The sequence below is a fragment of the Nerophis ophidion genome, linkage group LG29, assembly GCF_033978795.1.
Source record: "Nerophis ophidion isolate RoL-2023_Sa linkage group LG29, RoL_Noph_v1.0, whole genome shotgun sequence".
Taxonomy (NCBI): domain Eukaryota; kingdom Metazoa; phylum Chordata; class Actinopteri; order Syngnathiformes; family Syngnathidae; genus Nerophis; species Nerophis ophidion.
This window is the reverse complement of record NC_084639.1, coordinates 20,526,924-20,636,923: the sequence shown is the minus strand read 5'-3', so window position 1 is coordinate 20,636,923 and position 110,000 is coordinate 20,526,924. Positions and strand designations below refer to the sequence as shown.

Sequence of the window (110,000 nt, the reverse complement as noted above, 5' to 3'; positions counted from 1 at the left end):
GCTCCTGCCTACAGCAGCCACTACAGCAGCGCCATCTTGGAAAAAATAAAAATATATATATATATATTAGAGATGCGCGGATAGGCAATTATATCATCCGCATCCGCGTCACCAAAATCGTCATCCACCCGCCGTCCACCTGAACCAACTGGGGTGTATAAAATAGTCAGTGGGTGTCATGAATACAAAGGATTCTGGGTATTTGTTGTGTTGCGTTTATTTTGTGTTACTGTGAGGATGTTCTCCCGAAATGTGTTTGTCGTTCTTAATTGGTGTGGCTTCACAGCGTTGTGCATATTACTAAGAGTGTTAAAATTATTTATATCACAACCATTAGTGTACTCTGTGTCACCCAGTATGCCTTGCAGTCTCTTGTATGTCGCTGCGGAAGTCACAGAAATCATGTTGCTGGACTGACAAGCAGATCGTGTATAATGTAGATGGCGACAAAGCCAATGGCTTCATAGCAAGCACTATTTATTATCTGGGTGACTGCCGGCAGTCATTCAAGAGAATAATAGCGTCTCCTATTGACTTCTTCGCTTTATGACACGGGTCTGGCAAAGGATACCGATCCCAGAACCATGTATATCAAATATTTCCGGATGGTTCAACCGCCACCCGCCCGAATCTAATTAAAATCTACTTTTTCGTCATGTCAACCGCCCGACCCGCGGTTTATCCGTGGACTCCACGGATGAGACCGTAAACCTCGCATCTCTAATATATATATATGTATGTGTGTATGTGTATATATGTTTATATATATATATATATATATATATATATATATATATATATTCATAATATACATACATACGTGTGTATGCGTGCATATATTAGTATTACAATTCTAAAACAGCAGATGGAGGATAACCAATATGAAAGCCAACATAGTATGAGTGCAGTGTAGCTAGTGAGTGTGCCACACACTCTTTCAGGTTTCATTGACTTGTTTTCACCTTTAGGTAACAAAAGCCTCTTTCCAATCAACAACAATATTGCAGAAGTTCTGTTTTTTAATAGCTTTGCTGTTTGTACGCCAACCAAAGCCATGCTTGATGATATCTTTACTCCTCTTCACCGAAAGAAAATCAAGGTTTGCTTGAGTTTTTTAAAGTCGTCCTCGTTAATCTGCGTGTTCGAATAAGGAAACGAGCGCCAAAAGGACGGCCGGAGTTGAAGCTCAAGCTGCTAACGAGGCAGCGTGGTAATGACATCACAATTAAGTCTCCCCAGTCCCGCCGCCAGCTGGCGGCCCTCAGAGGGTCTGAGTGGGAGGAGCTTGGAGGGTCCAGAGGAAGGTTGCCGGGCCTCCTCGCCGCAGCAGATGGCCAATGCGACGCTCGCTGGCAATCAGCACCTTTTTAAGCTAATGACTTCATCAGCTATGCAAATGAGCAGATCAGCCTGGATGTTGTCATCGAGTGGAAATGCTCACCTCCATCAATTACAGACATTAGCACACAGTCGGGTGGAACAACACTCGCTGGGGGGATTGACTTCATTTTGACTTGCCTAAGTACACTGCTTACCCACGCTCCTCATAGGTAACTTGTCTGTCTGTCAGTCTGTCTGTCTCTGTGTGTGTGTGTGTGTGTGTGTGTGTGTGTGTGTGTGTGTGTGTGTGTGTGTGTGTGTGTGTGTGTGTGTGTGTGTGTGTGTGTGTGTGTTGTATGTAAGTGTGTGTGTGTATGCAATATTTGTGTGTGTGTATGTAAGTGTGTGTGTTTGTGTGTCTGTGTAAGTGTGTGTATGTAAGTATGTGTGTGTGTGAGAGAGTGTGAGTGTGTGTATGTATATTTGTGTGTGTGTGTGTTTGTGTGTGTTTGTATGTAAGTGTGTGTGCGTGTGTTTGTGTGTGTGTGTGTGTGTGTGTGTGTGTGTGTGTGTGTGTGTGTGTGTGTGTGTGTGTGTGTGTGTGAGAGAGAGAGTATGAGTGTTTGTATGAATATTTGTGTGTGCGTGTGTTTGTGTGTGTATGTAAGTGCGTGCGTGTGTGTGCGTGTGTATGTATATTTGTGTGTGCGTGTGTTTGTGTGGGCGTGTGTATATGTAAGTGTGTGTTTGTGTGCCTGTGTGTGTGTGTATGTAAGTGTATGTGTGTTTGAGAGTGTGAGTGTGTGTATGTATATTTGTGTGTGTTTGCGTGTGTGTGTGTGTGTGTGTGTGTGTGTGTTTATGTGTGTTTGTGAGAGAGAGAGAGAGTGTGTGTGTGTTTGTATGTAATTGTGTGTGTGTGTGTGCGTGTATGTGTATGTAAGTGTGCGTGCGTGTGTGTGTGTGTGTGTGTGTGTGTGTGTGTGTGTGTGTGTGTGTGTGTGTGTGTGTGTGTGTGTGAGAGAGAGAGAGAGAGAGTATGAGTGTGTGTATGTATATTTGTGTGTGCGTGTGTTTGTGTGTGTATGTAAGTGTGCGTGCGTGCGTGTGTGTGTGTGTATGTATATTTGTGTGTGCGTGTGTTTGTGTGGGTGTGTGTGTATGTAAGCGTGTGTGTGTGTGTTTGTGTGTCTGTGTGTGTGTATGTAAGTGTATGGGTGTTTGAGAGTGTGAGTGTGTGTATGTATATTTGTGTGTGCGTGTGTTTGTGTGTATATGTAAGTGTGCGTGCGTGTGTGTGTTCGTGTGTGTGTGCGTGTGTTTATGTGTGTGTGTGAGAGAGTGTGTGTGTTTGTGTGTGTGTGTGTATGTAATTGTGTGTGTGTGTGTAAGTGTGTGCACACACACACATTTACATACACGCGCACACACAAATATACTATATATTTTGGCTGCGGTGTCGGCAAACAACCACCAGGTAGCATCTGTGAGCAGATAATGTGGTGATGTCCTTTACACGCTGATTGATATCACTTTTAGATGCAATATCGCCTGAGGGATCCAAGGTCACAGGCATTCATTGTTGGGTTTCGGCCGAGCCGCTTACGTGCAGTGTTGTTTTTTTGCTGCAGTTAGCAAAAACAAACACCAGGGAGCATCTGTGAGCAGATGATGTGGTGATATCCTTAACACACCAATGCCGCTTTTTGATGCAGTAATGGCCGAGGGATCCAAGATCACGGGCATTCAATGTTGGTTTTTGGCCTTGCCGCTTACGTGCAGCTTTTTTGGGGTTTTTTTCTGCTGCAGTTTGCAAAAACAAACACCAGGTAGCATCTGTGAGCAGATAATGTGGCGATATCCTTTACACACAGATGTCGCTATTTGATGCAGTAATGTCTGAGGGATCCCAAGATCACAAGCATTCAATGTTAGTTTTCGACCTTGCCACTTACGTGAAGGTTTTTTTTTTGTGCTGCAGTTTGCACAAACGACCACCAAGTAGCATCTGTGAGCAGATAATATGGTGATATCCTTTACACACTGATTGATGTCACTTTTTGATGCAATTTCGCCTGAGGGATCCAAGGTCACAGGCATTCATTGTTGGTTTTCGACCTTGCCGTTTACGTGCAGTGTTTTGTTTTTTTGCTGCAGTTTGCAAAAACAAACACCAGGTAGCATCTGTAAGCAGATAATGTGGTGTTATCCTTTACACACCAATGTCGCTTCTGATGCAGTAATGGCCTAGGGATCCAAGATCACGGGCATCCAATGTTGGTTTTTGGCATTGCCGCTTACGAACAGTGTTATTTTTGCTGCAGTGTCAGCAAACAACCACCAGGCAGCATATGTGAGCAGATTATGTGGTGACATCCTTTACACACTGATGTCGCTTTTGATGCAGTAATGTCAGAGGAATCCAAAGTCACAGGCATTCAATGCTGTTTTTCGACCTTGCCGCTCAGGTGAAGTGTGTGTTTTTTGCTGCAGTGTGCGCAAACAACCAACAGGTAGAAATCTGTGAGGAGATAATGTGGTGATACCCTTTACACATCAATGTTGTTTTTTGATGCAGTAATGTCTGATGGATCGAAGATTATGGGCATTCAATGTTAGTTTTCGGGCTTGCTGCTTACGTGCAGTGTTTTTTTGTTTTGTTTTGTTTTTTTGCTTTAGTGTGCACAAACAACGACCAGGTAGCATCTTTGAGCAGATAATGTGGTGATATCCTTTACACAGCGATGGTTTTTTGATGCAGTAATGTCTGAGGGATCCAAAATCACAGGTATTCAATGTTGGTTTTTCGGCCTTGCCGCTTATGTGCAGTGTTTATTTGCTGCAGTTTGCAAAAACAAACACCAGGTAGCATCTGTGAGCAGATTATGTGGTGATATCTTTTACACACTGATGTCGCTTTTTGATGCAGTAATGTCTGAGGGCTCCAAGACCACGGGCATTCAATGTTGGTTTTTGGCCTTGCCGCTTACGTGCAGTGTTTTTTTGTTTTTTTTTGCTCCAGTTTGCACGAACAACCACCAAGTAGCATCTGTGAGCAGATAATGTGGTGATATCCTTTACACGCTGATTGATGTCGCTTTTTTGATGCAATACCGCCTGAGGGATCCAAGTCACAAGCATTCAATGTTGGTTTTCGGCCTTGCCGCTTACGTGCAGTGTTTTTTGTTGCTGCAGTTTGCACAAATGACCACCAGGTAGCATCTGTGAGCAGATAATGTGGGGATATCCTTAACAGACCAATCTCGTTTTTAATGCAGTAATGTCAGAGGGATCCAAGATCATGGGCATTCAATGTTGGTTTTTGGCCTTGCCACTGATGTGCAGTTTTTTTTTCTTTTTTTTTCTGCTGCAGTTTGCAAAAACAAACAGCAGGTAGCATCTGTGAGCAGATACTGTGGCGATATCCTTTACACACTGATTGATGTCACTTTTTGATGCAATACCGCCTGAGGGATCCAAGGTCGCAAGGCATTCAATGTAGGTTTTTGGCCTTAACGCTTTCGTGCAGCATTTTTTTTTTTGCTGCAGTTTGCCCAAACAACCACCAGGTAGCATTTGTGAGCAGATAATGTGGTGATATCATTTACACACTGATGTTGCTTTTTGATGCAGTGCTGGCTGAGGGATCCAAGGTCACAGGTATTCAATGTTGGTTTTTGGCCTTGCCGCTTACGTGCAGTGTTTTTTGGGGGTTTTTTGCTCCAGTTTGCACAAACGACCACCAAGTAGCATCTGTGAGGAGACAATTTGATGATATCCTTTACACGCTGATTGATGTCATTTCTTGATGCAATACCGCCTGAGGGATCCAAGTCACAAGCATTCAATGTAGGTTTTTGGCCTGGCCGCTTATGTGGAGGGTTTTGTTTTTTTTTGCAGCAGTTTGCACAAACGACCACCAGGTAGCATCTGTGAGCAGATAATGTGGTGATATCCTTTACACGCTGATTGATGACGCTTTTTGATGCAATACCGCCTCTTGGATCAAAGGGCACAGGCATTCAATCTTGTTTTTCAGCCTTGCCGCTAACGTGCAGTATTGTTGTTTTTAGCTGCAGTTTGCACAAACAACCACCAGCTAACAGTCCGTGAGCAGATGTGGTGATATCCTTGACACTCTGATGTCACTTTTGGGTGCAGTAATGTCTGAGGGATCCCAAAATCACGGGCATTTATTGTTAGTTTTCGGCTTTGCCGCTTTACATGCAGTGTTTTGTTTTTGTTTTTTTTGCTGCAGTTTGCACAAATGACCACTAGGTAGCATCTGTGAGAAGATAATGTGGTGATATCCTTGACAAACTGATTGATGTCACTTTTTGATGTAATAACACCTGGGGGATCCAAGGTCACAGGCCTTCAATGTTGGTTTTAGGCGTCTTCGCTTACGTGCAGGTTTTTTTTTTTTTTTTGCTGCAGTTTGCACAAACGACCACCAGGTAGTATCTGTGAGCAGATAATGTGGTGATATCCTTTACACACCGATGTCGCTTTTTGATGCAGTAATGTCTGAGGGATCCAAAATCACAGGTATTCAATGTTGGTTTTCGGCCTTGCCGCTTATATGCAGTGTTTTTTTTTGCTGCAGAGTGCACAAACAACCACCAGGTAGCATCTGTGAACAGATTAATTTGTGATATCCTTTACACACTGATGTTGCTTTTTGATGCAGTAATATCGGAAGGATGCAAAATCACAGGTATTCAACGTTGGTTTTCGGCCTTGCCGCTTACATGCAGTGTTTTTTTTGCTGCAGAGTGCAGAAAAAACCACCAAGTAGCACCTGTGAACAGATAATGTGGTGATATCCTTTACATGCTGATTGATGTCACTTTTTGATGCAATACCGCCTGAGGGATCCAAGGTCACGGGCATTCAATGTTGGTTTTCGGCCTTGCCGCTGACGTGAATTGTGTTTTTTTGCTGCAGTGTGCGCAAACAACCACCAGGTAGCATCTGTGAGCAGATAATGTGGTGATATCTTTTACACACTGATGTTGCTTTTTGATGCAGTGCTGGCTGAGGGATCTAAGGTCACAGGTATTAAATGTTGGTTTTCGGCCTTGCCGCTTACGTAACTTTTTTTTTTTTTTTTGCTGCAGTTTGCAAAAACAAATACCAGGTAGCAGTCTGTGAGCAGATGTGGTGATATCCTCCACACACTGACGTCACTTTTTGGTGCAGTAATGTCCGAGGGATCCCTTGCCGCTTACATGCAGTGTTGTTGTTTTTTTGCTGCAGTTTGCACAAACGACCACCAGGTAGCAATCTCTGAGCAGATACTGTGGTGATATCCTTTACAGACTGATTGATGTCACTTGTTGATTGTGATTGTGGTGTCATTAAGAAGCGCGTTCTCGTGGAAGAAACTCACCCCTTGGTCTCGGTCTGGGTCCCTCCAGGACGTGATGGTGGTGGGCGAGCCGACCCTGATGGGCGGGGAGTTCGGGGACGAGGACGAGCGTCTGATCACCCGCCTGGAGAACACGCAGTACGACGCCACCAACGGCCTGGACGACGAGGACGACTTCACCAGCTCGCCGGCGCTGGGCAACAACGGGCCGTGGAGCGGCAAGGTGGCCAACGCCGGCCAGGACAGCAAAGCCGACAGCGCGCCGCCGCAGGCCTCGCAGTAGAACTCGAACCGTGGATCTTTTCTTCTTCTTCTTCTTCTTCTTCTACTTAATCTTCTTCTTCTGGCGGTGGACAAGACTAACAGCAGCGATAGCCACGCCCCCTGGACTACTCACTTGCTACGCTGTTCAAATGTAACAAAGAAAAAAAAAAACAACAGCAAAATGGACATCTTTTTTGTCCTTGGACTGTGATTGGTGGAGCTGCAGGTCACATGACATCGCCGAAGAAGAAGGGTTTTGTTGCCGTTGTCGTTCCGGGTTCCTTTTGAAAGCACGGCACACTCGCGAAGAAGTTTGTTACTTTGTTAGTTATTCTTCTTTCCTTCCCACACGACACAAACGGCGAGTCCCGCTTTTTGACGTTTTTCCCTAAATGTCGTCTCATGTGTGTGAACTCTGCAGGTACAGCAGGTCTGGGTAGTTTTTTCCCCTCATCCCTCACTTAAAATGTGTAAGTAAAGTAAAGTTGTACAATATAACCACTACTAGTATAGTACCGCAATACTAATGAATCATATTCAGTACTATACCACCTCTAAAAAAGTACCATCCCCTCCTGAACCACCAATCGTCACATTACTGTTTTTTTTTACAAGCAGAGGAGCATGTTCGGCAGTGCACACACACCGAGTACTTACAAGCAGACGCAGTGTGTACACAGAAAAGGAAGAATGGACGCATTTTGGTGTAAAAAGTAAACATAAAGGTGAAGTTAAAACACTGAAACACCCTCAGGAAGAGGTGCTTTAAGACATGGCTCGCTATCTATCGGCTAACGTCCATCCGCAGTGTTTTAGCTACTTCGAAATCACTAATCCTGGCCTCCATAGCGACAAATAAAATACGTTTCTTACATGTAGATTATCACTGGAGGATGGATACAATAGCTCATCGGTCACAATGTAAACAAACGCCATGGGTGGATCCACACCTGGCATCCACTGTAATGATACAGTGGATGCCAGGTGTGTGTGCGTGTGTGTGTGTACGTAAGTGTATGTGTGTGTGGGATTGACTTCATTTTGACTTGCCTAAATACACTGCTTACCCACGCTCCTCATAGGTAACTTGTCTGTCTGTCTGTCTGTCTGTCTGTCTGTCTGTGTGTGTGTGTGTGTGTGTGTGTGTGTGTGTTTGTATGTAAGTGTGTGTGTGTGTGTGTGTGTATGCAAGTATTTGTGTAAGTATGGGTGTGTGTATGTAAGTGTGTGTGTTTGTGTGTCTGTGTAAGTGTGTGTATGTAAGTGTATGTGTGTGTGAGAGAGTGTATGTATATTTGTGTACGCGTGTGTTTGTGTGTGTATGTAAGTGTGCGTGCGTGCATGTGTGTGTGTGTGTGTGAGAGAGAGAGAGAGTATGAGTGTGTGTATGAATATTTGTGTGTGCGTGTGTTTGTGTGTGTATGTAAGTGCGTGCGTGTGTGTGTGTGTGTGTGTGTGTGTGTGTGTGTGAGAGAGAGAGAGTATGAGTGTGTGTATGTATATTTGTGTATGCGTGTGTTTGTGTGTGTATGTAAGTGTGCGTGCGTGAGAGAGAGAGAGAGAGAGTATGAGTGTGTGTATGAATATTTGTGTGTGCGTGTGTTTGTGTGTGTATGTAAGTGCGTGCGTATGCGTGTGTTTGTGTGTGTATGTAACTGCGTGCATGCATGTGTGTGTGTGTGTGTGTGAGAGAGAGAGAGAGAGAGAGAGTATGAGTGTGTGTATGAATATTTGTGTGTGCGTGTGTTTGTGTGTGTATGTAAGTGCGTGCGTGTGTGTGTGTGTGTGTGTGTGTGTGTGTGTGTGTGTGTGTGTGTGTGTGTGTGTGTGAGCGAGAGAGTATGAGTGTGTGTATGTATATTTGTGTGTGCGTGTGTTTGTGTGTGTATGTAAGTGTGCGTGCGTGCATGTGTGTGTGTGTGTGTATGTATATTTTTGTGTGCGTGTGTTTGTGTGGGTGTGTGTGTGTATGTAAGTGTGTGTGTGTGAGAGAGTGTGAGTGTGTGTATGTATCATTGTGTGTGTATGTAAGTGTGTGTGTGTGTGAGAGAGTGTGAGTGTGTGTATGTATGTTTGTGTGTGTATGTAAGTGTGCGTGCGTGTGTGTGTATGTAAGTGTATGTGTTTGTGAGAGAGTGTGAGTGTGTGTATGTATATTTGTGTGTATGTAAGTGTGCGTGTGTGTGTGTGTATGTAAGTGTGTGTGCGTGTGTTTGTGTACGTAAGTGTATGTGTGTGTGAGAGAGTGTGAGTGTGTGTATGTATATTTCTGTGTGTATGTAAGTGTGCGTGCGTGTGTTTGTGTGTGTGTGTGTGTGTGTATGTAAGTGTATGTGTGTGTGTATATATGGCCCGCTATCTATCGGCTAACGTCCATCCGCAGTGTTTTAGCTACTTCTAAATCACTAATCCTGGCCTCCATAGCGACAAATAAAATAAGTTTCTTACATGTAGATTATCACTGGAGGATGGATGCAATAGCTCATCGGTCACAATGTAAACAAACGCCATGGGTGGATCCACACCTGGCATCCACTGTAATGATACCGTGGTGGATAGGCCCGAAGCTTAAACTGCAAACAAAGTGGTTTTAGTACAATTTACCCATACAGTATCCTCGGAAGGATCCAGAATCACACAAAATCATGCAAATCATATCAAAAATTGGTCCTTTTATGCTTCCCTCATGTGTCAAGGCCTTGTTGTTTTGCAACTGCTGGCTCCAAAACAACAGTGGATCCCTTAGTCATAACAAACAGTCATAACATCTTTTTGGACTAAAACAGACACAAAATATGGTATAAAAGGTCAGAAATTCCACTACGATACCAAGTACAGGAGTGTGTCTAGTCGATACTACTATGATTACGTCGACAATTTTTGGCATCACATCTTTCGTTTTTTTTAATTCATACTATGTTTATAAAGTCAGTAAATACGTCCCTGGAATGTATGATCCTGTAACGACTTGATATCGGATCGATACCTAAATGTGTGGTATCATCCAAAACTAATGTAAAGTGTCAAAGAAGAGAAGAATAAGTGATGATTACATTTTTTAACAGAAGTGTAGATAGAACATGTTGAAACAGAAAGTAAGCAGATATTAACAGTAAATGAACAAGTGGATTAATAATCCATTTTTTTACAGTTTGTCCCTCAGAATGTTGACAAAATAGTAGAATGATAAATGACAAAATATGTTACTGCATATGTCAGCAGACTCATTCGGAGTCTTTGTGTCAGGTTCAAACATCGATGACATCTATTAAACAAGACAAGAAGTGAGGAAATAAACAGACAGAATTCAATTTTGCTCAATTTGAGGAAAAACGTGTCAACCTGTAACCTCATACAGTGTCACCCACGCTCTAACCGGAAAAAGGTTCACATCTCCTCTTTTATTTGGATATTCCCTGTTTACATAACGACAGCTGTTTCTAAAGGAATGAGGGGGTATGTAAACAGCCATTGTTTTTTGACTGGTCCTGGATCGAGCTTGGGCAGGTAGATAGAACATTTTGAAACAGAAAGTAAGCAGATATTAACAGTAAATGAAAAAGTGGATTAATAATCAATTTTTTTACAGTTTGTCCCTCATAATGTTGACAAAATAGTAGAATGATAAATGACACTATATGTTACTGCATATGTCCGCAGGTTCAAACATCAATGACATCTATTAAACAAGACATGAAGTGAGGAAATAAACAGAGACATAATTCAATTTTGCTCAATTTGAGGAGAAACGTGTCGACCTGTAACCTCATACAGTGTCACCCACGCTCTAACCGGAAAAAGGTTCACATCTCCTCTTTTATTTGGATATTCCCTGTTTACATAACGACAGCTGTTTCTAAAGGAACGAGGGGGTATGTAAACAGCCATTGTTTTTTGACTGGTCCTGGATCGAGCTTGGGCAGGTAGATAGAACATGTTGAAACAGAAAGTAAGCCGATATTAACAGTAAATGAAAAAGTGGATTAATAATCAATTTTTTTACAGTTTGTCCCTCATAATGTTGACAAAATAGTAGAATGATAAATGACACTATATGTTACTGCATATGTCCGCAGGTTCAAACATCAATGACATCTATTAAACAAGACAAGAAGTGAGGAAATAAACAGAGACATAATTCAATTTTGCTCAATTTGAGGAGAAACGTGTCGACCTGTAACCTCATACAGTGTCACCCACGCTCTAACCGGAAAAAGGTTCACATCTCCTCTTTTATTTGGATATTCCCTGTTTACATAACGACAGCTGTTTCTAAAGGAATGAGGGGGTATGTAAACAGCCATTGTTTTTTGACTGGTCCTGGATCGAGCTTGGGCAGGTAGATAGAACATGTTGAAACAGAAAGTAAGCAGATATTAACAGTAAATGAAAAAGTGGATTAATAATCAATTTTTTTACAGTTTGTCCCTCATAATGTTGACAAAATAGTAGAATGATAAATGACACTATATGTTACTGCATATGTCCGCAGGTTCAAACATCAATGACATCTATTAAACAAGACAAGAAGTGAGGAAATAAACAGAGACAGAATTCAATTTTGCTCAATTTGAGGAGAAACGTGTCGACCTGTAACCTCATACAGTGTCACCCACGCTCTAACCGGAAAAAGGTTCACATCTCCTCTTTTATTTGGATATTCCCTGTTTACATAACGACAGCTGTTTCTAAAGGAATGAGGGGGTATGTAAACAGCCATTGTTTTTTGACTGGTCCTGGATCGAGCTTGGGCAGGTAGATAGAACATGTTGAAACAGAAAGTAAGCAGATATTAACAGTAAATGAAAAAGTTGATTAATAATCCATTTTTTTTACAGTTTGTCCCTCATAATGTTGACAAAATATAATGATAAATGACACAATATGTTACTGCATATGTCAGCAGACTCATTCGGAGTCTTTGTGTCAGGTATAAACATTGATTACATATGTTAAACAAGACAAGAAGCAAGGAAATAAACAGAGACAGAATTCAATTTTGCTCAATTTGAGGAGAAACGTGTCGACCTGTAACCTCATGCAGTGTCACCCACGCTCTAACCGAAAAAAAAGGTTTGCATCTCACTCTTTTATTTGGATATTCCCTGTTTACATAACGACAGCTGTTTCTAAAGGAATGAGGGGTATGTAAACAGCCATTGTTTTTTAACTGGTCCTGGATCGAGCTTGGGCAGGTAGATAGAACATGTTGAAACAAAAAGTAAGCAGATATTAACAGTAAATGAAAAAGTGGATTAATAATCCATTTTTTACAGTTTGTCCCTCATAATGTTGACAAAATAGTAGAATGATAAATGACACAATATGTTTCTGCATATGTCAGCAGACTCGTTAGGAGTCTTTGTGTCAGGTTCAAACATCAATGACATCTATTAAACAAGACAAGAAGGGAGGAAATAAACAGAGACAGAATTCAATTTTGCTCAATTTGAGGAGAAACGTGTCGACCTGTAACCTCATACAGTGTCACCCACGCTCTAACCGAAAAAAAGGTTCACGTCTCCTCTTTTATTTGGATATTCCCTTTTCACATAACGACAGCTGTTTCTAAAGGAATGGGGGGGGTATGTAAACAGCCATTGTTTTTGACTGGTCCTGGATCGAGCTCGGGCAGGTAGATAGAACATGTTGAAACAGAAAGTAAGCAGATATTAACAGTAAATGAACAAGTGGATTAATAATAAAAAATTTTACAGTTTGTCCCTCATAATGTTGACAAAATAGTAGAATGATAAATGACACAATATGTTACTGCATATGTCCGCAGGTTCAAACATCAATGACATCTATTAAACAAGACAAGAAGTGAGGAAATAAACAGAGACAGAATTCAATTTTGCTCAATTTGAGGAGAAACGTGTCGACCTGTAACCTCATACAGTGTCACCCACGCTCTAACCGAAAAAAGGTTTGCGTCTCCTCTTTTATTTGGATATTCCCTGTTTACATAACGACAGCTGTTTTTAAAGGAATGAGGGGTATTAAAACAGCCATTGTTTTTTTGACTGGTCCTGGATCGAGCTTGGGCAGGGTCTTGGCTCGAAATAAATAACCCCTCCCTGTCTCCTCCCATCGTACACAATGGAATTTAGGCTTGTGCAACAAAGACCGCCTCTGTCTGCTCGCCGGAAGTTTCCAAAAACGGAAACTTTTGTGATAACATAATTATTCTCACACTTTGTTTGTTTACTTACTACTAAAAGACAAGTTGTCAAGTTTGTTCACTATTTAATTTAAGGACTAAACTACAGTAATAAACATATGTTTTATGTACCCTAAGATTTTTTGTTACAATAAAATTAAGTTAAGTGAATCATATTTATATTTATATAGCGCTTTTCTCTAGTTACATAGTCGAACCTAATATCGAAGTTACATTTAAACCAGTGTGGGTGGGCACTGGGAGCGGGTGGGTAAAGTGTCGTGCCCAAGGACACAACGGCAGTGACTAGGATGGCGGAAGCGGGGATCGAACCTGGAACCTTCAAGTTGCTAACACGACGCCACTCTACCAACCGAGCTATACCGCCCCGTAACAAAGAAAATAAGGCCATTTTTTTTTGGTGCCCTTTATTTAGAAAAGTATGGGGATATGGTACCAGTACCAAAATATTGGTATGGGGACAACACTAAAGTTAAGAATGCACTTTCCACTCCTTCATGATACCAGCCAAATGCAGGATTCTCACAAGAATGAGGCAAAAAAATACAACCATACCTTCTGTACCTATTTTTGTTTTTTTCCAGCCTTCTGTACTCCCTTTAAAACTCCCAAACTGGTGCCCATTTCCTGCATGATTTGACTTAATTTGAATACGTGTGTGCTTTATAACGGACAAACACTCTTTGGATCGACCAGTTTTTGGGAGGACTAACAAGGTTTGTAGCTCTGTAAATATAGAGTCCATTTTTTCCAACCGCCGAAACCCGCATTGAGAGGTGAGTTGTTGTTTTTTTTCTGCAGGGGGCTTTGGATTTAAAAAGGGGGATTTTTTTCGGGGTAAAATGTTGCCTGTCATTCACAATCCCTATGTCATTTTTTTCTATGCATTCTAAATCGTAAAGTATGGCAAGTCAGAGGTGGCCATCCAAAAAGCGCCAACAATACTGAATACTGACCAAGTATTGGCAATATTGTCGGAGAGCTAAGGTAGCGTGTGCTGCTATGTTGGCATGCCGAGCTGCTGTGTCGCCTCTGAGCTGGTGAAAGTTCGTTCTGGATTATGATTTATGCCTGTCACCTGGATTATAGAAGGATGTGGACGTAATCTGACGAGTTGGTCAACTTTGGCATCTAATTTTTTGTCTAATCACGGAAAAAAAAATGTTTTTGTTTTTTACATCTTGTTCACAGGAAGATATGAACAATCCCATCAGTCGGCACCCCGTTGAGAGCAGACATTGTACAGTAAGTGATTGTTTTATTGTGTTCATAGTTTGTATGATTTCTTTAGCACTTAGCAATACTGCTACATGATGCTTAGTGGTTCACTACATTTGTTTAACACACAGCTGTGGTATCATTTTGATCATATTCAGGATCAGAAATATCAGTTTCTGGATCATCGTTAGTCCCAAAGTCGTCTTTGTTGTCGCTCATGAAGTCTGTCATAGTTAGTAGTGTTGTTGTTGAAGGGATAAGTAAACATTGTGATGCATTTATGAAATTAATATGTATGCTTAAAATGAGCAAAATACATAAAAATTATATGGTATTAATAATGTTACTGCATTACATATATACTTATAGCATGTAAATATTACATGTTAATATGAATGTTACATTAAATATATACTTATAGCATGTAAATATTACACGTTAATATGAATGTTACATTAAATATATACTTATAGCATGTAAATATTACATGTTACTACATTATATATATACTTATAACATGTACATATTACATGTTTTTATAAATATTACTACATTATATATATACTTATAACATGTAAATATTACATGTTATTATACATGTTACATTAAATATATACTTATAGCATGAAAATATTACGTTATTATAAATGTTACTACATTATATATACTTATAACATGTACATAGTACATGTTTTTATAAATATTACTACATTATATATGTACTTATGTAAATATTACATGTTATTATACATGTTACATTAAATATATACTTATAGCATGTAAATATTACATGTTATTATAAATGTTACTACATTATATATATACTTATAACATGTACATATTACATGTTTTTATAAATATTACTACATTATATATACACTTACAACATGTAAATATTACATGTTATTATACATGTTACATTAAACATATACTTATAGCATGTAAATATTACATGTTAATATGAATGTTACATTAAATATATACTTATAGCATGTAAATATTACATGTTATTATAAATGTTACTGCATTATATATATACTTATAGCATGTAAATATTACATGTTATACATGTTACATTAAATATATACTTATAGCATGTAAATATTACATGTTATTATACATGTTACTACATTGTATATATACTTATAGCATGTAAATATTACATGTTATTATGAGTGTTACATTACATGTGTACTTATAGCATGTAAATATTACATGTTATTATGAGTGTTAATACATTACATATACACTGATAGCATGTAAATATTACATTTTATTATAAATATTACTACATTACATAGATATAATTATAGCATGTAAATATGAGATAGGCACCAGCGACCCCAAAAGCGGTAGAAAATGGATGGATGGATGTAAATATGACATGTTACTACATTACATATATACATACGTATAGATGTAACAATCACATGTTATTATAAATGTTACATTGTACAAATATTTATAGCATGTAAATATTACATGTTATTATGAATGTTACTACATTACATTTATACTTATAGCATGTAAATATTACATATTATAAATGTTACTGCTTTACATATATACTTATAGCATGTAAATATTACATGTTATTATGAATGTTACTACATTACATATATACTTATAGCATGTAAATATGACACGTTGCTACATTACATATATACATACGTATAGATGTAACTATCACATGTTATTATAAATGTTACATTACATAAATACTTATAGCATGTAACTATTACATGTTCTTATGAATGTTAGTACAATACATATATACATACGTATAGCATGTAACTACTACATATTATAAATGTTACAATACATAAATACTTATAGCATGTAAATATTACATGTTATTATGAATGTTACTACAATACATATATACTTATAGCATGTATATATTACATGTTATTATACATGTTACATTAAATATATACTTATATGTAAATATTACATGTTATCATAAACATTACCTTACATATATACTTATAGCATGTTAATATTACATGTTATCATAAATGTTAATACACTACATATATACTTATAGCATGTAAATATAACATTATGGATGTTTCTACATTACAAATATAGTATGTATACATTACATGCTATTAAAAATGTTGCTACATTACATATATACTTATACCATCTAAATATGACATGTTATTATAAATGTTACTAGATACTACATATATACTTATAGCATGTAAATATTACATGTTATTATAAATGTTACAAAACCTTTGTAACTTTTTTTTTTACGGGCGAAATAGAGCGACTCTTATTTGCTGCGTCGAGAGCTGACTTTTGCTAGCATTTATTTACGATCTAGAATGCTTAAAAAAAAAAAGGGAAAACATGTTATTGTCTTACAGAAGGATTGTGAATGATATGATAGACAAAATTCCCCGAAAAATGTGAAGTTCCCTTTCTCTTCCCGCCCCCCCGTCGACCTCTTTAGCTAGTGCAGAACCAAAGCCACAGAGTTAACGACATGGTCATTTTTTTCTCTTGTGTTTTTTTTTTTTTTGCGATGGAGTCCAGATCCTCCCTGCAGAAACCTCGCGGCGTCTTTGTGTTTGTGTCTTCTTTTAATTGCCGCCCCGATTGGTTCGTTAGCCAACACGCTCAGAATCGGTTATTTATTTTTGCATTTGTGGGGAAGCCGAGGACGATACTGGGATATGTTGGAGCCTAGTGATATCAGACGCCATTTGTACATGATATATAGCAGAGGTGTCCCGTGTCATATCTGATGTCTGCTATGTATAATTAACTTTTTGTCTGCCAATAAAGCGTGCTTACAACCTTGCTGCTCATCATTACACCCCATAATAATTACCAAAACTTACTAACTAAGAACAGTCATTCTCAAACTGTGGTGCGCCAAAGAAGTACTTTATAAAAGTACAGTGTTTTATTTTCCTGTATTCAAACACAGTGTTACCGTTCAAACTGTGTGTAAAAGCCAGAAGGGACAAAAGTAACAAATGCACTTGTTAAATAAAACCTCTGCCTTATTTTTAATGAATACTTAGGCCTACTACTCTACTGTAATTTAATAATGTCATTATGGTGGTACTTAATGAATACTTAGGTCTATTACACTACTGTATTTTAATGTTGCCATTATGGTGGTACTTAATGAATACTTACCTCTACTATGTTACTGTATTCTAATGTTATTATGGTAGTATTTAATGAATACTTAGGTCTGCATTTAATGTTGTCATTATGGTGGGACTTAATGAATACTTAGGTCTACTACACTACTGTATTTAATGTTGTCATTATCGTGGTAGTTAATGAATACTTAGGTTTACTACACTACTGTATTTAATGTTATTATTATAGTGGTAGTTAATGAATACTTGGGTCTACTATGTTACTGTATTTTAATGTTGTCATTATGGTGGTACTTAATGAATACTTAGTTCTACTACATTACTGTATGTTAATGTTGTCATTATCGTGGTAGTTAATGAATACTTACGTCTACTACACTACTGTATTTTAATGTCATTATAGTGGTACTTAATGAATACTTAGGTCTACTACACTACTGTATTTAATGTTGTCGTTATGGTGGTACTTGATAAATACTTAGGTCTACTACATTGCTGTATTTAATGTTGTCATTATGGTGGTACTTAATGAATACTTAGTTCTACTACATTACTGTATGTTAATGTTGTCATTATCGTGGTAGTTAATGAATACTTACGTCTACTACACCACTTTATTTTACTGTTGTCATTATGGTGGTACTTAATAAATACTTAGGTCTATTATGTTACTGTATTTTAATGTTGTCATTGTGGTGGTACTTAATGAATACTTAGGTCTACTACTCTACTGTATTTTAACATTCTCATTATGGTGGTACTTAATGAATACTTAGGTCTAATATGTTACTGTATTTTAATGTTGTCATTATGCTGGTACTTAATGAATACTTAGGTCTACTACACTACTGTATTTTAATGTTGTCATTATGGTGGTACTTAATGAATACTTAGGTCTACTACACTACTGTATTTTAACTGTGTTAATACGGTAGTATTTAATGAATACTTAGGTGTACAACTCTACTGAACTTAATGTTGTCATTATGGTGGTACTTAATGAATACTTAGGTCTACTACACTACTGTATTTAATGTTTTCATTATGGTGGTAATTAATGAGTACTTAGGTCTACTACACTACTGTTTTTAATGTTGTCATTATGGTGGTACTTAATGAATACTTAGGGCTACTATGTTACTGTATTTTAATGTCATTATGGTGGTACCTAATGAATATTTAGGTCTACTACACTACTGTATTTAATGTTTTCATTATAGTGGTAGTTAATGAATACTTAGGTCTACTATGTTACTGTATTTTAATGTTGTCCTTATAGTGGTACTTAATGAATACTTAGGTCTACTACACTACTGTATGTAATGTCATTATGGTGGTAATTAATGAATACTTAGGTCTACTACACTACTGTATTTAATGTCATTATGGTGGTACTTAATGAATACTTAGGTCTACTACGCTACTTTATTTCAATGTTGTCATTATGGTGGTACTTAATGAATACTTACGGCTACTACACTACTGTATTTTAATGTTGTCATTATGGTGGTACTTAAAGAATACTTAGGTCTACTAAACTACTGTATTTAATGTCATTATGGTGGTAATTCATGAATATTTAGGTCTACTACACTACTGTATTTCAATGTCGTCATTATCGTGGTACTTAATGAATACTTAGGTCTACTATACTACTGTATTTAATGTCATTATGGTGGTAATTAATGAATACTTAGGTCTACTACACTACTGTATTTAATGTTGTCATTATGGTGGTAGTTAATGAATACTTAGGTCTACTATGTTACTGTATTTTAACGGTGTTAATAAGGTAGTTCTTAATGAATACTTAGGTCTACTACACTACTGTGTTTTAATGTTGTCATTATGGTGGTACTTAATAAATACTTAGGTCTACTACACTACTGTATTTAATATTGTCATTATGGTGGTACTTAATGAATACTTAGGTCTACTACACTACTGTATTCAATGTCATTATGGTGGTACTTAATGAATACTTAGGTCTACTACATTACTGTATTTAAATGTTGTCATTATGGTGGTACTTAATGAATACTTAGGTCTACAACACTACTGTATTTCAATTTTGTCATTATGGTGGTACTTAATGAATACTTAGCTCTACTACACTACTGTATCTAATGTCATTGTGGTGGTATTTAATGAATACTTAGGTTTACTACACTACTGTATTTAATGTTGTCATTATGGTGGTACTTAATGAATACTTAGGTCGACTACACTACTGTATTTAATGTCATTATGGTGGTACTTAATGAATACTTAGGTCTACTACACTACTGTATTTAATGTTGTCATTATCGTGGTAGTTAATGAATACTTAGGTGCACTACACCACTTTATTTTACTGTTGTCATTATGGTGGTACTTAATAAATACTTAGGTCTACTGTGTTACTGTATTTTAATGTTGTCATTGTGGTGGTACTTAATGAATACTTAGGTCTACTACTTTACTGTATTTTAACATTGTCATTATGGTGGTACTTAATGAATACTTAAGTCTACTATGTTACTGTATTTTAATGTTGTCATTATGCTGGTACTTAATGAATACTTAGGTCTACTACACTACGGTATGTTAATGTTGTCATTATGGTGGTACTTAATGAATACTTAGGTCTACTACACTACTGTATTTTAACTGTGTTAATACAGTAGTATTTAATGAATACTTAGGTGTACAACTCTACTGTACTTAATGTTGTCATTATGGTGGTACTTAATGAATACTTAGGTCTACTACACTACTGTATTTAATGTTTTCATTATGGTGGTAATTAATGAGTACTTAGGTCTACTACACTACTGTATTTAATGTTGTCATTATGGTGGTACTTAATGAATAATTAGGTCGACTACACTACTGTATTTAATGTCATTATGGTGGTACTTAATGAATACTTAGGTCTACTACACTACTGTATTTAATGTTGTCATTATCGTGGTAGTTAATGAATACTTAGGTGTACTACACCACTTTATTTTACTGTTGTCATTATGGTGGTACTTAATAAATACTTAGGTCTACTGTGTTACTGTATTTTAATGTTGTCATTGTGGTGGTACTTAATGAATACTTAGGTCTACTACTCTACTGTATTTTAACATTGTCATTATGGTGGTACTTAATGAATACTTAAGTCTACTATGTTACTGTATTTTAATGTTGTCATTATGCTGGTACTTAATGAATACTTAGGTCTACTACACTACGGTATGTTAATGTTGTCATTATGGTGGTACTTAATGAATACTTAGGTCTACTACACTACTGTATTTTAACTGTGTTAATACAGTAGTATTTAATGAATACTTAGGTGTACAACTCTATTGTACTTAATGTTGTCATTATGGTGGTACTTAATGAATACTTAGGTCTACTACACTACTGTATTTAATGTTTTCATTATGGTGGTAATTAATGAGTACTTAGGTCTACTACACTACTGTATTTAATGTTGTCATTATGGTGGTACTTAATGAATACTTAGGTCTACCACACTACTGTGTATTAATGCTGCCATTATGGTGATACCTAAAAGTCAACATAAATGAGGATATTTTTAGATGGCAACTGGAATGATGCATGTTTTGGGCAATGAATTGTATTTTCATCAATGGAAATTAAAAAACAAAAAACGAGTAGTTGATTTAAATTACACATTAAAACAAAACGAATTGTTTATTTAAATTTTACATTAAAACCCCACAAAAATATGATTTTACATATAAAAAAATGTGATTTTCATGTTATATTTAATGCAACTAAAAATGTTAATCCCAAGTAAATAGAAACTGAAGAGAGAGACTAAACACATTTAATTTTATTTGCGGATACCGGAAAATGTATTTTCAAATTAAAAGCGGGGATAATTATTACAGTACCCGTTTGCCTGTATACAATATATTTGGAGCATTACACAAAAATACTTTTAAACATGGCACAACGGGAACTGACATTTACAGAAATATCTACGTACATATCAACAGAAACTTGAAAAAAAAATGGAAGTGTTTTCACATTGCGACACGCAGACCGGAAGTAGGGGTTAAAGACAGGACCGCAGACTGACTTGTCAGAACAAAATACTGCCTTATATAATTTAGCGTCCACAATCATGTAATATAAGTGTATGTATTTATGTAGATGTCAATTCTTGTTTTAATGTTTTAATATTATTTATGTGCAGGGTTCCGAACACGTTTTAGCCAAGCACATGAGTACTTTAGTATCCATGCTCTTACTTTGAAAATTAAAACTTCAGTTGTCACAATATGACACAAAAAAAAAAACATCCGTTTTGGTCAGATTTTATGTTTCTGTTTAAATTGTTGTTATATAAAATGAAAATCAATCCTATTATAGAGATGTGTTGCTCTTCAACATTAAAAAAAAGAAATACTTGTTTTACACTTTTTTTTAAATTATATTTTTGAAAAAAATAGCCATTTTTAGTTATTTTCTTAATTTCCTTTTCTGAAAAAAAATTAAATGACCGAAAATAACATAACAGGATTCTAGAATTGGATCTGTTTGTTGTTGGGTAGAATTGACGTGCAGGATGCCGTGTGGTGGATCTTTACCGACACCAAGCGGTTTAAACAGTGTACTGCAATAACAGTATTTCAGCGGCGAAAATAATACTTTTCTATATTTATTAAAAAATAAATAAAACAAGTCAAAAGTTGTATTAAACACATTAAAAAATGGTATTGCAAGGGAAACGTATTTTATAACCTCCCAAGCAATGCAAACCGTTCATTTTATTTTTTTATACATGGAAACAACACGTTTTCTTATAATCAAAACTTTAGCAAATAAAATAAACTATGAAATCAGTAGATATTTTGATATTTTGAGTGATAACTTTTTTGTTGTTGGTTTTGTTTTTTTATTTAACAACAGTCACACATTAATAATTCACACATAAGTCAAGGCACTTTCATCAAGGAAAGAAAACAAAAGCAAATACAGATAGAGTAATAAAACTAAAAAGTATAAGAAAAACAAAAACAAACAAAAAGCGTTACCTAAATAACTTTGAATATTTAAACAAAGACATCAATTTAAAGGCCTACTGAAATGAGATGTTCTTATTTAAACGGGGATAGCAGGTCCATTCTATGAGTCATACTTGATCATTTCGCGATATTGCCATATTTTTGCTGAAAAGATTTAGTAGAGAACATCCACGATAAATTTAGCAACTTTTGGTCGCTGATAAAAAAAGCCTTGCCCGTACCGGAAGTAGCAGACGATGTGCGCGTGACGTCACGGGTTGTGGAGCTCCTCACATCTGAAAATTGTTTACAATCATGGCCACCAGCAGCGAGAGCGATTCGGACCGAGAAAGCGACGATTCCCCCATTAATTTGAGCGAGGATGAAAGATTCGCGGATGAGGAAAGTGAGAGTGAAGGACTAGAAAAAAATTAAAAATTAAAAAAGACGAGGGCAGTGGGAGCGTGTTATTAGACACATTTACTAGGATATTTTGGGAAAATCCCTTATATGCTTATTGTGTTACTAGTGTTTTAGTGAGATTATATGGTCGTACCTGAAAGTCGGAGGGGTGTGGCCACGGGTGTGGTGACCGCCAGTGTCTCCGAGGGCAGCCACGTTTCTCGACAAGGCAAGGCAGCCGGGCTGAGATTTTTTTTTTTTTTTCCATCCACGGAGTAAGCATCCGACGGCCGGTGGGAGAAGGCAAGAGAGTCCACAGCTGCAGGAGGAACATCGCAAACCCTCCGCTCATGTCTAGGGTAAGAGCCGAATGTAAACAAGGAAACACCGGCTGTGTTTGTGTTGCTAAAGGAAGCGGAAACGCACCGCTTCCCACCTACATCTTTCTTCTTTGACGTCTCCATTATTAATTAAACAAATTGCAAAAGATTCAGCAACACAGATGTCCAGAATACTGTGTAATTATGCGATTAAAGCAGACGACTTATAGGTGGGATCGGGCTGGAAAACAATGACCGCTACAATCCGAGACGTCAAACGCACGCGTCATCATAACGCGACGTTTTTCAACAGGACACTTAGCGGGAAATTTAAAATTGCAATTTAGTAAACTAAAAAGGCCGTATTGGCATGTGTTGCAATGTTAATATTTCATCATTGATATATAAACTATCAGACTGCGTGGTCGCTAGTAGTGGCTTTCAGTAGGCCTTTAAGGGCTTGTGTTTTTTTATTGATAATTATAACTCATTAAGCTAATTAGAAAATGTAGGCCATACTTTCCTAAATTGACATTTATGTAGAACATTTTTTGCCTGGAGTATAATGTTGACAAACATTTCTGTTATATTCGTTTATTAAAAAAATAAAAATAAATTTAAAAAAATTGATGTCTTCTATAGTGAATGGGGACACTTTATTGTTGTCGTTCCGTTTTTTTATTTTATTTTTTTTATTTTTGTAGTTGTTGCTCCGTGTTCCTTTTCGTTGAGGGCGTGATGACGTCAGTGGGACGCGACTCGGGACTCGGCGGCGATCTGAAAAGGAATTGAACCTCAATATACAATTGGGTAAGTTTTATATTCATAAATGTAAGTTTCTCAATACCCGACCTGATTTGTGTGCCTTTTTAAAAAAAATAACTAGAACTGTTTTGTACTGTTTTTGTTTTTATTTCGATAATTATTGTTTTTCGATTGTTTGTAAATGTTGCAGTTTCTAAATAAAGGTTGGGGAAATTAAAAAAAACGAAAGAGGAAAGGGCGTGATGACGTCAATATTACGCCACTCGGCGGCTGCATAGATATCTTATAAGCAGACGCAGCATTGGCTGCTGTGACGCGAGAAATTGGGCCGCCATCTTGAAGTGGTGATAGCTGCCGACTAGCAGCCTAAACTGACAGTTGACAAGTAGAAAACAAAGATGGTGTTCAGCATTTTCCTGCTTAAATGAGGTAACTGTTGAAAATAGGATTCGGCAGATTACTTTTCACAAGTAAGATACAAAATTAACGTACTATTGGTTGTATTTTGTAAAAAGATTATTACCACAGAGTTGAGAAGGAGCAAAGATCTTTAGTAGTATTGAAATTGTAGCCGCGAGCAAACAAGAGAATGACCATAATATAATTGCTTGTCAATCAAATAATTAAATTAAAAAATGTCATACTTGAAAAACATAAAGTTGTAATAAACAATATTCAAATGTTGGGTAAGACAGAGTTTGATTTTATACTGAATGCAGTGAAACAGATTGGTGGCTTTAGCTGATATAAAGACTTTCAGGCGTTTATATACGTTTATGTTTTAGTATTTGGCAGACACTTTTATCCAAAGCGACATGCATAAAAAAAACATATAAAACAGGGGTCGCCAACCTTTTTGAAAGCAAGAGCTACTTCTTGGGTACTGATTAATGCGAAGGGCTACCAGTTTGATACACACTTAAATACATTTCCAGAAATAGCCAATTTGCTCAATTGACCTTTAATAAATAAATCTATATATAAAAATTGGTATTACTGTCTGTCATTCCGTCGTACATTTTTTTTTCCTTTTTACGAAAGGTTTTTTGTAGAGAATAAATGATGAAAAAAACACTTAATTGAAATAGGAGAAAACACGAAAAAAATGAAAATTAAATTTTGAAACATAGTTTATCTTCAATTTCGACTCTTTAAAATTCAAAATTCAACCAAAGATAATGAAGAGAAAAACTAGCTAATTCGAATCTTTTTGAAAAAATTTAAAAAATAATTTATGGAACATCATTAGTAATTTTTAAGATTAATTTTAGAATTTTGAAGACATGTTTTAAATAGGTTAAAATCCAATCTGCACTTTGTTATAATATATAACAAATTGGAACACACTATATTTCTAACAAAGACAAATCATTATTTCTGCTAGATTTTCCAGAACAAACATTTTAAAAGAAATTCAAAAGACTTTGAAATATGATTTAAATTTTATTCTATGGATTTTCTAGATTTGGCAGAATATTTTTTTTTAATTTTAATCATAATAACTTTGAAGAAATATTTCACAAATATTCTTCATCAAATAAACAGAAGCTAAAATGAAAAATTGAATTAAAATGTATTTATTATTCTTTACAATAATAAACAAAGATGTACTAAAGGCCTACTGAAATGAGATTTTCTTATTTAAACGGGGATAGCAGGTCCTTTCTATGTCTCATACTTGATCATTTCACATCCTCACATTGTTTACAATCATAGCCAGCAGCAGCTAGAGCTATTCGGACCGAGAAAGCGACAATTTCCCCATTAATTTGAGCGAGGATGAAAGATTTGTGGATGAGGAAATTTAGAGTGAAGGATTAGAAAAAAAGGCGATTGCAGTGGGAGCCATTCAGATGTTATTAGACAAATTTACTAGGATAATTCAGGAAAATCCCTTATCCGCCTATTGTGTTGCTAGTGTTTTGGTGAGATTAGTGTAAATAGTACCTGAAAGTCGGAGGGTTGTGGCCACGGGTGTGTTGACGCCAGAGTCTCTGAAGGAAGTCACGAAGCTGCAGCAGGACGGAAGCTCCGCTGATGTCTCCGGTAAGAGGCGACTTATTACCACAATATTCTCACCGAAAACTGCCGGTTGACATGTATTCGGGATCCATGTTCGCTAGTAAAGCTTCATCTTCAGGAATTTTAAACAGGGAAACACTGTGTTTGTGTAGCGAAAGGCTAAAAGCTTCCCACCTACATCTTTCTTCTTTGACGTCTCCATTATTAATTGAACAAATTGCAAAAGATTCAGCAACACAGATGTCCAGAATACTGTGTAATTATGCGGTTAAAGCAGACTACTTTTAGCTTGGATCGGGCTGGAAAAAAATGTCCGCTACAACCAATGACGTCAAACGCACGCGTCATCATACGTGTCATCAAACCGCGACGTTTTCAACAGGACACTTTGCGGGAAATTTAAAACTGCAATTTATATTTCGCAACTTTTGGTCGCTAATAAAAAAGCTTTGCCTTTACCGGAAGTAGCAGACGATGTGCGCGTGACCTCACGGGTTGTGGAGCTCCTCACATCTGAACATTGTTTACAATCATGGCCACCGGCAGCAGGAGCGATTCGGACCGATAAAGCGACAATTTCCCCATTAATTTGAGCGAGGATGAAAGATTTGTGGATGAGGAAAGTGAGAGTGAAGGACTAGAAAAAAATACATAACTACATAAAAAATAAAAAAAGACGAGGGCAGTGGGAGCGATTCACATGTTATTAGACACATTTACATGGATAATTCTGAAAAATCCCTTATCTGCCTATTGTGTTACTAGTGTTTTAGTGAGATTATATGGTCGTACCTGAACGTCGGAGGGGTGTGGCCATGGGTGTGGTGACCGCCAGTGTCTTCAAGGGAAGCCACCTTTCTCAAAAAGGGCAAGGCGACCGGGACGAGATTTTTTTTTTTTTTTTCCCCCTCCACGGAGTAAGCATCCGACAGCCGGTGGCATCCAGTGGGAGAAGGCAAGAGAGTCCACAGCTGCAGGAGGAAAGACGCAAACTCTCCGCTCATGTCTACGGTAAGAGCCGAATGTAAACAAGGAAACACCGGCTGTGTTTGTGTTGCTGCAAGGCACCGCTTCCCACCTACATCTTTCTTCTTTGACGTCTCCATTATTAATTGAACAAATTGCAAAAGATTCAGCGACACAGATGTCCAGAATACCGTGTAATTATGCGATTAAAGTAGACGACTTATAACTTGGATCAGGCTGGAAAAAAAATGTCCGCTACAATCCGAGAAGTCATCATACCGACGCTTTCAACAGGATACTTTGCGCGAAATTTAAAGTTGCAATTTAGTAAACTAAAAAAGTCCGTATTGGCATGTGTTGCAATGTTAATATTTCATCATTGATATATAAACTATCAGACTGCGTGGTCGCTAGTAGTGGGTTTCAGTAGGCCTTTAAGCAAACTATGAATAATAAAACACGCAAAAAAATGTATCCTTTATCATAGCTACACGCACGACAAAAAAAGCGCGTGTAAATCAGTGGTATTCAGTGAGGTAAGAATAATTAAATGTGCTAACAGTTCATTGCTCCTGCTAAATGAATGACACTGAGTGGAGCGGATCACCACTCCAAGATGGCGGCCCCGCGCCTCGTCACCGCTACCTATAAGACGTCTCTGGTAAAGGGAGTGATGACGTCAGTAGGACGCGACTCGGGACTGACCCACAGTAAAGATGGCGGACACGTCGGGGACCGAGCTGTCAGACGAGAAAGACGCGGACAGTGAGCGCCAAAACAAGCTCGGCTTGCCGTGGGACGGAGCGAACCAGACCGGGAAAGTCGTCATTTCTTCAGCCCTGCCGGAGACTTTGGGCTTTTACGACATTAGCGCCGCCAGACGCGAGAGAAGCGAGCACTCGGCAGGTGAGAGGTCGCCTTGGCTCCGCCCACTTTTTGGCGCGGCTAGCCTGCTTCTTACATTTGCTACTTTTCTGTCCTAAATTAGTCTCTAACGCAGACTATTTGCAAAGACAGACAAATTGAAGAGTGTGGGGACACTTTGATGTCATAATTATGTTGCTTATGCATCCAGTCATGGTCACAAGTTTGCATACACTTGTAAATAACATGACGTCATGGCTAACTTAAGTGTCCAATCATTTCTACAACTCTTATTTTTTTTTAATTGGAAGCACATACTTGTTGGTCACAAAAAAAGATTCATGAAGTTTGGCTTTTTTATGAAATTATTATGGGTCCACTGAAAATGTGACCTGCGATGAGGTGGCGACTTGTCCAGGGTGTACACCACCTTCCGCTCGATTGTAGCTGAGATAGGCACCAGCAACCCCTACTTAAATGAGATGTTCTTATTTAAACGGGGATAGCAGGTCCATTCTATGTGTCATACTTGATCATTTCGCGATATTGCCATTTTTTAGCTGTAATGATTTAGTAGAGAACATCGACGATAAAGTTCGCAACTTTTGGTCGCTAATAAAAAAGCCTTGCCTTTGCCGGAAGTAGCAGGCGATGACATCACTGGTGTGAGAGCTCTTCACATCCTCACATTGTTTATAATGTGAGCCTCCAGCAGCAAGATCTATTCGGACCGAGAAAGCCACAAGTTCCTCATTAATTTGAGCGAGGATGATAGATTTGTGGATGAGGAAATTTAGAGTGAAGGCCTAGAAAAAAAGAAAAAAAAAGGGCGAGGGCAAGTGAGACCGATTCAGATGTTTTTAGACACATTTACAAGGATAATTCTGGGAAATCCCTTATCTGCCTATTGTGTTGCTAGTGTTTTAGTGAGTTAAAGAGCACCTTAAAGTCGAAGGGGTGTGGCCACGGGTGTTTTGACGCCAGAGTCTCTGAGAGAAGTCACGGCAGCAGGACGACGCTGGCTCCGCTGATCTCCGGTAAGAGGCGACTTATTTCCACAATTTTCTCACCGAAAACTGCCGGTTAACATGTTCGCTTGACCGCTCTGATCCAAAGTAAAGCTTCATCTCCGGGAATTTTAAACAAGGAAACACCGTGTGTTTGTGTGGCTAAAGGCTAAACGCTTCCCACCTACATATTTCTTCTTTGACTACTCCATTATCAATTGAACAAATTGCAAAAGATTCAGCAAGGCAGATGTCCAAAATACTGTGTAATTGCGCGACGAAAAGAGACGACTTTTAGCCGTAAGTGGCGCTGAGCTAATATGTCCGCTCTAACCAATGACGTCACAAACACGGGTCAACATAAGCGTCATCGTTCCGCGACGTTTTCAACAGGATACCTCGCGGGAAATTTAAAAGCGCAATTTAGTCAACTAAACCGGCCGTATTGGCATGTTTTGCAATGTTAATATTTCATCATTGATATATAAACTATCAGACTGCGTGGTCGGTAGTAGCGGGTTTCAGTAGGCCTTTAAATAGGGCTCATGTGATGCAGTCAAACGCGACAACGGGAAAGTCAAAGGAACTCGGCACAGATCTGAATAAACGAATCATTGACTTGAACAAGTCCCGAAGAGCCATTTCAAAGCAGCTTAACGTCCCAAGAGCAACTGTACAATAAGTGCAAAGTGCATGGCACAGTTTTGTCACTGCCAGGATCAGGAAGAAAAGGCAAGCTATCCCCCGCTGCTGAGAGAAAATTGGTCCGAATGATTAAGAGTCAACCGAGAAGCACCAAAAAGCAGGTCTTAAATCAATTGGAAGCTGCTGGAACACAGGTGGCAGTGTCCACAGTCAGGTGTGTTTTGCATCGCCATGGCTACCATGCAAGAAACAACACCTTAAGGCTCGTTTAAAGTTTGCTGCTGATCACATGGCCAAAGATAAGTCCTTCTGGAGGAAATTTCTGTGGTCAGATGAAACAAAAATTAAGCTGTTTGGTCGCATTACCCAGCAATATGTTTGGAGGAGAAAATGTGAGGCCTTTAATCCCAGCAACACTATGCCTACTGTCAAGCATGGTGGTGGTAGTATTATGTTCTGCACCTGTTTTGCTGCCAATGGAACTGGTGCTTTACAAAGAGTAAATGAGGCAATGAAAAAGGGGTACCTCCATATGTTGAAAAGCTTCATTTAGCCTACTGGTGTGTATTTATAAACGCTTGATTTATATAGGCTAGTCAGGTAAAGTTTCGGCTACCTTACTTCTGCAGCCTTCATCAGAGGTGTCACGTGATGTTAGCCATAACGTTGTCTGAAGTGGTGGGATGGCGGTGTGCGTAGGGCAGTGTCGTCTGGATGTCTACCAAACGTCCACTACCAAATACCCCACACCTGGGACAAAGTCCTGCAGGGCAGTCCCCGGCCGTTTGGTAGACATCCAGATGACAAGGTGCGCACCGCCCTACCCCCTAACGCACACCAGGGGTCACCGCCATCCCACCACTTCAATGGAACAATCAGAGGTGTGTAGAGTAGCCAGAAATTGTACTCAAGTAAGAGTACTGTTACTTTAGAGATTTATTACTCAAGTCAAAGTAAGGAGTAGTCACCCAAATATTTACTTGAGTAAAAGTAAAAAGTATGTTGTGAAAAACTACTCAAGTACTGAGTAACTGATGAGTAACCTGTTTGTTTGATGATGACGGCAACAAGTAATGCACAAAAACATAAACATAGCAATGAGCAAATTCAGAGCCAGGAATATCTCTTAAGCAACTAAAACAATAATATATATTAAATAATAATACATTAAAATAAAAAAATAAGTCTAATTGAGCCACAATAACTTAACAGCACCATAGGCTCAGTAGGCATTGATTGATTGATTGAATGATTGAAACTTTTATTATTAGATTGCACAGTACAGTACATATTCCGTACAATTGACCACTAAATGGTAACACCCCAATAAGTTTTTCAACGTTAATCAATTACTTATTAAACGACCAAGTCGAGGTGATCTACCTCACATATACATACACACATATCATATATAATAATTTATATTTATTTATTTTGCCATTTTTGTTCACATGTTAAAGGTGTTTTAATGAATATACATGCATGTTTAACATATAGATTCCTATCTTTCATTCTAGACAATAATATAAGTTGGTGTATTACCTGATTCTGATGACTTGCATTGATTGGAATCAGACAGTACAGTGCTGATAACGTCCACGTTTTCAAATGGAGGAGAAAAAAAGTTCCTCCTTCCTGTCACATGAAAGCCGTTGGTTTTTGGCATCTTACTGTATTTGTCCAGCTTCCATATTTGTTTTTACACACTTTACAAGAAATACATTGGCGGCAAACTCCGTTGCTTGCTAGCTTGTTTGCGCTGGCTTTCGGAGACTCTTATTTTGTTAGCGCAGGCGCAATAGAGCGGCACTTTTATTGTGAAGACAGGAACTGTGCGATCAGTCTTTAGGCTTTTGACGGGAAGTACGGTTGAAATAAAAAGTGTCTTTTTTCCTTTACACTTTTGATTGATTGATTGAAACTTGTATTATTAGATTGCACAGTACAGTACATATTCCCTACAATTGACCACTAAATGGTAACACCCCAATAAGTTTTTCAACGTTAATCAATTACTTAATAAACGACCAAGTCGAGGTGATCTACCTCATACATATATATATATATATATATATATATATATATACACATACATTTATTTATACATTATATAATTTATATTTATTTTGCCGTTTTTGTTCACATGTTAAAGGTGTTTTAATGCATATACATGCATGTTTAACATATACATTCATATCTTTCATTCTAGACAATAATATAAGTTGGTGTATTACCTGATTCTGATGACTTGCATTGATTGGAATCAGACAGTATAGTGCTGATAATGTCCACTTTTTCAAATGGAGGACAAAGCTTTAATTTCAAATTGCCTTTCTATTGTTGGTGTTGGGTTTTATCAAATAAATTTCCCCCCAAAAATGCGACTTATGCTCCAGTGCGATTTAAATATGTTTTTTTTTCCTTCTTTATCATGCATTTTCGACAGGTGCGACTTATACTCCGAAAAATACGGTAGCTCATTTTTTGTAATTTATTTGGTTTATACGATCCTGCTCTTTTGTTCCTACCTGTTTTTTCTGTATTCTCCAATAATGAACAGAGGGTGGAAAAAATTCAGAAAAACTGCCATATTGTCCCTCTTTCAGCCACAATTTCTTTGTTTACTTTGTTTACACTCCATGCAAAGAATCAACAGCGAGACAGCCAGTCGGGTCGCAACTCCCAATTTTTTTTCTGACCCAAAAACTATACATACAGAACTATTATCAAATGTATTTTTGATATCCATTACGTGTCTATCACAATATATATCGATCGTTGTATTGGCGCCCCACAATAATAGACTCATTCTTACGCAGTCCATGAATTGTTGTTGCAGATCCGTCATTGACCCGCTTCGTCTGCACAGAGCTGACCAGAGGCTACTTCCTGGAGCACAATGAGGCCAAGTACACCGAGCGCAGGGAGAAGGTGTACACATGCATGCGCATCCCCAAGGAACTAGAGAAGGTACCCCGTCGTCTTACCGACACAAATATTCTACCAAAACCTCTATGCAGATTACAAAACCCAGAACCAGTGACATTGTCACGTTTTGTAAATACCATACCATACCAACTTTATTTATGAAGCCCTTTAAAAACAACCACCGTTGAAGATCAAAGAGCTGTAGACCACAAAGAAACAGAGGCAAAGGACGGACTAAAAAAATAACATTTAAAACAGAAGTAAAATATGCATTGAAAAAGCAAATACAAATTACTCTAAGAACAATTTGTTAGATAAAAAGTAGTTAAGCTTTTCCACTAGACCTGCACGCACTCTTCTTCCCTGGCTCGCCCGCCTGCTCACTCTCTCTCTCTCTCCCTCCCCCCCCGGGCGCCACTGTAAATATTAGACGAGCGCACCGGTAGCTTCCGAAGCACTCCGCCGAAGGACCGAGCGACAATACAAGACTGTGGCGCACCGGACCCCAGATTATGCATTGAAAAAGCAAATACAAATTACTGTAAGAACAATTTGTTAGATAAAAGGTAGTTAAGCTTACAAAAGATTATGCAGATTACAAAACCCAGAACCAGTGACATTGTCACGTTTTGTAAATACCATACCATACCAACTTTATTCATAAAACCCTTTAAAAACAACCACAGTTGACGATCAAAGAGCTGTAGACCACAAAGAAACAGAGGCAAAGGACGGACTAAAAAATAACATTTAAAACAGAAGTAAAATGTGGATTGAAAAAGCAAATACAAATTACTCTTAAAAACAATTTGTTGGATAAAAAGCAGTTAAAAAGGTTAAAAAACGTTTAAAGCAGGGGTCTCAAACACGCGGGCCAATTGCGGCCGGCGAGACGTTATTTTGCGGCCCCCACCTTAATATGAAAGTTAAAAGTGGAACATCATCACCAAACCTATGCAAGCGTCAGTATATACCTTGATGTTGCAGAAAAAAGACCATGTATTTTTTAAACCGATTTCCGAACTCTAAATGGGTGAATTTTGGCAAATTAAACGCCTTTCTGTTTATCGCCCTTTTAGCGATGACGTCAGAACGTGACGTCACCGAGGCAACGCACCCGCCATTTTCATTTTCACATTACAAACACCGGGTCTCAGCTCTGTTATTTTCCGTTTTTTCGACTATTTTTGGGAATCATGCCTCGTCGGTGTGTTGTCGGAGGGTGTAACAACACTAACAGGGAGGGATTCAAGTTGCACCACTGGCAAGAAATCTGCCGCCAGACCCCTATTGAATTTGCCAGTGTCTGCCGGCGATGCTAAGACAGACATGGCACAGAGAAGTATGGATAACCTGCAGATGCATTTGCAACAATTAAGTCAACGAAATCACAAAGGTGAGTTTTGTTGATGTCGTTGACTTATGTGCTAATCAGACATATTTGGTCGCGGCATGACTGCCAGCTAATCGATGCTAACATGCTACGCTAATCGATGCTAACATGCTAATTACGCTAGCTGTATGTACATTTGAAACTAGATACCCACATTTAATGCCAAACAAACACTTACCAATCGACATATTTAAGTTGCTCCAGTGTCACAAGATGCGAAAGTCCTGATCGTTTGGTCCGCACATTTTACCAGCGATGCTAAAAAGGCAGCCATGCTATGGGCCACTTCATTGGGTACACCCACGCTATGGCCGAATAGCGTCAATAGCTATTCGCTCAATTTCTTCTTCAATTTCGTTTTCGCTATCTGCCTCCATACTCTGACCATCTGTTTCAATACATGCGTAATCTGTTGAATCGCTTAAGCCGCTGAAATCCGAGTCTGAATGCGAGCTAATGTCGCTATATCTTGCTGTGGTAACCGCCATGTTGTTTGTATTGGCAGCCCTGTATGACGTCACAGGGAAATGGATAGTGGTTTCGAAGATAGCGAAAATAAGGCACTTTAAAGCTTTATTTAGGGATATTCCGGGACCGGTAACATTTTGAAAAAAACTTTGAAAAATACAGCAAGCCACTGGGAACTGATTTTTATCGTTTTTAACCCTTTTGAAATTGTGATAATGTTCCCCTTTAATGTTAGAGCGGCCCGGAAGTTTTATATGAATGGTGCTTGACAGCGTTGTGTGTGGAGCTGAAGGAATCTACCAATCACGGTGTGGTATATGGCTCACTTGAGTGATGCAAGCAGTGAAACGTTTTGCCGCTTTTCCACTAGACCCGCACACGCTCTTCTTCCCTGGCTCGCCCGCCTGCTCGCTCTCTCTCTCTCTCTCCCTCCCTCCCCCAGCGCCATTGTAAACGGGAGACGAGTAGCCCGGTAGCTTCCGAAGCACTCCGCCAAAGGACCGAGCGCCAATACAAGACTGTGGTGCACCGGACCCCAGCGCTGATACTCCGACAGAGAGTCGCTGGGCTAATCGGACGTGTAACGCGTTAGTCGTGATGTTAGCCCGTTCGGGGCTAATTGTGCTACCGTAACTGTAAACTCCACGGCGAGCAGACAGAGACAATTTTGGTTATTTGGGTCCAAAATGGCTCTTTCAAGGTTCTGGTTTGCCTACCCCTCTGAGCACTCCCCACTGGACTTCCCGAGAGACACTGTCGAATGCCTTCTCCAAGTCCACAAAACACATGTAGACTGGTTGGGCAAACTCCCATGCACCCTCATGGACTCTGCCGAGAGTAAAGAGCTGGTCCACAGTTCCACGACCAGGACGAAAACCACACTGTTCCTCCTGAATCCGAGGTTGGACTATCCGGCATAGCCTCCTCTCCGGTACACCTGAATAAACCTTACCGGGAAGGCTGAGGAGTGTGATCCCACCATAGTTGGAACACACCCTCCGGTCCCCCTTCATTAGTTGTGTTCTATAGAATGTTTTTTTAATTTTTTTGATGTTTTTTTTTTTGCAGTTGATGATCTTTGGCTTCTTTCTGTGCGTGGACGCCTTCCTGTACGTGTTCACGCTGCTGCCCCTCAGGGTGCTGCTGGCCCTGCTGCGCCTCCTCACGCTGCCATGCTGTGGCTTCAGGTCAGAAAGCACAAGTCAAGCCGAATGTCTCTTATGCTCCCTGGACACATTTCTAGAAAGTGTAGTAGTGTTTTCTGTTGGCCGAATGAAGTAGCAGCTGCACTCATCATAATGTCAGCTGTTTTGACCGACTCACACAGCACACCTCTCCCGTCCAAAGGCAAAACCCAGTAACTCCATGTTGGTCCAAACTGAGCTGATAATAATTTTGGAGTTCCTAGGGGATATGCTTTACATTAGTGTATGCGTGTAATTTGTTCCGTAAGTAAGCTGTTACTTACGGATCTACCGCGTAGATCAGGGGTGCCCATTACGTCGATCGCGAGCTACCAGTCAACCGCGGGGGGTGTGTCAGTCGATCTTCAGCCAGGCTTTTAAAAAAAAATAGACCTAAAAATGAGTGATCATCAATCTTCACCAAGACGTCACTTAAATGACATTCACGGTACCGGAGGGTCTTGTGAGATGACACTGGCTGCTGCAAGATCATTATTATGAAAATATGACCGAGAGGAAGGCGAGAAACACTTTTTATTTCAACAGACTCTCGCGCCGTACCTTCCGTCAAAACTCTAAAGGCCGACTGCACATTTCCTATCTTCACAATAAAAGCCCTGCTTCATGCTGCCTGCGCTAACTAAATACAGAGTCTCGGAAAACTGGCGTGCACAAGCGATCCCTCAGAAAGCTGGCATGCGCATCACTTGTGCACGCCAGCTTTCCGAGACTCTTATTTTGTTAGCGCAGGCAGCATGAAGCAGGGCTTTTATTGTGAAGATAGGAAATGTGCAGTCGGCCTTTAGAGTTTTGACGGAAGGGACGGCGCGAAAGTCTGTTGAAATAAAAAGTGTTTCTCGCCTTCCTCGCTGTCATTTTTTCCTAATAATGAACTGGCAGCAGCCAGCGTCATCTCACAAGACCCTCGGGTGCCGTGAATGTCAATCAAGCAAGCTGCGGAATTTGCCGCCAATGTTTTTCTTGTAAAGTGTATGGAAGCTGGATGAATTAGATGCCAAAAACCAACCACTTTCATGTGGTATTGTACAGAAAGGACAACTTTTTTTCTCCTCCATTTGAAAATGTGGGCGTTATCATCATTACTGTCTGATTCCAATCAATGCAAGTCATCAGAGTCAGGTAATACACCAACTTATATTCTTGTCTTTGTGAAAGAAAGACATCTATATGTGTTACACATGCTTGTATTATCATTAAACACATTTAACTTGTTTACAAAAATGTCTCTTTCATAAATAAATAAATATAAATGATATATATAAATGAGGTAGATCCCCTCGAGTTGGTCAATTAAAAAGTAGCTCGCCTGCAGAAAAAGTGTGGGCACCCCTGGCGTAGATCATGGGTGTCAAACTCGCCGTGTAATTTTATTTGGCCCTTGAGGCAATTATTAATTAAAACTAGAGCTGGCCCGCCGGTATTCAACGCTAACTTTCATACTTGCCAACCCTACCCATTTTTCCAGGAGAATCCCGAATTTCAGTGCCCCTCCTCGAAAATCTCGCAGGGCAACCCTTCTCCCGAGTTTCCACCCGGACAACAATATTGGGGGCGTGCCTTAAAGGTACTGCTTTTAGCATCCTCTACAACAGGGGTCGGGAACCTTTTTGGGTGAGAGAGCCATGAAAGCCAAATATTTCAAAATGTATTTGCGTGAGAGCCATATCATATTTTTTAACACGGAATACAACTAAATGTGTGCATTTTTAAGTAAGACCAACATTTTTAGAGTATAATAAGTCTCTTATTCTTTTTAATAATATTGTTATTCTGAAGCTAACCAATAATAAATAAAATGTCATGTCTGTTGATCATGTTTTTGTTTGGCCATGTGCTGTTTGTCCTTTGGACTCTTTAAGTTCCTGTTTTTTTCCACTCCCTTGTCTGGATTCCTTGGTTACTCATTTTGTCCACCTGTCTCTGGTGAACAAAATGCCCGCTCACCTGCTTCCCGAGCACTAATCAGAGGCAGTATTTAAGCTCGTCTTTGCCAGTCAGTCGCCCTGGCGTCAATGTGATCTTTTCTTGCTCTGTGCTGACTTGTTTCATGCCTTGCCATAGTTTCGTAGTTTTGTTTGATTTATGTTCATAGTCTGTTTATGCGTTAGCTTTCTTCCTTAGCCCAAGTTATGCCGCCGCTGTGAGCGATTTTTGTTTGTATCTTTTTTTAGTTTAAATTTAGTCATGTTTTTACCTAAATGCCGTGTCCCGAGTAGTCCGTCTGCCTTCCTGGGAGAATGACCCCGCATCGTGACATAAAATACTTCTTACCATTAATGCGACTTCTTGAACAGGTGCGGTAGGAAACGGATGGATGGATTTAAATGCATGAGAATGTTTTATATTTTCAACGTTATTATTAGCACTGTAAATTCCAGCGGAATTATTCATAATTATCGTGTTAAGCAATGTCAGCTAAGATTTATCTGAGAGCCAGATGCAGTCATCAAAAGAGCCACATCTGGCTCGCGAGCCATAGGTTCCCTACACCTGCTCTACAACCTGTCGTCAGGTCCGCTTTTCCTCCATACAAACAGCGTCACGTAATATATGCGGCTTCCACCCACACACAAGTAAATGCAAGGCATACTTGGTCAAGAGCCATACAGGTCACACTGAGGGTGGCCGTATAAACAACTTTAACACTGTTACACCACACTGTGAACCCACACCAAACAAGAATGACAAACAGATTTCAGGAGAACATCCACACCGTAACACAGGGGTAGGGAACCAATGGTTCGCGAGCCAGATGTGGCTCTTTTGATGACGGCATCTGGCTCTCGGATAAATCTGACCTGACATTGCTTAACATAATAACTAATAAATAATTCCACTTGTAATAAGTGTTAAAAATAATGTTCAAAACATAAAACATTCTCATGCATTTTTAGTCCGTTTACTACCGCACCTATTCAAGAAGTTGCGTTAAGAAGTTATTTATTTATTATTGGTTAGTGTGGGGCTTGTCCTCCTGGGGGTTCTTCAGACCACCAAGCACCGACATGAGAGCCCGTTTCAGGGTTACACTATTGTTTAATTTTTCAATAAGTCTCTCAGTTGCTCGCGCTCTAGCTCCAGCCCCAACCCCGTCTCTCCTCCGTGCTGTTGCTTATAACAGGGCTCAGGTGGGCCATCTACGCAGCTCTCACTGATTTCGAGGCCGATCCTGGCAACACCCCAGTTTGCTGCAGGCCCGCGGGCCACGCCCCCTCCACAGTTAGCTTCAGAATAACAATGCTATTACAAAGAATAAGAGACCTATTATACTCTGGAAATGTTGGTCTTACTTAAAAATGCACGGGTTTAGTTGTGTTCTGTGTTAAAAAAAATATATGGCTCTTACGGAAAGACATAACACAACAGAACGAATACCCAGAACCCCTTGCAGCACAAATTCTTCCGGGACGCTACAATATACACCCCCGCTACCAACAAAACTGGATTTTGCATGTCACCATAAAGTTATATAAGCCCTGCTTGTTCAATATTCAATGCAAAACTTCTTTGGGTCCCTATTAAAATGTTAAGTTGTTCAACTTTGGCCCGCGGCTTTGTTCCGTTTCGAATTTTGGCCCACTCTGTATTTGAGTTTGACACCCCTGGCGTAGATTCAACGGAAAAACCTCGTATCTCAAGGGACCAATCGGAGCTTCTTTGTCAGTCGCCTTATCGTCTTTAACGAGACATTTGCACGAATGGGGGGCCGACGGTCAAGCTGATTATGTGATATTATGGCACGAAGGGGATATTTGGAAGCACCTTCATTAAATGTATTGTTCTTGATTCTTCCCCTCGCATGCTCTTTCGGGCAGATAACTGGGGAGGTCAAAATGAAAACTGGACGCTGTGTGCAAACGCAGAACGGGGCCCACCCGAGATTGTGATAAAATATCTGGAGAAAGGGCACACTTTCATGAGAGCAGAGTCAATCCATGGCTCAATCGGCAGGAAAATGAAAGCTCTAGAAAACGTCAATACCAGGGGTAGGGAACCTATGGCTCTAGAGCCAGATGTGGCTCTTTTGATGACTGCATCTGGCTCTCAAGATAAATCTTAGCTGACATTGCTTAACACGATAAGTAATGAATAATTCATCCAACGCCCTCGACGCGAACCCCTTAGGGGTGATGGACAACTGGGCAGTGCCTGAAGAGCTGCAGCCCGCCACCGTAGCCCCCCCACTCCCTCCCCTCTGTTGCAAGTCTGGAAATGTATGTTGTGATACGTATATATGCTTTTTTTTCCTCCCCATAGCTGTTCTGTGACCCTAAACACTGTTTGGTTGTCTAATCCAATCAATCAGTCAATCAACAAAGTTGTGTTGTACTCGGGCAATAACAATACTTACCTACCTACATAATTATGCTGGTAATCACTGTCAAAATATCCGCTTTCTACTGCACCTGTTCAAGAAGTCGCATTCATGATAAGAAGTATTTGATGTATTATTGGTTAGCTTCAGAATAACAAAATTAATAAAAAGAATAAGAGACCTGCGATACTCTAAAAATGTTGGTCCTACTAAAAGAATGCCTGCATGTAGTTACATTCATTGTTAAAAACTATTATATGGCTGTCACGGAAATAGATTTTAAAATATTTGGCTTTCATGGCTCTCTCAGCCAAAAAGGTTCCCGACCCCTGGTCTATACCCTGGGTGTCAAACTCTGTCCTGAAAATGTGCGTGCGTCCGCCTTTGTAGTCCGTGACAACCCCATAGTCATAAGCTTTTTCTATTTTTCTATCTTCTTGTTATGGGACATTCATCCTCCACTTTTTCCATTTCTAATATAAAGTAGTGTAAAGTTCTTACTTATATCTGTCAGTTGACTCGCCATGAAAGCAATAAAACATACCGGTGTCGTGAGTTTACATTATTCACCCAAGGAACTTTAGTTACTGGAGAATTCCGTTCGGATGTTTTTTCATAGGTCACATTTCGGGCGTTGTTGTTGCACTAGTGATTTAATTTGGCCCTTGAGCTATTCCCGTAATGATATGACAATAATAATAATACATCTTAATCAATTAATATAAAATGTGTGATATAATTTGCGATGCAAGCAGTCCTGCAGCATGTTTACTTGTGTAAAGCTTGACGTCCAGTAAACATCTAAATGTCTTTCAATAAACACACAAGGTTGGTCTTTTCTTCTATTTCAGTCGAGTCATTTACAAAAGGTAAACATGCTCGGTTTAAAGCTACTGTTAGCTAGCAGCTACACGACAGCTAGGCACACAATAGCACACAAGCTCGACATTAGTAACAAGTGTCCGTAATTAAACTATTACAGTGTAAAACCGCACATTTCTCAATATAAACAAATATCACATCATTATAGTTGCATACAAAGTGTATTAAAAAAGGATCCAGTAACAAACGGGTCCGCATCATTTAACTTACTGCCTTATGAACTTCACTTAATGAATTAGCATAAGTCCATTCCGAACAGTTGATAATAAATAGGTTAGTGTTTCTCATACCTACCATTGTTCTCTGTTTAACTGCCGTATTTTTCGGACCATAGGGCGCACCAGATTATAAGGCGCACTGCCGATGAGCGGGTCTATTCAGGTTTTTTTTTAATTCAGCGGATTATAAGGTGCATTATTATTTTTTTCTAAATGTAAAAGACTTCCTTGTGGTCTACATAACATGTAATAGTGGTTCTTTGCTCAAAATGTTGCATAGATGTTTTTTACAGATCAACTCAGTCGCTTTCTGATGCGCCGTTTTGTGTGCGGTCTTATTTACGTGCCTCTACTTCGACAGCGTCTTCTCCCCGTCATTTTTGTTGTAGCCGTGTAGCGTGCAAGGACGGGAGTGGAAGAAATGTCAAAAGATGGAGCTAACTGTTTTGATTACATTCGGACTTTACTTCAATCAATAACGGAGCAGCATCTCCTCATCCGTGGCTCACTAGTGCGACAACAACGCCCGAAATGTGACCTATGAAAAAACATCCGAACGGAATTCTCCAGTAACTAAAGTTCCTTGGGTGAATAATGTAAACTCACGACACCGGTATGTTTTATTGCTTTCATGGCGAGTTAACTGACAGTTATAAGTAAGAACTTTACACTACTTTATATTAGAAATGGGGAAAAAAGTGGAGGATGAATGTCCCATAACAAGAAGATAGAAAAATTGAAAAAGCTTATGAATATGGGGTTGTTACGGACTACAAAGGCGGACGCATGCACATTTTCAGGACTAATGCACATACCAAGTACACATCAGCAGGTATCAGAAGGTAAGAAAAGTTGGTTTTGCATAATATTGCGAAACAAAACACCAGATAATATGTCAGCTAAGAAGTGCTTATACACACACCATAATGATACTCGTATGTTTAATGCTCCGACAATCTATCAGGCGGTGCAGCTTCATAGCTTACCAAAATCCTGCTAAAAACATTTGGACAAATTTTTGAGCGTCGTGTATAATGTTCTCTGATCTCAATAGAACATTTAAAGTGTTTGTGTCTACTGCCATCATATTGCAGTCTACACGTATCTCTTATGTGTGACTGCCATCATATTGCAATCTACATGTATCTCTTATGTGTCACTGCCATAATATTGCAGTCTTCTGTACATGTATCTCTTATGTGTGACTGCCATAATATCGCAGTCTACATGTATCTCTTATGTGTGACTGCCATCATATTGCAGTCTACATGTATCTTTTATGTGTGACTGCCATCATATTGCAGTTACACGTATCTTATGTGTGACTGCCATCATATTGCAGTCTACACGTATCTCTTATGTGTGACTGCCATAATATCGCAGTCTACATGTATCTCTTATGTGTGACTGCCATCATATTGCAGTCTACACATGTCTCTTATATGTGACTGCCATCATATTGCAGTTTACACATGTCTCTTATATGTGACTGCCATCATATTGCAGTCTACATGTATCTCTTATGTGTGACTGCCATAATATTGCATCTCTTATGTGTGACTGCCATCAAATTGCAGTCGACACAACTCTCTTATGTGTGACTGCCATAATATTGTAGTCTACATGTGTCTCTTATGTGTGACTGCCATCATATTGCAGTTGACAAGTGTCTCTAATGTGTGACTGCCATCATATTGCAGTCTACACTTATCTCTTGTGTGACGGCCATAATATCGCAGTCTACATGTATCTTTTATGTGTGACTGCCATCATATTGCAGTCTACACGTATCTCTTATGTGTGACTGCCATCATAGTGCAGTCTACACGTACCTCTTATGTGTGACTGCCATAATATTGCAATCTACATGTATCTCTTATGTGTGACTGCCATAATATCGCAGTCTACATGTATCTTTTATGTGTGACTGCCATCATATTGCAGTCTACACGTATATCTTATGTGTGACTGCATTATATTGCAATCTACATGTATCTCTTATGTGTGACTGCCATAATATCGCAGTCTACATGTATCTCTTATGTCTGACTGCCATCATATTGCAGTCTACATGTATCTTTTATGTGTGACTGCCATCATATTGCAGTCTACTTTTATCTCTTATTTGTGACTGCCATCATATTGCAGTCTACATGTATCTCAATGGTGACTACAATCATATTGCAGTCTACACATATCTCTTTTGTGTGACTGCCATCTACTGGTCACACTTGTCATTACACCATGTACCAAATAAAATTGCTTCTAGGTCGGCAATCACAACCAGAATAATTCCGTCCATTAGTTGCACCGGGTTATAAGGCGCATTGTCGATTTTTGAGAAAATGAAAGGATTTTAAGTGCACCTTATAGTCCGAAAAATACGGCAACTTTACTTGCTCAAACTTTTTTTTAACATTGCACACCACAATGTAATCAAAGTATATATCCGTGTTGATATCGAATCATATCAAAATATCGATAGCAGCCAATACTCAAGGCTCCAATATCGGTGTTGTATCATAAGTTATAAAAAGTTGTATCGAGACACCCCTACAATAAACACACCACTGCGCGCTGTCACATTTCTGATTGTGGCTCCTCCCCCTGCAGGGCACGCACATGCCCCTTCTGCAGAAGAAGCAGGTAATCCTCCCAGTTTTAATATTCCATGCCCATCACCTCCACATCTCCATCATGTCCCTTAGATGTTCAGCTGCCACATCACGGTCCACCTTGTGGGTTAGTCCTCCATCACATGTGGACGTTAAACACGCCGAAGGAAGGTTTGCTGAATGTGCCATCCGTGCATGCTTGTCTTCATTACAATTCCTGAATAACCCAAAAGCCGACAGTTAAAAATGGTGTCTTTTCAAAGTTCACAAGAGTAGCCATGACTGAAAAGGACACACTCTTTAAGATGAAATGAACTTTAATATAAATATATATATATATATATATATATATATATATATATATATATATATATATATATATATATATATATATATATATATATACTGTATGTACTGTAGTAACATTCATAATAACATGTAATATATACATGATGTAAGTGTATATGTAATGGGGTAACATTCATAATAACATATACATGATGTAATTATGTATGTAATGGAATAAAATTCATAACGTGATATGTACATGATGTGAGTATATATGTAGTATCTAGTAGCATTCATAATAACATGTAATATATACATGATGCAAGTATATGTCATAACATTTATAATACCATGTAATGTATACATGATGTAAGTTTATATGTAATGAAGTAACATTCATAACATGTAATATATACATAATGTGAGTATATATGTAGTATCTAGTAACATTCATAATAACATGTAATAGATACATGATGCAAGTATATATGTCATGTTATTACATTTATAATAAATGATAAATGGGTTCTACTTGTATAGCGCTTTTCTACCATGTAATATATACATAATGCAGGTATATATGTAATGGAGTAAAATATATAATAACATGTAATAAATACATGATGTGAGTATATATGTAGTATCTAGTAACATTCATAATAACTTGTAATATGTACATGATGCAAGTATATATGTCATGTTATAACATTTATAATACCATATAATATATACATAATGTAAGTACATATGTAATGTAGTTACATTCATTATAACGTGATACATACATAATGTGAGTATATATGTAGTATCTAGTAACATTCATAATAACTTGTAATATGTACATGATGCAAGTATATATGTCATGTTATAACATTTATAATACCATATAATATATACATAATGTAAGTACATATGTAATGTAGTAACATTCATAATAACGTGATATATACATAATGTGAGTATATATGTAGTATCTAGTAACATTCATAATAACATGTAATATATACATGATGCAAGTATATATGTCATGTTATAAAGTTTATAATACCATGTAATATATACATGATGTAAGTATATATGTAATGGACTAAAATATATAATATGTAATATATACATGATGCGAGTATGTATGTAGTATCTAGTAACATTCATAATAACATGTAATATATACATGATGCAAGTATATAAATGGGTTGCAAGTATATGTCATGTTATAACATTTATAATACCATGTAATGTATACATGATGTAAGTATATATGTAATGTAGTAACATTCATAATAGCATGTAATATATACATGATGCATGTAACGTAGTAACATTTATAATAACATGTAATATATACATGATGTCAATCAATCAATCAATCAATGTTTATTTATATAGCCCCAAATCACAAATGTCTCAAAGGACTGCACAAATCATTACGACTACAACATCCTCGGAAGAACCCACAAAAGGGCAAGGAAAACTCACACCCAGTGGGCAGGGAGAATTCACATTCAGTGGGACGCCAGCGACAATGCTGACTATGAGATGTAAGTATATATGTAATGTAACATTCATAATAACATGTAATATATACATGCTGTAAGTATATATGTAATGGAGTAAAATTCACAACATGTAATATATACATGATGTGAGTATGTATGTAGTATCTAGTAACATTCATAATAACATGTAATATATACATGATGTAAGTATATATGTCATGGAGTAACATTCATAATAACATGTAATATATACATGCTGTAAGTATATATGTAATGGAGTAAAATTCACAACATGTAATATATACATGATGTGAGTATATATGTAGTATCTAGTAACATTCATAATAACATGTAATATATACATGATGTAAGTATATATGCCATGTAGTAACATTCATATTAACATATAACATATACATGATGTAAGTCTGTATGTAATGGAGTAAAATTCATAATAACATGTAATATATACATGATGTGAGTATATATGTAGTATCTAGTAACATTCATAATAACATGTAATATATACATGATGTAAGTATATATGTCATGTTATAACATTTATAATACCATGTAATATATACATGATGTAAGTATATATGTAATTGACTAAAATATATAATAACATGTAATATATACATGATGTAAGTACATATGTAGTATCTAGTAACATTCATAATAACATGTAATACATACATGATGCAAGTATATGTCATGTTATAACATTTATAATACCATGTAATGTATACATGACATAAGTTTATATGTAATATAGTAACATTCATAATATGTAATATATACATGATGTAAGTATATATGTAATGTAGTAACATTCATAATAACATGTAATATATACATGATGTAAGTATATATGCAATGGAGTAAAATGCATAACATGTAATATATGCATGATGTGAATATATGTAGTATCTAATAACATTCATAATAACATGTAATATATACATGATGTGAGTATATATGTAGTATCTAGTAACATTCATAATAACATGTAATATATACATGATGTAAGTATATATGTCATGTAATAACATTCATAATAACATGTGATATATACATGATGTGAGTATATATGTAGTATCTAGTAACATTCATAATAACTTGTAATATATACATGATGCAAGTATATATGTCATTTTGTAACATTTATAATACCATGTAATGCATACATGATGTAAGTGTATATGTAATGTAGTAACATTCATAATAACATGTAATTTATACATGCTGTAAGTATATAAGCAATGGAGTAAAATGCATAATATGTAATGTATGCATGATGTGAATATATATGTAGTATCTAGTAACATTCATAATAACATGTAATATATACATGATGTAAGTATATATGTAATGTAGTACATTCATAATAACATTTAATATATACATGATGCATGTAACATAGTAACATTCATAATACCATGTAATATATACATGATATAACTATATATGTAATGTAGTACATTCATAATAACATGTAATATGTACATAATGATGAAAGTATATGTCATGTAGTAACATTCATAATAACATGTGATACTACTCACATATTTTGCTAATTTTAAGCATATGGCGGCGTATTAATTTCACAGACACATCACAACGTTTGCCATTTCCTTCAATAAAAACAACATAACTAATCACGCCATACTTCATGAGAGACAACACATACTACTTTGGGACAATTGATGATCCAGAAACGTATGTTTTTGATCCTGAATATAAGGAAGTTGATCTACAATTTTGAACACAATAAAACAATCACACACAGTACAATGTCTGCTCTCATCAGAATGTCGGCTTTTGGGATGTTTATATATTTCAGTACCAGACTTCTGTTCTTTGTTTGAATTCATCACAAAAGAAGATGAGCACAAGCAAGTCTTGTCTTCGGGTCCGAATTGAATTTCAAATTGACCAACTTTGCTTTATGACCACAACTTTCTTCTGTGCAAGTGAGGTGCTGATTAAAATCTAGCACACACGCTAACCTACTCAAAGGCAATTCAGCAGCTCAATTTGTCAATAGCTACATAAGCTACATTACCTCTCTGTGATGAAAGCGCCTCTAAAAGTAGTTCCTCTGTGATAGCTCCTTTGATAACAGTTGGTGTTTTTTGGATGTTTTTACTTGGTTTCATGGGAGGGATATTTGACTCCTGTTGGCTACATTGTTAAGTACAAGTTGTATATTTCCAATTAAAATGAGAAAAATGTGTGTTCTTGTCTCACATAGGGATTGTGAATGATAGATAGAATTAAAAAAAAAATGTAGAGTGATTTTTGCTTGATGATTCTGCTCAATTTACTACTCTGATCTCTACCTTTGTCTTCTTCTGGCCTTTTAACCATGAGGTTATTATTCGTATTATTGTCCATGTTTTTGCATCGCCAAATAGTGATCACATCGCCATGTGATGTTTTGTCGTCATATTACGGTTGTGTGATAATCCCTAAAATGGTCAAACGTACAAATGAGTGGTTTTAATGTATAAGGAGTCCAGTGTGTGTGTGTGTTGTTGAAGTCAATTGTTAATATTCTTTACATGATTACTTGATAATATTTGTGTATTAGTGACTGCAATGCTTTAATTTGGAGCTAAAGTTGTTTATATTTATTGTATGCTTTAATCGGTAAACAGCAGTTGACTTCCGGTATTCGTTCGAAAGCAAGTCGTACATGTTGCGTTCTTCTGTAGTAATTTCTGATGCCAATCTACACAAAGCGGCGAAGAAGCAATGCCGTAAGTTGTCTTTAATAAGTTAACATGTCAGACACGTTAAAAAAGAAAGTGTAATAGTGCCGATATGTTGAATATAATTGTCGAATTGGATACAATGTGTTCAAGTCATTCAGGGCAGTCGGGAGTCTCCCTCTGCTGGACATTTTTGGACATTACCGTTACATTTTATATGTGATTATAGACAAATGTGTACAGAGGCAATAAGTGTGTTTTTGTGTCTTTATTTTTACACGTCTTACGAGTGTTTTTTTCATGCGTTGCTGAGGCAGCTGGCATGCAACTTCCTGCACGTCCTGCTTTTCCCTGCCACAGTAAATGTTCACAAAAAGGCAGCCCTACAGATTTGTTCCTTGCTGCAGCCACCTTTCAGTATAAAAAATGTACATGCCCAGAGGAGACGTGTTTTTAAAAAAAAAAATATTATTGTTATTATGCTGCTCCCGCCTGCAAGATACAGCACACTGGCTTGTAAACATTCCTGTCCAAAAAATGCTCCCTTACTGGTGCTAGTGTGGAAATACGGACCTTGTACACCAGATACACCAGCACAATCTAATCCTGCCTTGACAAAGATGTCACTGATAATATTAGTATAGCAATATGTTTATTTATGGAGTAAAATTTAAAGTGGTGTTTTAGAAAGAGCTGTCCGTATGATTCCACCAATGCAAACCTCAATAATACACTTCTGTGTTATTTGTGCATTTTCTGTTTGAGCACATTGTCATGGTTTTGGCATGTGGTTTTACTTTTGCACCACTGCCATTCAGTAGTGGAGTACATCTGATATGCAAACCCCAAAAGCAGTGAAGTTGTGACGTGTAAACGGTTAATAAAAAGAGAATACAATGATTTGCATATTATTTTCAACTTATATTCAATTGAATAGACTGCAAAGACAAGATACTTACTGTTCACTGTGGAGTTTGTCCCCAGACCACCAAGCATCGACACAAGAGGATACAAAATGTTTTTTTTTGCCATCGTTTTGCTTTTCAGCCCAAAGTGTCTCTTTGGCGTTCTCGCCCCAGCTCCAACAATGTCTTTTCTCCCGGCTGCTGCTTAAACAGAGCGGCAGGTGATTAGATAATAAGGCCCACCTGGGCCATCTACGCATCTGTCGCTGACTTCGAGGCCGGTCCTGGCACACACCCGCTTGGCCCCCCTTCTACATTCATGTGTTATTATATTTTCTTGCCTTTTTGGTCCGGGGCCCTTTGGGACTGTGTGACCTCTGTGGTGCTTTTTTTGTGGACTTCTGGATCTTCCTCCCAGGAGCCTTTTGGCCTTGGAGACCAGCTGCTGGGTGTCTGCCACACCGGAGTCGGTTTGGATGGACTGGAGGAGATGCGGATGAGGGGACAGGGCCGCGGAGCTAGCATTTAAGTCTCACCTTAAAACTCATCTGTATACTCTAGCCTTTAAATAGACCTCCTTTTTAGACCAGTTGATCTGCCGCTTCTTTTCTTTCTCCTATGTCCCCCCCTCCCTTGTGGAGGGGGTCCGGTCCGATGACCATGGATGAAGTACTGGCTGTCCAGAGTCGAGACCCAGGATGGACCGCTCGCCTGTATCGGTTGGGGACATCTCTACGCTGCGGATCCGCCTCCGCTTGAGATGGCCTCCTGTGGACGGGACTCTCGCTGCTGTCTTGGATCCACTTGAGCTGAACTCTCGCGGCTGTGTTGGAGCCACTATGGATTGAACTTTCACAGTATCATGTTAGACCCGCTCGACATCCATTGCTTTCGGTCCCCTAGAGGGGGAGGGGTTGCCCACATCTGAGGTCCTCTCCAAGGTTTCTCATAGTCAGCATTGTCACTGGCGTCCCACTGGATGTGAATTCTCCCTGCCCACTGGGTGTGAGTTTTCCTTGCCCTTTTGTGGGTTCTTCCGAGAATGTTGGAGTCGTAATGGTTTGTGCAGTCCTTTGAGACATTTTTGATTTGGGGCTATATAAATAAACTTTGATTGATTGATTGATTGACTGAGCGCTGGGACGGAGAGGCTTCGCGGTGTCTTGGCTGGGTGAGCAGGTGTCGGACACCTCAGTCACCTCGGACTCATCCATGCGGACTGGACACTGGCCAAGAGTGGAGTCGGCTCTCTTGGTTGCTTTGTTGGGTCTGCTCCTGTCTCTGGCCATGCTCCCTCTACCCATCGAACACCGCAGAGGCCACCACAGTGGATATGTTTCTTTTACTTTTTATTCATAGCTGTATGTAGAAGTGTCTGGTTGTATCTGCCGCTTTAATGTCTTTAATGTCCTCTGTGTTCTTTGATGTTTGATGTTTCACTCTTACACACATGTAAGAGGGATGTGTACTATGGCTATGAGTTGTTTTTTTCCCCTTGGCCTCAGTCTGCACCCCCTCTCCAGGGCCCAGGCTAAGACCGATTTTTTAAATTTTATTTTAATCTTCTATTTTTTTCTCCCCCCCCCCCCCCTGTTTACCTTTATCTCATCTTTTTTGTAAGGGGCGCTGAAAGCCGGCAGACCCGTCAGCGATCCTGTTCTGTCTCCTTTTAATGTTTGTCTGATCTTGAATGGGATTGTGCTGAAAATTGTAATTTTCCTGACGGAATAAATAAAGTACTATCTAATCTAATTATTCACACTCAGAAACTGGGCGGCACAGCTCGGTTGGTAGAGCGGCCGTGCCAGCAACTTGAGGGTTGCAGGTTCGATTCCCGCTTCCGCCATCCTAGTCACTGCCGTTGTGTCCCTGGGCAAGACACTTTACCCACCTGCTCCCAGTGCCAACCCACACTGCTTTAAATGTAACTTAGATATTGGGTTTCACTACGTAAAGCGCTATAAAAATATAATTCACTTCACTATTTTTAGCAAATAATCACAAACTTAGAATTTAATGGCAGCAACACATTGCAGAAAAATTGTCACAGGGGCATTTTTTCCACTGTGTTACATGGCGTTTCCTTTTAACAACACTCAGTAAAGGTTTGGGAACTGAGGAGGCACATTTTTGAGGTGGAATTATTTCCCATTCTTGCTAGATGTACAGCTTAAGTTGTTCAACAGTCTCCCTTCTGCTATTTTATGCTTCATATTGCACCACACATTTTCAATGGGAGACAGGTCTGGACTACAGATAGGCCAGTCTAGTACCTGCACTCTTCTACTTTGGTGCCACACTATTGTAACACGTGGCTTGTCATGGTCTTGCTGAAATAAGCAGGGGCGTCCATGATAACGTTGCTTGGATGGCAACATGTGTTGCTCCAAAACCTGTATGTACCACCACAGATGTGTAAGTTACCCATGCCTTGGGCACTAATGCACCCCCATACCATCACAGATGCTGCCTTTTACACTTTGCGCCCGGAACAATCCGGATGGTTCTTTTCCTCTTTGTTCCGGACGACACGACGTCCGAAGTTTCCAAAAATGTAAAATGTGGACTCGTCAGACCACAGAGCACTTTTCCACTTTGCATCGGTCTAGCTTAGATGAGCTTGGGCCCAGCGAAGCCAGAGGCGTTTCTGGGTGTTGTTGATAAAATGGCTTTCTTTTTGCATAGTAGAGTTTTAACTTGCACTTACATATGTAGGGACCAACTATAGCTACTGACAGTGTTTTTCCGAAGTGTTCCCGAGCCCATGTGGTAATATCCTTTACACCTGTTTTTGATGCAGGAGCGAACGTTACGGGCCTTAAATGTTGGTTTTCAGCCTTGCTGCTTACGTGCGGTGTTTTTTTTTCCAAATTCTCTGAATCTTTTGATGATATTACGGAGCGTAGATGGTGAAATCCCTAAATTCCTTGCAATAACTGTTTGAGAAATGTTGTTCTTGAACAATTTGCTCAGACATTTGTTGACAAAGTGGTCACGCTCGCCCCATCTTTGTTTGTGAACGAATGAGCATTTCATGGAAGCTGCTTTCGTACCCAATCATGGCACTTGCCTGTTCCCAATCAGCCTGTTCACCTGCGGGATGTTCCAAATAAGTCTTTGAAGAGCATTCCTCGATTTTCTCAGTCTCTTTTGCCACTTGTGCCAGCTTTTTTGAAACATGTCGCAGGCATCAAACTCCAATTTGCAAAAAATGACAAAGTTTTCCAGGTCCAACGTTAAGTATCTTGTCCTTGCAGTCTATTCAATTGAATATAAGTTGAAAAGGATTTGCAAATCATTGTCTTCTCTTTTTATTTACCTTTTCCACAACTTGACAACTTCACTGGTGGTGTAAGTGGTGGTAACGCAAGTCCTGGTGTTTTGTGTTCAGCGGCTCCAGGCTGCTGCAGCCAGCACAGGTGTGTGACATGCTGAAAGGCCTGATCCTGGTGCTGTGCTTCTCCATGATGCACTACGTGGACTATGCCATGATGTACCACCTGATCCGAGGACAGTCCGTCATCAAGCTCTACCTCATCTACAACATGCTGGAGGTACGCCGTAATCCTTGTTTTCTGTACATGCATTCCTTGTTTTTGCAGCCCGCCACAAATAAATCCAGCACTACCTCCCCACTCACTAATGAACACATTATACTGGGCCTTTAACTTGCAGTGAAAAAGACATAACTAGGCAGGGATGGGTACCGATACCAGTACTTTTTTTGCACCAACCGATTCACGTAAAGTCTAACGGTGCCTTGGGTTGCCAAATCTCTTCGCATTTGGCAATCACTCAAGTAGCATTGCGAGTGGAGATGTCCGATATTCCAATATCGTCCAACTCTTAATTACCGATTCCCATATCAACCGATACCGATATGTACAGTCGTGGAATTAACACATTATTATACCTAATTTTGCCCCGCTGGATGCATAAAACAACGTAACAAGGTTTTCCAAAATAAATCAACTCAAGTTATGGAAAACAAAATGCCATATTTATTATTTAACATGCCTTGAAACAGCAGTTTGGAATGTGGGACATGCTCTCCCTGAGAGAGCATGAGGAGGCTGAGGTGGGCGGGGTTGGGAGGGCATATTGTAGTGTCCCGGAAGAGTTGGTGCTGCAAGGGGTTCTGGGTATTTGTTCTGTCGCGTTCATGTTGTGTTACGGTGCGGATGTCCTCCCGAAATGTGTGTCATTCTTGTTTGGTGTGGGTTCACAGTGTGGCGCATATTTGTAACAGTGTTAAAGTTGTTTATACGGCCACCCTCAGTGTGACCTGCATGGCTGTTGACCAAGTATGGCTTGCATTCACTTGTGTGTGTGTGTGTGTGTGGCCTTCTCTGTGGTCGGCCCTAGTCCCTGGAACACTCTGCCGCTCCATGTTCAAACTGCTTCCATAGTGGAGTGTTTTAAGTCTCGTCTTAAGACCCACTTTTATTCTTTGGCTTTTAACACTACGTGAGTTGTGTGGTCCTCTGTTCTCTGTTGTCCTGTGTGTTTTTTATACACTTTGATTTCTATTTTACTGTTTTAATCGATTTTACCCTTTAAAGTAGTTTTTAATCATATTTGTTTTTTATATTGTTTTTATTGGTTTTATATTTATTTATTTTTTGTTTTTATTCAGTCATTGGTGGAGCATAATATATATATATATATATATATATATATATATATATATATATATATATATATATACTTTTTCTTATTTTATTGTATTTATTTTTTTTTTTAACAATTGTTTTTAACATGGCTGTGCAGCACTTTGGAAACGTTATTGTTGTTTAAATGTGCTATATAAATAAAGTGGATTGGATTGCATTGTGTGCGTGCGTGCGTGCGTGCGTGAAAAACGCCGTCAATATTTGGGTGGAAATCAGGGAGAATGGTAGTCCCGGGAGATTTTCGGGAGGAGCACTGGAATTCGTGAGTCTCCCGGGAAAATCGTGAGGGTCGGCAAGTATGACTGGGAGACGCAACTGCTCTGTACTTCTCCCTACGTCCGTGTACCACTCCGTACAGGGGCGTTTTAAAAAATCATATATTTTACGTTTTTAAAACCGATATTACATTTTAAAGCATTTAGCGGCCGATAATATCGACAGCCTGATATTATCCGACATCTCTAATTGCGAGCGTATCCAGCCAAACTACCGCTAGGAAATGTTGCAATTTTCCATGCCAACACAGAAAACGCTCCAGTGTTAAGTAAAGCAAGGCTCCGCTTTTCCAAAAATCGCACTAGCTTCATATACATTGGCTTTACTATTGACATGCTATACCGATTGTAACATTAGCGATTTTACATGGCGATTTCAACACCTCCAAATGTGTTAAAGGGGAACATTATCACAATTTCAACAGGGTTAAAAACAATAAAAATCAGTTCCCAGTGGCTTGTTGTATTTTTGGAAGTTTTTTTCCAAATTTTACCGGTCCCGGAAGAGCCCTAAAAAAAAGCTTTAAAGTGCTTGATTTTCGCTATTTGCCATGCAACTACCCATTTCCCTGTGACGTCATACAGTGATGCCAATGTAAACAAATAATGGCAGATACCACAGCAAGATATAGTGACATTAGCTCGGATTCAGACTCGGATTTCAGCGACTTAAGCGATTCAACAGATTACGCATGTATTGAAACGGATGGCTGGAGTATGAAAGTATTGAAGAAGAAACTATAGCTATTGACGCTATTCATAGCCATAGCATGGCCGAATAGCTGCGTTAGCATCGCCGGTAAAATGTGCGGACCAAACGATCAGGACTTTCGCATCTCGTGACACTGGAGCAACTTAAATCCGTCGATTGGTAAGTGTTTGTTTCGCATTAAATGTGGGTGGAAGGAAACGTCATATAGTTGCAAATGCATTTGCAGGTTATCCATACATCTCTGTGCCATGTCTGCTTTAGCACCGCCAGTAAATGTGGACGCCTCTCCTCTTATGTGTGACTGCCATCAAATTGCAGTCTACACAACTCTCTTATGTGTGACTGCCATAATATTGTAGTCTACATGTGTCTCTTATGTGTGACTGCCATAATATTGCAGTCTACACGTATTTCTTATGTGTGACTGCCATCAGTAAATAGCATGTTAGCATCAATTAGCATAGCATGTTAGCATCGATTAGCTGGCAGTCAACATCAACAAAACTCACCTTTGTGATTTCGTTGACTTTATGGTTGCAAATGCATCTGCAGGTTATCCATACATCTCTGTGCCATGTCTGCTTTAGCACCGCCGGTAAATAGCATGTTAGCGTCGATTAGCGTAGCATGTTAGCATCGATTAGCTGGCAGTCAACATCAACAAAACTCACCTTTGTGATTGCGTTGACTTTATGGTTGCAAATGCATCTGCAGGTTATCCATACATCTCTGTGCCATGACTGCCTTAGCACCGCCGGTAAATAGCATGTTAGCGTCGATTAGCGTAGCATGTTAGCATCTGCAGGTTATCCATACATCTCTGTGCCATGTCTGCTTTAGCACCGCCGGTAAATAGCATGTTAGCGTCGATTAGCGTAGCATGTTAGCATCGATTAGCTGGCAGTCAACATCAACAAAACTCACCTTTGTGGTTTCGTTGACTTTATCGTTGCAAATGCATCTGCAGGTTATCCATACATCTCTGTGCCATGTCTGCTTTAGCACCGCCGGTAAATAGCATGTTAGCGTCGATTAGCGTAGCATGTTAGCATCGATTAGCATGCAGTCAACATCAACAAAACTCACCTTTGTGATTGCGTTGACTTTATCGTTGCAAATGCATCTGCAGGTTATCCATACATCTCTGTTCCATGTCTGCTTTAGCACCGCCGGTAAATAGCATGTTAGCATCGATTAGCGTAGCATGTTAGCATCGATTAGCTGGCAGTCAACATCAACAAAACTCACCTTTGTGATTTCGTTGACTTTATGGTTGCAAATGCATCTGCAGGTTATCCATACATCTCTGTGCCATGTCTGCTTTAGCACCGCCGGTAAATAGCATGTTAGCGTCGATTAGTGTAGCATGTTAGCATCGATTAGCATGCAGTCAACATCAACAAAACTCACCTTTGTGATTGCGTTGACTTTATCGTTGCAAATGCATCTGCAGGTTATCCATACATCTCTGTTCCATGTCTGCTTTAGCACCGCCGGTAAATAGCATGTTAGCATCGATTAGTGTAGCATGTTAGCATCGATTAGCTGGCAGTCAACATCAACAAAACTCACCTTTGTGATTTCGTTGACTTTATGGTTGCAAATGCATCTGCAGGTTATCCATACATCTCTGTGCCATGTCTGCTTTAGCACCGCCGGTAAATAGCATGTTAGCATTGATTAGCATAGCATGTTAGCATCGATTAGCTGGCAGTCAACATCAACAAAACTCACCTTTGTGATTTCGCTGACTTTATGGTTGTAAATGCATCTGCAGGTTATCCATACATCTCTGTGCCATGTCTGCTTTAGCACCGCCGGTAAATAGCATGTTAGCATCGATTAGCGTAGCATGTTAGCATCGATTAGCTGGCAGTCAACATCAACAAAACTCACCTTTGTGATTTCGCTGACTTTATCGTTGCAAATGCATCTGCAGGTTATCCATATATCTCTGTGCCATGTCTGCTTTAGCACCGCCGGTAAATAGCATGTTAGCGTCGATTAGCGTAGCATGTTAGCATCGATTAGCTGGCAGTCAACGTCAACAAAACTCACCTTTGTGATTTTGTTGACTTTATCGTTGCAAATGCATATGCAGGTTATCCATACATCTCTGTGCCATGTCTGCTTTAGCACCGCCGGTAAATAGCATGTTAGCGTCGATTAGCGTAGCATGTTAGCATCGATTAGCTGGCAGTCAACATCAACAAAACTCACCTTTGTGATTTCGCTGACTTTATCGTTGCAAATGCATCTGCAGGTTATCCATACATCTCGGTGCCATGTCTGCCTTAGCATCGCCGGTAAAATGTGGAGACACTGTGGCCCATTCAATGGGGGTCTGGCGGCAGACACTTTGGCATCTTCGGGCCTGTGGTGCAACTTGAATCCCTCCCTGTTAGTGTTGTTACACCCTCCAACAACACACCGTCGAGGCATGATGTCTCCAAGGTTCTAAAAAATAGTAAAAAAAAACGGAAAATAACAGAGCTGAGACCCGGTGTTTGTAATGTGTTGAAAATGAAAATGGCGGCCGTATTACCTCGGCGACGTCACGTCTTACGTCATCGCCTCCAGAGCGATAAACAGAAAGGCGTTTAATTCGCCAAAATTCACCCATTTAGAGTTCGGAAATCGGTTACAAAAATATATGATCTATTTTCTGCACCATCAAGGTATATATTGACACTTACATAGGTCTGATGATAATGTTCCCCTTTAATGAAAACTACAACTAAGAAAAAGGTTACAATTAAACAGCTACGGTTTAAAAAGTACAATGCTTACAGTATTAACACTTTTTAGGAAGGAACAGTGGACGGCGTGGCGCAGTGGGAGAGTGGCCGTGCGCAACCCGAGGGTCCCTGGTTCAAATCCCACCTAGTACCAACCTCGTCACGTCCGTTGTGTCCTGAGCAAGACACTTCACCCTTGCTCCTGATGGGTGCTGGTTGGCGCCTTGCATGGCAGCTCCCTCCATCAGTGTGTGAATGTGTGTGTGAATGGGTAAATGTGGAAGTAGTGTCAAAGCGCTTTGAGTACCTTGAAGGTAGAAAAGCGCTATACAAGTACAACCCATTTATTTATTTAACAAAAGACAGCCTCGTGGTTAGTGTCCGCCCTGAGATCGGTAGGATGTGAGTTCAAACCCCGGCCGAGTCATACCAAAGACTATGGCACTCATAGTATGGTTAGCGCCTTGCATGGCAGCTCCCGCCGTCAGTGTGTGAATGGGTGAATGTGGAACAACTGTCAAAGCGCTTTGGGTTCCTTAAAAAGGGGTAGAAACCATTTACCATTTACTCAGCTTCAAGGGTTGGAATTGGGGGTTAAATCACCAAAAATGATTCCCAAGCGTGGCCAGCGCTGCTGCTCACTGCTCCCCTCACCTCCCAGGGGGTGGAACAAGGAGATGGGTCGAATGCAGAGGACAGAATTCACCACATCAAGTGTGTGTTCAAGTTTATTGTTTTCAAGTTTATTGTTCTTCGGTCAATGGTCAACAAAGCAAACAAACAGTTGTACATTCATAGATTGAAAATAAAAAGTTGTACATTCATAGATTGAAAATTAAAAAAATGTCACGGACCGAAAGGGTTTAGGCTGAAGTTAAACACTTATTGCGCCTAACCCAATAAACAATTTCAAGTACAAAATAAACTTCCGAAAGTTATAAAATGTCCTTTGCACAACTTATTATAAATACACATTATAAACAACATGAACGTAGTTGAGAAATATCCCTGTGTACATATAGACCTTTGCACTAATTATATATACAATATATACAAACAATTGTACTTCTATTATTATTTATATCTCATGTTTAATTTTTAATTAACATTAATCATAGTATTAACTACAATGTTAATTCAAGAGTGATGTATTTTTTTAAGACATTGGTCTTAAAGTGTTTTTTAAATGTGCGAATGGAACTGGAACATTTTAAGGTGTGTGACAATCATTGGTACTTTAACTTTTACTTAACTTAAAGTCTGACCTGACTTAAATCAGGGGTCACCAATACGGTGCCCTCGGGCACCAGGTCGCCCGTAAGGACCAGATGAGTCGTCCGCTGGCCTGTTCTAAAAATAGCTCAAATAGCAGCACTTACCAGTGAGCTACCTTTTTTTTTTTAATTGTATTTATTTACTAGCAAGCTGGTCTCGCTTTGCTGGACATTTTTAATTCTAAGAGAGACAAAACTCAAATAGAACTTGAAAATCCAAAAAAATATTTTAAAGACTTGGTTTTCACTTGTTTGAATAAATTAATTTATTTTTTTACTTTGCTTCTTATAACTTTCAGAAAGACAATTTTAGAGAAAAAATACAACCTTAAAAATGATTTTAGGATTTTTAAAGACATATACCTTTTTACCTTTTAAATTCCTTCCTCTTCTTTCATGACAATTTAAGTCAATGTTAAAGTATTTTTTTTTATTATTATTGTAAAGAATAATAAATACATTTTAATTTAATTTTTCATCTTAGCTTCTGTTTTTTCGACGAAGAATATTTGTGAAATCTTTCTTCAAACTTATTATGATTAAAATAAATAAAAAATATTCTGGCAAATCTAGAAAATCTGTCAAATCAAATTTGAATCTTATTCCAAAGTCTTTTGGATCTCTTTTAAAATTTTTAATCCGGAAAATCTAGAAGAAGTAATGATTTGTCTTTGTTAGAAATATAGCTTGGTCCAGTTTGTTATATATTCTAACAAAGTGCAGATTGCATTTTAACCTATTTAAAACATGTCATCAAAATTCTAAAGGTAATCTTAATCAGGAAAAATTACTAATGATTTTTATTTTATTTACTAATGACTAAATTTGTTTTTTTAATTTTTTCAAAGAGATTCGAATTAGCTAGTTTTTTTCAATATTTTTCGGTTGAATTTAGAATTTTAAAGAGTCGAAATTGAAGATAAACTATGTTTCAAATTAAAATGTTCTTTTTTTTCGTGTTTTTTCCTCTTTTAAACCGTTCAATTAAGTGTTTTTTTCATCATTTATTCTCTACAAATAACCTTCCATAAAAGGAAAAAAAATGTACGACGGAATGACGGACAGAAATACCCATTTTTTTAAAAATATATACATATATATATATATATATATATATATATATATATATATATATAGATATATATATATATATATATATATATATATATATATATATAGATATATATATATATATATATATATATATATATATATATATCTATATATAGATATATATCTATATATATATATATATATATATATATATATATAGATATATATATATAGATATATATATATATATATATAGATATATATATATATATATGTAGATTTATATATTAAAGGTAAATTGAGCAAATTGGCTATTTCTGGCAATTTATTTAAGTGTGTATCAAACTGGTAGCCCTTCGCATTAATCAGTAGCTCTCGGTTTCAAAAAGGTTGGTGACCCCTGCCTTAAACTATATGCTATATGTAATTGAGACTAAGAAATGTGATAATAAAACAAGATATAAAAGCTGGACAACAGCTTTTATCACAGTTTTAAATGTTGCGATAAAAAAATAGCTTTTGACATCAAAAACAATTTATATTTATTAACAAACACGAAAGAACTGAAAAAATGGTACTGTTGAGTACAGATATCGATTTCGAGGTATTAAGAATTAGTACCGTATCGGTTCAAATGAGAACGGCACCCAACCCTACTTGTACAATATTAAAAACGTGTTGAAAATCTTTCAAACAAACTCCTGCATTAACATGTCTCTGTGGAAGGTGGCAGACCGCCTCTTCTCCTCCTTCGGCCAAGACATCCTGGACGCTCTCTACTGGACCGCCACCGAGCCCAAAGAGCGCAAGAGAGACAGCATCGGAGTCATCCCTCACTTCCTCATGGCCGTCTTCTATGTCTGTATCCTTCCCAAGGTCCCCAGACTACTTATATAACCACAGAACCACAAGGTTGACCTGTAGTAAGGTAGGAAGTAGGATACCAAAATGAATTTTGATACTTTTCGAATTAAAGGGGACCACATAAAATGTAATTTTCGGCTTTATTTTAAAAAAAATACCTTAGGATACGTTAAACACATGTTTATTATTGCAATTTAGTCCTTAAATAAAACAGTGAACATACTAGACAACTTGTCTTTTAGTAGTAAGTAAACAAACAAACACTCCTAATTAGCCTGCTGACGTATGCAGTAACATATTGTGTCATTTATCTACCTATTTTGAGGGACAAACTGTAAAAATTGATTTTTAACGTACTTGTTCATTTACTGTTAATGTCTGCTTATTTTCTGTTTTATTATCTACACTTTTGTTAAAATGTAATAATCACTTATTATTCTCTTCTTTGATACTTTACATTAGTTTTGGATGATACCACACATTTAGGTATCGATCCGATACCAAGTAGTTACAGGATCATACATTGGTCATATTCAAAGTCCTCATGTGTCCAGGGACGTATTTACTGACTTTATGAATATAATAAGAATTAAAAAAGAAGGAAAAAAGATTGTGTGAAGCTAAAAAAAATATTGATGTAACTATAGTAGTATAGACTAGATACGCGCCTGTACTTGGTATCATTACAGTGGATGTCAGGTGTAGATCCACCCATGGCATTTGTTTACATTGTGATGGGTGGCCAGCAAGTGGTGCCCTGTAGTAATGTAGGATACTAAAAGTAATTCAGATAATTTTCTAAATAAAGGGGACCACAAAACATGTCTTTATCGGCTTTATTTTAACACAAAAATCTTAGGGTACATGAAAAATATGTTTATTATTGTAATTTAGTCCTTCAATAAAATAGTTCAACATACACACAACTTGTCTTTTAGTAGGAAGTAAACAAAGAAAGACTCCTAATTAGTCTGCAGAAACATATTGTGTCATTTATACACCTATTATTTAGTCAACATTATGAGGGACAAACTGTAAAAAATGATTATTAATCCACTTGTTCATTTACTGTTAATATCTGCTTATTTTCTGTTTTAACGTGTTCTATCTACACTTCTGTTAAAATGTAATAATCACTTATTCTTCTCTTCTTTGATGTTTACATTAGTTTTGGATGATACCACGCATGTAGGTATCGATCCGATACCAAGTAGTTACAGGATCCTACATTGGTTATATTCAAAGTCCTCATTTGTCCAGGGACATATTTCCTGACTTTGTGAGGAAAATAAGAATTTAAAAAAAGTAAAAAAGATTTTGGGACGCAAAAAAATATTGACGTAATTATACGCGCCGGTACTTGGTATCATTACAGTGGATGTCAGGTGTAGATCCACCCATGGCATTTGTTTACATTTTGACGCCGGTGAGCGGTTGTATCCTGCTAGGGTGTGTAGTGAAGCATGTTTATCTATTCCTCGTCCTCCACTGATAATGATACCTGTATGAATATTACTTTATTTTAGGATTAGTGATTTTGTAGTACTCTGTGTGTGTGCACTGCCCAACATGCTCCTCTGCTCGTAAAACCAGCAATGTCACCACGCCGTCATACCCGTTAAAAAGTCCAGTACTTTTTAGAGACAGTATAGTACCGAATATTATTCTTTAGTATCGTGGTACTATACTACTACCAGTGTACCGTACAACCCTAATTCATAGACATATTTATTTATGATTAGTATTTATTTGTGTACACATTTAGTTATTTATTCATCCACTGTTCATGTTGCACAATGAGTACAAAAACTGTGTTAGAAATTGCTATAAAATGGAAAAAGGATTAAATAAGCTCTGCTTCTTCCTACTCCTTTTTGGGGATGCTGTGATGAGAAAGTGGAAATATGTCATGTACCATTTTGTCATTTTATGCATGTTCAAAATAGGGCTGGGCGATACTGCCTTTTTTTAATGTTCCGATATTTTTACGCCATATCACGATACACGATATATATCTGGATATTTTGCCTTAGCCTTGATGCATATAATCACAGCAGTATGATGATTCTATGTGTCTATATTAAAACATTCTTCTTCATATTTCATTAATATATGCTCATTTTAAACTTTCATGCAGAGAGGGAAATCACAACTAAGTCAATTTACCAAAACTGTATTATTTATTTAAGCAGTAACACAAACATTCTTGTCATTTCCAAAACAAAAACTGCAAGATTGTCAGAGACATTTTAAAACAAGCTATGAGTGCACTTTTGTGCATGATGTCACTAAGATGACGTATCAAAACAACACTAAATCAAAGTGTGCTTTTTTACAGAACCACCACTACAATAGATAGAAACAAATAAAGTGCACTTTTGTGCATGATGTCACTAAGATGACATATCAAAACAACACTAAATTAAAGTGTACTTTTTTACAGAACCACCACTACAATAGTTAAAAACAAATAAAGTGCACTTTTGTGCATGATGTCACTAAGATGACATATCAAAACAACACTAAATTAAAGTGTACTTTTTTACAGAACACCACTACAATAGTTAAAAACAAATAAAGTGGACTTTAGTGCATGATGTCACTAAGATGACATATCAAAACAACACTAAATTAAAGTGTACTTATTACAGAACACCATTACAATAGTTAAAAACAAATAAAGTGCACTTTTGTGCATGATGTCACTAAGATGACATATCAAAACAACACTAAATTAAAGTGTACTTTTTTACAGAACCACCACTACAATAGTTCAAAACAAATAAAGTGCACTTTTGTGCATGATGTCACTAAGATGACATATCAAAACAACACTAAATTAAAGTGTACTTTTTTACAGTACACCACTACAATAGTTAAAAACTAATAAAGTGCACTTTTGTGCATGATGTCACTAAGATGACATATCAAAACAACACTAAATTAAAGTGTACTTTTTTACAGAACACCGCTACAATAGTTTAAAAACAAATAAAGTGCACTTTTGTGCATGATGTCACTAAGATGACATATCAAAACAACACTAAATTAAAGTGTACTTTTTTACAGAACCACCACTACAATAGTTAAAAACAAATAAAGTGCACTTTTGTGCATGATGTCACTAAGATGACATATCAAAACAAGACTAAATTAAAGTGTACTTTTTTACAGAACCACCACTACAATAGTTAAAAACAAATAAAGTGCACTTTTGTGCATGATGTCACTAAGATGACATGTCAAAACAACACTAAATTAAAGTGCACTTGTTTTACAGAACACCACTACAATAGTTAAAAACAAAGTGCACTTTTGTGCATGATGTCACTAAGATGACATATCAAAACAACACTAAATTAAAGTGTACTTTTTGTACAGAACACCACTACAATAGTTAAAAACAAATAAAGTGCACTTTTGTGCATGATGTCACTAAGATGACGTATCAAAACAACACTAAATTAAAGTGTACTTTTTTACAGAACCACCACTACAATAGTTAAAAACAAATAGTCCACTTTTGTACATGATGTCACTAAGATGACATATCAAAACAACACTAAATTAAAGTGTACTTTTTTACAGAACCACCACTACAATAGTTAAAAACAAATAAAGTGCACTTTTGTGCATGATGTCACTAAGATGACATATCAAAACAACACTAAATTAAAATGTACTTTTTTACAGAACACCACTACAATAGTTAAAAACACATAAAGTGCACTTTTGTGCATGATGTCACTAAGATGACGTATCAAAACAACACTAAATTAAAGTGTACTTTTTTACAGAACCACCACTACAATAGTTAAAAACAAATAAAGTGCACTTTTGTGCATGATGTCACTAAGATGACATATCAAAACAACACTAAATTAAAGTGTACTTTTTACAGAACCACCACTACAATAGTTAAAAACAAATAAAGTCCACTTTTGTGCATGATGTCACTAAGATGACATATCAAAACAACACTAAATTAAAGTGTACTTTTTTACAGAACACCACTACAATAGTTAAAAACACATAAAGTGCACTTTTGTGCATGATGTCACTAAGATGACGTATCAAAACAACACTAAATTAAAGTGTACTTTTTTACAGAACCACCACTACAATAGTTAAAAACAAATAAAGTCCACTTTTGTGCATGATGTCACTAAGATGACATATCAAAACAACACTAAATTAAAGTGTACTTTTTTACAGAACCACCACTACAATAGTTAAAAACAAATAAAGTGCACTTTTGTGCATGATGTCACTAAGATGACATATCAAAACAACACTAAATTAAAGTGTACTTTTTTACAGAACCACCACTACAATAGTTAAAAACAAATAAAGTGCACTTTTGTGCATGATGTCACTAAGATGACATATCAAAACAACACTAAATTAAAGTGTACTTTTTTTACAGAACACCACTACAATAGTTAAAAACAAATAAAGTGCACTTTTGTGCATGATGTCACTAAGATGACGTATCAAAACAACACTAAATTAAAGTGTACTTTTTTACAGAACCACCACTACAATAGTTAAAAACAAATAAAGTCCACTTTTGTACATGATGTCACTAAGATGACGTATCAAAACAACACTAAATTAAAGTGTACTTTTTTACAGAACCACCACTACAATAGTTAAAAACAAATAAAGTGCACTTTTGTGCATGATGTCACTAAGATGACATATCAAAACAACACTAAATTAAAGTGTACTTTTTTACAGAACACCACTACAATAGTTAAAAACACAAAGTGCACTTTTGTGCATGATGTCACTAAGATGACGTATCAAAACAACACTAAATTAAAGTGTACTTTTTTACAGAACCACCACTACAATAGTTCAAAACAAATAAAGTGCACTTTTGTGCATGATGTCACTAAGATGACATATCAAAACAACACTAAATTAAAGTGTACTTTTTACAGAACCACCACTACAATAGTTAAAAACAAATAAAGTCCACTTTTGTGCATGATGTCACTAAGATGACATATCAAAACAACACTAAATTAAAGTGTACTTTTTACAGAACCACCACTACAATAGTTAAAAACAAATAAAGTCCACTTTTGTGCATGATGTCACTAAGATGACATATCAAAACAACACTAAATTAAAGTGTACTTTTTTACAGAATACCACTACAATAGTTAAAAACACATAAAGTGCACTTTTGTGCATGATGTCACTAAGATGACGTATCAAAACAACACTAAATTAAAGTGTACTTTTTTACAGAACCACCACTACAATAGTTAAAAACAAATAAAGTCCACTTTTGTGCATGATGTCACTAAGATGACATATCAAAACAACACTAAATTAAAGTGTACTTTTTTACAGAACCACCACTACAATAGTTAAAAACAAATAAAGTCCACTTTTGTGCATGATGTCACTAAGATGACATATCAAAACAACACTAAATTAAAGTGTACTTTTTTACAGAACCACCACTACAATAGTTAAAAACACATAAAGTGCACTTTTGTGCATGATGTCACTAAGATGACGTATCAAAACAACACTAAATTAAAGTGTACTTTTTTACAGAACCACCACTACAATAGTTAAAAACAAATAAAGTGCACTTTTGTGCATGATGTCACTAAGATGACATATCAAAACAACACTAAATTAAAGTGTACTTTTTTACAGAACCACCACTACAATAGTTAAAAACAAATAAAGTGCACTTTCGTGCATGATGTCACTAAGATGACATATCAAAACAACACTAAATTAAAGTGTACTTTTTTTACAGAACACCACTACAATAGTTAAAAACAAATAAAGTGCACTTTTGTGCATGATGTCACTAAGATGACATATCAAAACAACACTAAATTAAAGTGTACTTTTTTACAGAACCACCACTACAATAGTTAAAAACAAATAATGTGCACTTTTGTGCTTGATGTCACTAAGATGACATATCAAAACAACACTAAATTAAAGTGTACTTTTTTACAGAACCACCACTACAATAGTTCAAAACAAATAAAGTGCACTTTTGTGCATGATGTCACTAAGATGACATATCAAAACAACACTAAATTAAAGTGTACTTTTTACAGAACCACCACTACAATAGTTAAAAACAAATAAAGTCCACTTTTGTGCATGATGTCACTAAGATGACATATCAAAACAACTCTAAATTAAAGTGTACTTTTTTACAGAATACCACTACAATAGTTAAAAACACATAAAGTGCACTTTTGTGCATGATGTCACTAAGATGACGTATCAAAACAACACTAAATTAAAGTGTACTTTTTTACAGAACCACCACTACAATAGTTAAAAACAAATAAAGTCCACTTTTGTGCATGATGTCACTAAGATGACATATCAAAACAACACTAAATTAAAGTGTACTTTTTTACAGAACCACCACTACAATAGTTAAAAACAAATAAAGTCCACTTTTGTGCATGATGTCACTAAGATGACATATCAAAACAACACTAAATTAAAGTGTACTTTTTTACAGAACCACCACTACAATAGTTAAAAACACATAAAGTGCACTTTTGTGCATGATGTCACTAAGATGACGTATCAAAACAACACTAAATTAAAGTGTACTTTTTTACAGAACCACCACTACAATAGTTAAAAACAAATAAAGTGCACTTTTGTGCATGATGTCACTAAGATGACATATCAAAACAACACTAAATTAAAGTGTACTTTTTTACAGAACCACCACTACAATAGTTAAAAACAAATAAAGTGCACTTTCGTGCATGATGTCACTAAGATGACATATCAAAACAACACTAAATTAAAGTGTACTTTTTTTACAGAACACCACTACAATAGCTAAAAACAAATAAAGTGCACTTTTGTGCATGATGTCACTAAGATGACATATCAAAACAACACTAAATTAAAGTGTACTTTTTTACAGAACCACCACTACAATAGTTAAAAACAAATAATGTGCACTTTTGTGCATGATGTCACTAAGATGACATATCAAAACAACACTAAATTAAAGTGTACTTTTTTACAGAACCACCACTACAATAGTTAAAAACAAATAAAGTGCACTTTTGTGCATGATGTCACTAAGATGACATATCAAAACAACACTAAATTAAAGTGTACTTTTTTACAGAACCACCACTACAATAGTTAAAAACAAAGTGCACTTTTGTGCATGATGTCACTAAGATGACATATCAAAACAACACTAAATTAAAGTACACTTTTTGTACAGAACACCACTACAATAGTTAAAAACAAATAAAGTGCACTTTTGTGCATGATGTCACTAAGATGACATATCAAAACAAGACTAAATTAAAGTGTACTTTTTTACAGAACACCACTACAATAGTTAAAAACAAATAAAGTGCACTTTTGTGCATGATGTCACTAAGATATGGTGTTACCATTTAGTGGTCAATTGTACGGAATATGTACTGTATTGTGCAATCTACTAATACTACTAATAAAAGTCTCAATCAATCAATCCCGATTTGCAGACCACAGTGGGAGGCAGGGTGCAGGTAAAAAAAGGTATGTAATGCTTAAACACAAAATGAACGAAAGGGAAAGGAAAAGGCTCCGCAAAACGAAAGTCAAACTGAACTGGCTACAAAGTCAACAGAGACAGAATGCTGGACGACAGCAAAAACTTACGGCGTCCACAATGACACGACAATCAACAATGTCCACACAAAGAAGGATAGCAACAAGGTAGATAGCCTTGCTTTCTAACGCAAAGTACATTTTTTAACGTTTTCTGCTGGTGGTGTGCCTAGGGATTTTTTTTATGACAAAAATGTGCCTTGCCTTAAAAAAAGGTTGAAAAACACTTCTCTAGCGGGGGACTTTTCAAATGATGCTGCTACATTTTGTAGCAACGCTTTTTCTGCTTAATTGTTCAACATCTTCTCGCTTGAAGCCAAACCACCGCCAGACGATAAACCCCGTGCCGTTTTTCTTGGGAATTAATTCTTCATTTGTTACCAGATTCACATATTCTCTGTCTTGTATCACCACCCGCAGCGCACCGTTAGCATCACTGCTAACGTTACCATGTCGCTACCTCTCTGCTCCGCGGGAGCGTGTAACGTTGCACATATGTGACTGTGACAGTCTCTTTCTGTCGTGGCTTGGGTTCAACGGACCGCCCAGGCAGGACATCTTTTTAGCAGTTTTGACTCTTGTTTATTTTTCATTTATTATTTATTATTTCATTTATTTTTCAGGGACGGCGTGGCGCGGTGGGATAGTGGCCGTGCACAACCCGAGGGTCACTGGTTCAAATCCCACCTAGAACCATCCTCGTCACGTCCGTTGTGTCCTGAGCAAGACACTTCACCCTTGCTCCTGATGGGTGCTGGTTGGCGCCTTGCATGGCAGCTCCCTCCATCAGTGTGTGAATGTGTGTGTGAATGGGTAAATGTGGAAGTAGTGTCAAAAGCGCTTTGAGTACCTTGAAGGTAGAAAAGCGCTATACAAGTACAACCCATTTATCATTTATTTATTCATTAAATCAAGTCTTTTGCCGGGTTGCTTTTCGGCTCCTCTGCCGCTCGCTCTTCGGTCGCTTTCGTCGTCGCCGTCTTCTCTATGTTGCTCCAACTCCTTCTCCTCTTTTATACATTGTCAGGAAAAATGTTGATAATTTCCCGGTGTGTGAGCCACGCACCTGAATCCGATTGCGGCGGCGTCGCTCCCAGCACGCCCGGCCTCTCCGCTCCGCCGCAACCTCCGCCTCCTTGCCGCCATCTTGGGCAGGGCAGTGAATTATATTTATATAGTGCTTTTCTCTAGTGACTCAAAGCGCTTTACATAGTGAAACCCAATATCTAAGTTACATTTAAACCAGTGTGGGTGGCACTGGGTAAAGTGTCTTGCCCAAGGACACAACGGCAGTGACTGGGATGGCGGAAGCGGGAATCGAACCTGCAACCCTCAAGTTGCTGACACGGCCACTCTACCAACCGAGCTATGCCGCCCCAGTGAGAAACGCATGCCCGCAGCTAAAAGCAACTGCATGAGAACGTATACTCGAGTATCACGCTATAGTCATTTTCTTTCTAGAGACATAGTGTCAAAATGACCTGATACTATAACCATAAATGATCTTTAAAATGAAGCAGCAACTCAAATGTGTCTATTTTCATATTTCACTGCCAAGGCAAAGTGTTCCCACATGCTACGGGAGAGAGGGGGTTTTCAAGCTCCGGCTTCTCCTTGGCACTTTTGCAAGCCAGACTTCACGATTTTGAATTAGGTACACCTGAGACCCGACTTGAGTTGTTTTTCCTGAGCGGCTTACCTCAGTCCTCCACGCCATCCTCATCATGGTCCAAGCCTCCACCCTCAACGTTGCCTTCAACTCGCACAACAAGTCCCTGCTGACCATCATGATGTCCAGCAACGTAAGTAATGGCCGCCGCTCTGCAAAATGTCACCCGCTTGTGTTCATGCGGATGGATTTTGAATGCGATTGACATACTGCACTGTTTAATGTTGTTTTCTTTTGACCTGAATCACAAGCAAACTGCGTTTTTTTGCTTTTTGGCTCTTCTCGCTTCACAGTTTGTGGAGATCAAAAGCAGCGTGTTCAAGAAATTTGAGAAGAACAACTTGTTCCAAATGTCAAACAGTGGTAAGACATTACTTATAATAGTCTGAATTCTACATTAAACATACATATACACATACAGTACATATACAAGTACATATACTTACATACAAAACCCTGTTTCCATATGAGTTGGGAAATTGTGTTAGATGTAAATATAAACGGAATACAAATCATTTTCAAGCCATATTCAGTTGAATATGCTACAAAGACAACATATTTGATGTTCAAACTGATACACTTTTTTTTTTTTTTGTGCGAATAATCATTAACTTTAGAATTCGATGCCAGCAACACGTGACAAAGATGTTGGGAAAGGCTGCAATAAATACTGAAAAAGTTGAGGAATGCTCATCAAACACTTATTTGCAACATCCGCAAGGTGTGCAGGCTAATTGGGAACAGGCGTGTGCCATGGGTATAAAAACAGCTTCCCCAAAAAATTGCTCAGTCTTACACAAGAAAGGATGGGGCGAGGTACACCCCTTTGTCCACAACTGTGTGAGAAAATAGTCAAACAGTTTAAGAACAACGTTTCTCGAAGTGCAATTGCAAGAAATTTAAGGATTTCAACATCTACGCTCCATAATATCATCAAAAGGTTCAGAGAATCTGGAGAAATCACTCCATGTAAGCGGCATGGCCGGAAACCAACATTGAATGACCGTGACCTTCGATCCCTCACTGTATCAAAAACCGACATCAATCTCTAAAGGATATCACCACATGGGCGCAGGAACACTTCAGAAAACCACTGTCACTAAATACAGTTTGTCGCTACATCTGTAAGTGCAAGTTAAAGCTCTACTATGCAAAGCAAAAACTATTTATCAACAACATCCAGAAACGCCGCCGGCTTCTCTGGGCCTGAGATCATCTAAGATGGACTGATGCAAAGTGGAAAAGTGTTCTGTGGTCTGACGAGTCCACATTTCAAATTTTTTTGGGAAATATTCGACATCGTGAAGCGAACCATCGACGCAAAGTTCAAAAGCCAGCATCTGTGATGGTATGGGGGTGCATTAGTGCCCAAGGCATGGGTAACTTACACATCTGTGAAGGCACCATTAATGCTGAAAGGTCCATACAGGTTTTGGAGCAACATATGTTGTCATCCAAGCAACGTTATCATGGACGCCCCTGCTTATTTCAGCAAGACAAGCGTTACAACAGCGTGGCTTTGTAGTAAAAGAGTGCGGGTACTTTCTTGGCCCGCCTGCAGTCCAGACTTGTCTCCCATGGAAAATGTGTGAAGCGTAAAATACGACAGCGGAGACCCTGGACTGTTGAACGACTGAAGCTCTACATAAAACAAGAACTGTTGTCCTCTGTGTTTTTTATACACTTTGATTTCTATTTTACTGTTTTTATTGATTTTTCCCTTTAAAATAGTTTTTAATCATATTTGTTTTTATATTCACGGTGGCAGAGGGGTTAGTGCGTCTGCCTCACAATACGAAGGTCCTGCAGTCCTGGGTTCAAATCCAGGTTCGGGATCTTTCTGTGTGGAGTTTGCATGTTCTCCCCGTGAATGCGTGGGTTCCCTCCGGTTACTCCGGCTTTCTCCCACTTCCAAAGACATGCACCTGGGGATAGGTTGATTGGCAACACTATAATTGGCCCTAGTGTGTGAATGTTGTCTGTCTATCTGTGTTGGCCCTGTGATGAGGTGGCGACTTGTCCAGGGTGTACGCCGCCTTCCGCCCGATTGTAGCTGAGATAGGCGCCAGCCCCCCCCCCGCGACCCCAAAAGGGAATAAGCGGTAGAAAATGGATGGATGGATTGTTTTTATATTGTTTTTATTGGTTTTATATGTATTTATTTTTTGTTTTTATTCAGTCATTGGTGGAGCATAATATTGTTGTTTTTTTTAAATATTGTTTTTAACATGGCTGTGCAGCACTTTGGAAACGTTATTGTTGTTTAAATGTGCTATATAAATAAAGTGGATTGGATTGGGAAAGAATTCCACTTTCAAGGCTTCAACAATTAGTTTCCTCAGTTCCCAAACGTTTCTTGAGTGTTGTTAAAAGAAAAGGTGGTGAACATGCCCTTTCCCAACTACTTTGGCACGTGTTGCAGCCATGAAATTCTAACTTAATTATTATTTGCAACAACAAAAAATGAAGTTTATGAGTTTGAACATCAAATATCTAGTCTTTGTAGTGCATTCAACTGAATATGGGTTGAAAAGGATTTGCAAATCATTGTATTCCGTTTATATTTACATCTAACACAATTTCCCAACTCATATGGAAACAGGGTTCATATATATATATATATATATATATATATATATATATATATATATATATATATATATATATCCATCCATTTTCTACCGCTTGTCCCTTTCAGGGTGGCGGGGTGTGCTGCAGCCTATCTCAGCTGCATTCTGTGTTATTTATTTTTCTCATTCGCACTAACAGTGAACACTAGAGCTTCTTCTGTCGAGATTCGATGAAGCCATTATGTACCTTTCACTGCCAACCCTCTAAGGACCGCATGCTTTTGTCTTGTCCTTCCAAAGAAGACCACGTACTATCGTGAGAACACATCTCTCCGGCAGCCTTTCAGCATGCTGAACATGTTGTGCGTCTTCTTGCAGACATAAAGGAGCGATTCACCAGCTACGTCCTCATGCTCATTGTTTGTCTCAGGAACATGGAGCAGTTCTCCTGGAACTTGGGTAATTATCACAACACAGACATTCCTGACACAATGTTGTCCAAGGTGGGCTTTTGACAGCTACTCTTAGTTTCCTTTCACAGGCGTCACATTGCAGTACAACAATCTAGACCAGGGGTCGGGAACCTTTTCCGTAGGAGCCATATAACATTTTTCAACACTGAATACAACTAAATTCGTGCAATTTTAAGTATGACCAACATTCGTACGGTATAATTAGTCTCCTATTCTTTTTAACAACATTGTTATTCTAAAAGTTAACCTATAATACATATAATACTTCTTACCATTAATGCGACATCGTGAACAGGTGCGGTAGAAAAGGGATGGTTGGATTAAAATGCATGAGAATGTTTTATGATTTAAACGTTATTTTTGAAACTGTGATTACCAGCGGAATTATTCATTACTTATCGTGTTAAGCAATGTCAGCTAAGATTTATCTGAGAGCCAGATGCAGTCATCTGGCTCGAGAGCAGGGGTGCCCATTACGTCGATCGCGAGCTACCAGTCGACCGCGGGGAATGTGTGTAAGTCGATCTCCAGCCAGGCTTTTAAAAAAAAAATAGATCTAAATATTAGTGATCATCAATCTTCACCAAGACGTCACTTAAATGACATTCACGGCACCGGAGGGTCTTGTGAGATGACGCTGGCTGCTGCAAGATCATTATTATGAAAATACTTTTTATTTCAACAGACTCTCGCGCCGTACCTTCCGTCAAAACTCTAAAGGCCGACTGCACATTTCCTATCTTCACAATAAAAGCCCTGCTTCATGCTGCCTGCGCTAACTAAATACAGAGTCTCGGAAAGCTGGCGTGCACAAGCGATCCCTCAGAAAGCTGGCGTGCACATCGCTTTCCGAGACTCTTATTTTGTTAGCGCAGGCAGCATGAAGCAGGGCTTTTATTGTGAAGATAGGAAATGTGCAGTCGGCATTTAGAGTTTTGACGGAAGGGACGGCGCAAAAGTCTGTTGAAATAAAAAGTGTTTCTCGCCTTCCTTTCTGTCATTTTTTCATAATAATGAACTGGCAGCAGCCAGCGTCATCTCACAAGACCCTCGTGTGCCGTGAATGTCAATCAAGCAAGCTGCGGAATTTGCCGCCAATGTTTTTCTTGCAAAGTGTATGGAAGCTGGATGAATTAGATGCCAAAAACCAACCACTTTCATGTGGTATTGTACAGAAAGGACAACTTTTTTTCTCCTCCATTTGAAAATGTGGGCGTTATCATCATTACTGTCTGATTCCAATCAATGCAAGTCATCAGAATCAGGTAATACACCAACTTATATTCTTGTCTTCGTGAAAGAAAGACATCTATATGTGTTACACATGCTTGTATTATCATTAAACACATTTAACTTGTTTACAAAAATGTCTCTTTCATAAATAAATAAATATAAATGATATATATAAATGAGGTAGATCCCCTCGAGTTGGTCAATTGAAAAGTAGCTCGCCTGCAGAAAAAACGTGGGCACCCCTGCTCTAGAGCCATAGGTTCCCTACCCCTGGTTTAAGCATTGGACAACTTTTTACCTGCACTCTGCCTCCCGCTGTTTCCCACATCTACAAAGCAATTAGCTACCTACTGATATGGAAGAGTATTACACGGTTACTCGGCATAGCTCGGTTAGGAGAGTGGCCATGCTAGCAACCTGAGGGTTCCAGGTTCGATTCCCGCTTCCGCCGTCCTAGTCACTGCCGTTGTGTCCTTGGGCAAGACACTTTACCCACCTGCCCCCAGTGCCACCCACGCTGGTTTAAATGTAACTTAGATATTGGGTGTCACTTTGTAAAGCGCTTTGAGTCACTAGAGAAAAGCGCTGTATAAATATAATTATCTGAGAGCCATATGTAGTCATCAAAAGAGCCACATCTGGCTCTAGAGCCATAGGTTCCCTACCCCTGATCTAGACTAAAGTGATTATTGTCATTGATTGTGTAAGACGGGGGTCACCAACCTTTTTGAAAGCAAGAGGTACTTCTTGGGTACTGATTAATGAGAAGGGCTACCAGTTTGATACACACTTAAATACATTGCCAGAAATAGCCAATTTGCTCAATTTACCTTTAATAAATAAATCTATATATATATTTATAAAAATGGGTATTTCTGTAAGTCATTCCGTTGTACATTTTTTTCCTTTTACGGAAGTTTTTTTGTAGAGAATAAATGATGAAAAAAACACTTAAATGAACGGTGTAAAAGAGGAGAAAACACATTGAATTTTGAAACATAGTTTATCTTCAATTTCGACTCTTTAAAATTCTAAATTTAACCGAAAAAAATTAAGAGAAAAACCAGCTAATTCGAATCTTTTTGAAAATATTAAAAAAAGAATGTATGGAACATAATAAGTATTTTTTCATGTGTAAGATTAATTTTAAAATTTTGATGACATGTTTTAAATAGGTTAAAATCCAATCTGCACTTTGTTAGAATATATAACAAACTGGACCAAGCTATATTTCTAACAAAGACAAATCATTATTTCTTCTAGATTTTCCAGAACAAAAATTTTAAAACTAAATTCAAAGGACTTTGAAATAAGATTTCAATTTCATGCTACGGATTTTTGAGATTTGCCAGAATATTTTTTTATTTATTTTAATCATAATAAGTTTTAAAAAATATTTCACAAATATTCTTTGTCGAAAAAATTAAGAATTAAATTAAAATGTATTTATTATTCTTTACAATAAAAAAAAAATACTTGAACATTGATTTAAATTGTCAGGAAAGAAGAGGAAGGAATTTAAAAGGTAAAAAGGTATATGTGTTTAAAAATCCTAAAATCATTTTTACAAAATGCAACGGGTCCATCAGACCCACAAACGCCGGCCGAGTAACAACAATATGAACATTTACACAAGGGTTAATCCGACATTGTCAGTATTTACACTCATGCTTTTCTGCCAGCTCATCACATTTTCATCCAAAATGCAGACTGGTTACATTTCTGCACGTCTAACACACACACATAAGGTCAGAAGTGTTAAATATTCAGCAAACGGGTCAAAGTAACACAAAAAACTGCTGCGCTGTGAGGCGTCTTGTCCTCCGGAGGGAACGCAATCAAATGATTGATTGACAGCTCATCCGACAAGCGTCGCCTCACCGCGCCGCTCTTGGCAGGCAGGCTCACAGTTCTTGACGGACAGACGCCGCCTGTTAGTGGATTTGTTACCCTCCTTCATTCTAGCCTTTTCCTACAGACATTAATGTCGCCTTTTTCTCTTCTAAGTGTTTTAGTTTTAGAATTTCATGGCTGCAACATTTACCAAAGTAGTTGGGAAAGGGCATGTTCACCACTGTGTTACATCACCTTTTCTTTTACACTCAATAAACGTTTGGGAACTGAGGAAAGTAATTGTTGAAGGTTTGAAAGTGGAATTCTTTCCCATTCTTGTTTTATGTAGAGCTTCAGTTGTTCAACAGTCCGGGGTCTCCGCTGTCGTACTTTAAAATTCATAATGCGCCACACATTTTCGATGGGAGACAGGTCTGGACTGGAAGAATGCACTACAAAGACAAGATATTTAATGTGCAAACTTATAACATTTTTAATTTTTCTTTACAAGTAATTAACTTAGAATTTCATGGCTGCAACACGTGCCAAAGTAGTTGGGAAAGGGCATGTTCACCACTGTGTTACATCACCTTTTCTTTTACACTCAATAAACGTTTGGGAACTGAGGAAACTAATTGTTGAAGCTTTGAAAGTGGAATTCTTTCCCATTCTTGTTTTATGTAGAGCTTCAGTCGTTCAACAGTCCGGGGTCTCCGCTGTCGTATTTTACGCTTCATAATGCACCACAAATTTTCAAAGGAAACTAATTGTTGAAGCTTTGAAAGTGGAATTCTTTCCCATTCTTGTTTTATGTAGAGCTTCAGTCGTTCAACAGTCCGGGGTCTCCACTGTCGTATTTTACGCTTCATAATGCGCCACACATTTTTGATGGGAGACAGGTCTGGACTGCAGGCGGGCCAGGAAAGTACCTGCACTGTTTTTTTTACGAAGCCACGCTGTTTAACATGTAGCTTGGCATTGTCTTGCTGAAATAAGCAGGGGCGTCCATGATACCGTTGCTTGGGCGGCAACATATGTTGCTCCAAAACCTGTATGTACCTTTTAGCATTAATGGTGCCTTCACAGATGTGTAAGTTACCCATGCCTTGGCCACTAATACACCCCCATACCATCACACATTGTAGCTTTTCATCTTTGCGCCTAGAACAATCCGGATGGTTCTTTTCCTCAAAAAATTGAAATGTGGACTCGTCAGACCATAGAACACTTTTCCACTTTGCATCAGTCCATGTTAGATGAGCTTAGGCCCAGCGTTTCTGGATGTTGTTGATAAATGGCTTTCGCTTTGCATAGTAGAGCTTTAACTTGCACTTATAAATGTAGCGACGAACTGTATATAGTGACAGTAGTTTTCTGAAGTGTTCCTGAGCCCATGTGGTGATATCCTTTAGAGATTGATGTCGGTTTTTGATACGGTGCCGTCTGAGGGATGGAAGGTCACGGTCACGTGTAGCGATTTCTCCAGATTTTCTGAACCTTTTGATGATATTATGGACCGTAGATGTTGAAATCCCTAAATTTCTTGCAATTGCACTTGGAGAAACGTTGTTCTTAAACTGTTTGACTATTTGCTCACGCAGTTGTGGACAAAGGGGTGTACCTCGCCCCATTCTTTCTTGTGAAAGACTGAGCATATTAAAAATATGACTCCTTTAATGTGCCTTGTAATCTGGTGCGATTTATATGTGGAAAAAAGATTGAACATAGACCATTCGTCTGTAGTCCGCCTTATAATCCGGTGCACCCTATGCTCCGGAAAATCCAGTAAGTAGAATGTTTGAGTGTGCATGAAGTGCAGAATAGTGTATATAAAGTGCATTTCTGTGTGTGTCCAGAGCACCTGTGGGTGTTGATCCCCGACGTCTTCATGGTCCTCACCTCCGAGGTGGCCGTGGACGTCATCAAGCACGCCTTCATCACGAAGTTCAACGACATCACGGCCGACGTAAGTGATAACGTAGCGGCCGCTCACTCTTCCTCCTCCCATGTCCTGGCGCTGTCTTTTTTTTTAGGTTTACAGTGAATACAGAGCCAGCTTGGCATTTGACCTGGTCAGTAGTCGGCAGAAGAACGTAAGCAAATAACAGTTCTTACAAACCCCGTTTTTCCATATGAGTTGGGAAATTGTGTTAGATGTAAATATAAACGGAAATACAATGATTTGAAAATCATTTTCAACCCCATATTCAGTTGAATATGCTACAAAGACAACATATTTGATGTTCAAACTGATACACATTTTTTTTTGGGTGTGCAAATAATCATTACTTTTAGAATTTGATGCCAGAAAACATGACAAATAAGTTGGGAAAGGTGGCAATAAATATTGATAAAGTTGAGGAATGCTCATCAAACACTTATTTGGAACATCCCACAGGTGTGCAGGCTAATTGGGAACAGGTGGGTGCCATGATTGGGTATAAAAGCAGCTTCCATGAAATGCTAAGTCATTCACAAACAAGGATAGGACGAAATTGTCGAACAGTTTTAGAACATTTCTCAACGAGCTATTGCAGGGAATTTAGGGATTTTACCATCTACGGTCCGTAAAGTCCTCAAAAGGTTCAGGGAATCTTGAGAAATCACTGCACGTAAGCTGCGATATTACGGACTTTTGATCTGCATCAAAAACCGACATCGGTGTGTAAAGGATATCACCACATGGCTCCGCTGTGAACGGGACTCTCGCTGCTGTGTTGGATCCGCTTTGGACTGGACTCTCGCGACTGTGTTGGATCCATTGTGGATTGAACTTTCACAGTATCATGTTAGACCCGCTCGACATCCATTGCTTTCCTCCTCTCCAAGGTTCTCATAGTCATCATTGTCACCGACGTCCCACTGGGTCATTATTGTCACCGATGTCCCACTGGGTGTGAGTTTTCCTTGCCCTTATGTGGGCCTACCGAGGATGTCGTGGTGGTTTGTGCAGCCCTTTGAGACACTAGTGATTTAGGGCTATATAAGTAAACATTGATTGATTGATTGACATGGGCTCAGGAACACTTCACAAAACCACTGTCAGTAACTACAGTCGGTCGCTACATCCGTAAGTGCAAGTTAAAACTCTACTATGCAAAGCGAGAGCCGTTTATCAACAACACCCAGAAACAGAACCGGCTTTGCCATCAGATGGACTGATGCAAAGTGGAAAAATGTTCTGTGGTCTGACGAGTCCACAAATTTAAATTGTTGTTGGAAACCCTGGACGTGGTGTCGTCCGGATTAAAGAGGAAAAGAGCCACCCGGACTGTGAGAGACGCAAAGTTCAAAAGCCAGCATCTGTGATGGTATGGGGGTGTATTAGTGCCCAAAGCATGGGTAACTTACACATCTGTGAAGGCACCATTAATGCTGAAAGGTACATAAAGGTTTTGGAACAACATATGCTGCCATCTTTTTCATAGACGCCCCTGCTTATTTCAGCAAGACAATGCCAAGCCACATTCAGCACATGTTACAACAGTGTGGCTTTGTAAAAAAAAAAAGTGCGGGTACTTTCCTGGCCCGCCTGCAGTCCAGACCTGTCTCCCATGGAAAATGTGTGGCGCATTATGAAGCGTAAAATACGACAGCGGAGACCCCGGACTGTTGAAGGACTGAAGCTCTACATCAGGGGTGTCAAACTCAAATACAGAGTGGGCCAAAATTTAAAACTGAACAGAGCCACGGGCCAAGGTTGAACAAATTAACCTTTTAATAGGGACCCAAACAAGTTTTGCATTGAATATTGAAAAAAGCAAGGCTTATATAACTTTATAGTGACATGCAAAATCGGGTTTTAAATAATAATCATTAAAAAATATCAATGGCATATCAAATAAAATGTAAATAAAAATGGAATGCCTCTTTTCTATTTGCAGCCCATTGAAGCAAATATCAAAATGAACTTTTTCCACAGGCTAATAATACATTTGCAAATAAAATAACAATAACAAATTAATCAAACATTCAAGCCTTTAAGTAGCAAGAGAAAGTGCATGAGTAAAACATTAATTATTGCTTGGAAGGGTGGGCGGGTATATTGTAGCGTCCCGGAAGAGTTAGTGCTGCAAGGGGTTCTGGGTATTTGTTCTGTTGTGTTTATGTTGTGTCACGGTGCAGATGTTCTCCCGAAATGTGTTTCTTATTCTTGTTTGGTGCGGGTTCATATTTGTAAGATTGATCAAGTTGTTTATACGGCCACACTCAGTGTGACCTGTATGGCTGTTGAACAAGTATGCCTTGCATTTACTTGTGTGCGTGTGTGTGTAAAAGCCGCATTTATTATGTGAAGTGAATTGTGAAGTGAATTATATTTATATAGCGCTTTTTCTCTAGTGACTCAAAGCGCTTTACATAGTGAAACCCAATATCTAAGTTACATTCAAACCAGTGTGGGTGGCACTGGGAGCAGGCGGGTAAAGTGTCTTGCCCAAGGACACAACGGCAGTGACTAGGATGGCGGAAGCGGGAATCGAACCTGCAACCCTCAAGTTGCGACTGGTTTGGCACGCTATTTCTATGTCGGAAAAGCGGACGTGACGACAGGTTGTAGAGGACGCTAAAGGCAGTGCCGTTAATGCACGCCCCCAATATTGTCGTCCTGGTAGAAATGGGGAGTTTTTTGGGAACGGGACTGAAATTTGGGAGTCCGGGTAAATCGGGAGGGTTGGCAAGTATGAGTATTAGCGGTGAATGCGGTGTTACAGCGGCACCACCGCTGTATAAAACCGGCGGGCCAGCTCTCATGTTAATTTCATATTGCCTCAAGGGCCAAATTTGGCCCGCGGGCCAGAGTTTGACACCCATGCTTTACATAAAACAAGAATGGGAAAGATTTCCACTTTCAAAGCTTCAACAATTAGTTTCATCACTTCCCAAACGTTTATTGAGTGTTGTTAAAAGAAAAGGTGATGTAACACAGTGGTGAACATGCCCTTTCCCAACTACTTTGGCACGTGTTGCAGCCATGATATTCTAAGTTAATTATTATTTGCAAAAACAATAATGTTTATGAGTTTGAACATCAAATATGTTGTCTTTGTAGTGCATTCAACTGAATATGGGTGGAAAAGGGATTTGCAAATCATTGTATTCCGTTTATATTTACATCGAACACAATTTCCCAACTCATATGGAAACGGGGTTTGTATTAATAATCATTAATATTCCAGTTTGTTGTATTGAAGTGCTGTGGAACTGTGCAGGCTTACACGGACTACAGTGACTCAGTGGCCCGCAGGATGGGCTTCATCCCGCTGCCTTTGGCCGTCCTGGTAAGACCCAACAAGTCGACACCGTCGGCCTTCAAGTGCAGAATGTTAACAGCTGTCATGTTTGAACAGCTCATCCGCGTCGTCGTGAGCTCAGTGAAGGTGCGAGGAGCTCTGTCATGCACCTGTGTGCTCCTCTTTTATCTCGGGTAAGACCCTACAACACTTCACTAAGCTTTAAGCACCGGTTCTGATGCTTTCGAAAGGTCCTCGTTCTCTTAGCCACGCATGTTCATGTGACACATGACTCCACTTCCTTCCGTGTCTTTAAAAAAAATACTACTTTTGATGTTAAAAAGTTACCTGCAATAAGTACAAACACAAGATACTTAAAGTTTGAACTGAGAAACTTTATTTTTTTGCCAACAATAGCTCATTTGGAATGTTACGCCTGCAATTTGTTTCAAAAAAGCTGACAGAAGTGGCAAAAAAGACTGAGAAATTTGAGGAAAGCTCATCAAGGACTTATTTGGAACATCCAAGAGGTGACCAGGCTATTTGGGAACAGCTGGGTGCCAGGGCAGCACGGTGGGAGAGGGGTTGGTTTGCCTGCCTCACAAAACAAAGGTCCTGAGTTCGATCCCGGGCTCGGAATCTTTCTGTGTGGAGTTTGCATGTTCTCCCCGTGACTGCGTGGGTTCCCTCCGGGTACTCCGGCTTCCTCCCACTTCCAAATACATGCACCTGGGGATATGTTGATTGGCAACACTAAATTGGCCCTAGTGTGTGAATGTTGTCTGTCTTATCTGTGTGTGCTCCGCCTTCCGCCCGAATGCAGCTGAGATAGGCTCCAGCGACCCCCAAAAGGACAAGAGGTAGAAAAATGGATGGGTGCCATGATAGGCTATAAAATCAGCTTCCATGAAATGCTAAGTAATTCCCAAACAAGGATGGGGCGAGGGTCACCAATTTGTAAGCAAATTGTCGAACAGTTTTAGAACATTTGTTCTAAAACAAGGAATTTAGAGATTTTACCATCTACGGTCCGTAAAATCATCAAAATGTTCAGAGAATCTGGAGAAATCCCTGCCCGTAAGCGATGATATTACGGACCTTTGATCCCTCAGGCGGTACTGCATCAAAAACTGACATCCGTGTATAAAGGATATCACCACATGGGCTCAGGAAGACTTCATAAAACCACTGTCAGTAACTACAGTTGGTCGCTACATCTGTAAGTGCAAGTTAAAACTCGACTATGCAAAGCCACAGCCATTTATCAACAACACCCAGAAACACAACCGGCTTTGCTGGACCCGAGCTCATCTAAGATGGACGGATGCAAAGTAGAAATGTGTTCTGTGGTCTGACGAGTCCTCATTTGAAATTGTTTTTGGCAACTGTGGATCAAAGAGTCATAGGTGCAAAGTGTAAAAGCCAGCATCTGTGATGGTATGGGGGTGTATTAGTGCCCAAGGCATGGGTAACTTACACATCTGTGAAGGCACCATTAATGCTGAAAGGTACATACAGGTTTTGAAGCAACATATCTTGCCATCCAAGCAATATTATCCTGGACGCCCCTGCTTATTTCAGCAAGACAATGCCAAGCCACGTGTTACAAGAGCCTGGCTTCGAAGTAAAAGAGTGCGGGTACTAGACAGTTTACAGAGCGCCGTGTTGCGGTTTATTTCCTCTGACACTGGACCACTATGACGTTTTTCCCCCTTCAGAGGCTCATTTTCTACGTCGGCATCTTTTCCTCCCGACACTCAGACGCAAGATAAATAAATGGACATACAGTGGGGCAAAAAAGTATTTAGTCAGCCACCGATTGTGCAAGTTCTCCCACTTAAAATGATGACAGAGGTCTATAATTTTCATCATAGGTACACTTCAACTGTGAGAGACAGAATGTGGAAAAACAAATCCAGGAATTCACATTGTAGGAATTTTAAAGAATTTATTTGTAAATGATGGTGGAAAATAAGTATTTGGTCAACCATTCAAAGCTCTCACTGATGGAAGGAGGTTTTGGCTCAAAATCTCACGATACATGGCCCCATTCATTCTTTCCTTAACACGGATCAATCGTCCTGTCCCCTTAGCAGAAAAACAGCCCCAAAGCATGATGTTTCCACCCCCATGCTTCACAGTAGGTATGGTGTTCTTGGGATGCAACTCAGTATTCTTCTTCCTCCAAACACGACGAGTTGAGTTTATACCAAAAAGTTCTATTTTGGTTTCATCTGACTACATGACATTCTCCCAATCCTCTGCTGTATCATCCATGTATCCATTTTGGTATAAACTCAACTCGTCGTACACATTGTCATGTACACTCCCACACTGTCATGTACGCACACACACTGTCATGTATGCACACACACAGTCATGTACACGGACACACTGTCATGTACACACACACACACACACACACACACACACACACACACACACACAGTCATGTACACAGACACACCGTCATGTACACATGCACACTATACACACACACACACAGTCATGTACGCACACACACACACACACTGTCATGTACACACACACGCACACACACACTGTCATGAACACACGCACACTATACGAACACACACTGTCATATACACACACACACTGTCATGTACACAGACACACACACACACAGTCATGTACACACACACAGTCCTGTATACAGACACACACACACACACAGTCATGTACGCACACACACACACTGTCATGTACACACACACTGTCATGTACACAGACACACACACACACACACACAGTCATGTACACACACACACACAGTCATGTACACACACACACACTGTCATGTACACACGCACGCACACACTGTCATGTACACAGGGACACTATACACACACACACTGTCATGTACACACGCACACTATACACACGCACTTCATGTACACACACACACAGTCATGTACACACACACACACACACTCACAGTCATGTACACAGACACACTGTCATGTACACACAAACACACACAGTCATGTACACGGACACACTGTCATGTACACACGCACAATATACATATACACACACACAGTCATGTACACAGACACACTATACACACACACACACACAGTCATGTACACAGACACACTGTCATGTACACACACACACACACACACACACAGTCATGTACACAGACACACTGTCATGTACACACACACACACACACAGTAATGTACACACACTGCCATGTACACACGCAAACTATACACACACACACACTGTCATGTACACACGCAAACTATACACACGCACACACACACAGTCATGTACACAGACACACAGTCATGTACACACACACACACACACACACACACACACACAGTCATGTACACAGACACACTGTCATGTACACACGCAAACTATACAGACACACACACACACACACACACACACACAGTCATGCACACAGATACACTGTCATGTACACACACACACACACACACACACACACACACACACACACACACACACACACACACACACAGACACACTGAGCGTTACATAAGCAGTGTGTCCTCACGCTCACCCTGGGCTGAAAAGCCGCCCTCATTGGTGGTCTCCCATCGGGCTGGCGCCATTGAAGACTTCCCCTCAGGGTGAAGAATACAATGTTGTCATCTCCAGTGCCATCGCTGCACATCCCCCTTCTGCTTTTTAAAAATAGCCCGCCTGCCGTGCCTTGGCAACAGTTCCCTGACACACACATCGCTCCTCACGCCTAATCACGTGCGGCCACAAATTGTCCCTTCTGTGTCTCATCAATGTCACTCTGGGCACCGACGCCACATTTCAACAAGACCACGGCGCTCCTTGTCTGACACACTTGTAGATCTGCTGAAGGACCTAAATACCCAGACACGGATTCTTCATCATGTGAATTAGCTGCTTGTACACACCGTTAAGTCCAAAACTATTTGGATACTGTACCTTTAACTTCACTGAGGTACAGAATAACAAAAACAATTAACAAAAATCTGTAAATATTGACTGTAATTATTACTGCACCTAACTTGTTCTACGGCATAAGTGCATCATTCACAAACATTGAGGAAATGTAAAAAAAAATAAACAGATAATAATAATAATAAATTAAACAAATACATGTTTTGCATCTGCACTAGTAATGATAATATTATACAAGTACCATGTTGTAAATAATGTAGTAGTAATAGTGATATTATACAAGTAACATGCTGTAAGTTATGTAATATTAATAGTGGTATAACACAAGTAATATGTAAGTAATGTAAAATAAAAGTGGTATTTGTTGCGTTTGGACCTGTTCTTCTTTCGGTCAACGCCCCCCCGGTTTTTTTTTTATGACTCATAAGCTGGTTTTTAAAATCAATCAGAGACTGAGGTTGCTCATTTTGATATTTTATATCCAAAATCTAGATGCAACAGTTCAATGCACGGCCCAAAATGATCTAATCCTAAAATGGCAGTTTCTCCCTCCTCGCTCGCTCTCACCCGCCCCTTTTCTTCTCCTCCCTACCTCGGACAGTTGAGATAACAGATTGTTATGGCTTCGTCCCTACATTCCAAATTCAAGGTCTATGTAAAAGGCTCACACTTTAGCTGTTCTAAAATCTGACTAGGAAATAAAAAGACAACCGAATCCAACATATTTTACCAGTAGCATGTTGTAAGTAATGTAATATTAATAGTGATATTAAACAAGTAACATGTTGTAGGTCATGCAATAGTAATATTGGTATCATACAAGTAACTTGTAAGTATTAATAGTGATATTATACAAGTAACATGTTGTAAGTAATGTAATAGTAATAGTGATATACGAGTAACATGATGTAAGTAATGTAATATTAATGGTGGTATCATACAAGTAACATGTAAGTAATGTAATAGTAAAAGTGATGTTATACAAGTAACATGTTGTAAGTAATGTTATATCAATAGTGGTATTATACAAGTAACATGTAAGTAATGTAATATTAATAGTGATATAATACAAGTAACATGTTGTAAGTAATGTAATAGTAATAGTGCTATACAAGTAACATGATGTAAGTAATGTAATATTAATGGTGGTATCATACAAGTAACATGTTGTACGTAGTGTAATATTAATAGTGGTATTATACAAGTAACATGTTGTAAGTAATGTAATAGTAAAAGTGATGTTATACAAGTAACATGTTGTAAGTAATGCAATAGTAATAGTGATATAAGAGTAACATGATGTAAGTAACGTAATATTCATGGTGGTATCATACAAGTAACATGTTGTACGTAGTGTAATATTAATAGTGGTATTATACAAGTAACATGTAAGTAATGTAGTAGTAATAGTGGTGTTATACAAGTAACATTTTGTAAGTAATTTAAAAATAATAGTAATATTACTCTAGTAACATGTTGTAAGTAACGTAATATTAATAGTGATATTATACTAGTAACATGTTGTAAGTAACATAATATCAATAGTGATATTATACAAGTAACATGTTGTAAGTAATGTAATTGTAATATTATTCTAGTAACATGTTGTAAGTAACATAATATTAATAGTGATATTATACAAGTAACATGTTGTAAGTAATGTAATATTAATAGTGATATTATACAAGTAACATGTAAGTAATGTAATAGTAATATTATTCTAGTAACATGTTGTAAGTAACGTAATATTAATAGTGATATTATACAAGTAACATGTTGTAAGTAGCGTAAAATTAATAGTGATATTATACAAGTAACATGTAAGTAACGTAATATTAATAGTGATATTATACAAGTAACATGTTGTAACGTAATATTAATAGTGATATAATACAAGTAACATTTTGTAAGTAATCTAAAAAGAATAGTAATATTATTCTAGTAACATGTTGTAAGTAACATAATATTAATAGTGATATTATACAAGTAACATGTTGTAAGTAATGTAATATTAATAATGATATTATACAAGTAACATGTAAGTAATGTAATAGTAATATTATTCTAGTAACATGTTGTAAGTAACGTAATATGAATAGTGATATTATACAAGTAACATGTTGTAAGTAACGTAATATTAATAGTGATATTATACAAGTAACATGTTGTAAGTAACGTAATATTAATAGTGATATTATACAAGTAACATGTTGTAAGTAACGTAATATTAATAGTGATATTATACAAGTAACATGTTGTAAGTAACATAATATTAATAGTGATATTATACAAGTAACATGTTGTAAGTAATGCAATAGCAGTGTTTCCCACAGGTCAGGCATCTATTTGTGGTGGTGTGGATGGGGGGGTGGGGGGTGTCAGTGGCGGCGGCGATGACCAAGAAGAACGCGGAGTTGTAATATAATTACATTGGCGGAGTTACAATACATAATAGGCTACTGCCACCTACTGCACCGGAGTTGTAACTACAAGCTCCATTCACAGACAGAGTCCTATTTTTATTTATTTTTTAATCTATTTGTGACGGCCGTAATTCTTTCGTGGCGGGCCGACACAAATAAATGAATGTGTGGGAAACCCTGAATAGTAAAAGTGATATACGAGTAGCATGGTGTAAGTAATGTGGTATTTATAGTGGTATTGTACAAGTAACATGTTGTAAGTAATGTGATATTATACAAGTAACATGTTGTAAGTAATGCAATAGTAATATTGGTGTTATACAAGTTACTTGTATGTATTGTAATATTAATAGTGAGATTATTTTAGTAACATGTTGTCAGTAACATAATACTAATAGTGATATTATACTAGTAACATGTAAGTAATGTAATAGTGATATCCGAGTAGCATGGTGTATGTAATGTGATATTAATGGTGGTATTGTACAAGTAACATGTTGTAAGTAATTAATAACGATAACGTTGCTTGGATGACAACATGTTCCTGCAAAACCTGTATGGACCTTTCAGCATTAATAGTGCCTTCACAGATGTGTAAGTTACCCATGCCTTGGGCACTAATGCACCCCCATACCATCACAGATGCTGACTTTTGAACTTTGCGCCTATAACAATCCCAATGGTTATTTTCCTCTTTGTTTTGGAGGACACCACGTCCTCTGTTTCTAAATATAATTTGAAATGTGGACTCGTCAGACCACAGAACACTTTTCCTCTTTGCATCAGTCCATCTTAGGTGAGCTCGGGCCCAGCCAAGCCGGCGGCGTTTCTGGATGTTGTTGATAAATGGGTTTGGCTTTGCATAGTAAAGTTTTAACTTGCACTTACAGATGTAGCGACCAACTGTAGTTACTGACAGTGGTTTTATGAAGTGTTCCTGAGCCCATGTGGTGATATCCTATACACACTGATGTCGGTTTTCGATGCAGTACCGCCTGAGGGATCAAAAGTCCGTAATATCATCACTTTCTCAAGATTCTCTGAACTTTTTGATGATTTTACGGACCGTAGATGGTAAAATCCCTAAATTCCCCGCAACAGCTCGTTGAGAAATGTTGTTCAAAAACTGTTCGACAATTTGCTTACAAAGTGGTGACCCTCGCCCCATCCTTGTTTGTGATTTACTTAGCATTTCATGGAAGCTGCTTTTATACCCACTCATAGCACCCACCTGTTCCCAATTAGCCTGCACACCTGTGGGATGTTCCATATAAGTGTTTGATGAGCACTCCTCAACTTTATCAGTAGTTATTGCCACCTTTCCCAACTTCTTTGTCACGTGTTGCTGGCATCAAATTCTAAAGTTAATGATTATTTCCACAAAAAAAAATGTTTATCAGTTTGAACATCAAATATGTTGTCTTTGTAGCATATTCAACTGAATATGGGTTGAAAATGAATCTCCCAACTCATATATAAACTGGGTTTGTAAATAAAGTACTATCTATTCATCTATTGCACATGAATCTTAATGAATGAGGTGCTGACTTGGTTGCCATGGTGATGTTGATGTGTGCAGACTGGTCACACTGAAGGTGCTGAACAGCATCGTGCTGCTGGGGAAGTCCTGTGTTTACGTCAAGAGGGCCAACATGGAGGGCAAGTTGTTCCAGAAGAAGCAGACCGCCTCAGCGAAGACCTCCAGCAGAGCAAGTCCGACAGCCTCAGGTGACCGCAACTCGACGACGTTAAGGTTGACTTAGACACGCCCCTTTTTAAACGCCTACAACCCAAATCCCCCACGAGTTCTTCTCCCCTTTTGGAACAACACCCCGCTAGCAGTCACACACAACAGACACGTGTAGACTGCAAGATGATGGCAGTCACAAATAAGAGATACATGTAGACTGCAATATGATGGCAGTCACTCATAACAGACATGTGTAGCCTGCAATATGATGGCAGTCACACATAAGAAATATGTGTAGACTGCAATATGATGGCAGTCACACATAAGAAATATGTGTAGACTGCAATATGATGGCAGTCACACATAAGACATACGTGTATACTGTAATATGATGGCAGTCACTCATAACAGACATGTGTAGACTGCAATATGATGGCAGTCACAAATAAGAGATACATGTAGACTGCAATATGATGGCAGTCACACATAAGAGATATGTGTAGACTGCAATATGATGGCAGTCACACATAAGACATACGTGTATACTGTAATATGATGGCAGTCACTCATAACAGACATGTGTAGACTGCAATATGATGGCAGTCACACATAAGAGACATGTGTAGACTGCAATATGATGGCAGTCACACATAAGAGATACGTGTATACTGTAATATGATGGCAGTCACAAGGAGACGAATCAGAAGAACGATGAAGTTACAGCCATGGCGACGCTGTCTGTAATAGAGTGATTCTATGTAGTCTGTTGCCATCTCCTGGTGAATGTTGGCTATAGCGTTATGGGGTTGCTTTTTGATTGGCCAACGATTTACGTGGTGTTGCGCACCTGATGGCAAGTGACTCTCGCCAGTACGCAAATGGCAGAACAATGGTTACTCAAATAGTGAAAGGTAAGTGTTGTTGTTTTTTTAGTAACCAGCAAGCACAGTACAGTTAGTTGAACAACTGTGTTTTTATTTTATTGTGTATTTGATAGGTGCCGTCTGAAATTCCACTATTTCTTATATATATATATATATATATCTTGATTGGATTATCCAGAGAATAGTGCTCGATACCGTGGTAGAGCGCAATATGTAGGTGTGGGAAAAATCACAAGACTTCTTCATCTCTACAGAACTGTTTCATGAGGGGTTCCCTCAATACTCAGGAGCGACTTATGTGTGAAATTATTAACACATTACCGTAAAATATCAAATAATATTATTTAGCTCATTCACGTAAGAGACTAGACGTATAAGATTTCATGGGATTTATCGATTAGGAGTGACAAATTGTTTGGTAAAGGTATAGCATGTTCTATATGTTATAGTTATTTGAATGACTCTTACCAAAATATGTTACGTTAACATAGCAGACACCTTTTCAGTTGGTTGAAAGAGCCATATTGGTCCAAAAACACAAAAACAAATTTGTCCGGAGCCGCAAAAAATTAAAAGCCATATTACAAACAGATAGTGTGTCATGAGATATAGATTGAATTAAGAGGACTTAAATAAAACAAAACGACCTCAAATATACCAACAAATGAGGCATAGTGATGCAATATGTAGATATTACTAGCCTAAATAGCATGTTAGCATCGATTAGCTTGTCTGATGAGCACTCCACACAAGTCAATAACATCAACAAAACTCACCTTTGTGCATTCATGCACAACGTTAAAAGTTTGGTGGACAAAATGAGACAGAAAAATAAAGTGGCATGAAACACTACTGGAAAGTCGGAGAAAGTTATACACGTAAACAAACTACGGTTAGTTCAAGGACTGCTAAAATTAGTAGGACAAAACGGCGCTCGCCAAATACTCGAATCAGTGAAGCATGTTTAATGTAAATAGTGTGCTTTATAACAATTAGGGAGGTTTGTGTCATGTTTGTCCTTCTACAGAAACCATATTAAAGCAAAAAATGTATTTTTTGTATTTTTTCCCACTTTTTCCATTTTTCATACATTTTCGAAAAAGCTCCAGAGAGCCACTAGGGCGACCCCCGAGCTAGAATATAAGAACTACACTTCCCAGCATGCATCATGTCGGCAGCTTGAATGCAGTTATGAGCACGCTATGGAGTTTACAGTTACGGTAGCACAATTAGCCCCGAACGGGCGAACATCAGGACCAACGTGTTACACGTCCGATTCGCCCAGCGACTCTCTGTCGGAGTATCAGCGCTGGGGTCCAGTGCACCACAGTTTTGTACTGTGGCTAGGCCCATACTTGCCAACCTTGAGACCTCCGATTTCGGGGGGTGGGGCGGAGGCGTGGTTTGGGGCGTGGTTTGGGCGTCGGGCATGGTTAAGAGGGGAGAACTATATTTACAACCAATTCACCAACTCGAGTATTTCATAAATATATTTGTATGAAATACTTGACTTTCATTGAATTCTAGCTATATGTATTTTTTTTCATTATATATATAAATAAAAGAAATAGTTGAATTTCAGACGGCACCTATCAATTACACAGTAATAATAACACAGTTCTACTAACTGTACTGTGTTTGCTGGTTACTAAAAAAACAACAACACTTACCTTTCACTATTTGAGTATCGTCACTTCCAAGTTTCCTGAAGATGGTGCCAGTATGTGCTTTGGCCTGGCGTCTCTCGCTGTCAGCTCTGTTCGTTTTTGTGTTGTTTGCGTCTATTTTCGTCTCTGTCGTCCTCTCTCCCGCCACCTGCGGGCTGTGTGTCGGGCCCCACCTGGATTAGCCGCGACCTTGGACGTGCTGGTTCGGTCTTGCGAACGCAAGATCTTTGACAAACAAAACGTTTATCCTGAAGGATTTCTTCACTTCCCGCGGACTTCCTCTGTGTGACGGAAACATGGCTGAGAGCCGGTGAGTCCGCCCCTTTTAATGAACTTCTGCCTCCGGAGTGTTCCTACTTTAATTCTCCGCGGTCGTCCGGTCGAAAAGGAGGAGGATTAGCATTTGTTTTCAAAAATGACTTTAAATACCGTCAGATCCGCCTGCAATCCTCCTTTTCAAACTTCGAACTGTGCGTGTTTGATCTGGAGGGGGCGTGGCTTCCAGCTCAGGCTGAATTTCGGGAGGTTTTCGGGAGAAGCGCTGAATTTCTGGAGTCTCCCGGAAAATCCGGGAGGGTTGGCAAGTTTGGCTTGGCCCTTCGGCGGAGTGCTACGGAAGCTCCCGGTATTGCTTGTCTCCCCGGCCCGAACTGAGAGACACAAACAGTGACAGAGAGAGCTCGAGAGAGAGCACGAACAGGCGGGCGAGGGAGGAAGAGCGCGTGCGGATCGAGTGGAAAATCGGCAAAACGTTTCTCTGCTTGCCTCAAAAGTGACGTCAATGTTCGGCCCGTGATTGGTAGATTCCTTCAGCTACGCACACAACGCTGTCAAGCGCCATTCATATAAAATTTGCGGGCCGCACAAACATTAAAAGCCTACTGAAATGAGATTTTCTTATTTAAACGGGGATAGCAGGTCCATTCTATGTGTCATACTTGATCATTTTGCGATATTGCCATATTTTTGCTGAAAGGATTTAGTAGAGAACATCGACGATAAAGTTCGCAACTTTTGGTCGCTAATAAAAAAAGCCTTGCCTGTACCGGAAGTAGCAGACGATGTGCGCGTGACGTCACAGGTTGTGGAGCTCCTCACATCTGAACATTGTTTATAATCATGGCCACCAGCAGCTAGAGCGATTCGGACCAAGAAAGCGACGATTTCCCCATTAATTTGAGCGAGAATTAAATATTTGTGGATGAGGAAAGTTAGAGTGAAGCACTAGATAAAAAGAAAAAAAAGGGGGACGGCAGTGGGAGCGATTCAGATGTTATTAGACACATTTACTAGGATAATTCTGGAAAATCCCTTATCTGTTTGTGTTAATAGTGTTTTAAATAAAATAATGATAAATGGGTTGTACTTGTATAGCGCTTTTCTACCTTCAAAGTACTCAAAGCGGTTTGACACTACTTCCACATTTACACATTCACACACTGATGGAGGGAACTGCCATGCAAGGCGCCAACCAGCACCCATCAGGAGCAAGGGTGAAGTGTCTTGCTCAGGACACAACGGACGTGACGAGGTTGGTACTAGGTGGGATTTGAACCAGGGACGCTCGGGTTGCGCACGGCCACTCTTCCACTGCGCCACGCCGTCCGTGAGATTATAAAGTCATACTTGAAAGTCGGAGGGCTGCGGTGACCGCCAGTGTCTCTGAGAGAAGCCAATGGAGGAGCCAAGATAACAGCTGCCTTTTTGACAGCTGCTGCAGGAGGACGCTACTTCCGCACAAGAGCCGACTTAATATCGCAATTTTCTCATCCAAAAACTTGCTGGTTGACATGTGGCAGAGAAACATGTTCGCTAAAGCTTCACAACAAACAAAGAAACAGCGGCTGTGTTTCGGTTGCCAAAGGCAGCTGCAATCCACCGCTTTCCACCAACAGCATTCTTCTTTGACGTCTCCATTATTAATTGAACAAATTGCAAAAGATTCAGCAACACGGATGTCCAAAATACTGTGTAATTATGCGATGAAAAGAGACGACTTTGAGCTGTAAGTGGTGCTGGGCTAAAAGGTCCACTCACCCAATAATGTCACAAACGCGTCATCATTCGGTGACGTTTTCAACAAGAAACTCCGCGGGAAATTTAAAATTGTAATTTAGTAAACTAAAAAGGCCGTATTGGCATGTGTTGCAATGTTAATATTTCATCATTGATATATAAACTATTAGAAAAAAAATATTGAACGAGCAAGGCTTGTATAACTTTATAGTGACATGCAAAATCGAGTTTCAAATAATAACAATAATAATTGAAAAATATCAATGGCATATCAAATAAAATGATAGTAAAAATTTAATGCCTCTTTTCTATTTGCAGCCCTCTGACGTAAAGATCAAAATAAACTTTTTCAACAGGCTAATAATACATTTGACAATAAAATAATAATGAATGAATCAAACATTCAAGCCTTGAAGTAGCAAAAGAAAGTGCATGAATAAAACGTTAATTATTGCTACACTGATTTGCTTTAGCACTGAATATGGAACAAGTATATAACTTAATAGTGCAAAATCAACTTTCAAAAAACTAATGAAAAAATATCTGGCATATTAAAGAACATTTAAATAAATAAAAATAATGCCCTTTTTCTATTTGCAGCCTTCTGAGGTAAATATCAACATAACTTTTTCCACAGGCTAATACATTTGAAAATAAAATTGATGTTTTGTTGGTAGCGGGTGGTTTATTTTGTAGTGTCCCGGAAGAGTTAGTGCTGCAAGGGGTTCTGGGTATTTTTTCTGTTGTGTTACAATGCGGATGTTCTCCCGAAATGTGTTTGTCATTCTTGTTTGGTGTGGGTTCACAGTGTGGCGCCTATTTGTAACAGTGTTAAAGTTGTTTATACGGCCACCCTCAGTGTGACCTGTATGGGGGTTGACCAAGTATGCCTTGCATTCACTTGTTTGTGTGTAAAGTCCGCATATAGCAGTGTTCCCCAACCTTTTTGGATCCGCGGACCGGTCAACGCTTAATAATTTGTCCTGCGGCCCGGGAAGGTAGGGGTGGTGGGTGAGGGGAATGTTTTTGTTTTGTTTTTCTCATGAAAAAGTGACGTTTTTGTCATGAAAAAGGGAGGTTTTTGTGGTTTGTGCACTAATTGTAAGTGTATATTGTGTTTTTTATGTTGATTTAATTTAAATATATATATATATATATATATATATATATATATATATATTTTTTTTTTTTTTTTTTAAATACAAATGAGTAAAAAATTCTTCTGCGGCCCGGTAGCAAAAGAAAATGCATGAATAAAACGTTAATTATTGCTCAGTTTGCAACACTGATTTGCTTTAACACTGAATATGGAACAAACAACACGTATATAACTTAATAGTGCAAAATCAACTTTCAAAAAACTAATGAAAAAATATCTGGCATATTAAAGAAAATTTGAATTAAAAAAATAATGCCCTTTTTCTATTTGCAGCCTTCTGAGGTAAATATCAACATAACTTTTTCCACAGGCTAATACATTTGAAAATAAAATTGATGTTTTGCTGGTAGCGGGTGGTGTATTTTGTAGTGTCCCGGAAGAGTTAGTGCTGCAAGGGGTTCTGGGTATTTTTTCTGTTGTGATTATGTTGTGTTACTGTGCGGATGTTCTCCCGAAATGTGTTTGTCATTCTTGTTTGGTGTGAGTTCACAGTGTGGCGCATATTTCCAACAGTGTTAAAGTTGTTTATACGGCCACCCTCAGTGTGACCTGTATGGCTATTGACCAAGTATGCCTTGCATTCACTTATGTGCGTGTAACAGCCGCATATATTATGCGCGTGGGATTTTCGGGAGGGCCACTGAACTTCGGGAGGATTGGCAAGTGTGAGAAATTGCGCCGAAAAGGAGGATACGGATTCTAGGAGCCCATGATGGAGGGGGCCCAGAGAGGCCCCTAATGATGATGAAATTATGTGTTGGGGGCCCTGTAAAGATTATTTACCAGGCGCCCCTGGTTACAGCGGCACCGCTGCTGTAATGTTAATTAGATATTGCCTCAAGGGCCAAATTAAATTACACGGCGGGCCAGAGTTTGACACCCATGTCTTAGAGAATTACATTTTAAAATATTTGGATTGGTACTCCTAGGAGGCCACGGGGAAGACCCAGGACACGTTGGGAGGACTATGTCTCCCGCCTGGCCTGGGAACGCCTCGGGATCCCCCGGGAAGAGCTAGACGAAGTGGCTGGGGAGAGGGAAGTCTGGGTTTCCCTGCATAGGCTGTTGCCCCCGCGACCCGACCTCGGATAAGCGGAAGATGATGGATGGATGGATATTTGGCTTCTTGGCTCTCTCAGCCAAAAAAGGTTCCCGACCCCTGATCCACGCGGTTATGTGGTAGTTGCTAGGTCCTGCTTACTTACGGAAAAAAATACAATATCGCATACACTAATGTAAAGGATATCACCTCCGGAACTCCGAAATTATCATCAGCTCAGTTTTGACCAAAATTGAGTTACAGGGTTTTGACTTCGGTCGGTAGTAGTGGGTTTTCAACTTTCATATAAAGGTGGGGGCCGCGTGTCCGAGACCCCTGATTTAGTTGATGAATGTTTTCTTCTTCCCAGGTGAGTCCAAGGTGAAACCGTCCCCACCCTCCGCCCCAACTTCCTCCTCCTCCTCCGTGACCGCGCAGCCAACGCCCAGGTCGGACTTCCCCTCGCCGCCGTCGGACCCCTCCACCACCGCGCCGCCTCCAGCTGAGGCGCCTGTCCCCGAGCCGCAGGCTCCGCCTCTCCCCAAGGAGGAGGAGGAGGCGGCCGAGCTCAAGCCCAGACCCCCCAAGAAGGACCTGCTGGAGATCGACCGCTTCACCATCTGTGGCAACCGCATCGACTGAGAACTCAGGGAAGAGGATTTATCGACAGTAAGTACGTTGTCTCACGCCGTCCCCGCCTCCCTCTGACAAGTTTCCTGGCAGGAACCTTCGGGCGAGACGATAACGGGCGGCGTCGCACGTCAAAACCGGAGTGTGAGCGTGTAGTGAAAGTGAAAGTGAGAACGCACCAGCACTTCCTGTCAGAGCAGCACAAATACTCCACATTTTCCAAGGTACGAAAGCGCAGAACTCCGCCCGAAGCGCCTCCAGTCGGCCTGCTGAAGGACACCACAGGTAGAACACCTCACCTGCAAACACACGCCAAGCACCGCCGGCCGTAGATCCTTCCGCCTTCTTTACAAAACGGACAAAAGTCTTGGGACACGAGTCTTCACCAAACGAAGGCGCACTCGACAAGTGCACAAAACCACACCTACGAGGTACGACGGCCGTGGAAGAAATACACAAAAATTCCCACCAAGCTCGGAAGTGCCGGACGCTCACATTTTGTCCCGCTCCCTGGCAGGGGAAGGTGTCCCAATACTTTTGGCCTCATGGACCAAATTGTCTTAAATCAGCTTCCGATGTTTACATCCTTTGATAGTAGCAGTAGTTTTGCAACGAAAAGCCTTTTTTTTTTTTATTATATAATCTATATCAGGCCTGGGCAATTCGGTATATCTATTTTTAGTAACACTAATGCAAAACCTCACAATGCTAAAAACGTTATGACAGACCACCTTAAAAAAACTGAATTTTGTTTTTGTTTTTTGTACAGAATGAGACAGCCAGAATGTACATGAAAATAAAGACCGTTACAATATTAACTATGAAGGATAAAACAGTGAATATTGACAACATGTGAACGTCACCCCTCCTCTCCATCCAAATATTTCACAATCAAGGTAAAGGCAACGGGAATGCAACAAACACAGTGAAATATGAACATGAAGGGTTAAAAACACACACCTACTATCTGATGTATCTGATCACTAAGTTTTACAACTTTGTTGTAAAGATCTCCTTGGACGTCTGATCCTGACACCCACATTTCTCTGTGGAAACACTCCCCGCCCACACTGCTTGATGCCGCGTCTGAGCTGCTGGGACTTACATTACTATACTAACTAATTATATTACCAAAGTAACTAATAACATTACCGTAACTCATTAGATGACCATAGTAACTCATTAGATGGCCATAGTAACTCATTAAATTACCGAAGTAACTAATTACATGACCATAGTAACTCATTGGAAGACGTAGTAACTCATTAGATGGCCATAGTACTCGTTAGATTACCAAAGTAACTAATTACATGACCATAGTAACTCATTAGATTACCAAAGTAACTAATTACATGACCATAGTAAATCATTAGATGACCATAGTAACTCATTAGATGGCCATAGTAACTCATTAAATTACCAAAGTAACTAATTACATGACCATAGTAACTCATTGGAAGACGTAGTAACTCATTAGATGGCCATAGTACTCGTTAGATTACCAAAGTAACTAATTACATGACCATAGTAACTCATTAGATGACCATAGTAACTAATTACACTAACATAGTAACTGATTAGATGACCATAATAACTAATTACATGACCATAGTAACTAATTAGATGACCATAGTAACTCATTAGATGACCATAGTAACTAATTACATTAACATAGTAACTGATTAGATGACCGTAATAACTAATTACATGACCATAGTAACTAATTAGATGACCATAGTAACTCATTAGATGGCCATAGTAACTAATTGCATTAACCATAGTAACTAATTAGATGACCGTATTAACTAATTGAATTACCATAGTAACTAATTAGATGACCAAAGTGACTCATTAGATGACCGTATTAACTAATTGCATTACCGTAGTAACTCATTAGATTATCAAATTACTAATTACATGATCATAGTAATTCATTAGATGACCATAGTAACTAATTACATTAACATAGCAACTGATTAGATGACCATAGTAAGTAATTACATTACCATAGTAACTAATTAAATGGCCATAGTAACTAATTAGATGACCGTATTAATTAGTTACGTTATTACGGGCTGCGCTCTCGAGGAGCTCCTGCTAAAGATGGAACATTTGGCAGAAATACCGGACAATTCCACAAACTTTATGGCTGGCTCACATCGTGGTCACTCCGTGATCACGTACGACCGCCAGACACTTCTGGATGTGGACGAATCGGGCCGTTTTGGACTGATAGACACTTGCGTGCTAGACTTGCTAACTAGCATGGGAATTCATCGGCGGCTACATCCAGCGGCCTGTGAAGCAGCGGAGTCTAGTAGCAGCGGGGGCCGTCTACGGAGCAGACGCCAGCGGTGTGATCGGAAACGCGGATGCCGAGCGGGGCTAAAAACAAAGCAGAAGGCTAATCCCCACAGAACACCACTTTCCTCCATCCCGAAGACGGATTTAGATGGAAAATGCGAGACTACTGGTCTGGGTAAGGAGTCTGTTAAATTAGAACAAGTTTTTTCTGCTTTGAGTGTTTCAGAGTTGGCCATGTGTTTTACTGAGGTGGCTAACTATGATGCGTGCAGTTTATCAAAGCAACAAACAAACAATCGGAAAATCCCCGTTACTGAGGTGGCTAACCATGATGTGTGCAGTTTATCAAAGCAACAAACAAACAATCGGAAAATCCCCGTTACTGAGGTGGCTAACCATGATGCGTGCAGTTTATCAAAGCAACAATCAAACAATCGGAAAATTCCTGTCGTATCAATTCCTAGATATGGTCGTATCTATACTAAATGCACTGGGCATAATAAACACAACATTATTAATATTGCTACTACGGATAATTTGATCAAAAACTCCCTAAAACAGCCCACTACCTATAATATAGGTTTTTTAAACATAAGATCATTGTCTCCTAAAACGTTGTTAGTTAATGATATTATCAGAGACAACAATCTTAACGTCATCGGTCTCAGCGAAACCTGGCTTAAACCAAACGACTTTTTTGCGCTAAATGAGGCATGTCCTCCTAACTTTACACATGCGCATATTGCCCGTCCGCTCAAAAGGGGTGGGGGGGTCGCACTAATATACAACGAAAACTTTAACCTTAGTCCTAACATAAATAATAAATATAAATCGTTTGAGGTGCTTACTATGAGGTCTGTCACACCGCTGCCTCTACACCTGGCTGTTATCTACCGCCCCCCAGGGCCCTATTCGGACTTTATTAATGAATTCTCAGAGTTCGTTGCTGATCTAGTGACACACGCCGATATTATAATCATAATGGGGGACTTTAATATCCATATGAATACCCCATCGGACCCACCGTGCGTAGCACTCCAGACTGTAATTGATAGCTGTGGTCTCACACAAATAATAAATGAACCCACGCATCGCAACGGTAATACGATAGACCTAGTGCTTGTCAGGGGCATCACCGTTTCCAAAGTTACGATACTTCCGTATACTAAAGTATTGTCCGATCATTACCTTATAAAATTCGAGGTTCAGACGCATGATCGTCACACTAATAATAATAATACCTGCTATAGCAGCCGCAACATTAATACAGCCACAACGACAACTCTTGCTGACCTACTGCCCTCGGTAATGGCACCATTCCCAAAGTATGTGGGCTCTATTGATAACCTAGCTAACAACTTTAACGACGCCCTGCGCGAAACCATTGATAACATAGCACCGCTAAAGTTAAAAAAGGCTCCAAAAAAGCGCACCCCGTGGTTTACAGAAGAAACTAGAGCTCAGAAATTATTATGTAGAAAGCTGGAACGCAAATGGCGCACGACTAAACTTGAGGTGCACCATCAAGCATGGAGTGATGGTTTAATAACTTATAAACGCATGCTTACCCTAGCTAAAGCTAAATATTACTCAAATCTCATCCACCGTAATAAAAACGATCCTAAATTTTTGTTTAGTACGGTAGCATCGCTAACCCAACAAGGGACTCCTTCCAGTAGCTCAACCCACTCAGCTGATGACTTTATGCAATTCTTTAGTAAGAAAATTGAAGTCATTAGAAAGGAGATTAAAGACAATGCGTCCCAGCTACAACGGGGTTCTATTAACACTGACACGATGGGATATACGGCGGATACTGCCCTCCAAAATAGTTTCTCCCGTTTTGAGGAAATAACATTAGAGGAATTGTTACAACGTGTAAATGGTATAAAACAGACAACATGTTTACTTGACCCTCTTCCTGGGAAACTGATCAAGGAGCTCTTTGAATTATTAGGTCCATCAGTGCTAAATATTATAAACGTATCACTCTCCTCGGGCACTGTTCCCCTAGCATTCAAAAAAGCGGTTATTCATCCTCTTCTTAAAAGACCTAACCTCGATCCTGACCTCATGGTAAATTACCGACCGGTGTCTCACCTTCCCTTTATTTCAAAAATCCTTGAAAAAATTGTTGCGGAGCAGTTAAATGAACACTTAGCGTCTAACAATCTATGTGAAACCTTTCAATCCGGTTTCAGGGCAAATCACTCCACGGAGACAGCCCTCGCAAAAATGACTAATGATCTATTGCTAACGATGGATTCTGATGCGTCATCTATGTTGCTGCTCCTCGATCTTAGCGCTGCTTTCGATACCGTCGATCATAATATTTTATTAGAACGTATCAAAACACGAATTGGTATGTCAGACTTAGCCCTGTCTTGGTTTAACTCTTATCTTACTGATAGGATGCAGTGTGTCTCCCATAACAATGTGACCTCGGACTACGTTAAGGTAACGTGTGGAGTTCCCCAGGGTTCGGTCCTTGGCCCTGCACTCTTCAGCATCTACATGCTGCCGCTAGGTGACATCATACGCAAATACGGTATTAGCTTTCACTGTTATGTTGATGACACCCAACTCTACATGCCCCTAAAGCTGACCAACACGCCGGATTGTAGTCAGCTGGAGGCGTGTCTTAATGAAATTAAACAATGGATGTCCGCTAACTTTTTGCAACTCAACGCCAAAAAAACGGAAATGCTGATTATCGGTCCTGCTAGACACCGAACTCTATTTAATAATACAACTCTAACATTTGACAACCAAACAATTAAACAAGGCGACACGGTAAAGAATCTGGGTATTATCTTCGACCCAACTCTCTCCTTTGAGGCACACATTAAAAGCGTTACTAAAACGGCCTTCTTTCATCTCCGTAACATCGCTAAAATTCGCTCCATTCTGTCCACTAAAGACGCTGAGATCATTATCCATGCGTTTGTTACGTCTCGCCTCGACTACTGTAACGTATTATTTTCGGGTCTCCCCATGTCTAGCATTAAAAGATTACAGTTGGTACAAAATGCGGCTGTTAGACTTTTGACAAGAACAAGAAAGTTTGATCACATTACGCCTGTACTGGCTCACCTGCACTGGCTTCCTGTGCACTTAAGATGTGACTTTAAGGTTTTACTACTTACGTATAAAATACTACACGGTCTAGCTCCATCTTATCTTGCCGATTGTATTGTACCATATGTCCCGGCAAGAAATCTGCGTTCAAAGGACTCCGGCTTATTAGTGATTCCCAAAGCCCAAAAAAAGTCTGCGGGCTATAGAGCATTTTCCGTTCGGGCTCCAGTACTCTGGAATGCCCTCCCGGTAACAGTTCGCGATGCCACCTCAGTAGAAGCATTTAAGTCTCACCTTAAAACTCATTTGTATACTCTAGCCTTTAAATAGACTCCCTTTTTAGACCAGTTGATCTGCCGTTTCTTTTCTTTTTCTTCTATGTCCCACTCTCCCGTGTGGAGGGGGTCCGGTGGCCATTTACTGCTCGCCTGTGTATCGGCTGGGGACATCTCTGCGCTGCTGGTCCGCCTACGCTTGGGATGGTTTCCTGCTGGCTCCGCTGTGAACGGGACTCTCGCTGCTGTGTCTTGGATCCTCTTTGGACTGGACTCTCGTGACTGTGTTGTATCCATTGTGGATTGAACTTTCACAGTATCATGTTAGATCCGCTCGACATCCATTGCTTTCCTCCTCTCTAAGGTTCTCATAGTCATCATTGTCACTGACGTCCCACTGGGTCATTATTGTCACCAATGTCCCACTGGGTGTGAGTTTTCCTTGCCCTTATGTGGGCCTACCGAGGATGTCGTGGTGGTTTGTGCAGCCCTTTGAGACACTAGTGATTTAGGGCTATATAAGTAAACATTGATTGATTGATTGATAATTAGATGACCATATCAACTAATTACATGACCATAGTAACTAATAAGATGGCCATAGTAACTAATTAGATGATGTAGTAACTCATTAGATGGCCATAGTAACTCATTAGATTACCAAAGTAACTAATTACATGATCATAGTAACTCATTAGATGACCATAGTAACTAATTAGATGACCATATTAACTAATGATATGACCATAGTAACTAATCAGATGACCATAGTAACTCATTATATGACCATAGTAACTAATCAGATGACCATAGTAACTCATTATATGACCATAGTAACTAATCAGATGACCATAGTAACTAATTAGATGGCCATAGTAATTAGTTTCATTATAGTAACTCAATAAATGACCACAGTAACTCATTAGATTACTATAGAAACTAATTAGATGACCATAGTAACTCATTAGATGACCATATTAACTAATGACATGACCATAGTAACTAATCAGATGAGCATAGTAACTAATTAGATGGCCATAGTAACTAGTTACATTATAGTAACTCAATAAATGACCATAGTAACTCATTAGATTACTATAGAAACTAATTAGATGACCAAATTAACTAATGACATGACCATAGTAACTAATTAAATGGCCATAGTAACTAGTTACATTGTTATAGTAACTCAATAAATGACCATTGTAACTCATTAGATGACGGTAGTAACTAGTTAGATGACCATAGTAACTCATTAAATGACCATAGTAACTCATTACATGACCATAGTAACTCATTATATGACTGTAGTAACTCATTCGATGACCATAGTAACTAATTAGATGACCTTATTAAATAAATACACGCAGCTGAGATAGGCTCCAGCACCCCCTGCAACCCCACAAGGGACAAACAGTAGAAAATGGATAGGTGATCATCGTAACTCATTAGATGACCATCGTAACTACTTATATGACCATAGTAACTAAATATGTGACCATATTAACTAATTAGATGACCATAGTAACTGATTAGATGACCATAATAACTAATTATGTAACCATAGCAACTAATCAGAGGATTCCAAGCATTGAAAGACTTAGTATAGTTGAAGGTCGTTAGAAAACATGAGTACACATCATAATGGCAGCTACACTTTACTTCTTAAACATATTAAACAATTATTTGGGGATATCCGGGGGGTCCGATTGAAAAGTTTAAGGGGTCACATGTGACCTCATTTGCCCAGGTCTGATCCATATGTGCTAATATCATGAAAGATGTGATGACATAATTGCAGCAGGTGAGTGAGGTGTGATTATGAGACTGACTTTATTGCTGTTTTATTTATTTGATGACAGTTTGCAGAATACAAAAGACAAATTGTTAAAGACGTGACTTATCAGACGGTGATTATTTAATTTTATTTGTTCCTGCCATGTGAAGAAAGTGTGTGTCATACACAGTTTATGGATAATAAAAGCCTTTTATATTGTTTACTGCCACTATAATAATCATGTCTTCGAATCCTTTTTATGTTTGTTTGGAGTTGCCGCCTGATTTTTTGTTGCATGGAACATGAGCAGCTGGTGTGAGAGATAGATGGTTATTGTTGGAAATAAAAACATGTCACCATGTCAGCGCCACCTTTTGGTAGTACTTGTTATTGTGCGGTGGAGAGGATATCTACATTATTATTAATAGTCATTATTTGGAGTGTCATGATTTTTTTTTAATGCTACATTCATCATCATTTCTTGTTCCAGTTATTGTTTTTAATCCAGTTTTTTTCTTATTAATGTCTAGTTCCAATGATCTTTAAATGTGCACATTATTATTAGTAGTAATTATTATCTTTGGGCGACACACGATTCCATTTGATTCTTAGGGGTAATGATTCCGTTCAGAATCGATTCTCAATTCAAAATAATTCTCTTGTTTTATAACATAGGTGACCAGTTTATAATTAACTACCTAGATAAAGAGCTCTGATACATTTCTATAGACCAGTGGTCCCCAACCTTTTTGTATCCGCGGTCCGGTCAACGCTTAATATTTTATATTTTATTTTTTTGTCATGAAAAAGGGAGGTTTTTGTGGTTGGTGCACTAATTTTAAGTGTATATCGTGTTTTTTATGTTGATTTAATTAAAAAAAAATGAATACATTTTTTTTCCGCGGCCCGGTGGTTGGGGACCACTGCTATAGACTGTTTGAAAAATTATACTCCAAAATGTATTAAGTCAAATACAAATAAGGCAACAAGAGAAGTATTCCACACTAAAGTCAATCTGTACAGCAAAACTATATGATTTTTCTGAATGGCTAGACAGGAAATAAATACAATATATATATATATATATATATATATATATATATATATATTATTTTATTTATTTATTTATTTATTTCCAAATCGTTCCGGTGTCTTGACAGGAAATATAAAAAAAAAAAAAAAATATATATATATATATATATATATATATATATATATGGTGGCGACTTGTCCAGGGTGTACCCCGCCTTCAGCCCGATTGTAGCTGAGATAGGCGCCAGCGCCCCCCGCGACCCCGTAAGGGAGAAAGTGGTAGAAAATGGATCGATATATATATATATATATATATATATATATATATATATATGCGTGTGAATTATATTTATATAGCGCTTTTCTCTAGTGACTCAAAGCGCTTTTACGTAGTTAAACCCAATATCTATATATATATATATATATATATATATATATATATATATATATATATACATAATATATATATACGAAAATATTTGAAGAAATATATTTTTTTTAATCTTTCCGGTGGCTGGACAGGAAATATTTAAAAAAATAAATAATATATATATATTTTCTTTAATAAAATAAGAATCGCCATTACTTTGAAAATTATTTTTTGTCGACACCACTAGTAATTATTTTTTTAAATTTACATTTGAATTATTTTTCATTTATTGTTTTTTGTTGTTTTCACAACATTGTAATTTACAGTTTTCTTTTTATTATTTTTTACTTTTTGAATCAAATTTCCTTGTTGGTTCTTATCATTACTGTCTGGTTAAAATTGTCTTTAAATGTTTACGTTATTGTTCGTGTCTTAGTAATTATCATATTTTATTATTTTTTTGATACAATTTTTGTGTTGGTTGATTAGTTTTCTTGTATTGTTAGAAATCACTGCACATTTTTATTATTAGTGTTTAAGTATTTTTTTCAGCGGCAGGTAAGCATCAAACTTTGAAGTTTTGTCTTTATTTTTTATTTAAGTCTTTTTTTAAAATCAAATGTCCTTATTATTTATCATTATTGTCCTGTTAAAATGTTCTTTAAATGTGCATGTTAGTCCTGTAGTAGTATTCTTTTTTTAGTACTTTTTGGTTGATTGTGCAGTAAAATCAGTGCACATTATTATTAGTAGTAACTATTTTATTTATGTTTTTTTTTAACAGGTAAGGTTTATAATTTGTTGTCAAATTTGTTTTATATTTTACATTTTTATACCAAAATTGTTATTGAGAAATGTTCCAAAAACTATTTTTTTAGCTTTTTAATTTTAATATTTTTTGTGAACAAAGGTTGATGTTGTTTTGATTTGACAGACGACAAAATTGACTGTCAATTATGCTACAATTCATGTTTGTGTAGAACAGGGGTCACCAACGCGGTGCCCGCGGGCACCAGGTCGCCCGTAAGGACCAGATGAGTCCCCCGCTGGCCTGTTCTAAAAATAGCTCAAATAGCAGCACTTACCAGTGAGCTGCCTCAATTTTTTAAATTGTATTTATTTACTAGCAAGCTGGTCTCGCTTTGCTGCACATTTTTAATTCTAAGAGAGACAAAACTCAAATAGAATTTGAAAACCCAAGAAAAAATTTTAAAGACTTGGTCTTCAATTGTTTAAATAAATTCATTTGCTTCTTATAACTTTCAGAAAGACAATTTTAGAGAAAAAATATAACCTTTAAAATTATTTTAGGATTTTTAAACACATACTTTTTTACCTTTTAAATTCCTTCCTCTTCTTTCCTGACAATTTAAATCAATGTTCAAGTATTTTTTTATTTATTGTAAAGAATAATAATCACATTTTAATTTAATTCTTCATTTTAGCTTCTGTTTTTTCGATGAAGAATATTTGTGAAATCTTTCTTCAAACTTATTATGATTAAAATAAATAAATAAAAATCTGGAAAATCTGTAGAATCAAATTTAAATCTTTTTTTTAAATCTTTTGAATTTCTTTTAAAATTTTTGTTCTGAAAAATCTAGAAGAAATAATGATTTGTCTTTGTTAGAAATATAGCTTGGTCCAATTTGTTATATATTCTAACAAAGTGCAGATTGGATTTTAACCTATTTAAAACATGTCATCAAAAGTCTAAAATTAATCTTAATCAGGAAAAATGACTAATGATGTTCCATAAATAATTTTTTTTAAATTTTTTTCAAATAGATTCAAATAAGCTAATTTTTCTCTTCTTTTTTTCGGTTGAATTTTGAATTTTATAGAGTCGAAATTGAAGAGAAACTATGTTTCAAAATTTCATTTTATTTTTTTTCCTATTTTCTCTTCCTTTAAACCAGGGGTCGGGAACCTTTTTGGCTGAGAGAGCCATGAAAGCCAAATATTTCAAAATGTATTTCAGTGAGAGCCATATCATATTTTTTAGCACTGAATACAACTAAATGTGTGCATTTTTAGAGTATAATAAGTCTTATTCTTTTTAATAACATTAAATAAATAAATAAAATGTCATGTCTGTTGATCATGTTTTTGTTTGGCCATGTGCTGTTTGTCCTTTGGACTCTTTAAGTTCCTGTTTTTTTTTCCACTCCCTTGTCTGGTTTCCTTGGTTACTCATTTTGTCCACCTGTCTCTGTTAGACAAAACGCCCGCTCACCTGCTTCCCGAACACTAATCAGAGGCAGTATTTAAGCTCGTCTTTGCCAGTCAGTCGCCCTGTGCTGACTTGTTTCATGCCGTGCCAAGTAAGTTTTGTTTGATTTATCTTCTTAGTCTGTTTATGCGTTAGCTTTGTTCTTTAGCCCAAGTTGTGCCTCGGCTGTGAGCAATTTTCGTTTGTATCTTTTTTTCAGTTAAAATTAAATCATGTTTTTACCTAGTCCATCTGCCGTGATTACCTGCGAAAAATTTTCATAATTATCGCGTTAAGCAATGTCAGCTAAGATTTATCTTGAGAGTATAATAAGTCTCTTATTCTTTTTAATAACATTAAATAAATAAATCAAATGTCATGTCTGTTGATCATGTTTTTGTTTGGCCATGTGCTGTTTGTCCTTTGGACTCTTTAAGTTCCTGTTTTTTTTTTCCACTCCCTTGTCTGGTTTCCTTGGTTACTCATTTTGTCCACCTGTCTCTGTTGGACAAAACGCCTGCTCACCTGCTTCCCGAACACTAATCAGAGGCAGTATTTAAGCTCGTATTTGCCAGTCAGTCGCCCTGTGCTGACTTGTTTCATGCCGTGCCAAGTAAGTTTTGTTTGATTTATCTTCCTAGTCTATTTATGCGTTAGCTTTGTTCTTTAGCCCAAGTTGTGCCTCGGCTGTGAGCAATTTTCGTTTGTATATTTTTTTCAGTTAAAATTAAATCATGTTTTTACTTAGTCCGTCTGCCGTGATTACCTGCGAAAATGTTTTCATAATTATCGCGTTAAGCAATGTCAGCTAAGATTTATCTTGAGAGTATAATAAGTCTCTTATTCTTTTTGATAACATTAAATAAATAAATAAAATGTCATGTCTGTTGATCATGTTTTTGTTTGGCCATGTGCTGTTTGTCCTTTGGACTCTTTAAGTTCCTGTTTTTTTTCCACTCCCTTGTCTGGTTTCCTTGGTTACTCATTTTGTCCACCTGTCTATAGTGGACAAAACGCCCGCTCACCTGCTTCCCCAGCACTAATCAGAGGCAGTATTTAAGCTCGTATTTGCCAGTCAGTCGCCCTGTGCTGACTTGTTTCATGCCGTGCCAAGTAAGTTTTGTTTGATTTATCTTCCTAGCCTGTTTATGCGTTAGCTTTGTTCTTTAGCCCAAGTTGTGCCTCGGCTGTGAGCGATTTTCGTTTGTATATTTTTTTCAGTTAAAATTAAATCATGTTTTTACTTAGTCCGTCTGCCGTGATTACCTGCGAAAATTTTTCATAATTATCGCGTTAAGCAATGTCCGCTAAGATTTATCTTGAGAGCCAGATGCAGTCATCAAAAGATCCACATCTGGCTCTAGAGCCATAGGTTCCCTACCCCTGTTCTAAACCATTCAATTAAGTGTTCTTTTCATCATTTATTCTCTACAAAAAAAACGTCCGTAAAAGGAAAAAAATGTACGACGGAATGACGGACAGAAATACCATTTTTTTTGTATATATATATATATATATATATATATATATATATATATACATATATATATATATATATATATATATATTTATTTATTTTTAGCTATTTCTGGCAATTTATTTAAGTGTGTATCAAACTGGTAGCCCTTTGCATTAATCAGTACCCAAGAAGTAGCTCTTGCTTTTAAAAATAGCAATTTTTTTGGAGTTTCTCTAGGTGTGATGTCATCAAAACAAGATATCGAGAGTGAGTATTTGTCAATCAAAACATAAATAAATGAACATGCATGCGATAAGAACTAAAAAAAAAAAAAATGTCAATACTGATTTATTTATTTTTCCTCCCAAGGTGCACTCACGTTTGCAAAGAATGAACATCCGTCGCCATGACAACCAAAGAATCTGGTAAGTCCAAGACAAGGATGGTGTGTTTCTATTAAGAGTATGCAAGCCGACAATAGTTGCAACTGCAGAGTTGGTTTTTTTTTTCCATAAGCTGCCCGCTAAGCTGAGATTTATCTGCCCATGTGACCTCACCTGTCCGAGCACACCTGCGCTAAATCTGACGCCCTTTTAAGCTCCTCAGGCTGTCAGCGATACCAGGAAGTTGTCTCCTCGTTATTATTGCACCCGCAAACATTTACAGTTGTGATCAAAATGATCACAATTTTGGTGGTTTTTAGCAAGTTGGACATTTATTCCGTATTTTGTTTATAGTCATATCAAATAAAAATGTGTCAAATAGACAAATGCAACTTCAATTGTAACACTGTATTTTACAAAATACCCAAAAAAGGAAATTTTTCTTTTAATATCTCCTTGACAAAATGATTCAACCCCCTAGTTCCATGCATCTTTAGTACTTAGTAGAACACCCTTTGGCAGTAATGACATCCTTCAAA

General features: G+C 38.4%; 2 protein-coding genes across 7 annotated transcripts in view; both read left to right on the top strand.

Annotated features, from left to right (window-relative positions):
- The window catches only part of ldb2a (LIM domain binding 2a), a 233,687-nt gene extending 216,523 nt beyond the window's left edge, over positions 1-17,164 (top strand). For all 5 annotated transcript variants that reach the window (XM_061891680.1, XM_061891679.1, XM_061891678.1 and 2 more), the window contains one exon: positions 6,741-17,164. In XM_061891680.1, the coding sequence (XP_061747664.1) occupies positions 6,741-6,974 (234 nt within the window). In that variant the 3' untranslated portion in view covers positions 6,975-17,164. The remainder of the gene's footprint in view (positions 1-6,740) is intronic.
- Positions 17,165-27,655: 10,491 nt separating this feature from the next.
- Positions 27,656-97,385, top strand: tapt1a (transmembrane anterior posterior transformation 1a). Of its 2 annotated transcripts, XM_061891647.1 has the most exons (15): positions 27,656-27,872; positions 32,322-32,452; positions 35,340-35,458; positions 43,505-43,537; positions 52,301-52,463; positions 60,361-60,496; positions 69,826-69,923; positions 70,084-70,153; positions 72,739-72,819; positions 77,756-77,865; positions 77,933-77,992; positions 81,110-81,178; positions 81,248-81,324; positions 89,066-89,214; positions 96,312-97,385. In XM_061891647.1, exons 1-15 carry the CDS (start codon positions 27,683-27,685, stop codon positions 96,581-96,583), a joined length of 1,758 nt encoding a protein of 585 aa, XP_061747631.1. In that variant the 5' UTR covers positions 27,656-27,682; the 3' UTR covers positions 96,584-97,385. The 2 variants fall into 2 exon arrangements, with proteins under 2 accessions (XP_061747631.1, XP_061747632.1); XM_061891648.1 differs by lacking the exon at positions 43,505-43,537.
- The last annotated feature ends 12,615 nt before the right edge of the window (positions 97,386-110,000 follow it).

Excerpts from the sequence above, each read along its gene's own strand:
- tapt1a (XM_061891647.1), top strand. The coding sequence starts at position 27,683 with ATGGCGGACACGTCGGGGACCGAGCTGTCAGACGAGAAAGACGCGGAC. Across the intron at positions 43,538-52,300 it reads CCCTTCTGCAGAAGAAGCAG|CGGCTCCAGGCTGCTGCAGC; the intron begins GTAATCCTCCCA and ends TTTTGTGTTCAG. Across the intron at positions 77,993-81,109 it reads TCAGTAGTCGGCAGAAGAAC|GCTTACACGGACTACAGTGA; the intron begins GTAAGCAAATAA and ends GGAACTGTGCAG.